This window comes from Hippocampus bargibanti, linkage group LG13 (genome assembly GCF_051943395.1).
Source record: "Hippocampus bargibanti isolate YZ-2025 linkage group LG13, ASM5194339v1, whole genome shotgun sequence".
Taxonomy (NCBI): Eukaryota; Metazoa; Chordata; class Actinopteri; order Syngnathiformes; family Syngnathidae; genus Hippocampus; species Hippocampus bargibanti.
Window position 1 is genome coordinate 10,108,458 of NC_142746.1, and position 144,179 is coordinate 10,252,636.

At 41.0% G+C, this 144,179-nt stretch overlaps 1 protein-coding gene and 1 long non-coding RNA gene across 2 annotated transcripts; one reads left to right on the forward strand and one right to left on the reverse strand.

Annotated features, from left to right (window-relative positions):
* Positions 1-8,763: 8,763 nt before the first annotated feature.
* On the reverse strand, positions 8,764-92,469 carry cdh11 (cadherin 11, type 2, OB-cadherin (osteoblast)). The gene is made up of 16 exons (XM_089011512.1): positions 92,187-92,469; positions 52,939-52,995; positions 36,581-36,871; positions 35,968-36,107; positions 34,208-34,502; positions 30,075-30,194; positions 27,571-27,738; positions 24,249-24,436; positions 14,273-14,386; positions 13,903-14,042; positions 13,697-13,833; positions 12,085-12,206; positions 11,840-11,957; positions 11,076-11,327; positions 9,967-10,118; positions 8,764-9,716 (listed from the first exon to the last, which is right to left on the reverse strand). The coding sequence occupies exons 3-16, from the start codon at positions 36,702-36,704 to the stop codon at positions 9,354-9,356; spliced, it is 2,433 nt and encodes an 810-aa protein (XP_088867638.1). The 5' UTR covers positions 36,705-36,871; positions 52,939-52,995; positions 92,187-92,469; the 3' UTR covers positions 8,764-9,353.
* Positions 26,613-48,460, forward strand: LOC148889288 (uncharacterized). The gene is made up of 4 exons (XR_016116841.1): positions 26,613-26,863; positions 28,859-28,960; positions 42,561-42,619; positions 47,059-48,460. It is a non-coding gene; the product is annotated as an uncharacterized LOC148889288 (long non-coding RNA).
* Positions 92,470-144,179: the final 51,710 nt, after the last annotated feature.

Genomic DNA, 144,179 nt, shown 5'->3' on the forward strand with positions numbered 1-144,179 from the left:
TGAATCAAAACAGTCCCGCAGAGCTTCTTCAGCTTCTGTGGACCATCTTTTGATCGTGCGGGTCACAGCTGGTTGCCTCTGGACAAGGGGTTTGTACACAGGCTGGAGATAAACCATATTGTGGTCTGCTCTTCCGAGAGGGGGGAGGGGGGAGGGTTTGTATGCATCCTTGGCGTTTGAATAAAATAGGTCCAATATGTTATTGTCTCTGGTGGCACAAGTTACATACTGTGTGAATGTTGGGAGGGAGAATTTCAGGGAAATGTGATTGAAGTCCCCTGAGATGATAAACAAGGCGTTGGGGGACTGGGTTTGCAGCTTGTTTACAACAGATATGAGGGCATCGGAGGCAGCGCCGCCATTTGCCGTAGGGGGAATGTACGTCGTCACGGCTATGACGTGTGAGAATTCCCGTGGCAGGTAATGCGGCCGGAGGCTAACGGCGAGCAGCTCGATGTCCCGAGTGCAAAGTTTTTCCTTCACCGTGATGTGCCCAGGATTGCACCATTTGTCATTCACAAATACAGCAATCCCCCCTCCTTTCTGCTTACCGCTGCCTTCATTTCTGTCCGCTCGTACGAGTTGGAAGCCCTCCAACTCTGCGTGGGTGTCCGGAGTGATTGCCGAAAGCCATGTCTCCGTGACGAGTAGCAAGCTGGCTGCCCGGTACTCCCTCTGATGTCGCGTTAGCGCCGCCAGCTCGTCCATTTTATTTGGGAGCGATCTCACGTTCCCCATGATGACGGACGGGAGAACGTGTCGGTATTTCCTCGTTCTTTTGCGGCGATCTTTCCCGGCCCGACATCCTCGTTTCCTCCTCTTCAATTCATCGGGGATGTCTGGTGCGGCGGCCGCTAGTCCGCTATTAGCCCGCCACGCTAGTAGCTGGTCTCGACTGTAAACAATGGGATTCCGCGTGCGCGTGGATGCCCCGTTCACAGGAGCGATGAAAAAGTAAAAAATAACGGCGATGAGCAAAAGAAAAGATGCCCATCTCCTCTCCGTAGGTTTATGGAACGAGATTAGGCAAAACAAAAACAGAAAAGTAAAGAAGTGAAAAAGTAGACAAGAAAGGGAAAGAGCTGCTGTGGAGGCAGCCACACAGGGGGGCGCCATCTTGGATCGGTATATCTTGGATCGGTATATATCGATATCGGTTATATCGATAGTACTGCTTATTACGATACTATTTCTATGAATGCAAGGAGAAAATTTACATGCCGCAGGATCGGATATATCGACAGTCCGGTTATATCGATATTTTTTCCGACTCCCGAGAATATCGATATAACGAGACTTTACTGTATGAGTAGAAATCTCTGTTCAAAACCCCAACTCTTCATTTGGAAACACAACCCAGTCTTTGAAACCCAATTAAACACAACACAATTCCAACCAAGGCAAGGAACCCAACTTTTAAATTCTAGTTTGAAACATAAACCTCTCAACAAACCCAACCAAGTTTGAAATTCTAACACAATAAAATACATATTGATTTTTGTAGCGCTTTAACAACAGCTGATGCTGCAACAAAGCGTGAATAAATAGTGCGGCTGATCCAGCCCAACAACACAGGCTAAAAGATAATCAAGGTGTAGAATCCCTAAATTTGAAATCTTAATCAGAGTTAAAAATGATGACACTGTCTTGAATTCCTTACTTTTAACACGAACCTGCGTTTGAATACTTAACCTGGGCTGGAAATCCCCATTTCAGACTCTACCTTGAAATGCAAAGGTGGCTCAAAAAACAAATTAGAACCTCTACTGTATCTTGGATTTATGAATCCTAATTTATAACCAAAACGATGACCCTAGTTTAAAACCTGAACTAAGACTCAAACTTATAAATTGAAAAGATCTCCCATTTGAAAATACCATGGAATTCCAAACCATAACTCAAAACCGTCATTTTAAAATTCAACCTTAACTCATTCGCTGCCACCCCCAAATTAGTTCGGGAATTGAAAAGTGTGAGCTTGAGCGCCATTCCCCAATTTGTTTGGGTTTCCCTTCCTTGAAGGTGCAGCATTTCCCTTTTTTCCATGTTAGCGCTTTGTTACAGCTTCAGCTGTTGTTAAAGCGCTACATAAATCAATATGTATCATATTGTATTTTGTACAGCCACCCTCATTTCAATCTCAGATAACTCCATACCAATTTAATGATTTTGGGAATGAACTCTTTTTTTTCTGATGAAAGAAGAGAGTATAATGTTTCTAATGGTGTGTTGAAGGTTTATGTAGTCCTAAAACTCAATATTTTGTCAGTCCTGAAATTTAAGTGACAATGACCAAAACTGTGGCCCTGGAGTGGATTTTTGCACATCGTCTGGCAGTAAATGAGTTAAAGGACAACTGACACCATTTTTTTGTTTCCTGACATCAGAAAAACATTTTATAGCATCTAAAATACCCAAAACACGCAGGCTGATATTTTTAGTCAATTGCATAACACCAATAAAAATGACTTAAATTGTGCTAAAAAGCAACAAATTGAGCTGTGAATTGGGAATTTTCAGAAAGTCCCGCCCCCAGCTCATGATGTCACGCAATGTCAAACAATGGCTTCAGATTCCGAGATGATGCTTTCTTGTTACTCATCCAGTTATGAATATGATTCAAATAGTTATGAAGAGGAAGGCATCAATGTTTGCAATCGATTAAAGGAGTCCTCCTATATCAATTTGAGCCGTCAATGACAGCAATGTAGCACCCAGAAAATACAGAAGATGGCGCCCAAGCTCCGTTGGAAATCGGCTGATTTGTCTGTTGGGAATTTGCGTCAGCTAATATCAAATAGTTGTCTTGGTGCAACAAACAACAATTCCCCATCGCGTTACTTATATGGTTTTCTTCTAATTTTGCCATCAACACGGATCTACACGAAGTTTTCAGACCAAACAAAGTACCGCAAAATGCATTGAGTGTCGCTTTCTCGGTCAGGGGCGTTCCAAACGTGACGTCACGTGGGGATCATCGTCAACTCGAAAACAAGACTTCCTGAATATTCAGCACAAGTCTTAAAATGTAAAATATAGCTGTATGCGGTAGAATCTTTGTAAAATACGCTCAGTAGAAGTCATTTCAAGTGATTTTACAAATTATGGACACAACTTGTCCGGAGGCGTCGGTTGTCCTTTAAAGGCCCTGTTTATTTGATGCCTTGCCCAATATCGCCTTTGCACCGAATTAGTGTTTGCTTTCTGGTAGAATCATGGCAGGTGTGGATATGTTCCATGTGGAGTCCTGGCCCCTCGAAGGCAGCATTTCTATGGATTTTATTATTCAAATCAGTGTGTGTGTGTGTGTGTGTGTGTGTGTGTGTGTGTGTGTGTGTGTGTGTGTGTGTGTGTGTGTGCGCGTGTGTGTGTGTGTGCGTGTGTGTGTGTGCGTGTGGATCGTGTGTGCGTGTGTGTGCGTGCGCAAGTGTGTGTGTGTTTGTGCGTATTTGTATGTGTTTTTGTGCGTATGTTGAAATTGGATAGTCATTCCAGCACCCAATAACAAATAATCTGTTTTATGAGTTAGATGTATAAAATGGTTGCAGAAATGACAAGAATGTGTTTGGTGATGACGGATCGATCTGAAAACTGCCAAATCTGTCTCGTGACTTTTCCCTCGTTTCATTTTCTGTCATCATGTAAAATGACTGATGGAATCGGGTCAAAAACAGAAAAAAAAAAAGATTGTCAGTGAATCTGTGTGAATGAAAATGATTCGATAACCTTCATATTTAAATTATTTTCAAACTGAGAATTTCTTGTTTCTCCCACCTATATTCTACCTTGAGGTAAACTTAATTATAGGATGGATCAAGTGGTATTCCGAGCGGGTTTCCATGTGCGCTCCTGACAAATCAATGTGCAACGTTTTGACTTAGGTCAGCGGGTGCTTCCAGCTCCAATTAAACATCTGGCTGCAACCCGCCTCATCAAAACCAAAGCTGCAGACTCGAAGCTCTCGAGTCTGTCGTCTTTCTAAATGAAGACGAGAGGGAACAATACATCAATGACAGTCGCCGTTTTCTCTTTTAGTGGGAATTGTGTACATTTACGTAAGATGAAAACAAGAGCAATGTGCCTTTGTCACCACCAACTGTGAGGAAAATCACTTTCTTAATGGGGTTTCAAGTTTGCGATAGGGTTTTAAATGAATGTGTCATGCCAGAGTTGGGGTTTCACAATGGATGTTTCAAGTAGTGCTACGGTTTAAGTTAGGGATGTTCACGTTGAGTTTCATAGTACGGTTAAGGTTTAAAGTTAGTTTCAATGTCAGGTATGGGTTTCAGAGTAGGGTCGGGTTTTCAAAGTACGGTTTTAAACTAAGAGTGAGTTTCAAAGTTGTGTTTTAAGATGTGGTTAGAGTGTCAAAAGTGGACTTCAAATGAAGGTTAAGGTTTTAAAGTAAAGGGTTTTTAACTCATTCACTGCCATTCCCGAATTTATTTTAATATAGAAACGCATGATGTAAAACGGCATTCCCGAATTTGTTCAGGCTTAGTTCTTTCTTGCGGGGATGTGCCGACAAAGTCCTAGTCAGACCTCTGGCAATGTTTTTCCCTCTCACAAGGGGGCAGCATGTCTTTTGTACAGCCACTCCCATTTCAAGCTCATATAAACTCCAAACCCATATAGTTTAGGAATTAAATAGTTTTTTTTCTGATATAAGAAAAGTGAGGTTTCTTTCTCATTCTCATTGAATGTTTATGTTGTCCTAAAACTCAATATTCTGTCGGTCCTGGAATTTGACTGAAAATGACAAAAACTGGAGTGGACACATTTTGCACATCATTGGTCTGTGAATGAGTATGTAATGACTATGTTTTGGGTTTCAAATTGGGGATTTAATCTAGGATCATTTTTCAACGCAGTGATTCAATCGAGGTTTGGGGTTACAAACTAGCTTTTCACAGTAGGGTGAATGTGTAAAATATGCTTTCTCTGTACGGTTAGGGTTTATAATTAGTTTTCACCCAAGCTAGGTTTTCATAGTATTTTTTTTGAGTAGGTCTGGGTTTAAAGTATTCTTATAAATTCCCACTAGGGTTAAAACTCAGATTAAAGTCACATAAGCAGGTTTTTAACAAAGGTTGAAGATTGAAAGTAGGGTTTTAAACTGAGGTTTGGGTTTCAAAATGGGGGTTCAAACTGGAGTTAAGGTTTCTCAGTGGGGTTTGAAACTCGAGTTAGGCTTTCAAAATATTGTCATAAACTAGGGTGAGACTTTCACATTTGCATTAAGGTTTCTAGTTAGTGTTGTTAACTGGAGTTTGTGTTTTAAATTAGGATTAACCTTTCAAAAATGGCTTTAAACAAAATTAGAGCAAAAAAAAATGTTCGTTACAAAAATTGTATGTCAAGCTTATTATGAATTTAGACAAAGTTTTCAAGACCATAATCTTCTTCATAGAAGGTTTCAAGGCAGTCTTTACACTGTCCATGTGTAAAATCAATCTTGTGTGTATGTCCTCTTATAGGGGAAGCCCCTCAGGAAGATCCACATCCTAGTTAACCGTCCACGTCGTATTCGCCACAACCTTCAGCCAAATGTCAGCCTCAAGACTGCCATGTGACACTTTTTCTTTGGCTTGATGCTGACACCATGATTAGCTATGCCGCTCATAGTAGTGTGGTTCTTTTTTGTATGCTGATGACCACGCGGCGCGTCCGAGCCATCTGTGAAACACACACACTCACACACACGCACACACACACACACACACACACACACACACACACACACACACACACACACACACACACACACACACACACACACACACACACACACACACACACACACACACACACACACACACACACACACATTACATTTTGTGTCTTCTGTCAGGTGTGAAAATGGCCTCTTGCTAACCCCTCATGGTTGCTAACCCCTCATGGTTGCTAACCCCAAGGTTTACGATGGGTGTCGGGCGCGTTGACTGTTTTCCTTCTTCGCACAGTTGCTGTGTGTCCTTGTGCACCCAGAAGCAGTTTGTCAGGTTTTTATTTTGTGTTCCACCACACGTAACTGTTTACTCACTGCAAATAGGAATTCAACACACTCAAGACAAAGATCTTAAAAAAAGTTTCCTCAAAAAGTCTGAATGTTGTCAAATACACTGTAAATGCTAGCCGCTATTTGGTTCTGAAATACAGTCTGCTAAAATGTAAATTCTTAAAAAGTCATATTAGGCTTAACATTTACGAGATGATACTCAATATTTGCATTTCAAAAGGTAGTACTTGACCACAAAAACTCAGATTTTGCAAAACTGAAGGGATTCTTAATATTCAAATGATTGGATGAGGACAAGTGGATGATGAAGGTTGGTGATGCAGTGATAGATGAATGAATGACGGATGGATGACATGGGTGAAAAATCGATAGATAATGGATACTATTTCAATAAGCTGTATATAGTAACAAATGAGTAATGAATAAATGGTCGGGTGGGTGGTTAATGATTTGGATGGATCAATGTGTTTGGTGATGTATCGATGGATGAATGAATGGATGATGGAAGGATAATAGAATTGGTGGATGATTGAAGGAGGGATGTATGGATGGATGGCATGATGATGTGGTTATGATTAATTTATGGAAGGAGGGTTGGCTGAAATGATATATTGATAGATGAAGATGTCGGACTAGTGGATGAGGGTGTTGTTCCATTGAACGATGGATGGATGATGGATAGAGGAATAGATGCACTGAGAAAGTCTGCATGGCTGAGTTTGGTGTATTACTTTAAATTAAATCTGGAGTTTGTGACCGCACATTTGACTGATATGCTCAATGGCATCATTTCCCACATCGGTTTTCTGCATGTTTAGTTCAAGGACGTCGGGGAAAGTTGAAACACAAATGAAAATCAGCAGCCAATTGCACGCTGACACACCAAGGACCACAGATGCTTAATTAAGTCTCTGTCGGATATCCATCCAAGGACATCATCCGACGCACGCACGCACGCACGCACGCACGCACACGCACACACACACACACACACACACACACACACACACACACACACACACACACACACACACACACACACACACACACACACACACACACACACACACACACACACACACACACATATCCCTGTTTACTCAAGTGCCACAGCTTGATTTAAAAAGTAATCAGGCTTCAGTGAGCCTGGGATGTCTCCCACTATGCATCTGACACACAAAGTGTAATCATATGAACAATAATAGAAGAGGCTTTCTTCAAGATGCTATGCCGGTTAAATGGGCAGACGTCCAATCCACCAATCATGTGACATAGTTGCGTAATTATCTTTGTTTCACAGCCTCAATATCCTTGTGGAATGTAGTATTTTTTTAAAAGGCAATGATGCTTGTTATTCTCATTTTGTAAAAAGAGCATTTATTTCAAAGTTTGTTTTTTTTTGCTTCGTAGATTGAAGCACATAGTAAATCAACAGTACAATGTTCAGAAAATATAAGTGTGATGCTGACTCATGTTTGTTTTTTTTTTTTTTTTTTTTTTAATTGTAACATTTTTTTGTCATAATACTGGAATAATCTGCATGTATACTAAAAAATAATAACTTTTAAAATTGTACAAATTGGTACCATAAAACTTGACAGAAGAATAAAAACCAGGTGTTTTCTCTGGAGAAACTAACTAGTTGCTTCGCTGTATTCCTCTCGTAGGGAGGAACCACGATGAAACGCCAAATGACAAACCCAAAAAACAAAAAAGGCAAAACAAGCAAAACAAGGCGTTAGCCTTGAGCTAAAAAGCGTCGCCAAATCATACGATATTCAAAATAATAACAATGATAATACTGATTAAAAAAACAAATAATTAGAATAATAATAATAATAATAATAATAATAATAATAAAATACAAAAAAGGTTTAACCACTTATAAAATGACGTCCTGGCTTTTGGGGATGGGGAATGTTTTTCGGAAGTGATTGCAACACATGTTGATGCAACAGATGTTGCCCAGCGTTTCCGAAAACACGTCACATCCTGTCTTGTTTATAATGAGTGTAACCCACTACTCGTGCACATTCTCTGCAAACATGGATGCTAGCTAGCTTGCACTGTTAACTTGAAAAATGACAAAATAAACCAAAACACAACAACGGATAGATGGAATGCACTGCGAGTCTCCGTTAAGGCGATACTTAAGATCTCACAGGTTTTTACTCATTTATGATTGATCATCACCAGCGGTGAAAGTAGGGTTGCAAAATTGGGACAATTTTCACAGTTGGAGACTTTCCATGGAGACAAATACAATTTTTCAAGAAATGACTCTCAACCAGGAATTTACTATATGAAAAGGTGATCTCTTTCTTGCTCTGCTGTGTTTATTCGTCAACCAAAATTTAATTTAAGCATATTTATCGAGGACATTTTCGAACTGGTAGGCACGGCATAGGGTGTCAAAAAACAGGTGCCGGTCTGCCACTTTTTCATAATTTTGGATTGAGGCTCAGAATAAATTTTGAGGAAAAGAAACAATAAATAAGAAAGTGAATCTTGGCACGATGGTGGCCAAATTTAAGTACCTTACACTGTGAACAGAGTTCCTTTGGAATATTTTTCAAATTCCTCAGTTATCTTCCCATGAAAATTGACCAAATGCACTTTAAATATGTCATCTCTTTGCAACCCTAGGCAGAAGTGATTGATAGGAAAGAGGAGCACGGGATCCCAAAAAGAAAAAAAAAAAATCATAATCCACAGCTTTGACGTCCAATCTGGTCCATCTTGTATTTTGTTTGTTTGTTTGTTTGTTTGTTTGTTTGTTTGTTTGTTTTTCACTTCAGAGCCTCAGTCATGTTTTTTTTCTTGTTTTTTTTTGTAACTACTAAAAGTGTCTTTCATCGACTCATATTGTGTGTGTTGGCCTCCGGAGTTGTTGTTGATTTATTTTAAGGCCACCTTACTGCCAAGACAGTATCAACAACCCAGAGTCCTTAGCAGTATCGCACAGCAACAACAAACAGCGGGACCAGCGGTCCGGCTGGGACAGTGGCCTGTAGGACCCTGTCAGGAGAGTAAACCCCCAAAGACGTTTGTGAATCCAGTCCACAAAAGTGTACACAACCTCTAATTTAAGCTAGTTTTTTCTTTTTTCTTTGTTGTTTTTTTTCTTGTACTAATTAAATTCCAAACACACACACGGGTGACGCAATACATTTTTCACACCCGATTCTGCTCCGGTCCATGAGAAGTGAAGTCGGCATCAGTTACTTGGGAGGAAATGGGAGAATGTTTGGAAGGCGTTGGAGACAAAATCTTTGTGGAATCATCGGAAATGTGTTATTATTTGGGGAGGGGCGAGGAAAAAGGGATCCCAACGTTAACAGTCATCGTCGTCATCACCGTCGTGAGCAGAGCAGTCTTTGGTGCCGTACAAATCGGCCAGCTTTTTGAAGCGCGGACCCCAGCTGTGCAGATAGTCGTAATCCAGGTCGGATTCGGTGGTCACAGATTCTAGAGAGCTGAGCGAACCGGCCAGTGAACCGCGACCCTCATAGCCGTAGATCTGGATGGAGTCGTAGGGGGGTGCGGTGGGGTCACTGTCGGCTTCCGCTACACGCGTCTTGATGAAGTCATCCACGTCTACGCTGTTGGCTGCCGGGTGGGCGCCGGGGCGTAGGGGAAACTGGAGCTCCGGTTTCATGTCCTTCCTCGGGTGGAAGCCGTTGGCGCCGTCTGGATTCTAAAAAGGGACGCAATATCAGGGTTTCCGAGGTGGCTTTATGGATTCAAATGTACAGTAAAGTCTCGTTATATCGATATCGGATATATCGATAGTCCCGGTTATATCGATGCTATTTCTATGCACGCACGGAGAAAATTACATGCAAACAGGGTCGGATATATCGATAGTCCCGGTTATATCGATATTTTTTCGAACTCCCTTGAATATCGATATAACGAGACTTTACTGTATTTGAAGACCGGCTTACCTGAAGCGTGGCGATATCGAAGGCCTCCGTGTCTTCCTCGCCGCCGCCCTCGTCGTCATAGGTGATGATGTTCTCTCGGATGTCCTCCTCCTCAAAGACGATCAGAGGCTCTTTCTTTTGACGGCGCAGTGCCACAAACAACACCACGATGACTGTGGGAAAAAAATTAATCAGACTTGTCATTCAACAAATTTGTCACCGAATCTATGTTCTTCCAGTCATCCATTTTCTCCGCATTATCATCACAAAGATTGCCGCCCATGCTGACCTATCCCAGCTGTATTTAGGCAGCAAGCGGGGGACATCCTGAACCGGTTCCCAGCCAATCGCAGTAACCAAATCTCTGACAGTTAGATTTTGGATATAGTTTAATTTTGTCTGGTTTGCATATTTGTGGTCCAAAGTCTACGAGCTAACCCTTAACCTGACCTCCGTTTATTCTCAACCACCGCGAAGGTTAAACCTTAACCCTAATATGTACCTGATAGTGAATGAAAGACTTTTAGATTCCCCTGATTTATATTTGTTAGACAAGGGGTGTCAAAGTCATTTTTTGCCGCGGGCTACATTGTAGTTACGGTTTCCTCTCGAGGGCCGTTACGAATTTGGGGAAACTATTATCTTAGAAACTTTCTATTCCTTCGCATATTACATACGGAACACACCACAAATAAACAAATGGCTAGTTTTCAAATGTGAAGTCAAGAATAATGACTATTATTGTGGCTTACATACAACAATTTTGGTTCAGACTTAGCAAGCATCATGGCACTTGACATGCTTGATTTGCTTTCGCGGGGAGAATAAAATGATGTGGCGGCCAGATTTGACCCCGGGCCTCGACTTCGACACCTGTGCGGTAGACGTTGTCAACTTCGGCCTCCAAATACAAACTCTATGCCCACATCTGACCTCATCTATTCACTGTCAAATCCCTTCACTTCCTTGTGAATTGTCGGAATTTATATGACTTCAACTCGAAATTGTGTTCACTTGTACACTTTGGAATAAAAAATAAGTTGAGTGAAATGAAGGAAATTGGTTTTAACGCTTTCAGGGTATTAAAACAGTGGATACTAAGTTACTTCGCAAAATATTTTCCGCCTTACCCAGCAAGATGACGATGCAGGCCAAGATGGCAATGAGCGCGCCGGTGCTGAGTCCGGCAGGCAGCACGTAGGGCTCCACGTTACAGGACAAGATGGTGTCCTTGCTATCGCAGGAGCAAATGCGCACGGTCAGCGTGCTGGTGCTGCTCATGGCCGGAACGCCGTTGTCGTTGATCTCCACCGGCAGGAAGTAGACGTCCTGTGTCAGGCGACTGAAACCTTTACGCATGACGTAAATGCTGGCCGTGCTGTCTGTGTGGAGGGAAGACAAATCCCGCATGGTCAATGCACATCCAACATCTCAATTATATGCAAATGGATATGCGTTTCCAATCGGTAGACATTTCAAATCCGGTTTCAAAACTGCAAATACCAAAATGCTCTTTTTTTGGAAACAAAGTGGAGGAGATACTTGAAAATGACACTCATTAAGCAGCCTGACTTGAGTCATTTGCTTAGATGGCAGCGTCATCTGTTGCTAAGCGTGAAACCGCGGTCACGTCGATCTTGTGCCTTTGCTTCTATTTCGTTATCCGGATTCCATCTCCATGTCCACAAATTCTACACTGTGGCTGCTACTTGAAGCTTCGCTTGTATCTTAATTCAATCACGCCCCCCTACCAAGACGTACGGACAGATGGAGCGAGACCACAATGCAATTAATGCCGCCTCCCTGAGGAACACTGACCGTGCGTGCCTGTGTGTACAAATGCGTGCGTGTTTGTGGAGTGAAGGAGGCCACGCTTGCAAGAAAGCATGCTCACCTCTGTTGTCTTTAAGGGAGAAGTTGTGGTTGTGGGCCACCTCTGGGGCTAGGCTGAAGGTGAAGTGTTGACGATGGGCCATCTCATCTTTGTCCACTGCACTGACTGTTTCAATTTCCTGGGAAGAACACACACACACACACACACACACACACAGAGACATGCACATTTTTTTTAACCCTTCCAGACTTTTAAATAACAATTTGAGTTCCAAATGTCATTTCTGTCAAAATCTCCATCCCTACCTTTCCCGGTGCAGCACTTTCACACATGAGGACTTCATTGTTGGTGGCAAACTCTGGAGCGTTATCATTCCTGTCTTTCACCTTGATGTTCACGCGCACTTTTGTGTCCTGGTGGTGGCCTCCTACGCACGCACACACACACATACGCATGCACACAATGTCAGCTTGCTAGCTAACGCAGGAGTACATCTCATCCGGCCACTCTGCCTACCAATCAAGCCTGACGGTTTTTTTTCCTGCATCCCACGTTTACAAGGCTTCCATGAGTGCTGCCATCATGCTTACCGGCCTCCCACACGTCTCACACAATAATCTTTCATAACAACAGTAAAAAAAGGGATGTGATCGGTCCACAAACCTACCTCCTTCCTTTCTTACTTCCTTTGTTCCGACCTTCCTTATTTACATACTTATTTGCTTCTTTCTCTCTTTGTTTCTTTCCTCCCCCCTTCATTCGTTCTTTTGTTTCCTCCTTTCTTACCTCCTTCTGCAAAAAAGTGATTTGATGGGTCGACAAACCTTCCTTCCTTCCTTCCTTCCTTCCTTCCTTCCTTCCTTCCTTCCTTTCTTTCTTTCTTTCTTTCTTTCTTTCTTTCTTTCTTTCTTTCTTTCTTTCTTTCTTTCTTTCTTTCTTTCTTTCTTTCTTCTTTCTTCCTTCCTGTCTTGCCTCACTCACCGCTTCCTTCCATTCCATTCTTCATTATTCCTGCTAACCCCCCTAGCCCATTTGTAATATTTATCCTTGTTACAACATTGCTAACTTTCATACATTCTTGTTTCCTTGCCTCTTTCCTTGCGACACTTCACCCCTTATTTCTTTTCTCCCGTGCTTCCTTCCTTTTGGCTGCACACACTTTTTTTTGTTTGCGTCCTTCTTGGTTTTCTTTTTTTCCCTTACTTTCCTTTCATATCTTTTCTTCCTTTCTTCAGAAAAAAAAACCATAAGCCCCTTTTGCCCCACCATACTGTGTATGACATAAATAGAAATCCGCTCTCATCAAACCTCCCATCTGCAGTTTTTTAAGCACTTTTTTTAAGAACGGAAACTGCAGCTCAGTTTCTCTTTCAACTGGACCCTTCTTATTTGATTTTTTCCAGCACCCCGTCATTAGCAGGCTTCTACTTAGCTTCCCAGAGCCCCGTTAGTGGTTAGTGTAGCCTGACACTGCGGGCCACAAGCCCGATTCCATCTGGGTGTCTGGCGTCGACAGCGCCGCGGTGAAACCACACGGCACTTGGAGAGCCAGAGCTGCCGGCCGCAGAATGCCAGGGTGGGGCTGCTCGTGACTCGCTGTTTTTTTCTTGCTTGCTTTGGCCATTTTTATTTGAAGTTTTTGCATTGTCACACACAGATCGAGGGTGGAAAACAGTCTCCCAAGTGCCCACTTTACAGTGACTATTTTGCATAATCCCCAAGAGGAGCTCCCCTTGCAGTTCCTGATAAAATACTCCCACAATGGCGCAAACATCCATCTACTAAAATTTCAGAGTCTGCTCACATCGTTACCCAAACCAGCCAAGTCTCAGACCAGACACATTCCGAGTTCTTCCCCCGCTGTTTTCTATTCTGTGCTTCACACTGAAGGATTACAGAACCCCCACAATGCCTCACCTATCTCCATGGCTGACACGGAGATATTGTGCCAAGCCTGAGTCTCTCGATCCAGCGGTCTGGTCGTGGTGATCATTCCATCCTCCGAGTTGACACTGAAGAACTGCTCCACATCCGTGTACCGTGGAATCATGTACCTGCAAACACGTGTTCACAAATGTGTAGTCCCATCCGTTCTCCATTCTAAATCTCTTATGTTGTCATACCTGACTGGGTTGTTGTCAATGTCCGTGTCCTTGGCGTGGACTCGTCCAACCTGAGTACCGGCGGGGGCGTTTTCTTCCACTTCAAATGTATACGAGGGGGCCACAAATACGGGCGGTTCATCAGCATCCTCCACTGAAATCTGCAAAAAGACAAGGATTATATCCCAAATTAAAAAAAAAATCAAGACCCCCCGCCAAAAAAACAAAATCTCAATGATCAAGTGTGTTATCAAGCTTCTGTAAAGCTTTGGCAAACTGATCATTTCAATCAGGTGTGTTGGAAGAGGAAGATATCTCAAACATGTCAGATGATCACTTGACGGCCAGAATGTGACATATGTAATATTGAACATCCCCCCCACAGCCTAACCTTAATTGTGGCCTCGTCCTTGTATGGCCCCCAGGCCAGGTACTGGGGGTCGACGTGCACATTGTAGCCCTCCAACTTCAACGTGTATGACCTCTTGGTCTCAAAATCCACATGCTGAGGAAGACACGCACGCACGCACGCACGCACACACACACACACACACACACACACACACACACACACACACACACACACACACACACACACACACACACACACACACACACACACACACACACACACACACACACACAAATGAGTGCCTCACTCCACATAGTCACAATTACATCACATGATAACCAAGCACTTGTTGGAGTGCCCGGCGCGATGTCCTCATCTGTTGCTAGGGGGAGCTGTTGCTGCATCGATGCGGATGGGAGCTCCTGCAGTCTTTCTGTGATTGACAAGTAAAACTGGGGAACCCCCAAAGATGTGTCCTGTAGTGTTCGAATAAGCTCCCATGATTTCAAGAGCGCTATTGATGATGTCATGAAGCAACGTTCGAGTCCAGTGTTAAATAACCTGCCGTATTTCATTCCTTTCATAGCTTTGCTGCAGTGAAATGTAAATTTCTCCACTGCGAGACGAATAGAGACAAATTCAATCCAGCCACAGTGTTAATTGGCTGATAGTGGAACAGAGCCGTGATTCAATTTATACTGTATTAGTGGTAAAACCACTGACCCACAATTGCCTATAATGCCGATGGTGAACTGTCCTTGGGAAGAGTAGAAAATCAACAAATTTCCCAATTTCGAGAGAATCGTAATTATGACCTTAAAAAAACTTTCAAGAGAAAACAAGTTGTAATGTGACGAAAACAAAACAATTTTATTTTCCAAAAAGTAAAATTTTTTTCCCAGATCAAATATTTGCCAACTTTACAAAATATGTCACGATTAAATTAACTAATTCACTGCCAGATAGTAGTAGTAATAATAATAATAATAATAATAATAATAATAATAAACCATTTAATTTATAAGCGCCTTTCAAAACTCTCAAGGACACTTTACAGTCATGGGATTTTTTTGTGCGGGTGAGCAGTGGCACCATTCGTGCCAGCGTTCACTCTTCCCGGAAGCAGAAATGGGCGAACTCCATTGCCAGGGTTTTTGTTTTTGTCATATTGAGTTTTAGGACCACATAAACATTCAATACAGTGTAAAAAACCTTAGACTCTCTTGTTTCTTTAAAAAAATGTTAATTCCTAAATTATATGCCTGGAGTTAGATTAGTTTGAAATTGGGGCGGCTGTACAAAACACAATGCAATACAATACATTCATATTGATTTATATTGCGCTTTAACAGCTGAAGCTGTAACAAAGCGCTAACATGGACAAAAGGTAAATGCTGCCCCCTGGTGGAAGGGAAAACATTGCCTTATCGACACCCCCATCCCTGCAAGAAAAATCTAAACTCGAATAAATTCGCGAATGGCAGCAAATGAGTGAAAGTGTTTAATAATAATAATAATACATTTTATTTCAAGCGCCTTTCAAAACACCCAAGGACACTTTACAATAAAAACAATAGAACACAGCACATAACAATAAAACCATAAGTAAAATGATAAATAATAAAATAGCAGAGAGAATTAGACATTGAAAGCAATTTTAAACAAATGGGTTTTGAGATGAGCCTTGAAAATAGGGAGGGAGTCAATATTACGGATGTTGGGTGGGAGTGAATTCCAGAGTTTGGGAGCAGAGCGGCTGAAAGCTCTGCATCCCATCGTGGTGAGACGGGCAGAGGGCACATAGAGGTGAAGGGAGGATGAGGATCTGAGGGACCGAGAGGGAACAGAGATTTGAAGCAGGTCAGAAAGATAGGGAGGAGCAAGGTTATGGATGGCTTTGAAAGTAAACAGAAGTATTTTGAATTCGATACGATGTTTAACCGGTAGCCAGTGGAGTTGCTGGAGTACAGGGGTGATGTGGTGAAAGGAGGGGGTTTTGGTGATGATCCGGGCTGAAGAATTTTGGACGAGTTGGAGTTTATGGAGAAATTTCTGATTGACACCGAAGAGAAGTGCGTTGCAATAATCGATGCGGGAGGTGACAAGACTGTGGATAAGGATAGCAGCGGAGTGAGGGGTGAGCGAGGGACGGAGACGGTTAATATTACGGAGGTGGAAATAAGCAGACCGAGTAATGTTATTAATATGGGAGTGAAAGGAAAGTGAGCTATCGAGGATGACACCCAGACTCTTGACCTGAGGGGAGGGGGACACGGTAGAACTGTCAATGGTGAGGGAGAAACTGTTAGTTTTGTGGAGGGTGGATTTGGTACCGACAAGAAGAAGTTCAGTTTTTTCACTGTTGAGCTTGAGAAACTTATGGGAAAGCCAGGATTTAATTTCTGAGAGGCAACATGAGAGGGATGAAGGTGGAAGAGAAGCGTCGGGTTTGCTGGAGAGGTAGAGTTGGGTGTCATCCGCGAAGCAGTGAAAGTGAATGCCAAACTTACGGAAAATATTGCCAAGAGGAAGTAGGTAGATAATAAAGAGAAGTGGCCCCAGGACAGACCCTTGAGGCACACCAGAGGACACCGGAGAGGACCGTGAGGTGAACGAGTTGATTTGGATGAATTGTGCGCGATCAGAGAGATAGGAGTGAAACCAGCGGAGTGGGATGTGGGTGATGCCTAGGGTGGAAAGTCTGTCGAGAAGGATAGGGTGGGAAATGGTGTCAAAAGCTGAGGTCAGGTCGAGAAGAATGAGGATGGAGAGTGAACCGGCATCGGCTGCCATAAAAAGATCATTCGTGATTTTTATGAGAGCCGATTCAGTACTGTGGCGGGGGCGGAAACCAGACTGGAATTGTTCGTAGAGGTTATTGTGAGTGAGGTGTGAGTGAAGCTGGGAAACAACTGTCTTTTCAAGAATTTTGGCGATGAATGGAAGGTGGGAAATTGGACGTAGGTTATTGAAATCGTTTGGGTCTGAGCCAGGTTTTTTCAAGATTGGAGTGACAGCTGCGGTTTTGAGTGGGATAGGAACAATTCCAGTTGATAATGAGGAGTGAATAATAGTAGAAATAAATGGGAGAAGAGAGGGTAGGCAGGACTTGATAAGGATAGTGGGGAGGGGGTCGAGTTGACAGGAGGAGTTCTTGGATTTAGTGATAATGTCTGAGATTATAGAGGGATGGGGGAGTGCAAAAGCGGAAAAAAGTTTGGAAGGAGTAGAAAGGCTGGGAGAAGGGGGGCGGACAGAGGACCCGAGGTGCTGATGGATTTTGTTGATCTTTTCGCTAAAAAACATCAGCAGAGTGTTGCATGTCTCAGAGGAATAAAAGTGTGAGGGGAGAGAGATAGGAGATTGTGTGATTTTGTGATAGAGGGAAAAGAGGGCCCGTGAGTTACCAGAATTTGAATCAATGAGTCCAGAGTAATAAAGCGATTTTGCGCGTGAGATAGAGTCCTTATAAAGGGTAAGGTGAGTTGCATACATGTCCTTGTGGATAGTGAGCCCGGACTTTCTGTAAAGTCTTTCAAGTTGGCGAGTCTTTGTCTTGATGGAGCGGAGATGGGGGGTGAACCAGGGTGCAGGTCGGGTAAATTGAACAGACCGGGACTTTACAGGAGCAAGGGCGTTGAGGGTGTTCGTGAGGTCCGCGTTGTACCGGGAGACAAGCTCATCAGGAGAAGAGTTGTGGTCCAGAGTCAGGGTGGCAATCATCTCAGCAAGGGTGGCAACGTTGATGTCCTTGATGTTGCGATATGTGATGACACGGGGTGGTTTGGGGAGAGAGAGAGTGATGGAAACATTGAATGAAACCAGGAAATGGTCTGTTATAGGGATTTCATCAGCTGTGCAATTCTTAGGGGTAAGGCCAGACATGCAGATGAGGTCCAGGGTGTGGCCTTTTATGTGGGTGGGAAAATCCGAGAATTGGTGCAGACCAAGGCTGTCGAGTGAGGAGGTGAAGTCTTTAGTGAGGGGAAGAGTGGAATTGTCCATGTGGATGTTGAAGTCTCCGAGAATAATTACATTCGGTGACAGGGTGGAGAGGTGTGTGAGGACCTCAGAGAATTCTTTTAGAAAGTCACAATGTGGTTTTGGTGCACGGTATACAGTGGCTATGATGGTGGGTGAGGGTCCAGAAATTTTACACGCAAGACATTCAAACGATTGGGTTTCCTGGATAGAAACTTGAAGGATTCTCCAGTTCTTGCGGTAAAGTATCGCAAGTCCACCTCCGCGGCCTGAGAGGCGGGGCTTAGCAATGTAAGTTTAAAAGGCTAAAAGAAGGTAAAAAAAACGGTAAAAAACATTACGCGGGAAAGCAGCGGCAGCCAAAGCGCGCCAGCGTCCGCTCGTCCCCTAACTCAGCCGATGCTAACCCTGGTTTTTATTTGTAGATATGTAACAATAGAAGAATAATATACTGCTGTTTATTTAGAAACCCAAACAAACTATGGCTTTGTGAACCACTGGTTAAAACCTCCTTCAAGAAAAGTTTCAAATTATGCCTTGTCAGCCATTGTTCACAAAACCCATAATATGCTCTTGTGCTCTGCCAAGCATACCAGTTTCTGGCTTATTCACATGTCTGTTGTCCCTGTAATAACAGTAAATAACACACTCTTCACCGCATCAATCCTTCTCTCGAGAAAGCTAGATAATCACACACTTTCTCCTCCCCCGACACAGTTTTTCCAGCATCTGCTGGAGCGCTAACGTGGCAAGAGTCCCGAGTGGGAGCTTGATCTCCTCATCGGCAGTCCGCAGCATCATTTAATGGAATCTCAACAGGCCGAGGCAGGGCTACAAGTTTGGTGAGAACTCGGCCGCACCTACTATACACATATGAGCTCCACATGCACCAGTGGTGGGCTGTCAGGGCCTGCAAGGCTTTCTCTGCTGGCTTAAAAATATCTGAATCACAGACTAATTTGTCCATAAATTCTTTTTGGATAATTCCAAATTGTCTTTCAACTTCCTTTCACCACTTTTTCCCTGATGCACTGCTTCCAGACGTGTGTTTTTGTACTTAGGCATGTAACCAAGCACATTTCAGCCATCATTTGTTACCAGGGTCACAAATCTACCTGGACGCCTTCATAGACATTTAAATGGCTTCTTCCCCCAAGCCATTAACTCTTTGAACAGTAGCCCAAATGGAATTGTATAGTACCTCTTTGCAATTTTTTTGCTGATGATACTAGTGCAGCGTGTTCGACCGGAAACAAATTCCTTGTGTGTTCTACATACTTGGCAATAAAGATGATTCTGATTCTGATTCTGATTCACAATCAGTTCTGCAGGCTGCGGAGCATAAGAATCAATGACGATGAAACAATTGCTTTAACCAATTGTCGAGTCACTAGTCACCAATCATCATGATTTGCTTATCACTAGCCACTAGTGATAAGAGCACACTGGCCTGAGATAGCACACTGTATCTGTAGCAAGCTGCAAAAGCAAATATACTGTTGTGTCGATTTAATAGCGGTTTTGTCAACCCACAATGGCTGAAGGAGGAGAAGAAATGGATTTGATTGCAGATATACTGTTAAAGCCATTTTCAAGACGAACTTTTCAAGAATAAATGGACATCATAAAGATAAGTTAGATAGCTCCTAAGCTAGCAAAAATAGCAAATAATATCGCAATTTTATGAAGTTATCATGAATACACACGGTCATCGTAAACAGTTTAATGACAGGATTTCTTACGTTTCTTCAAGTCACAAGTTATTGCCTGGCTAACGGCACCCTGTAGTGGACGTGGAGTAACTCACACCACATTCACAGTTTGGATTGATTCAGATGTGCCACCACTGAACTCCAAGGGTTGAAATGCACAGCCCGCCACTGGATTTAGCAGGTGGTAGCATGGAGACATAATGGATGCACTGTAATGCCCTTGCAAGTGCGCAAGGAGAGCCACACTGATGAAGAGACATACAAAATAAAACTGCTGACTACTTTTCAAGACACCCTCTGACATAGTGAGAACAAGATACACTACTGGATACATTCCGAGCAACAGCCGTCATGTTTAAAAGTCGTCGACTGGCTCACCTTTCAGCTAATCGTCAGACGCGGCTCGTCGAGCACCTGTAGCTAAATGTGGCTCGGTGCATTAACTGGGTATTTTTTTACGAGCGGCGTGATGACAGCAGTTAAGTGATCACTGATTTAATTAGCGGCAATACGGAGTGTCGCAAAACATCTGTTCCGTCTCGACGAGCTGCCCGTCGTCCCCGACGCGGATGCATCAAACTCAAGTGAACTTGTTGACTCGTAAAAGGTTAACAACGCGAAGATTTGAAACGTTTTAGACACGGTTGTTGTGTGTAAAAAGGTTGAAAGAAAAATCAGGAGTGATAACATAATTTTCGGCTTTTATGTTCTGTGTAATTCTTTGCCAGTTGATTTATAAAAGTACACAATACTGTAATTGACAATAAATGCCACAAAATAGACTACTTTCGTCTAAAATTTAGACAAAAGTAGATCTTCATTTAGCCTCTAAATGAAGATCCTCAATTCACATCTTGACACTGACATGTCAACAGATGGCACTAAAGCAATAGTGTCATTACAGTAACGGAGGACAGGTGAGAAAAAAAGAAATCCATGGACATGCGAATTAGGAAATGCGAAACATAAAACTTAAGACATGATTTTGAAATTATCACTCGCGAACGAAGAGGCTAAGCTAATTTCCGGTGTATAAGGTGCACCCGAAAATCTTGATTTTCTTACAATGATGACACTGCGCCTTATACGTTGGTGCGCCTTATATGTGAAGTAATATTGAGCCACAACAGGTCTTGGAAATACGCAGCCACGACTCCATTTGCCCCTGTAGAAGAAGTAGGGCATAACCACAGCCTCTAATGTAGCACCTTATAATGTGGTGTGTCTTATATTTGGAAGCTTTTATATATTTATATAGTATATTTGGAAAACCTTTTTCATTCATTAATGATGCACCTTATACTCCGGTGCGCCTTATAGAAAAAGTTTGAAAACACACCATTCCTTGTCGGTGCGCCTATACTCTGGTGTGCCTTATACACTGGAAAATACTGTTTATTTGGTTTAGTCGCGGGAATGTCAAGAAACAATGTGAAGCCTCTTTTTAAAAATAGTACTAGTTGCCAAAATGTTGCATGATGCGAAGTGACTTGCGTCATACCATCTGCTACGCAACAATCGGAGCGAAAAAAAAAACCGTTTGTCAACACCCCCAACCCCCTTCCCCACCCCACCTCCCACCTTTTAAACATCACAATGCCCGACAGAACTTAAAACGCGTCAGCGATAAACTCAGCAGGAATCTCACGTCACCGACGTGTTCCACTTCTTTCATTTTCCATCGCTTTGGTGACACTCTTTGCATTGCTCGCTCACTTTCATTCATGACAATATTCACACACACACACACACACACACACACACACACACACACACACACACACACACACACACACACACACACACACACACACACACACACACACACACAGCTTCTTAATATTCCACAAAGTGCTTTCGTCAGGACACAGTTGAAAGAGAATGGTTGATTAAAGCTCATGCCGGTGTGCGTTAATGTGTGAGAGGGAGAATAGAGATAAGTGAAGGCTTCTCCTGACGCTGATTTCAAAGTGCTCAGGTGTGTGTGTGTGTGGGCGTGTGTGTGTGTGTGTGCGTGTGTGTGTTTGTGTGCGCGCCTCTAGTGGCCAACAGGTGATGATTTCCCCCGAGAGGCATCAGGACTCAAGAATCACGATGCGATGCATCAGAATCAGGACACTGTAATCAGATCAAGTCCAAGTGGGTCTCATGACGTAAGCTCCTCTCTCATACGCGCACACACACGCACGCACACACAAATACACACATACTTCAAATCAGCCTTGGGCTCTGATGTTGTTATTACAAGAGTAGCAGGGAGTCAGAATGAAGATTTCTTGGGGTGATTGTTCCCTGTTGTCATTCAACACACATGCACGCGCGCGCACATGCACGCGCGCACACACACACACACACACACACACACACACACACACACACACACACACACACACACACACACACACACACACACACACACACACACACACACGCACACACACACACACACTATGTGGCTGAATGGATCATATTGGTCTATTTTCCAGGTTTTAAAATGGTTTCTTCTGTTGGCCACACACTCCTAACATGTGTCTCAAAGAATTGAATTACTTGAATAAATAAAGGATAAGAAGGAGGCACTTCTGGCTTTTTTTTTCTTGCCTAGTTGCTGTAACGGCATTCCACAGTCTTACTCGTAAATTTCCTTCATGTTTGCAGTTTCTTTATACCCCATACACACAGTAAGCTGGAAAATGAAATGTGTTTTCCAAGAGAAGCAAATACAAGAGCCACCTCGTTGGCCTGCTGTATTATTCGCCAATGTTTTGCTCTGTCTTCTCTTGATAAAATACGTCAAGTTTGTGTTAATTTTTTTCCAATTTATTTGCTGCCATTCACAAATTTATCTGGGAATTGAAAAGGGTGGTGTTGAGTGGCATTCCCGAATTTGTTCGGGTTTTGTTTTTTCTTGTGGGGGTGCCGATTAAGCGCTGGTTAGACTTCTGGCAATGTTTTTTTTTTCCACGAGGGGGGCAGCATTTGCCTGTTGTCCATGTTAGCGCTTCAGCTGTTGTTAAAGCTGTTGTTAATAATACATTTCATTTCGCAGCGCCTTTCAAAATTCTCAAGGTCACTTTACAGTCACAGAATACATTTTTCTGCGGGTGAATAGCGGCAGCAACACATAATATTGTATTTTGCAGAGCTGCCCTTATTTCAAACTCAGATAACTCCAGACCCATATATTTTTAGGAATTTACTCTTTTTTTCCAATGAAGAAGAGAGTCTAAGGTTTCTAACGCTCTATTGAATGTTTATGTAGTCCTAAAACTCCTGTCCTGCAATTTGAGTGAAAATGAAAAAAAACTGGCACTGGTGTGGACACATTTCTGCACATCATTTGGCAGTGAATGAGTTAATTTGATCGTGATCATTTTGTAAAGCTGGCAAATATTTGATTTTCTTGAAACAAATGCATATGTACTTGCACGTCGTCTGGCAGTGAATGCGTTAAGCATGCCTCATTCTGACTGATACGCTAAACATGCAGTTTTTTTTTTCGCCCCATTCCCTCTTTTTAAGTGGAAAATCTCATCTCAAAGCAGGAAAAAAGGCTGAAAAGTAGGACTTTTCCCAGTGACCGCACGAGAACTTCCAGTACCTTCATCTTTTTTTTCATTTCCAAGGCCCAGCAAGTCATCACTCATGTTGCTTCTCTGCATTGGATGTGGTCAAGAGTTGAGCTACAGCATTATTTTGATTGGTTGCACAGCTGCCCGCCTCCATCGCACACTGCACTGCTTTTGGATGACGCCTGAACTTGAGGTTAACCACATTGCCCTTGGCTACTCCAATGGTTTCATTTTTTCTTTATATTTTTATTTTAATTCATGGTCTCATTTCCTGAACACAGCAGGGGGAAAAGAAAGCTGAACCCACCAAAGTCTAGGCGTGGTGCTGAGCTGTTGCATCGAGACAAAAGAAGATTTGTATCGATCGAGTCAGGCAAGCGAGAGATTTTCCCACAGACTGAATAAAAGTTAGATGGCTGGCTGGCTGCCTGGCTTTGTGTTCTATAAGGACAGGAAGTACAGTGACAGACCTCATGTCTATGTGTTGGGAAGATTGTGACCTCCAAAGCTCTTACAATTTTTTTTTTCATTACATTCTGTCAATGCCTCCATTGATCTACCCATCTAAACATCCATCCAGTGTTGCATTTCTTCCATTTAATATCTTGCATTTTTTGGACATTCCACTTAAAATATTTCGGTCGTAGCTTTCACAATTTGGAAGCAACACATATTGGTTGCCAAATAGTCAACTACGGTATTCGGGCAGCAGTAAAACATATTATTTTTAACTGAATTTTTCATTCTTACCCTTTTTAGCTTGATGATGGCCTCCCTGGTTTCAGAGTCCGTACTGAGCTCAAACATCCCCAGCCCGTCTCCATCCGTCAGTCTGTAGTTGACCAGCCCGTTGTCACCCATGTCGGGGTCCTTAGCCTTGAGACGGCCCACCTCCTCGCCCTCCACTTTGTCCTCCGACACGGACATGGAATACACACCTGTGGGTGACACAAGAGGCCGATTGGGACCGCAGTTCATTGAATGAGACCCTTCGCCAAACAGGTAAAAATGAAAACGCGTGCAAGGAGCATGGAGTAAACCACAGGAAACACGGCCAGCAAAGAGATCATTTTGTTGATAGATAAATAGAAAGCATGGACTTCATGGAAAATATGTACTGTATTCAATCAGTAGAGAGATATAGAAGTAGATGCATGGACAATATTTTGTTGGGTAGGGAGACAGGTAGTTAGTTGGATCTTAAATGGGTAGTGCAATAGATGATAGGTGAGTAAATGATATATTGAGAGATTAGTATATTGCAGTGGCGGCCCGTCAAGGCCCAAAAAGCCTTTTCTGCTGGCCTAAAAATATTTGAATCATGGACTGATGTTAACTCATTCACTGCCAGATGTGCAAAGATGTGTCCATTCCAGTGCCAGGGTTTATGTCATTGACACTCGAATTCCAGGACCAACAGAATATTGAGTTTTAGGACTACATAAACATTCAATACAGCGTAAAAATCCTTAGACTCTTCCTTTATCAGAAAAAAAGTTAATTCCTAAATTATATGGGTGGTGTGTTATATGAGCTTGAAATGGGGGGTGGCTGTCCAAAATACAATGCAATACATATATTGGATTGGATTGGATTGGATATGCCTTTATTAGTCTCACAGTGGAGAAATTTACATTTCACAGCAGCAAAGTGATGAAAGGAATGAAAGTAGAAAAACAAAATACATGAGCTGCTGGAAAGGCATATATTGGTTTATATAACAATTTAACAACAGCCGAAGCTCGAACAAAGCCGTAACATGGAAAACAGGGAAATCCTACCCCCTTATTGAAGGGAAAAACATTGCCAGAGATCTGGCAAGCGCTTTATCGGCACCCAAGCAAGGCAAGCAAGCAAGAAAAAATAAAACCCAAACTAATTCTGGAATGACGATCGATGTCATATTTTCAATTCCTGAAAAAAAATGTGAATGGCAGTGAATGAGTTAATTATATTTTGTCCATGCATTCTTATTAAATAATTCAAAATTGTCTCTTAGCTTCCTTTCATTACTTTGACCCTGTTACGCCGCTTCCAGACGTGTGTTTTCGTATTTTAGCATTTAACCAATAACATTTTAGTCATTGTTTCTTACCAGGGTCAAATCTACCTGGATGTCTTCACAATCAGTTCTGCAGGCCCTGCCGCATCAAATGTATCGGTCAAACTGTTGCCCAAACCAAGCAGCCAATCATTGTTCATGAACAAGCTGCTAGGGACAAGAGCATACTGGCCAGAGCTAGCACACTGTATCGGTCGTGATCTGAATAGGCATATATATTGTGTATATTTAATAACAGTTTTGTCAGCCCACAATGGCTGAGGGAGGAGAATAAGTAGATTTGGTTGGTCGGTTTACTGTACAAGACATTTTCAAGATGGACTTTTCAAGAATAAATGGGCATCATTAACAAAGCTCGGTCAGTTATTTAATGGCTAATGGTACACTCTTATGGACTTAAGTAAATCACAGTAGTAAATCACACCACACTTTTTCAGTCTGGATTGATTCCGGCGGAGCACTACTGAAGGCATAGCGATGAAATCCATGGCCCACCACTAGTAGATTGTAAGATGATAGATAGTAGATTGGTGGAGGATACAATAGGTAGGTGGAGGGTTGATTTGCTCAGTTGCCTGTTTTACAGATAGGCATATGTTGGACGGATAGAAAATGAGGTGCAAGCTAGTTGCATGGAAATGTACTAGATGGGAAATTGGATAAATGGGTAACTTAGTTGTGTTGGCATGTACCGAGACGGTTGATTTTCAGCTCTGCATGATTGGAATGCATTGAACTTATCATGTGTTTATTTTTGAGGAAAGCAGAAGAAAATAATATGTGCAACCTGCTTTTTGTCTCATGCGAATGAGCTACAGTTCCAACCTCTGCGAGGCCAATGCTTGCTCATTCTTATTCTTATTCTTATTCTTATTCTTATTCTTATTGCCTCTCAGCCGCCCTCATTCCACTTCCCCATCTCGCAGTGTGTCTTTACCTCTCCTCTCTCCCCCCTCCTTCGCCCTATTTCGCTCACGTTTACCTCCCTTGGCAAAACATCCATTTCCTTCCCCTTTGTGCACATTGCGTTCTATTCATACGTGAGATAAACACTCATACGTTTCACCGAGTGATATTATTAGCATGATCAGGTGCTAACTTCTCCACTATTTCCCTGGCACAGAAATCATCTTTTCAAGTCAGAATGTCTTTTGTATGCCTGGATTGCAACCGTTTTTCTTTTCATTTTCCAGGGTGGCGAGCTAGGCTGCTCCGGTGGCGGATCAGTAATCTCACAAAAGGAGTGTGTCGGGTAATTGATGGGTGCCAACAGCGATGTGACAGATCAAGTCTTTAAAAAAAGGTGCCTTTTCAGAGCTTCATTCTTGTCCTTTTGTTATCGCCGGTATAAGTGAATTGTATCGCCGTCACATCACGATACTTGTTCCATCCTTTTGGCTCAAAAGGGGATGATGACAGTGACAGGAAGTCACGAAACTGGAAAGCGGATGGTATTTTTAACAATAATAATAATAATAATAATAATAATAATAATAATAATAATGCAAAACAAACACAGAAATGATTTTTTTTTTATTTGGAAGGGAGGTTTGAATCTTTTAGCTCCGCTGCCTCTTTCAAAGTGCTAAATATGTAATCAGCATCCTCATTGGCGCCATATGGAACATTCTCTTCACAGGTGCTCCTTCTGCTCGTCCTTTACAAATGCTCAGAGTCGTGATCTAAGTGTGAACTAACTGTTGTTGCGCCTTTTAACGGCTGTTCGTCATGTTGCACTTTAGGCGATGGATGCTAATTTGGTTCCACGCGTCTTCACAATGGATCCTTAAATTTACTCAAAGATGTCAACACAGTCGACCTCCATCGTTTTTGGCATTCTTCATAATATGAATATAAAACAATAGAAATACATCATGGTGTTTTACTTTTTGAATTGAAATGGGCTTTTTAAAAGAAAAATCCCAAGCACGGACTGAGGTTCACAGACCTACACACACGCAAACTCACACACCAGTATAACTAGCATCCATAAATGACCATGGAACTCACTCTGCGGGAACTTGGGCGGATTGTCGTTGACGTCGGTGAGGGTGATTTTGACGTCGGTGGTCCCCGACAGACCGCCCATATGGCCGCCCATGTCTTTGGCCTGGATCACCACGTCATACTCCTGCCTGGCCTCGCGGTCCATGTTGGGCAGCGCCGTGCGGATGATGCCTGCAGGTGTGAAGATAGATAAACTGTGCTTTGAATGTCCAATTTCACAATTACAACTGTGATGATGTCATCATGGTCAAATTCATACAGTGCTGCGGGAATTGGTAGTCATGTCTTATGACAAAAATGTAGCCCAAAATGAGAAGGGGATGTCGAGTAACAGATGGACAATTGTTAATTGGCCAGTTCTTTCACGTTTCACGTTTTCTGAATCAGAATCAGAATTGTCATCTCGGTTTGTGGGTGAAACTAAATGACACATTTTGATGACTCTCATTAAAAAACACAGAAACATATCTGCTCCTGCAAAACCTGAACAGACTTCTCGAAAAACAATCACGATCAAATTTGAATCAAAAGTGACAAATGATGGATCCTCTTGACCGATCGTATTGCCAAGCGATAAATTGACAAGCCATTGACTGGCGTTTGGTCGTGTGGGCGGACAGCAACAGCAAAGTTTACCGAACCGAGGCAGACTCAGGGAAATGATCCCATTGCTACTAGATTTTAAGCAGGTGTAGTGGACAGATGGACCACACTCAATCGCCAAGCGTTTTGACTTTTCATGGTGGTTTGTGGGCGGGACATGGCTGACAAATTTGATTATTCACCATAAAAAAGGAAGCTCAATTAACTCTGCTCCAGTCATTATCCAGAGAGACTTCTCTTTGGGATTTTTTTTTCCATTCCAATTTAAACCAGGTACGAGACAGCTGCTCTGTGCTAAATTGCCAAAGTAATACATTTTCTTCATGGCGTGCACAGAGCGCGGCAGCAAAATAAAAGGCAAGCCTTTAGTACCTCAGTTTCTGTTGTATTTGAACAGACCTCCACGAGAGAATGATTACATTTGCCGCCAAATTTGCGGAATTGTGGATGAGACAGATGGCAAAGTTTTTGTGGATCCACCATGGATGAGTTGACAAATTTCAACGATTTGTAGCAGCTAAAGTAGAATTACTTTTTCGAGTAAGTTTCATTCGATTGCTAACAATTTTACCCCATTTGCACTGGGCATATGGACCACGCTAAAGAGGAGCGTGGTGCTCAAGTTTGATGATTTTCTGTGAAAAGCGAAGCACTAATAATTCCATATTATTCCTTGCTATTGTCACAGGACGAAAAATAAAGTTGGAGGATCATGCGTCTGCAGTATGCAGGAGAAAAATCTGGACTATTTGCGCCGACTGCCAATCCAGATGATGGCTCGTTCCTACTGGTGAGTAAGCAACCGAGCCGCAGCCGATGGATCCGGTTGTGATGTGTCGTTCTTTTGACTTTGGAATCATACAAGCTAAATATACGGATTTATTATTTTTCACCATTTCAAATGATAATCTGGTTGTGTGTTTGGAAATGTATGGTCACGGTGGGCCTGCTACGTGTGAATTATTTTGTGTGTTTGTGTGTGTGAGAGAGAGAGAGAGAGAGAGAGAGAGAGAGAGAGAGAGAGAGAGAGAGAGAGAGAGAGAGAGAGAGAGAGAGAGAGAGAGAGAGAGAGAGAGAGAGAGAGAGAGAGAGAGAGAGAGAGAGAGAGAGAGAGAGAGAGAGAGAGAGAGAGAGAGAGAGAGAGAGAGAGAGAGAGAGAGCCCGCAAAGCTGATAATCTCCAAACCAATTAGAAATGTGAGCTTTGAATGCGCGCCAGTCAAATGGCCGACACCGCTCTGATTAGCACAGATTTACTCTGCACAAATCCACCATCAAAAATCCCCCCTCCACTCACACCGCCTCAATGCTTCTGTGTGTGAAGCAGTGTCATCTCTACTCTGTGTGACCCCCACTCCCGCACACACATCACCCTCTGTTATCACCTCTTGCTGTCCAAATGTAAGGCCAGGACTTGGTAACCGCCGAACTGAATACACTGCTCTTTTTTGACCGCTACAGTCCACGCGCCACTGACTTTTCATGTAATATCCATTTTATTTATTCATTTTTGGATGAAAACCTGCGTTAGATTTTTATAGGGCAGCAGTGGGATGCAGTTTCCAATTAAAATGACGACCCTGTAGGATATCAATGAACATATCAGACCTCAAAGGTCTCATACTCAAAACCAAATAGGAAGTTGAGCATGTTGGTGCGAAGCATTTTGTGTGATTTCTAAGGTTTGGATTCTGGCAAAAATCCTCTGAGGGAATTCCATTGAGTCGTTTCCAATTGAAAGCATATCCCTGAAAGATTGTGACACTAATTATCAAGGCTTCCACAATCTGCTGTGGGTTGAGCAGGGCATGGACATTTTTTTTGCAAGTATGCCAAATATTATGGTGGTTGGTTGCACGTCTGGCTGTGAGTGTATATGCACAGTATGTCATGCTGGTTCGTCACCTGTCTGAGGCTCCACTGAGAAGTACGGTTGTCCTTGCAAGATGCTGTACACCAACCGGGCGCTGTTTCCATACGTGGGATCATCTGCATCGGTAGCCGTTACTTGCATCACCGATGTGCCTGACAAAAACAAACATGGGAGACTTCATTCACCCAAAAAAAGAAAGAAAGGGGGAAAAAAAAGCACCGCATGGGCATCTTTGCATGGCGAGCACGTCCATCGACGCGAGGCAAGGAAACCACTCGGCTGCATTTGTCAGTCTGCATGCTGCCGTTAGTATCTTGCTGCTACGCGGCCCATCCGCGGTGTTGAGTCCAACAAAATAAAAGCATTTGGATTACAAGCAGAGAGGACATAATGGGGACTTGAAGCTGTATATTGAAATCCTAATTTGAAACCTTAACCCAAACTTGAAAGCCTGTGTGAAGCTATACATTTACGTTGAAAGCCTTACCCTGTCACGGTTTGCAAGGTGGTGATGGTGATTGTGGCTCCCAAAAAAGCAGGCAGGAGGGAGCAGCAGGTTGTATTTGACAAATTGTATTAAAATAAAGTGAGCAGGAACAAAATTTAAAACATCAAAGTCATCTGAACAGAAAAGTACAAGTGTCAAAGAAAACCATGAGTAAAAATCTGCCAAGGTGAAACAAACCTGACAGGGTGCAGCAAACACAGTACAATGATGTTTTAGATGTTGTTCCTGCTGACTTTATTTTAATACAATTTGTCAAATACATCCTGCTGCTCCCTCCTGCCTGCTTTTTTGGGCATCCACAACCACCATCACCACCTTGCAAACTGTGACATATCGTGGCTTGAAACTATTCAACTGGCTTGAAACCGGCCTGACTTTGAACCCCAGAATTAAAGCCCAAACCTTAAAGGACAACCGACGTCTCCGGACAAGTTGTGTCCATAATTTGTAAAATGTCTTCAAATGACTTATACTGAGCGTATTTTACAAAGATTCCACGCATATAGCTATATTTTGCGTTTTAAAACTCTCGCTGAATATTCCGGAAGTCTTGTTTTTGAGTTGGTGACGAGTCTGTACGTTACGTCACTGAAGGAACACCCCTGACCGAAAAAAGGACACATTGTAGCAGTCCTTCCATCACGTCAATGCATTTTGCTGTACTTTGGACTGAAAATGTCGTGTAGGACCACAAAGAGGCAGAAGAGAGCAACAAAGCTCTACGTAAGGAATTAATCAGCCTGTGGAAACGGGCTGATTAATTCTTTAGACGGCTTTGTCTCCATGTTCTGCTTTTTTGGGTGCGACATTTCCCACCCCTGATGCCTCAAAATGACACAGAATAAATTATTTAATCACTTGCAAACATGTATGCTTTCGTCTTCAGAACTATTTGAATCATATTCATAACTGGATGAGTAACAAGAAAGCATATTCTCCGAATCTGAAGCCATTGTTTTGGTTCTCGAGCAAGGCAAGACGTCTTGCCGTGACACCACGAACATGGGGGCGGGACCTTCTGAAACTGACTACTTCCCGTTTCAAATTGAAGTACTTTTTCGACACTTTAAGACATTTTTATTGGTGTTTTGCATTTGACTAAAAATATCATGCTGCCTGTTTTGAGTATTTTAGATGCTATAAAACGTTTTTCTGATGTCAGTTAGAAAAAACAAAAAAGTGACATCGGTTGTCCTTTAATGCGAAACCCTATTTTGAAACAATAACTCTGGTTTTAAGCCTGATGTTTAAAATCTGAACCTTAGTTTGAAAGCAAACCACAGATTGAACTGCTCACCCGATGTTTAAAATTCTAACCCCATTTTTTTAAATTAGACTTTTGAAACACTAATGTCATTCCCTAAGTTTGGTTTGAAAGGAAACCCTGTCTTAAAACATTGTTTTGTAACCTGAATTGAAAGACCTAACACAATCTTGAATTCCCACACAAAGACCCTGAATGAACACTGGCACTGACTCCAAGCTGGCCTTGGGAAACCTAACCCTGCCCTAAAAATCGACTTTCAAATCTTTATTTAAAACACAAACCCATGTTTGAATCTGTACTGTATTTTGAAATATCCAGTCGAAACCCTAACCTTATCTTGAAACCCTAATTTAAAACCCAAACCGTATTTTGAAACCCCTTTTTGAAGTGTGACTTTTTTGTCTACCTTCCCCTTACTCACAACCGTAGGGTACCTTGACTCCTTAAACTCCGATTCTAAATCTGGTTCAAAACCCTACATTGAACCCAAATTTTAAATCCTCACTATCATATGAACCTCCAACTGAAACCTTCATTCAAAAACCCGGTACAAAAGATTGGCTTTCAACCCGAAGAGTTGCTTTAAAACCTAATGCGAACCCAACTGTGTCTTGAAATGCCAAAACACTATTGAAACCCTACTTTAAACCCTTTCAGGGATGGTGATTACTACAATGAACATATTACATCAAAGGGTTCAACAGCAACCTTGTCTTTAAAATGCCCTAACCTCCTGCTCATGCCTGAACTCGAGTGTTCAAGTTTCACATGGTCGGACGATCTTGAAATGCAATCTCTCAAATGCCCTCTCCAAGCATCTTTCTTTGGAATGGCTGCCCACAAATCCAACGCCGTTAAAAGTCCCCACGACCACAACCAATCGGGGTCGAGGAGTCTATCAATATCGGAAGCTCTTAGTCAGGAGAGCCGCAGGAGCTTGTCGGGAGTTTGATTCCTTTTAATGTACAGGCTAATGGTGCGGTCGTGTAGCTGACGTTTCCTGTGCTCGGGTGACAATCAATCAATCAATCTGAAGAATGACAATGATGAGCTCTGGCAAGGACTTTATTAACACGTGCCAGTCACTCGCTCACTTTAGGACAATGACTTTTTGACTTGGTTGATTTGACTGAGGAAGTCTTTGATTCTATCTGAAAGGTCAGGACAAAATCTTACAAAAAATAAGTAAATAAAATGAAACCCAAAAGTACCAGATGAACGGAATACATAAGGTTGTTTTACATTCATAACAGCATTAACATTAAAAGAACCTCAATTATTCAGTGTTTTATATTAGAGATCAACAAAATGAAGCAACACCACAAGACTGGTTAATGGTCTACTCACAAAGCATCTCTGAAACTGATACACTAGTTTGGTCACTGCAGATGTTCAAGAATGGCTTATTTAGATTAACTCATTCGCTGCCATTCCTTAATTTATTCGGGAATTGAAAATTGTGACATTGGGCGCTATTCCCGAATTTGTTCGGGTTTATTTTTTTCTTGCGGTTGTGCCGATAGAGCGCCTGTCAGACCTTTGGCAATGTTTTAGCCCTCCCACGAGGGGGCAATCTTCGCCTTTTGTCCATGTTAGCGGTTTGTTCCAGCTTCAGCTGTTGTTAAAGTGCTATATAAACCGATATGTATGTATTGCATTGTATTTTGTATAGCTGCCCTCATTTCAAGCTCAGATACCCCAAGACCCATATAACATTGGAATTAACTATTTTTTTCTGATGAAAAAAGAGAGTCTAAGGTAGGGGTGTCAAAATCCGGTCCTCGAGGGCCACCGTCCTACATGTTTTCCAAGTCTCCCTGTTGCAACGCACCTGATTCCAAGAAACAGGCTCAATGGACACACCTGATTCTAATGATCAGATCATCAGCAAGCTCTGCGGAAGTCTGACATGAGCCCGTTCCCTTGAATCAAGTGTGTTGCAATTGGGAGACTTGGAAAACATGTTAGACGGCGGCCCTCGAGGACGAGAGTTTGACACCCCTGGTCAAAGGTTTCTAATGCTGAATGAATTTTTATGTAGTCTTAAAACTCAATTTTCTGTGGGTGCTGCAATTCGAGTGAAAATGACAACAACCCTGGAGTGACACATTTTTGCACATCGTCTGGCAGTGAATAAGTTAAAATCAATTAATTGATTAATTTGCTGATCGATGAATCTTCAACGGCTGCCTATATCATTGGTGTACTGTTATGAGCATTGCTGTACTGTTATGAGCACAATTTCAACTGTAAAAATACTAATCTTCACAATCACAGCTACTTCCAATCTTTCAAAGTCAGAACCATAATTCATTGTGAACTTGGGCTGCTACGACGGATAATATTGAAAGTCAATCAGCCAACATGTGGCTGTGTCACTCTTTACTCACCAACGTTGGACATCTCGGGCACTCTGGCATAGTAGGGCCCATGCAGGAACTCTGGCGGATTGTCATTGATGTCCTGCACCTTGACGATGAACTGAGAGGGTGGCTCCAGAGGTTTGTTGGTGTCTCGGGCCACCGCTTGCGCCGTCAGCGTATACTGAGCCTGCTCCTCGCGGTCCAGCGTTTTGGTGGCGTGGATGTTCCCCGTCTTGTCGTCAATGACGAAGATGGTTCCCGCGCCTTCGCCCGACAGGATGTACTTGATATTGCCGTTGCCGGAATCCACGTCGGAGTGGAGCTGTGCAGTGGCAGAAAGCGACGCACTTCAAGTTAGTCGAATAAGTGACGTTATATAATAAGTCATTGGTGAGTTTTCAATCATTACGTTCGATATCAATCATGATCATGTTGAAAAAGGAGCGGTGATTATTTTATGGATGGAATAAACTATTTAACATGACATGGAGGTCAGAATCAGAATACCTTTATTCGTCCCACAATGGGGAAATTTGCAATACATATATATATATATTTATATATTTATACATCTCATTTTCCGTACCGCTTATTCCTCATTAGGGTCGCGGGGGTTGCTGGAGCCTATCTCAGCTGTCTTCGGGCACGAGGCGGGGGACACCCTGAATTGGTTGCCAGCCAATCGCAGGGGACACAAAGACATACAACAGTCACTCTCACACTCACACCTAGGGACAATTTTGGTGTGGTCAATCTGCCTGCCATGCATGTTTTTGGAGTGTGGGAGGAAACCGGAGGATCCGGAGAAAACCCATGCGGGTCCGGGGAGAACATGCAAACTCCACACAGGGAGGCCGGACCGGGACGCGAACCGGCGACCTCTGCACTGTGAAGCCGGTGTGCTAACCACTCGACTACCGGGCCGCTATATTTATACATATTTTTTTAAATACACATTTAAATTGTTTTATTGGACCCAAGGCCTTTTCTAGATGATGGACAACCGCTTTTTTCTGTATTGCTAATAAGCGAAAAATTTAAGTGACCATCATCTAACAAGTGACAAATGTCCTCGATTCAATTAAGCTCTTGTTCTTCTTTTCCAAGCGCCGCAGTGTAAAATATGACGCTTGCTACATGTCCTCACACTCGTTGCCGTTTTGATTGATTCTGTTGTTGTTGCTGTTGTTGGGATGCGGTGCCACCGATCAATCACAATTCCCTTATCTTGATAAGGAAAAGAGGCTCTCTGATAAGGCCAGATTAACCCTTTGATAGAATAACAAAACAATAACATTAGGTCGGGAGCGCATTTGTAATTATGTCAATCTAAAAGGAAACATAACATTATTATAAGAATGATTATAAGAACAATAAAAATTTTGTTGAAGATATTCCAGACAGATGTTTACACTCAGACCACCTTTGCATGAACTTTTTTTTTCCAGACCCATTTTTTTCTCTTTCGTGAAACTGGTACCATCCAATTTATAAAAGAGAATATTCTGACATTACCTCCATTGTGGATTAAAAACAGCAACACTCCACACTTATTCAAGTATTAAAATCACTCTATATGGTAAAATGCAAACATCTGAGGAAAATCAAATACCCAGAAGAAGAAATGATTGCCTTGTAAATCACCACAACATAAATCCCCGGCTTTTACCGCGGCTATAAAACAAAGTAATCACTGATGACAATGGATTTTGCCCCCCCCCTCCCCCCGAGGCCCCCGCCCTTCCTCTCACACATCCTCACACCTTGCTGTCGGTGGCTCAACTCACCCTTCCTACCAGAACCGGATCTGGTCCGGTGTACTCCTCTATGACAAAGAACTGATTCCAGACCCAACCTCTTTTGGACCTGTGCAGCAGCTGACCCTCCTTGCCCACCCGGGGCCGGTGTCTGTGCATTGATGTGTGACCTGTACACAAACATTGCATTGAGTCTGCGATGTAATCACAACAACACAGCAGGTTTTCTTTTCTGAGGGTTTTTCCCCCCAATTGGGATTAGCACCAAGATGTGTGTGGGATGCGGGAAAGCATGCGAGTGGAAATACCACTAGGACATTAGAGTGAGAACGTATGTGTGGGTGGTGCTCTTCATAGCCTAATGTAGAGTGTTGTATTTTAATGACAAAACAATTGGTACATTACAAAAGTACAGTCCACCCTCTTGAAGTGAGAAACATCATTTAAATTGTGACATTTAGCTATTTAAACTTCACCCATTTGCATCTGGAAAGTTGACAGCGACACAATTGCCTCGTTCAAGTCACCTCTGGAATTATAAACCTTTTGAGATGCAGCGATTACTACAGTGGATATCTTGTCTTGCCTTATTGGGTCACGTGGTGGATCCAAAGGTTATAAAGTCAAATCTGACAATCCCCACCTGCATGTCTGTGTCTGTGGGAGCGGTGACCCGGGGAGTTGTGTCCCCTCTGACTCGCTGTTGCCAGGCTACAGAGGGCGCACAGTCCCGCAAACACCAGCAACACCCTCAGCAGCATCATCATTGTCAAATCCGACCTCTATCTTCCTTTCTCTTTTTCTCTCTTTTTTTGTTCCTCTCAGTGGAGCTCAGCCCCCACCGAGGTGACTTCCCGTTCGGCGAGGGGAATGCTGGGAGGGTGATTTCAAGTGTGGCAATCTTCTTTGACTCCTCCTCCAATATCTTCCACGCCTGGAAGTAAAGAAAATGTTGATATTATTGATGATGCTCAGGAAAAGTAAGCTTTCTTTCTGCCTGATGTTCAACAGTCTTGTTACGCAACTCCCCTTTAATTAGGCCATCTGTACATTTAGTAGCTTAGTTTTAGTAGTTGGAAAGAGATGAGTCTAGTCATTTGAAAAGTATGATGTCACTTTCTGTTTATGTGTTTTCTTATTTAAAAAGACCATCAATCACCATTACGAAAGAAAATGACAGGATGAAGAAAGTGAATGTCAGCGCGATATAGAGCAAAGGCAGCAGCCCTCCACCCTCGAAAGCCCGGTGACAGTTATTTTTATTTGAAATAATTTGATTTTAAATAACAGTCAAAATGAGTAAACGGCCAAACTGAAAGGAACATACATATACAAATAATCTGCAGAATTGTTTTTGGGTGAGGGCATTCATGCTTCAAGGTGAACATTTGTCTTCTTGTTTTTACAAACTGTTTTAATTACATGCTCCCTATATTTTTTTAAATAACTACCCTGAGGTGGAATATATCCCAATGATATCTACAATATTAAATTATTTAAATTAAATATTAATGAGGAAAAAGGAGCATTTGACAAACAACAAACATGACCCCGCATCCTCCATGAGCTTTTATAACTTCAAAAACTGTAAACTGTTAAATTAAGAGACAATCATATTTTTCATGACAATATATTCTGACATTATCTTTTAATACTATGTAATCCAAGCAGAAATGTAACAAGAAAAAGTCATTTATAAAATTCCCTCTAACTCATGAAGATTACTTCTTTGGGGAAGGTGGGGAAAAGATAATGCCAATAATATATTTGCAATGCTGATTCAATTAAAATGAAGCTACAACTAACATTGCATCACAGTTAAGTGCACATTTTAGCCATGGTAGCCATTTCTCAAAAGTGTGAGGAACTATTTTCTTGAACAACCTGTAATTCCATCCAGAGACAATGGATGGATCTTGAGAGTTCAAGATCCGATTGGCTGCTGGTCAGGTGACAACAAGGAAGTGAATATGGAGCCAAAAGGTGCAGCCATGGGCAGCCCGGTGCTTGAGTGGTTAGTACGCCGGTGTCACCGTGCAGAGGTTGTGAGTTTAACACCGGTCCGGCCTGTGTGAAATTTGGATGTTCTCTCTGGGCTCGTGTGGGTTTTTGTCAGAGTCCTCCAGTTTTCTCCACATTCCAAAAACTTGCATAGCAGGCTGATTGAACACTCTAAATTGTCTCTAGGTGTGAGAGTGAGAGCGAATGATTTTCCTTCCCGCCTAGTGCCCATAGATGGCTGTGATAGGGTCCAGCACACCCGCGACCCTAAGGAGGATCTGCGGTCTGAAAAATGGATGGGTGGAGGTGCAGCCATCTTGAAACTTGTGTTCCGTTTGTAAACCACATTCAAAGTCATGGAAATGGAATTAAGTGAAGTTAAAGATGAAATTGGAAGATGGACTGCATCTTTGGCCATACCACTCCAGTGTTATTTTGTCAGGTAAGTTTAGAAAGTAGAGGTTCTGACAAGGGTTGTGGCCTGTGCAAGGCACAAAGGGACCACACCCAAGAGGGACAATAGAATGTTTGATGACTTTGACAGGTACCTCTTCAAAGTGAGGGTGCAGAGCACATGACTTCTAACTAGAGAGGGTGACAGTTTGAAAAGTGGGGAATTTGTTTTGTCATGTAATGTGGCATAATTGAAGGAAAATGTGATGTGGCTCAAACATGGTGGTAGAAGGAATTTGGGTATTCTCTGGATATTGTTAACATGTCTTTCATTGATGACAATCTGTTTCGTCATCAAAGCTTTGAATAGGGAGCTGGTGTCCCTGAGTGCATGACAGTCAGACTTTCATCGCAGAATGTGATACAATTCTCCACAATGTTCACTTCAAGGTTGTACAATGTAATAATTAAAAAAAAGTTTGCTATGCTTCTATAAATCCAATTTTAATAGGGCAAGTTTTTTTCCATCCATATGTGCCCTTGATGTTCAATAACTGCCTGAGAAACTTTTCTTCCATTGGGATTTTGGGGTCATTTCGCTGGGGCCCCCACTTGGTCACATGACCAACCAAGCAGGATGCACTGACAATTAATCGCACCCGAGCCGATCCAGTGCCTAATTATGCCTGACACTTGATTGATGGGTCTTGTTGGAGAAGTGTGTTTTTGGGCGGAATGACCTTGGAAGCTAGATGAAATGTGGCAAAAACTCACAACTAAATTTAATCTATACTTTCAAGCTTTTGTGTGCACCGACGGGGAAGGCCAAATGCATTTGGATTCACTGGCTAAATAATGTCCAATTTTACTGGTTTTGAATCATATGTTTATATGCAACCCACTGACAAAAGTTCACAGTGATAAAGTATTCGTGCTATTATGAAAAAGTAATTATTCACTGGAGTAAAGTTGAAAGAAACAAGAAAAAACAAACAAACACTGAAAGAGTCAAGGAGTAGAAAATAAACCTTTTGGGAACTAAGAAAATGTGTACATTTCTTAAAGGACACCATTTTTTTTTGTTTGTTTCCTAACTGACATCAGAAAAACGTTTTATAGCATCTAAAATACCCAAAACACGCATGCTGATAGATTTAGTCAAATGCAAAACACCAAGAAAAAAATGCGTTAGTGTCCCAAAACTACTTCAAAATGACCTCGGAGATGCCGAGTTTCAGAAGGTCCCGGCCCCTTGTTCGTGACACCACGCCAGGCTTCAGTTTCGGAGAAGATGCTTTCATCCAGTTATAAATATGATTCAAATAGTTCTGAAGAGGAAAGCATAAATGTTTGCAATCGATGAAATAAGTCCTCCCGTATCAATTAGAGCCGTCAGGACTCCAATGTAGCGTCCCAGAAAATGCACAAGAAGTTTTTGGAAATGGGCTGATTTGTCTTCTGGGAATTTGTGTCAACTAGCATCAAATATTAGTCTTGGTGAAACACACAACGATTCACCATTGCGTTATTTATGTTTTTCTTCTAATTTCGCCATCAACACGGATCAACACAAAGTTTTCAGACCAAACAAAGTACCCAAAATGCATTGTGTGTCGCTTTCTCGGTCAGTGGCGTTCCAGACGTTACGTCATGTCAGGCATTGTCATCAACTCGAAAACAAGACTTCTTGAATATTCAGCGCAAGTCTTAAAACATAAAATATAGCCATATGCGGTAGAATTTTTGTAAAATACGCTCAGTCGAATTCATTTGAAGTGACTTTAAAAATTATGGACACAACTTGTCCGGAGGCGTCGGTTGTCCTTTAAGGGGGTGGGGGTTAAAATTCCTCCACTTTTCCAAGTAACTGTTTTAGAATTCCAAAACATGCCAACTTATTTTAATGACAGCACAGAATCGCTGTCAAAGTGTCACCAGTGTGTCAGAGATCATTAAGCATGAACCTAATTCAACAAGTACAGTTTATGGGAAAATAAAACAGCAGCATTGTCTCATTTCGCTTGACCAATCTCATCTGTTATTCAGAAACAATGTGCCACTCTGATAGAGGAACAGGACATTTTATGAAACGGGGACTGCCGACAACATGGACAAGTCTCCAAATATGAAACTTGATATTGCGCTATTGATTTAATTTGTCTTCAAGGAGTAAAACATGACAGGGGCAACTTGTCACAGATTTTGGAACAAGCTGTTTGCGTCTTGCAATGTAGAATTTGGCACATGGCTATTATAGGTAGACCTTAAAAAAAGTCTTAATAATCCAAGTTGCAAAGCATACAGTCTGTCTGCCATTTTGCTTTGTTTGTTGACCATTTTAGCCAGATTATTCACAATTTTTTTTTGGAAGGGGGGCCTACATTAACAGATTTTAGAGATTTTCGTTGATCGCAACCAAATTTGAATCCCACAAACTGATGGAAAACACAAAATTAGGAAATTAAAATTTTTGCTAATAATTCATTAACTGCCATTCAGAAGTCATCAGTGTTGCGCAGTCGTATTTTTGTTAATATGGTGGGAGGACTGTCACGTTTTGCAAGGTGGTGATGGCGGGTGTGGATCCCAAAAAGCAGGCAGGAGGGAGCAGGAGGTTGTGTTTGACAAATTGTATTAAGATAAAGTCAGCAGGAACAATGTAAAACATCAAAATCATCTGAACGGAAGAAATACAAAGTAACAAAAGAAAACCAAGATTAAAAGTCCGCCAAGGTGAAACAAACATATGTACAGCATACAATGCATACAATTGCATACAAAGCATACAGCAATGACCCAACAGCGAATGGTCGTGCCGGGAGTCCTTTTGAGTGTCACTGATTTGGAACGACCAGCACCTGCGAGGCAGCAGGCAGGGATGACAGTGCTACCCGTTGGTCGCCAATCCGAACGCGGCAGTCCGCCACTGATCGGAACGACCAGCACCTGTGCAGGTGCCGGCGGGGCCGACAGTGCCACCCGTTGGTCGCCAACCACATCATGACAAGGACTGGCTTGATACCATAGTTGCTGGCAGACATGATATTGAGAATCCATTAACTCATTCACTGCCATTCACTAATTTATTCGGAAATTGAAAACCCCAAATTTGTTCAGGTTTTTTTTAGGGTTTCAATAAAGCGCTGGCATTGGCCTCTGGCAATGTTTTTTTCTTTTCCACAAGGAGGCGGCATTTCCCTTTTTCCATGTTAACGCTTTGTTCCAGTTTCAGCTGTTGTTAAAGCGCTATATAAATCAATATGTATGTATTGTATTCTATTTTGGGCAGCCACCCCCATTTCAAGCTCATATAACTCCAGACCCATATAATTTAGGAATTAACTTGTTTTTTTCTGATCAAAGAAGTGGGTCTGAGGTTTCTTACGCTGCATTGAATGTTTATTTAGTCCTCACACTCAATATTTTGAGGGTCCTTGAATTTGACAATGACAAAAATTCTGGCGCTGGAGTGGACACATTTTCGCGTGTGTGGCAGTGCATGAGTTAGGGGCACTTGCTTGGGAGCAAAGTTTGATGACAAAAAAAAAATGATAGTTGACCTCGGAAAATTCATCCCCAGAATCCAGTTTCACCTAGCAACATGAAATTCAGTCAGCCAGTCTATTATGAGTAGATCCCCCCAAAAAAAAACACGGAATAATTTGTTCAATTTCAGTGGTCATTTCCAGTAAATACACACTTAGCCATTTGATCTAATTTCCATCGGTCTTTAAAAGACAATATTTTTCTATTTAAACAATCACAAAATTCACTAGACATGTCTATAAGGTGAAGACACAAAATATATGATGAAGTCTCTAGAAGCCAACCTTGTTCTCTCAAAACAATGTGAAAATGTATTCCAGTTTAGCAGTTTAGCAGGCATGGAATTTATGGGACTTCTAAAAAAAAATTAAAAAAATAAAAAATCTTCACAAAACCATGTCCGAAAAAGCATCGGGACCTGACATTTTGGTTTATGGTTTCCATTTTGGGGTCATATTCTAAGAGTTATTCAATGGTCAACTTGTCCACATTGTACCAAATTAGAGCTTTTATACCAGAGAGATGGAAAACTTGATATCACAAATATATATTATTAATTGGTGTGGAATATGGTTCCGAACATGACAGCACATGCCATCAAACAAATCTTTGAGACGCTTCCGAATTGTTGCGTCGGGATGAGAGTTTAATTTCTCATTTTGATGTATTTATTTCCTCCTCAGACTTGGCCAGAGGTGCAAAAGAGCTCGCTGTGCAGCAAACGAGATAACGACTCCCTCGGGTGAGTAAGCCCTTTTTTCTATTTTTTTCATCCGCCTACTTCCTGTCTCTGCACATGACTCAAGAGTCGCATTAGAACAATAGACAGTGCATGTGTGTGTGTCAGTGTATATTTATACATGCGTATTCATGTGTCCCTCGGGTGGCGGGAGTCACGAGTTGGCCGAGATTTTGTGATTTATTGGCTAACATTAGACCGCATGCTGCTTTGGGAATATTTGAGGGGGGTTTCAAGAGGGTGTAGCGGCGGGGTTGCGACCTCGCTAACCGATGCCACATGTGTCCGAACAAAGCTGGAAATTCACAAGCCACTGTTTAAGTGGGGTGATTACATTTTGGGGTCAAGTGTAGGGGATTGCCAAAAGTGTGGTGCAACCCAGGTGTGCAAGCCGGTTTAACAAACATTTAAATTTGCTTCAGAATAAACTTTTCTTGCTTGAATTTAAATAACAGTAACAGTAATAACAGTAATAACAGTAAAATAACACACATTTTCATTTTTTTGTCAGTAGCAAAAACACCTGATTGTATTGTACTTTATAAAAGTACAAACATTATAATGGGATACATACAGATAGCCTTCAGCTCGAATTAGTCGCGCTAACAGCTCTTCTTAGAAGAGGATAAAGATAATATGACTGAGTATATTGTTGTATTGTCTGTCTATATGTTTTGAAGCACCATTTGTGTTCAAATAGTCACTGTTTAAAAATGTTAGAGGATTATGCTAGTTTCCTTGGCCAGTCTATAGAGTTGTGCATTTGTCAGCATTAAGCTAAACACAAATGTCTAAAGCAAGCTGGATGTTTACACAATGTGCAATTGTCTTTGTTTTATGTTTAGTTAGACAGTACAGTAAGGTATAGGGAGTGAGAAAGAAACAAATTGAAACCTCCTTTTTCATTTTTTTTTAAGTTTGTTCACTCTTCCAAAGATCTTGTAGTAGAGGAAGCTGAATTGACTCAGTGGCCATCATACAACATGCAGATCTCAAAGTCTAAGCACAAACAATGGCTTCTTTCTAAAAAAAAATAAAATAAAAAATAAATAAATAAATAAACAAGTGACGTGTATTTCAAGGGCCCACTGTACTATTCTTTGTAATATTTGGCTCCTTGGTGGCATAATTAAATCCTGTGGTCCAGTGAAGGGATTCCGAACCCGTGGCCCACAGGTGACCATCTGCTTCAAATTCGGTGAATAACAAGAGTTCCCTCCTTCGTTAAGATTTTTACCACAGAGGCACGGTGCACCAAATCTCTCGGCATGTTGAAAATGGTGCATTTCTCCAAAAGACCACAGAAATGCAAATCTTTCTCAACACCTTTTCCTGATCCACGTACAAACTAGAACTCCAACCTCAGAGAGCTCCTCTCCAGATGTGAGCTCTGTTTCCGACTGTGTTTATCCCAGGGATGAAATACAAACAAAACAAAACCAAAAAAGGTCATGTGAGGTTTATAATGAGATTTTCTGATACCCGAATGGGTGGGGAGGTGGTTGGATTACTCTCCAAAACAAATCTCCTGAACTGGTCTATGAGGACTACAATGCAAAAAAGAAAAAAAAAACATTCTGACCTTTTTGTGCAATATACTTTCCCTCCATCATGTTATACTCATCTTCACTTTGACTTTATACTTCTCGTCTTATCATATTGTCATGCTCCCATCGTCAGAATTTTTTTTTGTCATTTGATCATGTCCCACCGTCTCATTCAGTCAAGCTATTTTTTTCTATTATTTAATAATTTCCCACAGTATAGCTGTACATGTCAATATGTATAGTATTGAACATTTTGTTATCGTCAAATATTTGGATACCACATGGTCAATTAATCTCATTCCAGTATTTAAATGTATTGTTTTTTCCCCACGTCTATCACGGTTGTTTCATATTGTGTCGCATATTCTGATCATTTTCCGCGTTCTTGTAATCTCGTTGCATCTTTTGCCTTTTCTTTACACGCACATGCACGGACGCTTGCGAGTTTTTGAAGTGCGTCCAGGGTAAATAATTTGCATGGAAGTCTGGTAAAAGCTTGAAATTTAGTGTCCGTTTTAGTGCACAAGGCCTAATTGCTTTTCAATTGGGCACCCAATTCCGTTTCTGTGTTTGTGTGTGTGCGTGTGCATGTGTGTGTGTTTGTGTCTGGCTGATTAGTATTGAGGCATTCGTGAATCCGAATTAACCCCCATGAGCATCCACCGCACGCATGCTCACATATCACAACCATTTTATGACATTTGCGTGATTCCTGCAAATGTCATGTGATCACACAACTACTGACTTTGAATGGCCAGTTGTGATGGACATTGCCCACGCATCATCGAGCCACTCTTGTACTCGCCGTCGCTCATCTCCTCACCCGTAAAAAAAAAAAAATCCTGTGACTGTAAAGTGTCCTTGTGAGTCTTGAAAGGCGCTTATAAATGAAATATATTATTATTATTATTATTATTATTATTATCATCTTTCTCTCTTTTCGGTTGCCATTTAGTCATGCTCTTAGTTTGCCTTAGTCAGTCTGTCTGTTGACAGTGCCGTCGCACCTTCTGAAATTGTATTTTGATGGCATCACTGCATCTTGAAAAATAAAGGTTAACTAATTGCCATTCACAAATTTATTCAGCAGTTTAAAATATGATTTAGCTTTTTCTTGTTTGGGTGCCGATAAAGCGCTGGCCGTAGCCTCTGGCAATGTTTTTTTCATTTCCACAAGGGGGCAGCATTCTCTTTTTTACATGTTTATTCCAGCTTCCGCTGTTGATAAAGCGCTATACAGTGGTACCTCGGTTCTCGAACGCCTCACCGTTCGAACAAATCGGTGTTCGAACGAAATATTCGAGATATTCTTGCTTCGGCGTTCGAACATAAATCGGTGTTCGAACGCCAATACGACGCGTGAGTGCGTACGCGAGGGTGGGGAGCTGAGCGGCGCACGGGTGTATCGCTCTCTCCGTGACCAACTTTTGTCGCTAGCGGACGTGCAGCGTTTTGCTCTAGCGTTTAATATAGGTGTACGAAGAGTTTTAGCCCCTAATCATGCCTCCAAAGAAAGTAAGTGCTGCTTAAAGTGACAAAAGAAAAGTAATGCGTACAACTATTGCATTTAAGAAAGTAATAATCGCAAAATATGAAGGAGGTGTGCGAGTGTCTGATATGGCGAGGGAATACAGCATGGCGAAATCTACGATCAGTACGATATTAAAAAATAAGGAGGCTGTGAAATCTAGTGATGTGACTGTGGGCGTGAGAGCAAGTGTCATTGGATAGATATTTTAAGAGAAAAGAACATCCTGTAGCCGAGTCATCCGTAGCTGTCACGTTCCGAGCGAGAGTGACGGCAGCTGACTCGTCGGAACGTAGTGGAATGTTTGGGATCCCAAAGCAGACACGTACTACCCAAGCAGGATGTTTATTCACAAAGAAAAGAAAACACAGCGAGTAAGAAGGCAGAGGGTGATCCGATCCGCTTACTACGCCAAAAAGTAAATGGCACACGAGGGTGCAAAATTACGCAATCCCGGAAGATGATTTAAATTTACGGGACGCGGGGAAAATACCTCGGACCGGATACACTCGCGCATCGAAGGAAGAGTCCAGGTACGGTGGCGAGTTGAGGCAACAATCCGGCATTGGCGAGGTGATCGCGAACCGTATGAATGCCCCGTGTCCGTGATTAGAGAATGACAGCGGGTGGAGAATGGCCGGGAGAGGCAGCGCCCCCCCCCCCTCCGCTGTCAACTCGCAGGTGACAGGAGCAAAGAGGTGGTTTCAGTGTTCGAAAAAATCGCTTTTTGAACAGGGTCCCAGAACGAATTATGGTCGAGAACCGAGGTACCACTGTATAAACCAATATGTATGGATGTATTGCATTGTATTTTGGACAGCCACCCTCATTTTAAGCTCATATAACTCCAGACTCATATAATTGAGGAATGAACTCTTTTTTTTCTGATGAAAGAAGAAAGTCTAAGGTTTCTTGCGCTGCATTGAATGTTAATGTAGTCCTAAAGCTCAATATTCTGTGGTTCCTGGAATTCGAGTGACAATGACAAAAACCCTGGCACTGCAGTGAACTCATTTTTGGTCGTTTGTCAGTGAATGAGTTAAGATTCACATGTAAGCTTAATGCTAAAACACAATTCAAAACACCAATGACATGCTAACAATTCTAACATTGACAGACACAGGTCATATCAGTGCTTCCAACACATATAATTTATCATCAGTGATAAGTAAGTCATCTGATTTCTTTTTACTTCAGACAAAATCTATTTTCTTTTTCTGTTTTGTTTGGAAAACCGTTGTTGTTCTGGTGCTTGTGTTATTCTTGCTTATTATGCAGCAATGACTTGCAGTTTGTGGGACATTATTTTTCAGTCTGAGAACAATTAATTGGAGTCATTTGAAAACCATGTTTGTTTTTGTTTTCAGGGAGCAGCATGATCGTGATTCAACTGTATGAGAGGGAGAGAGCGAGAGAGGCCTCATGTTTTCAATTATTTTGAAATTATTTAAAACAATGAAAGTTCTCTTCCAATTACTCCATGACAAAAATGTTAACATGGTTCCCAAGCTTTTCCTCCACCCGATTTGTGGTCTTGGTGGAATCCAAAAGTCTTCAACGGCCGCCCTAAATGAGATTCGTCAAAGCCGTAGGCAAAACAAAGCTGCCTCCGATTAGACCGTTGACCGAAGCTTTTGCCGCACTTTAACGACTTTCTCCACCATTTAGCCCTTTTAATTACAGTGCACTAATCTCAGATGTTCAATTTAAGAAGTGACAAAAAAAAAGAGGGCGTTCGTTGACGCTAATGTCACAGCTGCGGTCGTTATTGACTCAAATAGAAACTCGGAGGGCACCCTCAATTAACTGGCATCTTAATTAATACTCCTCATTCCTTCACCTCCGCAACATATTTCTCCATTCATCTGACTTTTGTTCTTTCGTTCCTTTTCTCTGTCACAGCTCAGTAGTGTCTGCAATGGCAATTACTGCCTCATATTGAAATGACACAATAATTGACTGCTGCACTATATTAAAGCACACGCCGCAAAGTGAATACTAATAGTCATATTCAGCAGATTTTTTTTCCAGCCTCATATTTATTCTTGATTCTTGATGGGGTAATTACAGTTAAAGTGTCAATCAGCTTTTAAAATTAAGATTCTGAGATGCCGTTGGAGTTTTCAACTCATATTATGGTTTAAAAGGAAGTCAAAATCAATGTAATGCGCCAAGGAACTGAACCAAAATCTGGTATGAGCCTCCACAAAAAAAAAAAAAAAAATGTGAGGACTTTTACTTTTCTACAAAAATTCTTTGTAGTTACTATCAGATGACTCTGAGGAGGTCTTGGCTACTACTGCTGGTCCCTTGGCTTCCTTTAATTCGAAATGGAGCAGACCCTACAGTTCAGACAGACCACATTAACACAATTGTGCTGTGAAGAAATCAAGTTTAGGTCTATGTGTCTCGTCAGGACGTGTGTGTGTGTGTGTGTGTGTGTGTGTGTGTGTGTGTGTGTGTGTGTGTGTGTGTGTGTGTGTGTGTGTGTGTGTGTGTGTGTGTGTGTGTGTGTGTGTGTGTGTGTGTGTGTGTGTGTGTGTGTGTGTGTGTGTGTGTGTGTGTGTGTGTGTGTGCGTGCGTGTGTGTGTTTTTCCTAAAGAAGGGAAAAAAACGTCTGGAAACAATTTGAGTCAAACGAAAAAAATGCTTGGGATTCTTTTGGGGGACAACCAGCCGCAGAAAGAAACCAATAGACGGCCAAAAAAAGGCTAGACATGGGGGAAAATCCAATTTTCAACTTGTGCGTTTTTGCGCCTATGATAAAACAGCAGAAGGAATGCTGACTCGGCGCATGAAACAATGCCGAGACAAGTTCAGTGGTCTTCCGCACCACAAGAGGGCGTTATCTTTGTTCTTATCCGGATTCCAGACGTCTAATTTAAATTTATCCCAATATTTGTCTGATCTGTTTCAATACAGTGGCCCAATTGGGCAGCTATTGCATGCATCAATTTTATTTATGCCCCACGTTGAAGACAGGCGGGGGAGGAAAGAAAGAATTGACAGAAACGGAAGTAAGTGAGCGAGAGAATTTATCATCCGGTTCGGCCAATCGTGCACACGACGAACTGCAGAGTGAAGATATTAAACACGAGTGAGATCTAAAAGAGGAAACCGCAATTCTGCATGGAAACACCCTCCCCTCCCCTTACCCCACTCACTCCTCCATGAATCCATTCTTTCCCTTAGTGACTTAATCCTCAGGGGCTTACATTTGTTGTCTGTGTGTGTATTCTTCTATCACAATATTCCCCGCCTCCATTCGCACCCCCCACCTTTTCCACCCGCAAAAGGCATCTCTATCCCCAATGGAGTTTCTGGGGAATTGACGTGTGATTTGATGAAAAATAACACAAGTGGGGAAAAAATGTAATAACGGGCAGAAGTAATGTGGTGGTGGATGAAAATGAGTGACGACATTGCTTGATGGCCTGGAAGGGGAACTACGCTGAAAATATGTGGAACTGTCAAGAGCGCTCATCAAAATATATCCGGCTTTGTCAATTGTACTTTAGCTTTATTTCTGTTGTGTTATCAATATTTTTACTTTCACTTTAGAAACCAATATGTGTCATTCATTTGTACCTAATTACGACTAAATTCAAATGTAACATTTTTTTACCTTTTAATGTCGTAATTGAAAACTGCAGTGTCATCAAAGGGAAGTTGAATTTGCTGAATCATTTTCCCCCTGAACATGACAGCAATACTCAACCTTTTTTCATCCACAGTCTAGCCATATTTTTTTTTAAGATTGAAACTACAATGGCAACGTGCACTACTAAGTATGCTGCATATCAACTCGTTGACTAATCGTTTCAACCCTTGGTCACAATATTTAAACATTGATTAATATTTGGCTTTTATGTGAACAGCCTTTTAATCAAATGTCTCATTAAAAAAAAATACAGTTTCAGCTATTGTTAAAGCGCCATAGGAACCAATATGTATGTATTTCATTGTATTTGCGATTGCCACCCTCATTTCAAGCTCATATAACTCCAGACTCATATAATTTAGGAATTAACTCTTTTTTTCTGATTAAAGAAGAGGGTCTAAGGTCTCTTACGCTGCATTGAATGGTTATGTAGTCCTAAAACTCAATATTCTGTGGGTCCTGGAGTTCAGTGACAATGACAATAATCCTGGCACTGGAGGGGACACATTTTTGCACATTGTCTGGCAGTGAATTAGTTAATATTTTAGTTTTTTTAATCTTTGTGACAACATGCGAATGGCATTGACCAGTTGTAGTTGCATAAATTGGTTTTAATCAAAACATTTGAAAAAAAGTGTTTAGAAAGTTATCAAATAAAAAAAATACCAAACTGTAAGTATTATTTATTTATTTTATTTGAATATTTTAAAAAAAATGTGCCTTTGTATAACATGGGCATATAGCCCTTTCTAATTTGTCATTGATGCATGTCGAACATAAATACTGAATCTATCAATCTCTTGTTTTCCAATTCAAAATTTGAAACTGCCTAACACAATAATAAAAATATATAAAATTGGCATAAAATTATGCCACCATCTTGCTTCCTTCCCGTACTACTGAACCTTTTCCTGTGGAATTTCCTTAAAGAAGCAACAGAAGCGTCAATTCTGGGTCAGAACATAATCGTGTGTGATCGCCATGCGCCTTTTGCACTACTAACATTTCATCTCGAAACGCAGGATCACTCGCTGTACCTCACGTCATCCCCAGTTCCGTAAAAGCAATTTCACTCCATTCGCTCTTTGTAACACTCTTATTATCCTCGCCTTACACGTTTTTCATCCTACTCTCTCTGGATACTTTACACACTGCAAACTACGCACATAAGAATAAAATACATATTTAAAACCAAGTATTTCTTGACAAAGTAGTGATGAACATTTCATGTGATCAAGATCTGTTTTAAAAATCAATTTTTCGCTCCTCTGGCTGGACCAATGAATAAATACAGTAAAGTATCGTTATATCGATATTCAAGGGAGTCCAAAAAAATATCGATATAACCGGGACTATCGATATATCCGACCCTGTTTGCATGTAATTTTCTCCATGCGTGCATATAAATGGTATCGATATAACCGGGACTATCGATATATCCGATATCGATATAACGAGACTTTACTGTATTTAAGTCACCCAACCGTCATGTGACCCAAGACACTTGAATCCGCTGTATTAGTCGATCCAATTCTTTTAATCTCCGGAATTTGAATGTGATAAAACTAATACTAAAAAAAATGACTGTGCGTGTGTGTGTGTGTGTGTGTGTGTGTTATATATATATATATATATATATATATATATATATATATATATATATATATATATATATATATATATAAAGTTTGAATAAAAACATGGCTTCAACTCTCAAAATGAGAGTTTGTAATACATTTTTTTTAAAGTTAAGTAACATTTTCAAAGTTACAACATTCCGGAGCTCCTGGAATTTTGAGATAGCTTTCCGAGGATTTTAGGCACCAAACAACTTTTGTAGCCGAGCGGACCAAAGTGTAATTTATTCTCCTTTTGTGTTTTGGCGCGCCCTGAAAAAGCTAGCTGTGGCTTTTTATTGATGTGTGCTCTCCTGTATCTCACTGCCGATCTGTCAACCCGGCAGGGTAATCAATAGGTGTAAAGGGCATTAAAACTCAACCTGCTACCATTTTTGTGTGAATCTCCACCCTGGCTGGCAAATATCTGCTTGCTTATCATAGCTGCCAGACGCCCGTCACTGTCACTTTTTCTAAATATATAGACATGGCACAGGGAAAGGTTACGCATTCTGATTTAAGTATAAACCGGTCAATCAATTGATGAGGTGAAGCATGAGTGCTCCAATACCAGAACGGTCCATTGAGAGAAATGTCAAAATTACTATTTTAACATTTTTGCAGTCATGAGCCAAAATTTTGAACAGTTGTGGACATACCATTTTTTTCTTTTTTTCCCAATCTGAATTTCGAAGGATGAGAACATTTTGCTCTGAAATCGTCTCGTCAGCCTGCCAGCTGCTGATAAGCTCGCTCGGGATCGATTAGATCTACCTTTTTAATCTATTCAACTCCTGCAGGCCATTGGAAGGGGTGGATGCTTAAAGGAGTTATGCCGGGTGCAATATGTATGTCTTTGAGAAGGTGTGACCAGAGGGCAAATGTCTTATTTTTATTCCTATTTATTTATTTACTTTATCATGAGATCAAATGTATTCCCACAAGTGCTCTTGAAAATGTTGCTGTAGGCCAGCCAAAGAATTACTTTTCCGGTAAACTGACAGGACGGTGGGTGATGCAGACATTTCAAGACATTTGAAGGAAATGAAACTCCTGAATATTAATGTAATGTCTCTATCACTCTAAAATCTATAAATGAGTCTCATAATTCCTTGCCCGAAGAGATTTTGATACTTTCAAGCTTAATTTGTTGCCCGATTGCAACACAAAACCGCCTTTTACTCATTGACTGTCAGACGATGTGCGAAGATGTGTAAACTCAAAGGCCAGGGTTTTTGTCATTTTCACGACCCACAGAATACTGAGTTTTGGGATGACATAAAGATTCGATAAGCAGCATAAAGTTTAAGCCGAGCTTATTTGGTTCTAGAGTTATCTGCAGGGAAAGTGGGGGCGGCTGGATAAAAGACAAATGCTGCCCCTTTGTGGGAGTGAAACACATTGTAAGAGGTCTGACCGCAGCTTGATCAGCACCACCCCGCAAGAAGAAAACATAACCGAACAAAATCGCAAATTGTGATTCACTTCGTGTTTTTCAATTCCCAAATACATTTGGGAATGGCAGTGAATAAGTTAGTTTATCATGCAAGGGGGTTGAAATGAAAAACAAATAATGACAAGTCATCAATATTTTCTGCTGATCTCACACCAATCACCAAAACTAAAGTTATTCACAAGATTTTTTTTTGTGGGGCCAAACACGGATAAACACCAAATTCAATGTTATCAAGATAAATAGGCTTCCAAGACTGAATTCAGAAAAAAAGAAAGAAAGACAAAAAGAAAGAAATTTTACCTAGGATGGACACATGCATTATATGGTGAGCATGCTTTGGCTTAAAAAAAAGATGACAAACGGCCTCCTTTCAAGCATCACTGACTCGCTCTCCGCGTGAGGGAGGAAACACGTTTTGCGGAATGCTGAGCAGGCGAGCCGCGTCACAGGGCTTTTGAATCAACCCACACTCACTCACACAAACAGTGAAAGGGTCAAAACTAGCAGCACCCACCTTTAGCTCATTACCAGCGTCACATCCAATGAAAGGTCTTGCTACTCGACAATCAGCCTGCGGAAAGAAGAAGAAGGAATTTAACCTTTTTGCATTGAAAGAGTACTATGCGTCTTCGTCTTGTTCACTTGTCGCCATCAATAAAAACATTAGCAGGAGACTGTGCACGTACGTCTAAAAATAACAATGGACTGTCAAAGCTGTGCTGGTAGTAATTTGGAGTAGGGGAAAAAACAACAAAACTGAATGAGCCAAGTCACGGGGGCGGTGGCAGCAGCAGCAAGCTGACGGTTAGAGACTTAAATTGTTGTTGGTGCTGCTGTGGACTGGCGTGTATCATGTGTCAAAATAAGCGCACGCCGCCTATTTGCGCCTGAGTGCAGATACTGAAACATAACGCATGTAGATTTAATTCATGTGAATTTGAGGCCGCTTTGTGCACTGCTTGCCACACTAAACAATGAAAATGTCATTTCATATATTCCATTTTATGTTTATTAAACACTTTTCTTAACCATTCATTCTTACTGGATGATATGTGCCCTCAAAATATTTTCTTTTCATATCCAATTGCGAGTTTTTCACCATTCACCTGCAGCAAATGGCGGTATGAGCAAATGTCAGTTATGTTTCAGTCACCAATTGTGGGTTGCGACTGGAAAAAAAAAACAAGATTCCAAATAGAGGCGGGCAAAATGACTTTCCTCTGTCCGAATAAGAGAATGATGATATTTAATAATAACAATAATAATAGCGATCAAAATAACAATAATTATAATAACAATACTACGAATAATAATAAATAATAATTAATGCTAATAATAAATACGTTGCATTGCATTTATAAGCACCTTTGAAAATTCTCAAGGACACTTTACAGTCACAGGATAATAATAATAATAATAATAATAATAATAATAATAATAATGTATTTCTTTCATAAGCACTTTTAAAAACTAAAGGACACTGCAGTTACTGAATGATAATTATGATAAAATGTATAAATTCTTACAACAAATGAATTAAAAATGCCAAGTCTGTAATTCATATCTATTGTTTTGGAGGCATGAAAAAAATGTTTTTCATCCATTCAATGTTTTCTACTTGAATTGGCCAATTAATATTTTATTGGAATTTTATTTCGCTTTGGTAACAAAACAAAGAAAAAAAAAAGAATATCAATCAGCCCATAGTCTTTATTTTGCAGTGGGTTGCTTGTTCCATTTGATAAACAAAGTGCAGCAGTGACTCCTGCCCTTTATTTATTTATTTATTTATTATTAATGATGGAATTGCTAGTTAGTGTCAAACATTCAGTTGCCTTCTCTGAAAAAGGGGCTACTACTTCATGTGATAAATAAAGTGAGGACGCTTCAAAATGGTGGGATTATAAAGTGGCCACAATCGATTCTGTTGCAACAGACGCCCAGACTTCTGTGTCAATACCATAATAGGGTGCGATCCATGAATTGAAGCATATCAATTGTCTTTTTTTCCAGTGGGGTGTCAACCCATGCGAGTGTTTGATGGCATACGCACAGCCACAGCCCTCAAAACATGAAAACGTATTGATTCTGTTCCACCAAATCCATTTTCTTCCTTGAGTGGGGCGTGAGGTCAGGCCAATGCTCGATTCAGACACTGAAAGCAATAAGTAGTTGAAAATCGGTCTGTTTGAAAACAATTGGAGAAGAATAGGAGTGCTAATTTAGCAATAAAAATAGCGTTTGGACTATTCAGCGGCCCGTTTCATCAGATGCACTCAAGTTACACATTTCTTCACTTTGGCTTCCTTGGACAATATCCAGTTGGTGGCGCTAATGCACCAGGAAGCAGGTTTACCATTTACCGTAAACTCCCATTGAGGTAGAACAAGAAAGGCTGAATGATAAGGTACTGTTATGTTTTGCGCTTACTTTTTCTGCATTTGCAGGTTTCGTGGATAGCAAAATACGGTGTGTTTTGAAGTAAAATACTTGTGGGTGCATTCCTAATCAGAAGAAAAATCATTTTACAAATAAATCGGGTGTTTAAGAAAATGGAGTAACAGATTAATATCATTTGCCTTCACTTCAGTGAAGATGGATAACTTGCGACATGCGTGTCATACGTCAAGGCATCATTAATAGTGCAATCTTTCTACAGATTTGAAAAATTATAAAAATAATATATATTTTAAATTAGTGAGTCAAGATTGAATCCCATTAAACAAAAAATGTATGAATCCATCCTGTGAATAACAAAAAGACAATCTAAATGTTTGTTTTGCCATTGGCCAAAAATCGCAGGAAAATACAATACAATACATTTTGATTTATCATCAACTTTATCATCATCATCGCTTTAACATCAGCTATATAACCAACATATTTTATACAAACAGTACAATAGTGAAGGTTTAACAGCGGAAATTGGGAATAACAAAATTGGACAAAAAGATGAGTCTATCAATTGTTATGAGCGACCACAGAGTACATTTTCTGGAAATATGTCTTGAAAAGTCCGTAGAAAAGGATCCAAGAGGATATCAGTGGAACTCATTTGAGTTTTTCCAAAGACAAGTGTCACAGACAGTTTGTGGAAGGACGATGGAAGCAAAGGCAGGAGGACGAAAGGAAAAAAAGGAGTCCACAAGCGCTGACGAATTTCCCGTGGTCAATGCAGAGGCTGATGATGTCACCAATTCCAGGGTCTCCATTTAGAAAGGGCACATTTTAATCCACGGGAACATAATTTGTTTGGATAGAGCTCAGTTGAGGGACTATAATCAGAATAATTATTCTGGTCGCACTCCAGCCTCGGGCCTTTTAGCTAATGACAGCCATGACACTCGTGGCGAAGCTTTCAAGCTGTCGGAACGCGTGTATTTGATGTTTGTGTGTGTGTGTATGTGTCTGTATATGAGACCATGTGTGCTTATGATCTTTGTGTCGGCATTTTCCATGCATATTAGAAGTACATCACTCTTCTTCAGAATCACATACGTGAACATTTATCACACAAGCTAACATCAACAATGACCCATTTTAAAACCAACAGTAAGGATTAACTGAAGTCTATCTTTGCTTAACTACTCAAGAATCACATACGCTAACGCATGTAAACATGCATTCTTGAAGAAACACATTTTCTCCCCCAACAGTACATTGGTGTGATGCGATCATATCTATCTTACGTTGCAAATATTGATACTTTGGGAGGAAAAATTAGTCATAGATGTTCTGGTACATTTATTTATAGCTGTCGAGTCATATACGCTGATATGTATCGCAAAAGGTACCGTGAATGGAGTTCTCTTGTACGTGGAATGTGCAATGCATATGAAAGTGCCTTCCCAAATAACATAAGCTATTACGAAACAGACATCTAACATCAATCTAATATGCTAACGAAAATCACACACCAATATGAATCTTTTGCCGCAAAAAACACTGATCTTTGACAGCAAAAAGAACTGTTAGCTAGTTCATATCGAAGTCTGCTGTGTTCACTCCCACAACGGCGCAAGACTCCCACTCGCTGCTACGCTGGTCTGTGCTTGTCTACGAAATTACCAGCATCACGTTCAACCTTCTTCTGCGGCTTTAGAGCACACGCCATGTCGGATTTCCACCAGAGAGCCGTCAGACTTAAAGCCTTAAATATAAAAACAAACGCCTCGTCCGTCATCCAGTTGCTTTATTTTTAGCATGACCTGCTAAGTGTACATCCTTTATCTGCATCCTCAGTCTTCTCCTCCCCCCACCACCGCTCATCCTCACCTGACTCACTGTGGTGTTTAGTGACTATTAGATGCACATCCTTCCTCCTCTTCATCCTCCAGCTCCTCTTCATCCTACTTTTCTCTCTCATCCTCACCTGACTCAGTGTGCTGTTTAGTGCCTGTTATTCATGCTCAGACGCGCTCCTACGCTCTCTACAGACAGAAGGACCTCTATTTTTATGTGTTTTTTGACTACTTCCCCATGGGAAGTCTTGCAGTCGGACAGTTTAAAAATAGCAGGATTATGTCGTCTGGCAGGATATGGCTGGGAAAAAAACCTCTTAAATGGCTGATTTTGGAGGAGCCTTCTTGGATCATATCAAATTCTAACAAAATGCACAGCTGTGTTAAACCAGGCTGGAAATAGTTCAAAATTTAAATTAGCGAATCGGGTGAGTAAATAAATTTGTCGCATCAAACGCTACATTCGCACCGTCCAACTGACATTCCCACCGGTCCGAGTGAACTGCATCAACGATACAACTCGCGTTTGGTCTGACAGCAGCGTGACCCTGATTTAAGAATCTTAATTTGAAACCACAAACCACCTTTCCGGAAACCTGATTTTTATACTATACTCCTGCAGTGAAGACCCTGACCTTGGCACAAAATTCTATTGAAATATTTGAAAGACATAACTTTTGAAACATTTGAAAGACTCAACCTGATTTGCCATATACCTTGTTTTAACCCTAACTTGAAACCTAATTTCAAAACTTGAAATATGTAACTTAAAGCCATAATCCTGACTTGATGTTGTTTTGAAATACCTTACAAATTTAGTTTTATGAATAATTTCAAATGAGAAGTAAATTGAGTTACCCTGTGTATGAAATACTCTGTCTAAATAAATATCAGCCTGGCCTTCTTACCCTGTCATGAACCTGTACTTTTAAACCCTGACAGCCAATTTAAAACCTGAAACTTTGACACTCTTGATGGAAATCCTAATCCTGGTTTTAGACTTAAATCATACCCCGTTTTTTTGACACAACACCCCCCCCCAAAAAAAAAAAAAAAAAAATCAACATTAGTTTTAGACCCTAATTAATTTAAAGCCTCACACTCATCAAGGTCTTCTTTAAAACTCAACTTCCAACCAGAACTTATTTAAAATGGTACTTTAAACCACAGCCTTAACTCACAACCATCACCAAAACCCCAACCCATATTTCAAACCCTACTTTGAAAGCATAACCCTACCTTCAAACCACAGCCAAAAATACACTTCAAAATCCTTCTCTCAACTATTTTTTTCTCGATTGCATCGCAACACAATGGGCAGGATGTCTTTGCATGTCAAAGAAACTGTTCAATACCCAATTTATCCTTTCATATATTTATCTATGCATTAAAACCCATCCCAAAGTCTTATAGTCATGGAAAATACCCCCACTCCTTTCCAACCACCACCAAATAAGGACTCATTCATGTGCTCATCTATGCGGATAATAATATATGAGCATAAAAAGCAGCCCCCATGACAATCCTCTTTACTTCACCAGTCGCTAAGCTCTTTAGCAACTCACCACTATGACCACTACACAAACTTTGTCCGTGTTCGGAATCGGCCCCTCATCCGCTGCTCTCACATAGCTATATTGGGAGATTTATAATGCAGTAGGAGATGAGAGTTCACTACAAAGTTGATTGAAAAATCGAATTTGATATCTTGATTAGAGAGTAGAGAAATACGTGAATGATGATATAACGGTGATATTGCTTTGCAAAACACTACAGACATGATAACAAATAATGTCATTGTCCTAATGTTTATACACCTTTTTCAAGCAAGAGATATTTGAAAATAAACAATTAAAAATAATGTAAAACTACAATGATTTCCAAAATGAATTATTGGCATTTCTATTTAGTTCACTGGGAAAAAGGTAAACTGAAATAGTTGTTTTTGAATTAAGAGTGTGCTTACGGAATGAATAAAACTCTTATTCTAAGGCAGTAGTCCCCAACCTTTTGTGCACCACGGACCGGTTTAATGTCAGACAATATTTTCACGGACCGGCGGATAAAGAAACTTTCCAAAGACGTTGTTTTTTACTCATTTTTCTAGCTTACGGTGGGCTAAATTTAGCGGTATGTATCACGTGACCTAGACAAGCGTTTTGACATGCGTCAAGAGTAAGTCATAGATGGATGTAATCTGGTAATTTTTAATTTTTAATTTTATGTAAATTATTTATTCTTTCTGTGCGGCCCGGTACCAAATGATCCACGGACCGGTACTGGCCCGGGGGTTGGGGACCTCTGTTCTAAGGCACAACTAGGAACACGAGAATATGTTTCAGCAGCCAATCACGATTTGGAACCAGAATGTTGAATCTGGGAGCACACAGTTCAATTTCCCACCTTGAGGATGATGACAAACACACATACACTACTCTCTCTCTCTCTCTCTCTCTCTCTCTCTCTCTCTCTCTCTCTCTCTCTCTCTCTCTCTCTCTCTCTCTCTCTCTCTCTCTCTCTCTCGCACACACACATGCACACGCGCAATCGCACACACACACAAACTAACACTAATGCTGCGGGGTACAGCTGCAGCTCCATTATTTCTCTGAAGAGATTTTTCAATTCCATGGCTGATGCCTGAGGGATTGTGTGTGTGTGTGTGTGTGTGTGTGTGTGTGTGTGTGTGTGTGTGTGTGTGTGTGTGTGTGTGTGTGTGTGTGTGTGTGTGTGTGTGTGTGTGTGTGTGTGTGTGTGTGTGTGTGTGTGTGTGTGTGTGCGTGCGTGCGTGCGTGCGTGCGTGCGTGCGTGCGTGCGTGCGTGCGTGCGTGCGTGCGTGCGTGCGTGCGTGCGTGTGTGTGTAGTGTGCACTTAGATGTCACCGGGTGTGTTTTTCTGTGTTTAGAAAAATAAATAAAAACCAATGCGGTGATGTAGGTGGTGGAGCATTTGTCCCAAAATGGCAATGTAAACCATTTACAAGAGTGTTATTTGCCATTTTTAGTAAACATCTAGTGAAAGTGTGTCGGTGTGTTTACTCGTTGAGAACTATAGCTTGATTTTTAAATTGTTTGATAGATGTCACTAAAAAGTCTTCGAGAGTGATTAGCGATTAATTTAGCGATCGTGTTTCGACACATTTACTCATAGTATTTGACTTCTACATCACTGTCAAATAAAAACAATTTGTGCTTTACTGCCTTCGTGTGGCCTCTTTTTGCAATTACAGTGGTACCTCGGTTCTCGAACACCTCATAGTTCGAACAAATCGGAGTTCAAACAAAATATTCGAGATATTCTTGCTTTGTAGTTCGAACACCAATCGGTGTTCGAACGCCAATACGGCGCGTGAGTGCGTACGCGAGGGTGGGGTGCTGAGCGGCGTACGGGTCTATCGCTCTCTCCGTGACCAACTGTTGTCGCTTGCGGACGTGCTGCGTTTTGCTCCAGTGTTTAATATCACCTATATATAGGGGCTAAAACTAAGAGTTTTAGCCCCTAATCATGCCTCCAAAGAAAGTAAATGCTGCTAAAAATGACAAAAGAAAAGTAGTGCGTGCAAAATGTGAAGGAGGTGTGCAAGTGTCTGATCTGGCTAGGGAATACAGCATGGTGAAATCTACGATCAGTACAATATTAAAGAATAAGGAGGCTGTGAAATCTAGTGATGTGGCTGTGGGAGTGAGATTAAGTGTCATTGGATAGATATTTTAAAAGAAAAGAACATCCTGTAGCCGAGTCATCCGTAGCTGTCACGTTCCGAGCGAGAGTGATGGCAGCTGACTCGTCGGAACGTATTGGAATGTTTGGGATCCCAAAGCAGACACGTACTCATCAAGCAGGATCCTTATTCACAAATAAAAGAAAACACAGCAAGAAGGCAGGGGGTAATCCGACCCACTTACTACGGCAAAAAGCAAATGGCACACGAGGGTGCAAAATTACACAATCCCGGATTAGATAATTGACAGCAGGTGGAGAACGGCCGGGAGAGGCAGCCCCCCCCCCTGCTGTCAACTCGCAAGTGACAGGAGCAAAGAGATGGTTTCGGCGTTCGAAAAAATCGCTTTTCGAACAGGGTCCTGGAACGAATTATGCTCGAGAAACGAGGTATCACTGTACTATTACTTTTATTTAAATAATAATAATAATAATAATACATTTGATTTCTAAGCGCGTTTCAAAACTCTCAAGGACACTTTAGCGTTACGGGATAATATATATACTGTATATATTTTTCTGCGGGTGAGCAGCGACAGCCATTCCCGCCAGCGTTCACTCAACCCGGAAGTAACACAACAACACACCTCTAATGTGAGTGTTAATATAGACAGACAATACAATACATCCTAATTTATATAGCGCTATAGCGCATTCACAACAATTATTATTATTAATCCAGTGTCAATTACACACAGATTGTTGCAGTGCCTGGCAGAGTTTAGTGCCAAATGTAAAATATATATTTGGGAAGGGGGGGGTTTCACGAAATAAAACTCCACTAACCCATTTATCAGCCAATTCAGTAAATGAAGTGTCAAGGGTGTTCACTTAAAATTTCTACTTTTGCTGCATAACTCATGAACTACTCTTGTGTTCTTAAACTATACCATCGACATTGAAATCTTTTTTTTTTCGCTCATGGGATATAGTAGATATTTTCATGAGCATTACTCGATCACAAAGAGACATCCATCGTGAGATACATTCAGCGCACTATGTAAGTGGGTAACTGAATTTACACATTCCACTTTCTAGCAGCAATACAAAGTGGTGACTCGCTATATAGTGGATTCTGAACACAGCTTGAGGTTCTTGGTGTTTTTTTTCCCCTCACCCGCATCTGTCGGCAATAAACCTAATTGATTACGGTCACCACTTCATTCTGACTGCATCGATCTAGCAGGACGCGGCGCTGCATCGACCATCAGCACAAAAAAAAAAAAAAACAATCTCAGCAGGTCGCGAGCTCTGCGTCCGTCCACTCTTTGTGGAACTGAAGTTAGCGGCAGCATATTTCACGAGGTACACTAATGGCATCCAATACTTTGTTGGATTGAAAGCCTCTGTCTTGAAAATAAAAAATCCTTACATATTGACCAGATTCAAAATATATTTTTTCTTCACAAATGTTTGGTCTGTACTCTCAATTGTATGATTTATATATTTATGTATCTATGTATCTATTGATCTTTGTATCTATTTATCTATTAATCTATTTGTTTATTATTGATATATTTATGTATCATGTATATATATTTACACATTTAACGAATAACAGGCCATTGACATTATCCAATTTTATATATTTGCAAATTTCCCCATTGCGGGACGAATAAAGGTATTCTGATTCTGATTCTGATTCTGATTTAGTTATTTTGATTCTAACTCCAACTATGCAACTTTCGGGTATTTATTTTTGCTCATAATATTGACAGCAGGGGCACAAGGAGGACCTCTGGCATGAAGCACCAAGTCATTTCTTTTTTTTTTTTAATGAAAGAACGGTGACACCACCTGAACCATTTTCTTTATTGATGATGATATTTTTCAGATGATTCAACACACACACAGACACAGACACACACACACACACACACACACACACACACACACACACACACACACACACACACACACACACACGCACACGCGCACACACACACACGCACACACACTTACACGCCAATCCAGCAATCACACAGTCCAGCAGCTTTCCCGCCATGTGTGTTCTTCTAATTTACCTCCAAATCAATTTCCTGTCAGGTTACAAGTGTGTCTTCCAGCAGGGGTCGTGACCTCCACCTGCTGACTCCATGTCCTTGCTTGAATTAAAAGCCTGCATCACATTACACACATTACACACACACACACACACACACACACACACACACACACACACACACACACACACACACACACACACACACACACACACGCACACGCGCACACACACACACACACACACACACACACACACACACGCACACGCGCACACACACATACACACACAGAGACCGCACTTTGTATTACCTACATGTGGATAAAGAAACCCAATCAGGCTTTTAAGGTACATTAAGAGTATGGATGTGGTAGCACTTGCACAATGACATGGATGGATGGATGGATGGATGCACACTGGAAGATGCCCGGGTGGAAAGAGCGGCGACTAAAAATAGAATATGTGGGCTCTGATAGACACCTGGGTTGTTGATCGATTCGGAACTCTCAGCCGTGAAAAAGAGTCAACGGTGTTGTGCAGATGTATTTTGGTTAGCGTGGTGGGAGGACTGGCTTGATACCATAGTTGATGGCAGACATAATATTCGGAGTCTATTAACTCATTCACTGCCATTCACAAATTTATTCGGGAATTGAAAATATGTCATAGAGCGCCATTCCTGAATTGGTTCGGATTTGTTTTTTCTTGTTTGTGTGCCCATAAAGAGCTGGCCATGGACTCTGGCAATGTTTGTTCCAGCTTCAACTGTTATGAAAGCGCTATGTAAACCAATGTACTGCATTGTATTTTGCCCATTTGCCCTCATTTCAAGCTCATATAACTCCAGACAAATGTTCCCTTTAAGCTGTGTGCGTGCGCAATCGCGCACCTCGTGCACATACTCAGCGTACAAGAACATCTATGCAGCACACTTTGCAATGTAACTCAATGAGTGACATGTGTCCAGCCAATAATGCCGTACAGTTCACGTACGCTACGCAGCCAGTCGGAGCAGAACGGCGTGAATATGCCCTGCCCAGGCCACATCGTACACATCTGATGTTGCTCACAGTGGTCCTCAGTGTGCTCAGGGAGCTAGAGTGTCTGCTCAGACACATAAAAAAATTAGAGGGAACATTGCTCCAGACCCATATAATTTAGGAATTACTTCTTTTTTTTCCGGATGAATTAAGAGAGTCTAAGGTTTCTTACACTGCATTTAATATTTATGTAGTCCTCAAACTCAATATTCTGTGGGTCCTGGAATTCAAGTGACAATGACACAAACCCTGGCACTGGAGTGGACACATTTTTGTACGTCTGGCAATTAATGAGTTAAAGATTGGAATCACACACAAAATAAGTAAAAATAATCACTCTTATTTGCTTACAATATTACAATGGTGATGTGAAAACTGTGAAATACTGCTTGAAAAATACCATATATCAGTTTTAAATGACTCCCTCGATGGGAGTAAAGATCGAGACCATCCGTGACAAAGAGTGTGTCCACCCACATGAATCTTTTTTTGTGATTTTTTAATCATTATGTGTGAATAGGAAGTTACTGAGATAAAGCGAGAAAGTCCAGTCGATATTGATCATCTCGACACCACGCGAGCCACACTACACTTGGTCTCTTGGGACTTGTGGTTGATGCCAGCATTCTGACCTGAGTCAAAATCCAATTGCTAGACTTCTCATGCAAATATTCCAGACTCAAGTGCGACTTTAAGCAGTACTTTGTCCCCAAGAACTGACTGCCCTGCGTAATCATAACAAAGGTGACTACTATTCATAGGTCGGTGTCAACAACCTTTTACCAGTTTGTCCTAGAACACAACAACACCCACTTTGAGTCAGTCAGCATTTTGCACGGCGCCACCATCAGACAAAAACTTAGCTAACGTCACTGTGTATCATTCATTGGAGTATTGTATTTCTGATGTGCAAAGAGACTGGTTGTCGAATTGAGCCCTCGGTCGCTTTAAAGTGACCAAAGCAAAAATATAGAATATATATTTTATTAATATGTGTATCTTTTTTTTAAAATCAGCATATTTGTTCATTTTAAAATATGACTCAACTGTATCTGAATCCATTTTTTATGTAACTCACATCCCTAGAATTTCACAATGAAGTAAACATGCTGTACATTATTAGAAAGTCTGACTTGTAATTAAAAAAATATATATATTCTTTGTTGAAAGCGATGAAGCTACGACACCCTTTGTCTTAAATGTTTGTTTTTTGAGAAGTTTGATGATTATATTGGAGGTGAAATAAATCGCGATCGCTGCACAATTGTTTTTAATTCCCATATTTTTCATTAGGTACCCCTAACGAATGGTGTATTTTCAAACTTTTTCTATGTATAAGGCACACTACTTTAAGGCACCCATTCAACAAATGAAAAATGTTTTTCAAATATATAAATACATCAAAGTTTTACAAATGCTGTATAAGGCATACCACATGATAAGGCATTTCAGTAGAGGTTTGGGTCATGCACTACTTATTCGACAGGAGAAAATGAAGTCGGTGGCTTCTTAGAGTAGTTGTTTGTGGCTCTATATTACTTCACATATAAGGTGCACCTGCATATAAGGCGCAGGGTCATCCTTTGAAAAAATAATCACAGCTTTTGGGTGCGCCTTTTACACTGGAAAATCCGATAATATGACAAAGTAAATCATTTTTCTTGCCGGAAGTCAATGAAGGAAATCAGCTGCAAGTTATTAGAAAATCTTACTTGCAGTTTAAAAAAATAAATCCATACTCCTTGTTAAAAGCGATGAAGTTATGGAAACTTTTGTTTTAAATGTTTTTCTTTTCTGCGGAGTTGGCTTATTATAATGGAGGTGAGAAAAATTGCAATCGCAGCACAATTATTATTATTTTATTACTAGAAGGAATTAAATTATTTGTCTTGCCGGAAGTCCGTGAAACTCATTTTCATCCTTTTGGGAACAGTGTTGTAACAACTAAACATTTTTGCAAAAGTACAACAGGGGGGTTTTGGGGGATGGGCGTTATACGTGGCTTTGTTCCAACACTTGGGCATCTGGCGAGTATTTGCCACTGATCTCTCGCAGCCCACGGCTCTTGAAATAGCAAAACAACAGATGTACGCTCACTTTTATTCAAGGTGCTTGTTATGTCTGCAAGCTTTTTTTTTCTAACCACGTGGCCGACCGTCCGTCTACCCACCCATCCGTCCGCCCGTCCACCAGTCACCCATCATGCCTGCAGCTCTCCCTTTGGCTCACTGGATGCCTTTTAGGTCTTTCATTGGCAAGCGACCCGCATTATCGGACCGACGCGGAATGGAGATTTAGATAAGAGGCTGGGAGCTGAAGGCGATCGGCGGCAGAATACCAAGAGAAAAACGGCTGGGGGAACAGCGAGTGAAAAGCCTTAGGAGACATTGATTAGGGAAGGGAATGAGGGGGAGGGGAAAAAAAGAATCAGTAATCAAAACAACCTGCACCCAATGCGAATTGAACAGTAAATAATCATAAAGAAGTCAACATGCGATTTTTTTTTTCCTGACTGAAAATTAGACGTGAGACGCTAAACCATTACAATTTTTATCAAATGATTTTTTTAATCATTGTGTGTGAATAGGAAGTTACTGAGATAAAGCGAGAAAGTCCAGTCGATATTGATCATCTCGACACCACGCGAGCCACACTACACTTGGTCTCTTGGGACTTGTGGTTGATGCCAGCATTCTGACCTGAGCCAAAAGCCAATTGCTAGACTTCTCATGCAAATCTTCCAGACTCAAGTGCGACTTTAAGCAGTACTTTGTCCCCAAGAACTGACTGGCCTGCGTAATCATAACAAAGGTGACTACTATTCATAGGTCGGTGTCAACAACCTTTTACCAGTTTGTCCTAGAACACAACAACACTCACTTTGAGTCAGTCAGCATTTTGCACGGCGCCACCATCAGACAAAAACTTAGCTAACGTCCCTGTGTTTCATTCATTGGAGTATTGTATTTCTGATGTGCAAAGAGACTGGTTGTCGAATTGAGCCCTCGGTCGCTTTAAAGTGACCAAAGCAAAAATATAGAATATATATTTTATTAATATTTGTATCTTTTTTTAAAAATCAGCATATTTGTTCATTTTAAAATATGACTCAACTGTATCTGAATCCATTTTTTATGTAACTCACATCCCTAGAATTTCACAATGAAGTAAACATGCTGTACATTATTAGAAAGTCTGACTTGTAATTAAAAAAATATATATATTCTTTGTTGAAAGCGATGAAGCTACGATACCCTTTGTCTTAAATGTGTTTGTTTTTTGAGAAGTTTGATGATTATATTGGAGGTGAAATAAATCGCGATCGCTGCACAATTGTTTTTAATTCCCATATTTTTCATTAGGTACCCCTAACGAATGGTGTATTTTCAAACTTTTTCTATGTATAAGGCACACTACTTTAAGGCACCCATTCAACAAATGAAAAATGTTTTTCAAATATATAAATACATCAAAGTTTTACAAATGCTGTATAAGGCATACCACATGATAAGGCATTTCAGTAGAGGTTTGGGTCATGCACTACTTATTCGACAGGAGAAAATGAAGTCGGTGGCTACTTAGAGTAGTTGTTTGTGGCTCTATATTACTTCACATATAAGGTGCACCTGCATATAAGGCGCAGGGTCATCCTTTGAAAAAATAATCACAGCTTTTGGGTGCGCCTTTTACACTGGAAAATCCGATAATATGACAAAGTAAATCATTTTTCTTGCCGGAAGTCAATGAAGGAAATCAGCTGCAAGTTATTAGAAAATCTTACTTGCAGTTTAAAAAAATAACTCCATACTCCTTGTTAAAAGCGATGAAGTTATGGAAACTTTTGTCTTAAATGTTTTTCTTTTCTGCGGAGTTGGCTTATTATAATGGAGGTGAGAAAAATTGCAATCACAGCACAATTATTATTATTTTATTACTATAAGGAATGAAATTATTTGTCTTGCCGGAAGTCCGTGAAACTCATTTTCATCCTTTTGGGAACAGTGTTGTAACAACTAAACATTTTTGCAAAAGTACAGCAGGGGGGTTTTGGGGGATGGGCGTTATACGTGGCTTTGTTCCAACACTTGGGCATCTGGCGAGTATTTGCCACTGATCTCTCGCAGCCCACGGCTCTTGAAATAGCAAAACAACAGATGTACGCTCACTTTTATTCAAGCTGCTTGTTATGTCTGCAAGCTTTTTTTTTTCTAACCACGTGGCCGACCGTCCGTCTACCCACCCATCCGTCCGCCCGTCCACCAGTCACCCATCATGACTGCAGCTCTCCCTTTGGCTCACTGGATGCCTTTTAGGTCTTTCATTGGCAAGCGACCCGCATTATCGGACCGACGCGGAATGGAGATTTAGATAAGAGGCTGGGAGCTGAAGGCGATCGGCGGCAGAATACCAAGAGAAAAACGGCTGGGGGAACAGCGAGTGAAAAGCCTTAGGAGACATTGATTAGGGAAGGGAATGAGGGGGAGGGGAAAAAAAGAATCAGTAATCAAAACAACCTGCACCCAATGCGAATTGAACAGTAAATAATCATAAAGAAGTCAACATGCGATTTTTTTCCTGACTGAAAATTAGACGTGAGACGCTAAACCATTTTTATCAAATGTATTTAACTCCTGCAGGTAGAGTATTAACCCTTTCAGTGACAATGTTTGCTACAGTGGACAGCTTATTATGTTACAGGTTATCATTGTTTAAAAAACTAAATAATGAACAAAAAAAGGACACATTATATTGTTTTACAAGCAACTGATAACGTCTCTCGAGCTAAGTCACAAATAAGACAAACAAAGAGCTTTTCCGGGTCTTCGGTGATGCGAGGGCCTGGTCTTTGCGATCAATGGCAGCAAAATGTTGCTGGGCTGATTAGAGAGTCAGAGTAGAGGTCAAAGTAATCTTAAACGCTCACTGGGCTGTTTTTTAAGGTGCACCGTCAATGAGGGCCAGCTAATTGACATTCGCGTTAAAGGGTGAGGGTTTAAGGAAATGTTCCTGTATGTACTTTGGACAGAGGTGGCAATAGTTCACAAGTGGAAGGACCGGTACTTGCTTTGAATGACACTCTGATAAAAGACTGACTGGAATGATTTACTGAGTGAAAGGGAAATAAGCAGATTTCAAAATATAGGAGAGTAAGTCAACTGTTGCTTGTTCACAGTTGTTTTTATGGCTATCACAAGTCATTTGCAAGATAAGTCATGTTATTTGGTTGTCACTTTTTGCATTGGATCTCACCAATGTGATCCCTGCACAATTCCTGTGAAGATGTTTACGTTGTGAGCCAAGTACTGTTGAGTCGATGTTTTTTAAAGCGTCGAGCTGCTTTTGCTTATAGACCGTCGACCCCCTGCCCCACCCCCCCAAAAAAAAAAAAAAAAACCTAAACTAAAACTCCATGTCAGCAAATGGCTAAAATACATTCATAACAGAATGCATGACTCAGTAAATCTTAGACTGCCTTCTTTCATCAGAAAAAAGAAGTAATTCCTAAGTTATATGGGTCTGGAGTTACCTGAGCTTGAAATGGGGGTGGACGTACAAAATATAACAGAATACAGTGATACCTCGGCTTACAAACGCTGTAGCTCACAAACTTTTTGTTCAGAACATTAAATTCGTGAGAATATAATCTTGGCATACAAACTAATTTTCAGCGGACAAACCAAACCACACAGCGCCACGGTGGCTGGCGGACTAGTTTTCCACACCCCCTTTGAGTGCAGATGTGGTTTGCTATCGAGTGAAGTACTTTTGCTATTATGGGACCGGAAAAAATGGGACCACCGGCTCGTGTTAAGTCGAAGAGGACACAAAAGAAAATTACGGTCGAGCAGTGTGCAGATAATCAAAAAACACGAATGAGGTGTGGGTTTGTGTAACTTAGCGTCCCAGTACCAGTATTGCTCCGTGTGGCTAAGGGTGTTTCTGAGTTGTCTAAGCAACGGTCTCAGGCAATAGAAGACATTGGAAAACTTCTCTTGATTTGTATTAACGAAAAACAGCTAGCAGGGGACCGTGTGAGTGAGGGTATTATCGCAGAGAAAGCACAGCAACTTCACTCGGATATCATCAAGAGGCAACTACATCAACGACCATCACAAAGGTAACAAAAACTACTTTATTTTTATAGTACAGTATATTTATTTAATTACAATACAATAACACATGTATGATACATAAAATAAGGTATATTTTGTGTAGTTTTAAAGCTTATTTAGTAGATCGATGAGAAGGTTTCTTCAGCCGTCATCTGTACAAAAGTGAAGGTTTCGGACGTTTCGCCTCCTATCCAAGAGGCTTCGTCAGCGAACTAAAGTCTGACTGGTCGTATCGGCCCCATTTATATATCCCTAATGTCCAGACCTGGTGGCGCCGGACACAGCTATGATAGGTCCCTACTCTCAGGTTGGGGGGGGCGCGGGACACCCCCCTGTGGCCCCACTGATTGTTCCTACATTCCTGACTAACGATTGGCCTATTACACCCACTCCCCCCGGTATCACCTCATCAGCATAACGACCCTCATCAGCATTGCGAAAGTTGCCTAACCTGTTTTGCCTGAGCAGGCTATTGTATGAACGATCCAAATTGAACCTCACACCACCAGACCGGTTTAATGAAGGATTTTGTTGTTTTATAAGAATCGCCTCTTTTACCCCCCTTTCAAACCATCTATGTTCTTTCGCTAAGATTTTAACCTCATTGTCGTCAAATGAGTGGTTGCTAGCTTTTAGGTGCAAATGTACTGCCGATTGAGGCCCACTAGTATTATCCCTGCGATGTTGATAAAGTCTTTTTTTTGAGAATTTGTTGAGTCTCCCCAATGTACTGCTCTTTACAATTTTCATTCTTACAATGTATGGAATAAACTACATTACTTTGTTTTTCATTTGGTAGCCTATCTTTTGGATGCACTAATTTTTGCCTTAACGTGTTTATCGGTTTGAAATAAGTAGGAATTTTATGTTGCCAAAGGACTCTTTGTAATTTTTCAGAAACTCCTGCAATGTACGGTACTGCTACTCCTCTCCTTTTAGAATCTTGAGAATTATTGGTTTCGTTCGCTATTCTTTCTTTCTGACATTTGTTGAATGACCACTGAGGGTACCCACAGTTAGTGAGTGCTCTCCTGATATGTTTTGACTCCTTTTCTCTACCTTCAGTGCTAGTTGGTATATTTAATTACAATACAATAACACATGTATGATACATAAAATAAGGTATATTTTGTGTAGTTTTAAAGCTTATTTAGTAGAAAATTGTATTTTATGGGGACCTGGGAAGGGATTATTCATAATGGTTTCTTATGTAGAAATAAATGTTTGGCAGACAAGCTTTTTGCCTGACACACACTTTCTGGGAACCAATTAAGTTTGTAAGCTGAGATATCACTGTACGTACAGATTGAAGCTGAAACAAAGCGCTAACATGGACAAAAGGCAAATGCTCTCCCATTGTAGAAGGGGAAAAACATTGCCAGAAGTCTGACCAACATTTCATCAGCACCCCCGCGAGAAAAAACAAAACCCAAATAAATTCATGAATAGCGATCCACGTCACGCTTTTTAATTCCCGAATAAATTCGGGAATGGCAGCGAATGAGTTCAATGTTTTTTAAACAACAGCTGCAGCAATGATTCTTTACTTCTAATGTACACAATAGCTGATGCTGTATATACTTATATACATGTACTGTATTTCGTCAAAGCTTGCTGTTCCCTGAGCTTGAAAGACCTTCAAAGAATTTCACCGCATTTCTAAAATAAAATCACAGTCATATTATAGTTGTATTGATTCGTTGTTGTACATCAGCGAGCACGCGTCCACACCAAGCTGTCGTCCCCGTGGGCGTCAATTCCTCAAAGGTTAGACGCTAGTGGTTACCGCAACGACCCACAGGAAAGAGACTGAAAAAGAGCGTCAGCAACGCATCGTTCAATCACATTCTGCTGCATTGTTTAGCCGATTGTTGTCCGCGTCAGTGAAAGCACGCACTGTCGTCGACACACATCCAGTTAAAGCAAGTGTCCTTTTTACTGCCTCTGCGTGCACTGTGATGCAAACAAGTCTCTGTGGCCCCTTTCTCTCTGGCCTAGACGACCATCAGTTTACGGCGCTCGTCCCTCCAGTTTAACTTGATGGTAAAAAAAAAGAGTTTTTTATTACCGCGGTCAGGACAGGACCACCCGCACTTTTGTGCAAGGGGGACATTTACAGAGCATTTGTTCTGCACGTTTTTGTCTTTCTATCTTTGTGTAGCAACAGTATCAGTGATATCCAATGTTTTTTGACTGGACATTTTTGTTTTTCTGGTGGACATTTTAATAATAAATTCCCAACCATTGTGTCATTAACCCTTTCAGTGTCAGCGGTGGCTGTCTTATCACGTGTCAGGTTACAATGGTCGGAAAAGTAAACATTAGTTCCTTCACATAAGGTAATACAGGACAAATAAAAGCGTTTCCACGTGATGGCTATGTATGCAATTATCACGTTCCTCACCTGTTAACGTTGATACAACAGAATAACTTCATTTTAAACCTCACTCAGCTCGGACCCATTAATTTTTACCTTTCCCCATGGCCGCTACCGTCCTTCCCTAATCTGATTTGGCTGCCCACCTTCCCCTTCTTACCTGCCAATCCTATACACAAATTTATTCTCTTTCATACGCTTAACTTTCCTCACCAGACACGAAACTGGATCTACCTTCAACCTCTCTCCCCTCACCCCCACCAAAAAAAAAACTGCCTTACCTACAATCAGCATCTTAACTTCCTTCTGTACAATTGCTCACTATACAGTATATATTGCTTGTCTAGTCAGAATCTGCTTCTTCCATTTTGTCAATTGTTCTTGTCCGAAAAGGGCCTTTTCAGCACAGGTTCACCCTTCGAATGGATGGCCAAGGTATAATTAAAAGAGAAAAGGACTATTGGTGAATCCCGGGCTTCTTTGATGCAAACAGTGACATTGCATTCGATAAAGCAGGCAAGTTCCCTTGGCTTGCGAGAGGAATGTCAAAATGAGTGTTGAGGCCTGGGGAGAGAATGCAGAAAAGCAAACCTGACGGAACAGCGGTGAGAGGAGAAGGATTCAGAATGTAACTTTATCCATCACAAATGCAGAGGAAGTGAAATATAATGTATATATTCTTTTTCTTACGCTTTGATGAGCTGAATTACAACTCTGAGCTTGTCCTTGCATCCAGATTCTAACCTACCTTACTTACCTTAGCTACCTAACTTCCCCAACTAAACTTGATGAACTTCTGACCAACCCTACTGATAAACCCTACATGCCTAGCTTCTTACAAATAAAGTCTTACCAGCTATCCATCCATTTTCAGATCTGCATTATCCTCAAAAGTGTGACTAGAATTGCCATAGTCTATCCTAGCTGTCTACAAGCAGGAGGTGGGTTGGACAACCTGAACCACTTGTCAGACAATAAAAGGGCACCCTGAACCGCTTGTCGGAAAGTCAAAGGGCCGATAGAGACGAACAACCATCCGCGCTCACACTCACACCTCGGGAGAATTTTGAGTGTTCCATCAACTTGCCATGCATGTTTTTGGAATGTGAGAGTAAACCGCAGGACCCAGAGAAAACCCACACGGCCAAATTGAGAACATATAAATTCCACACTGAAAAGTCACAGCCGGGGTCAAACCTCCATAACCTCTGCACTGTGAGGCTGATGTGGGAATCAATGTATCTTAATATCCATATCGACCTATTTTTACGTCTTTGCCGCCCAACCGATTGAACGACCATCTTACGACTTTCACTTCCTTTCCAAACTACTTTGTCTTCCGGACATACCACTCCTATCTATTTGTCATCTTGAAACTCCTTTGCACCTTTTAATATGTTAAATATTTAGAGCGTCATCAGTGATCATGGTAATAAGTACAAAGATCAGTTTGTGTAGTGTTCTTACATTCCGTGCGCTCGTTCAAGCCAAACCATTGCGGCAGACGTCCACCCCACTTTAAACCCTGCTCCTGTCCAGGATGTTATTCGTGTGATTTCATTCAGTTACGACTGACGCACTGCATGCCTCCAATTTGACCCCAGAATTGTGAACAAATGGGTTCAAAAAGGTTTTCCGAGTCAGGTAAAAAAGAGGAGAAGTGAAATATGAGTGTCAGTAGTGTGAAGGGGAAAAGGAAAAAAAAAATCAGACTTTGCTTAGGTTTGCATGTCTGGCGAATTAGGATCAGTTTGATATGTCTGCCAAAACTGCAGAGCTTGCACGAGCTGAAATGACTGGGATTGGGGAGGGACCCTTCTTATGGAAAACTCGTCAATGTGAGATCCAGTCAAGGCCAAAGAAAACATCTGCTCAAATGGCAGCAGGAGGACCCGCGTGTGTGTGCGTGTGTGCGTGCATGCGTGTGTGCGTGCGTGCGTGTGTGTGTGTGTGTGTGTGTGTGTGTGTGTGTGTGTGTGTGTGACTGCTGTCAGACGGACTTTGTCACAAATGAGAATTTCACATCTGCTCAACCTTCATCACACACACACACACACACACACACACACACACACACACACACACACACACACACACACACACACACACACACACACACACACACACCCGCAAACAGGTCAATGGCGTAATGAAGAATAAAGCGTTACCCTCCACTAGTTTCCATTCTGAGTCTCCCTTTGGGCTCACTTCATCAGTATCCCCCCCCCCCCCCCCCCGACGACACACACACACACTTTCTCTTTTGAGTCTTTGGTCTTCAGCTCCCCTTCAAATGATTTACTCACATTCTGATAACTGATGTGGAAAAAGACCCCAGCTTCCTGCTTTTTTATGAACCTTCATTTCTCTCCCCCACTTAACTGTTGAAATATTGCAGCCTTCACATCGACCTGACGACACTTACCCAATGACAACCAAACTGCCATTCCGACCTTTTTAAAAATTTGACATATCTACCGCCATCCTCTACCACCTCACATTACTTATCTATCAGCCGTAGAATAGCTCCAGACCTTGGTTGCATTCCTACCACCTCACTACCACCCTCACTTGTCTAGCCAAAGATATCCATCACCACGTTTGGCCCGATTTAAGTTCTTCAGTTGCTCATCTGAACAAACTACCTCCCAAATCACCTTGTTTGTCTATCTAACTAACCATGTTACCCTGCCTTACCAACAGAACCAACTTGCATTCCTTCTTAACTATTCCATCCTACCTAACAACAAGGCAAACCTACTTTCCATCCCGACCTACTGACAGACCGACTGACCAGGCAACCAACCATAGTGACATACACACCTGCCTCACTTACCTTTCCTGTCCCAAGGACGACCATGCTTGCTTTCCAGATCTACAGGTCTTTTACGGCCTACTTTACATACCCCAACATACCCCACTGTCTTCTCAGTGTACCGTACACAACATTGCACACCCATTTATTGAACCGTGCCCAAGGTATCTCCTTGCTAAGAGCTTCAGTGCTTCACATTTCAAAAGCAATTTAATTCCTTTCGAAGCACTTAAACCTGGCATTGAACACACTGACGTTGCATGCTTGACATTATTCAACTATATTGCACAACTTTTGATACAGTTCTTTTGAAAATATCCTTACACCATATGCCAGGGGTATTTGTCTGACAGATTATTGTCCTGTTGGTTCCTTTTCAGAAGACCCGGTGCCTTGGCCTTCTTTATTTTTGTGTCATTGGTCTGGTACAGATCGGTCACATCAGAAGCGAGACCCCCTAGTCAGACACACACACACACACGCACGCGCACACACACACACGCACGCACGCACACACACACACACACACACACACACACACACACACACACACACACACACACACACACACACACACACAGTTGTGTTTTTATTTACTTTTTGTTTTCAAGGGCTTTGTTGCAGCTGCAGCTGTTGCGAAAGTGCTATATGGATCAAGACGTATTGTATCATTTCATGATTAAAAGGATGCTAGGGTCATTGTGGTTCCACACTCGACGGCTAAAACATATATCATGAACATTCCCGTTGGACAAAATGCTCCTTGTGGTTGAGCTCGACCCCGCTAAACCGTCACACACAACCACAAGGTGGATTATCCTCATTTACAAATGTATAGCTTTGCGACGCTGCCATTAACCGACCCTGCCCTCTGTTAGTGTGTGTGTGTGTGTGTTTGTGTGTGCGATCCAATGAATAATTCAGTGGGAGCATAAGAGTTAAATAGGGGTGGAAAAAGATATTTGTTAAGTTCGTCAAAGAAGGAAGTGTAACCCTCCATCACAAAGAGGAAGGAGTGCAGTCAGTTTGTCAGATGTTCCAGATGTCCAAAGAACATTTTGAAAAAAATGTGTTAAAAATACAGAATCTTTTTTCCACAATAGTGAATAAGGGTCTCAAGACGAATTATTTCTTTCCCTATCTTTATTTTATTTTTTAATCTATTTATAGATATTTTGCATCATACTTCGTGTGACTCCGATTTCAAAAGTGATTTAAATGAACAATTGCCGTTATTTGTCACCTTTTGGCTTATACCATTTTCTTGCTTGGTTAAGGAATTACAAAGGGTGTCAAAATCATGAGACCCCACCACCTCCACTTTCGAATATATTGGAAGTCCTGACAACCACACATTGTTGTTTTTTTCAAAACAGTGTTCAATATCAGTCACATTTTGAAAGTTAATTTATTTATCAATACACATTTTTATCCACACTTTCCCAATGTTTTTGTTCATTTTTTTGTTGCCTCGAATGCACCCAGCTGAACATAAGTGAATGTGTCAGGCCCGGTTGGTGTGTCTTTGTGCATCATTGCTTTAGACTAACAACCCCCCCACACCATGCTACCTCCTACTCCTAAATACCACACATGTGCACACACACACACACACACACACACACACACACACACACGCACACACATACGCACACACACACAACACACACACACACACACACACACACACACACACACACACACACACACGCACACACACACACGCACAATCACACATTGAAATTATATGGAATTTTTTGAGACTCATACCAGATGTTCCTCCTTTCCTCGTTTTCCCTCTCGTCTCATTTTCCTGTCCCATTTCCTCCGTCATTCATGGTCGTCCTTTAAAATATTTCTTCCAATCCTCTATTCTTCCATCTTCATCCCTTTCTCCTCTTTATCTCCCCCACCCTCTTTCTTCCACTTGAGTCTGATTCCTTTTCATTTTACCGCTAATTTGTGCGAATGTTATTACACGGCCTTCCTCTCCACCTCCATTCACCCTGTTTGCTCCGTATGGATGCTGCTTGTTCTCAATGATGGCGCTAACGCAGTGGAAGTGTCGCCTTCATTCACGATCATTAAAATCTCACTTCCTCTCCGCTGCCTCGTTGTCATTCTCCACCCGGTGCTCCTTTCATTCCTTTGCTAGGAGCACCCCCCCCCCCCCCTCCCATGACGTCCTTCGTCGAGACAAACTCGTTTGAAACTCTCCGAGCGGTAAAGCAACAAATAGGAGAATGCAAAACAGTCAGTTAGTACGGATGGAGGAGGGGATTTGCACATACCTCTCAGGCATTCAGGTGAAATCCTTTATTCCTTTGTATTAGTACTATTTTACCAATATTCATCATCTCTCCTTTTCCTCATCTCTCTTCTTCCTGTCTCCCCCAAAGTGGCTTCTTTGTACTCTAGAATCAGCATTAGACACCACAATTTTCACCTCATCTTAAAAAAATACCCACTTCAGTCCGCAATCTTGTTTTCTGTCTAAACAAACCAGGAAGATGGCATCCACAAAACAATACTGCAACATAGCATTCAGATACTGTAATTGGTGTAATTACTCAAAGTAACTTTGTATAATGTTCTTTCTGGCTCCTGCTTCAAAATGTCGGCATATCATTTTCAGATTTGGAGAAAAAACTAGATACTTTCGGCAGTGCACTTTCAAACTTTAGCCGACTGTCCAAACAAATAATGTAGAGCAAATTTCCAGTCTCCAGCCCACAAATGCTAAAACGTCCTGGACGAACTCCCTGAAGTTTCCATTTACTCTGCTGTTGTTCAGTGTTGAGGGGTCGTCTCAACCGAGTGGAACATTACTGTTTTCTCTCTACCGCGCCCCACAATTTAAATTTCATGAAAAGAATCACGTTGCAGAGAAGCGATGCAAGACAACTGAAAACCCCGCTTTCCTGCGAATGACTCTGCGTCAGTCTGGAAAAGTTTGCAATCCATCACCAAGTGATCATTCAAGTGGCTTGAATGACCAGTGACATATTTCTACTGCATTTTTTACATGCTTCTCCAAAAAAGTAGACTTTGATTTTCAAAACAATATAAATTTAAACATGGATGAGTTTTGGTTACAAATCTTCAAGGCATTTCCGCCCCATGCTCAAAGAATGCTAATGCTAGCAACATGTACCTCTGTTTTCAGGAACGCACCAGAAGACGTTTCTTTGTGCGTTCACACAGTTCTCACGGCATGACACTTTCAGATAATTAGATGCGTGATCCCGTCAATGCGAAGCATCGTGTGTCTCGGGTGCTATACATCACATGAAGGTAGAGTCACGCCTCGAAAACTGCCAGTCTGCCATGGAAGAACTTGTAATGTACAAGAAGAATAGACGCGATTGCTGAAACAGAACCTCAGTTTTCATCATTTCTGCCACTATCTGATCATTCCCTCCCCCCCACTAATGCATTTTGCAATGTCCTCATCGTCACCCCATGGAATATCCACAGATTGATCCAGCCACCTGTGATATGTCACAGTGATTGACAGCTACTAATTGGCTTAATCCCAAACCCCTCTCCAGGGAGCTCGTTGTGCCGTGGCTCATCTGGATACAGCTGTCTCTTTGTCTCACAGTTGACACCATGACCCCAGGGAGCCTGCCAGGGGGCGGTTTACCAGTGATGGAGATAGTGAGGTGGCGAGTGAGTCAAAGAGGTTAAATACATCTAAAATGCAGACAACCCCCCCCCCCCATTTTTTTCTTTTGGGATGACATGCTGTTTTCTGATGATGCAGTCATGCAAAGAAAGTAAGAGCCTCTCAGGAAAAACACACATATCTACTGTTTGGGCGTAGGCCTGAGCCTTTACTTTACATTTCGACAGTCAAAGAGGGGGGATACCGACAGCAGTTTAGAATGACCTATGCAGCAATTGTGGATTTGTGGCCATTGAGATATTGAGGTTGTTTTGTCAAAAAATCCTAGTGGAACAGATATGCAGCAGATAATTCATTGAACAGAACCACAACCAACGAACTCTGTTAACGGACAGACAATGGCGTCCAGTCCATTGGAAATGACCCACCTGATGTTGTTATTTAAGTCTGTTGAGGCCTGAATTGGCAGCAGTTGTCCACAACTCGCGATAAGGCCCGTAAACGGCACTGTGGTGCCATCAACAAGCAACAAGCTAGTCATATTTGCTGCGTGCATTGCTTTCATCATTAGAGAAACAGACTTAGAGTAGACGAGAACTGGCGAAAAATGTTATTTGGGCAATGTCGATGTTCCCACTAATAATAATTGGAAGCATTTACACGTAGTTTGTCATATATCAGTATTTTTTAAAATCCATTATCAAATCGTAATAGAAATGAAAAAGGAAGTGCGCACCTCATTGCTCGTGAGCGTGACCAGTCAGGCCATTTTTGTCTCAACATTCGATAACATTTAGTTTTCACATATATTTATTTGCAATCGTGAAAAAAAATGAACTAAAAAGGGAAAATGTTGTAATGTGCATGTTTGGTCAGTAGTTGGCAATGTTGCTTGTGCAGGTGCTTCAGAGAAGCACACACTTTGTGATACTCTTGATCAAAGTCGACAAAGTTTTGGTTGCTTGATGTGTCTCAGTGATTATCCTGAGTGACTGCCATTGGCGAGAGGGTTCTGAAAGTGCAGTCCAGACATTTCAAGACAAATTTGAGTGTTTTCCGCATGGTTTAATTAAACTCAGCAATGTATCATCGGACATTTTTAAAATGTTAGATTTCGTAATTGCTTCGTGATGTGAGGTATAGTTTGAGCTGTACAATTAACTCTTAATGTCTCTATTGCAGCCACGTGATTGAATCCAACGTAACAAAATGTCTTTGAGGTGAAGCAAAGTGAGCTTCATGAAGGTGTGTTGCAGTCCTGGTGACTGGATTTTGTCCCTTAATGAATTTCTGTAGTTTGGCTTCACTATCTTCACCTCAAGTGTCCTTGAGAGAGACACTGAGTCACCGCTTCCCCATTGGGACTGAAACTCATCCGAGAGCAAAGAGGAGACCACGCGCCCCCACTCCGTCCCTTCCCCACTCCACTGTCCCCCTGATTAGCTTTGCTCTATTGAGGAGGCAAGCACCAGAACAGAAGGTCTCTGAAAAGGCCGATAAGCCTTTAAAGGCCCCCTCCAGTCCACCCCCACACGTCAGCCTGACATCCACGACATCCCATTCATCCATTGGGTGACACCGCATGTACGTTGGCATTAGCCCACCCTGACCCCGGCGGACCAACTCTGTGATTGAGGTGCCTCCCTGGCATTTGCTCTTTAATAGATCTCAAGCATTTTTATTCATTACTCCTAATGGCTTGATTGCACAGCAGAATTTGCATCATGTAGCAAGCAAGTAAAGATATTGGGATGGCTAATAAAAGCTCATAAATATTTAATGCAAACTTCTAAACGGTCCTTAATCCTTACGTGCATTGTGCACACTGTTGTTTTCTTCTGCATGCGCAGATGGCTTGATGTCAAAATTGCATGGCGGTCACCTCAAGTGAGCGCGTATGGCGTCCGCTGTAGTGACTAATGTATAATTTTGACATCAAAACAGCCCCAGGAAGATTGTCTATATTATTTTACTTTGAAAGGTTAAGACAGGGTGTTAAAAAAAGAAGAAATTAACTCAGATACACGACCTGCAGCAAATACGGAATCATGTAAATAACTTCAAACCCTAAAACTGTCTGAAAACACATTTTTTAAACCCTAATGCGGAGTTTAAAAAAATATTCTGGAAACTGAGCACATTTCAAATCCGGGAACAGGCTTGAGGACGTTTTATGACCTAACCCTGATTTTCCACCCTAAAACGTAACCATAACCATGTTGTGATTCCCTAATCCTGCTGTGAAACCCTAAATCTTAAATCATGGCTAAAAAAAGCCTGTCCCTTAAACCCTGGTTTGAAAGAGAAATTTGAAGCCCTAATCCTGGTGTGGATCCCCAATACTTTTTTGAAACCCTAACCAAGGCTAGAATATTCCTCTGAAACCCTGGTTTGGAAGACAAATAATTTGAATCCCCAATCCTGGTGTGGATCTCCAATACTTTTTGGTAACTTTATCCCAGGCTAAAAGAAACCCTGCATTAAGACCGTGTCCTTCACTTGAAACCTTAAACCATAATGCTAACAGTCTCTTGAAGTCCCAATCCTAGTGTGAATTTGTAGCACTTGTTTGTAACCTAAATGAAGGCTAGACAACTCCATTTGAAACCCCAACAAGGCCTGAAACCATAATTTGAAACCTTAGCCTTTTTTTTGCAAAACCAACGCCATAATGAAACGTTAATTTGCAAACCATACCCTTTCACGAAACCCTATTCAAAACCTTCACACTTGTTTTCAACCCTAATCTAAGTGTGAAGACTTAATTCTGTAACCTTACCCATTTGTTATAAACCCAATTGTAAACACCAACCGCCAGTTTAGAACTAAATTTGAAAGACTTGTCGAATGATTTAACCCTTTAACACTTCCACATGCATGTAAAAGCCATCAGCCTTGAATTAGCGCCCACTATTGATCATCAGTAATTACGTTGGTTGATGGAGTTCACGCCGGGGCTCGACACGGGTTAACTAACTAGCATGTGAACCTGTTTGTGCTTTTTCTAATTGGTCATGCATGAGTTGTCAGGAATCAACAGCATAATGGCGTGTTAGGGTTCCAATTGATTAGTGGCGTCACCTTGCATGTGTGATGACCCTAATTAGCCCGCTTAAATGAGCTCCTCACAGGCAAGATTCGATGTACACATTACCGCTCGGCAGGGACACCGGACAACACACACAGGCAGCTGTTTTTCCTTATCCTTATTTTTGATCCCCTGCTATATTTTAATATTACAGTCATTTTTTGTTGTGTATGATCTGATTTATTTTATTTAAAATATGAATTAAAAAGAATACAAAAATCATTAATTCACTTTTAGATAAAAAATAATTGATCTTATTCCTTCAATATTAATTTAATCTCCTTTTTAAAATGTATAATTATGGTTCAATATCAATTCAGGCATTTATCTCTTAAACATGTGGAAAATAATTTTAAAATGTGGATGTATAATTTTAAAGTAGATAATGTGTGTATGCTTTATTTTTAAATATATTTTTAAAATAACTAATTAATTATTCATAACGAATAAAACCATCTAAATATTGTATAATAATAAAATAATAATAATAATAATAATAATAATAATAATAATACCATATATATGGTATTATTATTATTATTATTATTATTATTTATTATTTATTTATTTATTTTATTATTTATAATTTTATTATATTACGCATTTGTACATGCGCCAAACTTGACATTGAGGTGGCGGAAGCTGGTGAATTGTGTTCAAGTCCAGTGAGAAATGTCGATAAACCGTCCCTACAAGCAAATACTCACGTTATTCTCCATGACAACCAAGCGAATATGCTTTGGGCTTTTGAATCAGACTGTGAAAGACTTCGGCTTTTAATGTGACTGTTTTTGTGCTATCTTTCGTTTGTTTTTGATTACATTATTTTGCTTTATTGCCAGGGTTTTTTTTATGTGCATTAAATACAGTTGAGTTATATCAGCGTGTGTTGAATGTTTCCAGTCGCAATTTAAATTGGGGAATTTTGGATAATAGATTTTGAAATTCTAATTGAAATGTTTTTTTTTTAAAACTCATTTTCTGGCAGACGATGTGCAAAAATGTGTCCACTCCAGTGCCAGGGTTATTGTAATTTTCACTCAAATTGCATGACCCACAGAGTATACAACATCAACATTCAATACAGCGTGAGAAACTTTAGACATACTTCTTTAATCAGGAAAAAAAGTGTATTTCTATATAGCTAGAGTTATCTGTATTGGAAGTGGGGGCGGCTGTAAAAAATGTTATTTCTGCACCTCATTGGAGGGAAAAACATTGCCAGAGGTCTGACTGAAGCTCGCACCTCCTGCAAGAAAAAAACAAAACCTGCACAACAAAAATAGCGCTCCACGTCATGCTCTTCAATTACAGTAAAGTCTCGTTATATCGATATCGGATATATCGATAGTCCCGGTTATATCGATACTATTTCTATGCACGCACGGAGAAAATTACATGCAAACAGGGTCGGATATATCGATAGTCCCGGTTATATCGATATTTTTTCGGACTCCCTTGAATATCGATATAACGAGACTTTACTGTACCAAACCAATTTGGGAATGGCAGTGAATGAGTTATTTGATTTGAAATAGAAAAAAAATCAGACTCCCCCCAAAAATAATTATGTGTACGTCTGATGGGGAAAAGAAAATAGTCAAAATTGTTCATAAAAGAAGAGAAGCTCCCCTTTTGGGGATTATTTATGATCATGTTGTCATAGAAAACAATATTCCGTGCGTCAAAAACATTCTATCAATCGGTTAAAGGAGCGCAGAGCCTCAATTTTAAACCACTAGTCAAGCAAAAACACCAAATAATGACGTATTTCAACTGCTGCACGGCGAAGTATTCGTTATACAGTCTATAATGTTGTTTATACTAATCACTGGATGGTCTTTAGTGTTACTGTACTGAGAATTGTTAGCTTTCAATATCCCTTGTGAACTTTGCACATCAAACAGGGCCATTTATCATGTATAAATCCAATTAGCTGATTTTCGCACAGGCAATCTTTGCAACCAAACATCGTCATCAAATGTTCCGAAAACAATTTCGGTGATAGATTGAGCGCCATGTGGGATCTTCTTCATCCAAACTCCTTCCACCTTGAAATTTAAGATCCCATCAAAAACGGAACCTCAACCTTTTCCTTGTCTTCGTCCTCTTCCTCGTCGACACTGATCAAACAAACCGATGGCTTTGATCTGATACCTCTCCCCGACCCCGTGCGACGGAACGAGAAACACGATATTGCAATCCTCGCAAGTGAAATTTCCTCGCCACCCGGCTGTCAAAGCCAGACATGTCTCTTTCATGGCAGCCTTTTCATCAAAAACCTGTTGACGCGCCACTCGCGTCGCTCTCAAGGAAGATGTGAGCCGTGTGTGGCTGGATTATCGACGCGCGGCAAATAAACCGTCGGGATGATTTCAGAAACCCAAACAAAACACAAGTAACACATGGACGATTATTTCCAAACACTTTCAAGGACTTTGCACACATGATATTTTCTCTTATCCATTTAAAGCAATGTTGTCAAATTCAAGGCCCGGGGGCCAGATCCGGCTTATGGACAATCAGGCCAATCGGTTGTAACATCGTTTTACAACCCAGGCTAACCCCAATTTCTCTTTGAACAGAACTTCCTTGACAAGATTACTACTTTCCTTATTACAGACCTTTCATTACAGAGTGAGCACAAAATGTAGCTGCCCATATCTAGCGATTCTGTGAATTTTCTTCAAATAGCTAAAAATACAGTCAGGAAACAGGAAAATAATAAACAAATACAGGGTATATTGAGAAGTTAAACTATAACAGAATACTCATTTGTGAGGTTCAATGACAGACACATATCTTGATTAACATTTTCAAGAGTGTGTATGCTTTTTGTATCTCAAGTGTACCTATTTTCTTGGATAAGAAGCGAAACGTCCGACACCTTCAAAGAAGTACAGATGATGGCTGAAGAAACCTTTTCATCGTTTTATTTACACTGTATGTATTTCAAAAAAACAAAACAAAAAACAAAACTGCTTGCCAACGGCAACAGAGAAACAAACTAAGCTATCGCAAAAAAAGTGAAAATAAGTAGAAGCAGTCCCATACAATCATATGATGACATTCTAAGTGTCAGAGGAGGAAGTGGACCATAAAAAAGATGCATTGTGGAAGTTATTGATATCAGAGGACGGAGGCGACTTAACGGGAAAAAGTAAAGGAAGCTTATTATGGCGGAGAGGTCAAGCATGTAGTAATGCCCTATCTTGTCGAAAACAAAGCGAGCTATTGTGTGTAGAAGCTGTGTGAGTGTGTGTGTTCAGCGCACATACTCTTTTTTTTTGGGGGGGAGGGCTAAATATTTCAGGACATAGATACAAATCCTTCCTTGTATAAATCCACCGTTGCCCTAACTGAATCAGTTCTGTTTTGTCCCTTTCTGTCACACTACATAGCGACAAAAATGCTCAAGGGTTCGCCTGCCAATCAAAAGAAGAGAATAGGTGTTATGAATTTGCTATTTTTATGTTAAAAATGTATTAATGTATTATTTGTTTTAATGAGAGAAGATCAAACATTGCTCTCCATCTGAGTTGTGTTGCTGAACATTGATTTGTGTCAGACATGGAATTTGCACTTCACACAAACTACACTTAACTCGTTCACTGCCAGACGTGCAATAATGTGTTTACTCTAGTGCCAGGGTTTTTGTCATTGTCACTCGAATTCCAGGGCACACAGAATATTGAGCTTTAGGACTATACAAACATTCATTACAGTGTAAGAAACCATAGACTCTCTTCTTTCATCAGAAAAAAGAGTTCATTCTTAAATTATATGGGTCTGAAGTTATATGAGCCTGAAATGAGGGTGGCTGTCCAAAATGCAATACATACATATTGGTTTATATAGCGCTTTAACAAGAGCTTAAACTAAGCGCTAACATGGAAAAAAGTGAAATCATGCCCTCTTGTGCAAGGGAAAAACATTGCCAGAGGTCTGACAAGCACTTTATCAGCACCCAAGCAAGAAAACCGAACTAATTTGGGAATGGTGCTCTAAGTTAGATTTTCAATTCCCGAATAAATTCTTGAATGACAGTGAATAAGTTTAAAAAAATACTGCGATCCCACCTTGAAATCACATTTGGGGGACGACAAGCGATGTGCTTCAATTTGTGAATCAGTGAAGGTTATCGTAAAACATCTTGGTCAGGTTCACAGTGTCAAAGTATGACTTTGTGAGTGTGTTTCTGCATATACACTGCGCCCGCGGAAAGGTCTCCCACACACACACACACACACACACACACACACACACACACACACACACACACACACACACACACACACACACACACACACACACACACACACACACAGCGCACACACACAGCACACACACACACACACACACACACACACACACACACACACACACACACACACACACACACACACACACACACACACACACACACACACACAAACATATACATGTTGCACCTGGGGGACCAACCAGCATGGACATGAGTGTGTGTGTGTGTGTGTGTGTGTGTGTGTGTGTGTGTGTGTGTGTGTGTGTGTGTGTGTGTGTGTGTGTGTGTGTGTGTGTGTGTGTGTGTGTGTGTGTGTGTGTGTGTGTGTGTGTGTTGGGGTGGTGAGGGGCTGTTATGTCAGCACAACGTAGCAGCTGTAATTACCATAACCACATTATATATGCTCATAGGGCATATATGTGTATATGTGCATGAGTGTGTAGGACTAAAAAAATGTTTATGGACTGGACAAAAAAATCCCAAAGTGAAACTTTTATTGATTTATTTAGATTATGTATTTAGATTTTGTAATCATTACATCATCACAGTGATAAATTAGCAGACCTCTGAAAGAGAATGTGTAAAAGACAGATGTGAATGGCATGCACTCACACACACATGCACGAACGTACGCACACGCGCATTCTGTTAATTATTATCCTGAATAATGAGACACAAACGACTCATTAAATGTCTCCTTGACCTGGCACGCCGCAACGCCTTTCTTTTGCCTTCTTTTCCTGCCGTCGTCTCGCTTAACTCCGACGCAAAGGAGAGTGAGAGACATCCTTTCAGCTGTGAATTATTAATTAATATTCTAGCTATCCGTATAATTCTCTCTGACCCACATCGGGAAAAGAAGTGTGGCTTTTTTTTCCTGCCTGCCCGAAATGTAAATGAGCACCTTCATCCAGGTAGAAACAAATATGGAAAAGTTGTATGTATTTATTTGTACGAGTTTTGTATCTGGAGTGGCTGTCCGCCCATTTTGTATGGCTAGCATTGATAAATAAGTAATTTTGAGCAAGTATCATTCATTTACACTCTGGATAAGGTGTTGTCACAGTCTGCCTCAATGTCAAATTTTCAGGACCTGTTAAATGAATTCAAAATGTTTTAAGTTTTGAACAAAACGTTTCTGTGAACGCAGTCTGGAAAAAAAACAGGAACTCTTTTTGTCCTACCTTCACATGTGACTGCTGTCATGCGACCTTGCCGGCCACTGACGGAAAACAAATTACTTTGGATTTCATGCAAGCATGTTAGCTATTGGTTTTGCATCACGTGCACGCGCAGACACACACACACACGCACGCACACACACACACACACACACACACACACATGCATGCACGCACGCACACACACGCACATATACACTCATAGTCATTTTGTGATCAATAGGTTTCCCTAATGGGGTGATCAATTTTCATTTTAATCCACTCAATGATGCCGTCCGTTGACGCCGCGCTCCGATCGTCAATAGCTGAATCGATGACATCGACCGTTAGTCCCGAATTAACATTGATGCAATTCTCGCCAGCAGAGTGAGCCTTAAAAAAAGTGTAGTAATGAAAATGGAGCACAAGGGATCATGTCGTCATGGCTTAAGACTCGGTGAAGCAGCATGTGACTCGTTATATCCTGGGTTAGTGACCAAAAATTTGGAAAAAGTTCAAGTTTGGGGTAAATTGTAAATATTTAGTTTGTCTGAAATGTCGTATGATAAAATCTAGGATAATCTCTCCTCTGGAAGGTGAAGCAGAATGTGACTCATTACTCAGGACTATTCTTGTACCCTGCAGGCCAAGTAATTGTCAACAGTTGTTTCCAATCATGTTTTGAGTGGTTCCTGCTTTGCGCACATGTGAAAATGAGCTCCTCTTCGCAAATCCTCCGGTTTCTTGATAGGTTTGAAACTTGGATTTGTGGCTGATCGTCAACTAGAATTATTGATATGTATTTTATTTTATGTTTTTTTTTTCAATATATCGCTATGTACTACTCCAAGTCTCAGTGACAATAGCAGAAAATTATGAATTGTGTTGGTTTTTGTCTCTGGTCCTAGTGTCACCAAATTAATTCAATTTGTAAATAAACTCCCCACTCGACTTCAAAAAGCCCACACTGACTTTCTTTTTTTTGGTTTTCTCTTTTTTGGTCACACATGTGAAAACAGACACAATTCCCCCCCACTCTCCACCTTTGTGATGTGTGGCAAATTTTTCACTTCTGTTGGGTGGCAAATTGTCTTACAAGCTTGTCGCCTTTTCTGTCTGCCAAGGCGACTTGAAGCTACCAGTTGCCACCTTTGATGCAAGGAAATTCGTCTTCAATGGCACTAACTGATATCATATGACGTCACATCGTCAGTAGCCATCATTTCAAATTCTTCAAGAGCAGAATTTTTGCCCTGGCCACTTTTGTAAGCGTGCTGCAACATGCCCACATAAGGCAATCAAGCAATTAAAATTTACGATAGAACATATTTCCTTATATCAAATTAGAATTTAACACCCACACAGGCTCCTGAAATGAGACCTCGATTGTTGCTTTGGCGACAATTTTTCACCCATTTTCGGTTGATGTGAAATCATTCAATCAAGTAACACTAATTAATTTTAAAATGGCCTTCATTGTTACAAGTGGTAATTAGAGATCACCGGAATGTTGTTGTTTTCTGTCATGATGGTGGACCAGCCCTGTTTAATTTCATGTTCGGCTTCGTTGTTACTGCACTTGGAAGCACCGCCAACATGAGTGGGCCAAACATTCTTGCACTGAAGCCACATTGTTTTTTTTCCCCCTTTAATTTGAAAATTGCCATAGAGAGTCGAGATCTCATTTTTTTTGCGTGATCTGTAATAATAATGGAAGAGCCCTAAGGTGTTCAACTTGTGGCTTAGGGGCCACTTGTAGCATTTTCATTTTCAGCGGTCCCAGACAGGACCAAAAAGATAAAGAGAGGGCTGTTGGCCACCCTAAAAAAATCAACTATTTCCTTTAACACCACTAACTGAAATTTGATGACAATGAAAACAACATATACTTGCTCATTTGAACGTCGCACTATCATTCTTCCATTCCCTTTTATGGCTCTCAAATGAAAATGCCTGGACACTTTGAACCACCCCGTACCAGCCTCAATATGCTGGCCTCTTCCACAATACCAAAAGCTCTTCAAACATCACTAGGTAAGAACACCTTGTAAAAATAAAACAACAAAACATTGATATCTCAACCTCACCGTGCATCACTGCAGCAGCCACTCCAATGCCATTTTCTTCCTCATTGAACTGCTCTTAAAGCGACCCTACGGGACCGTGTGACCTTAAAATTGTAATGAGAAGTTTACATTTACTTGAATATAGGAGAAAGTCATGTCCTCGCTGACTCTGGAAACAAACTGCTCGTCTAGTCATACTTGAGTTGCGGTGTTCTTCATTGTCAAAAAACAAACGTTTTCTCTCACCTCTCACCTCTCACAATCACTTTGATGCTACCTTGAACCACTCTAAGACGGATTTTATTCAGTGTAGAGGAGTCTCGAGTGTTAGTGGACCAGCCGTAACACAAATTCTTAGCAATAATGTCACTTGGCACTATTATTTTTTTTTTGGTCATTTGAACACTTAAAAAATCAATGTCTAAGCATTGTTCCAACACAGGACATGTTTCTGTTCACATTTATCTTTGCTTCTTTTCTGAGTAGCCGAATGGACATATGTGATGTGATGGGACAATGAAGTCTCTGTTGTGTACCTCGAGGAGAGGAGCGGCAGCAAAACGGATTTGTGGTCAGAAGACATACTAATTACACACGCTTGACATTCAATCCGCCCAGGACGGGCAGATTATGGTTATAATCCCATGATGGGCAACAACGTGGGACATTATTACACGTCAACAGGGGACGTCCGAGTGAAAGATGAAAGTCAAACCAGGGTAGCGAGATGAAAGCACAGCAGTCATTCAGTTAAATGAGAAAGGACAGAGCCATGTATTTGTTTACACGAAGTTCCCTTTCGTTGCTCCGCATCCAGCAACAGATGCAAAAAGCCACCTCATCCTCGGGAAGAACTTGACATTGAAGTTACAAAGACCAAGTTGCAACTGATCGCCTTTACTACTTTTATGTAATAATTGACAAAGTGCCAGTTATCGTCACATGTTCTTCATTAACTCATTCACAAATTTATCCAGGAATTGAACATATGACGTAGAGTGCCATTTCCCAAATTGTTTGGGTTTGATTTTTTTCTTACTTGGGTGCCGATAAAGTGCTGGCCAGACCTCTGGCAATGTTTTTTTTTCCATTCCATAAGTGGCAGAATTTTTTTTTTCATGTTAGCACTTTGTTCCGGATTCAGCTGTATTTAAAGCACTATATAAACCAATATGTATGTATCACATTGTATTTTGAAAGCCGGCCTCATTTCAAGCTCATATAACTCTAGATCCATATAATTTAGGAATTAACTATTTTTTCTGATGAATGAGATGAGTCTAAGGTTTCTTACGCTGTATTGAATGTTTATGTAGTCGGAAAACTCAATATTCTGTGGGTCCTGGAATTTGAGTGAAAATGACAAAAACCTGGGCACTGGAGTGGACATATTTTTTCACGTCTGACAGTGAATGAGTTCATACCATAAATAATGGCAATAATTATGGAAGGCGAGTGGTTGTGCCAAATGTATTCTTTTGTATTTGTACCACGTAATGACAATTGCCACTTTCCATTTTTTCCATTTTCTGATCGACGACTTTGTCCGACACTTAACACCGATAAGAACACGTATCCATCTATGCCGCCGTTCCGTTAAGCTTTTGTCTGTGGCGTGATTGTTGCTTTTCTTATGTGTCAGAAAGTCGACCACCCAAGTACAACAAGTGTCTCAAAAACAATACGGATACTGTAACTGGAACAAGAGGCGAGTTAAGGCCAAAAGCTACGAGTGGAGCAACACAAAACATTAGAGACAAAATGCTGTAACCCCCACCACCGTCGCCTCCCCTCCTCCCCCTTCCCGCCATCCCCAGTCAGTCTGGGAGGTAACAGAAGCCACTCACAGGACATACTTATCCAGACAGACGAGACTTGTGTGAGATTGAATCGGCTGTCCCAGGGGAGAGAGCAACTAGCTCTCCATCTACCAAGAGCGGCCCTTGGGGAAAGATGAGGAAAGGTAGGGTGGAGGGGTCACCATTGGGAAGGGGAGTGAAGACAGCATAAGAAAAAGAGCGAAGAGCATTCACCGCCTCCGTCACCTTTGCAGTGAAGCCCGACAGCTCCCTCTGTTGCTACTCGCGGAACAACACCTCCTTTTTTCATTCATCCTCTTTCCGCGACTCGTAAGCAGCTGGCGCTTGATGAAATATAAATACTACAATTACAGTGTTGTAAATTATTACACCCCCACCCTCCATCCCCCTCAAGCCCTCCGTGGTAACCTCAAGAGCTTCACTCGGGCTCTTTAAACTCATTCCAAACATGTCGGGGAATCTTTCAACGATTCCAAAGAGTCCCTTACCAAGACCCTCGAAGCACATTGAGGAGCTGTCTAATGACTGGAATAGTGAATACATTACTGTTAAGTTGAAAATCAATGATGCATTCATAGAACCAACCTGGTGTTTAAACTCTTTGGATGATTCTGCAATTGTTTCAGAAAGATTAAAGAAAAAAAGGCTGGTAGATGTCACCACCTTTGCTTCCATTCTGCATTCTCATCTCAGCTATGATGCTTCTTTGGATTTCTGGAGAATTAATTATCCGACTAAAACCCCATAAAAAAGGAAATCTTTAAAGCGGCCGCTGGGGTGATGAAATCTATGGCGAGCGATTCGAAACTTTTACAGTCATGAGAAAAAAGAGTTGCTGGTGAGCAGCAATAAACAATCAAGCTTGATGCATATCACGAGGCAAAGCTCGGCAAAGCCACAACAATGAAAAAGGGAGAAAAATGCAAACACATCAAAGGATAAGTCCAGTACACAATGCCTTGAGTTTTTTTCAATTTAGTTTCAAAACCAAACCACGGCAGCAGTCCACAATCAATAGTATTGATTGACAAAGAAGTGCTGGCCATCAAATAATTTCATTTTACATTTTTCTTCTTCATTCCAACATTCCAAATCGCCTGTCAGGGACAAATCTGAACCCAGCAGTGATGGTAGCTCTGTTGAACCATCGGCAAGGAAAAATAAAAGTTGCGCGTCGCAGTCACGCGCAAACGCTCCCTGGGTGCCCCACTGTACCGCAAATGTTCGATCAACATCGAACATTCCAAAGAATTCAATTCAGTGTGACAATACATGTCTCTCCAGATGCGTCACGGCGTGCGTCAAATGGTACCCCTGTTTTGCGCCAAAGCGTGCACCCGAAAGGGCACCAGGGAGCTTTTCACACTCGTGCACCAGAAGAACCTCCTGTGTGCAGGGGTGAGGAGAGAAATCAAGCGCTTCTCTTACCTCGTTGAGTCCACGCACGTCCCAAGCAAGGAAAAAAAATCCCTCACAGCCAAGATATAAACCATCCGCAGTTTGGTGTTCCAGTCCAGTTCGGAGCAATACCCCCCACTGGATTTTTTCAGTGTTTATCCACAGAATGATTGATAAGGAAAACAAGGGGGGACTTTCCAATGGTCTCTATGAGACAGTTAGGGAGATGCCACTATGACTGGAGCATCCTTCTTGCTCTCCTCCTCATGCGCTTGCAATGTGTTGAGCCGCTCGCTCTGAGTCTGTCCGTCCTTCCTGCGTGAGCCTCGGATGAGATGTGAGGGGAGAGAGAGAGAGAGAGAGAAAGAGAGAGAGACAGACAGAAAGGGGAGGGGGTGCGCAGTCACCACAGTAGCGCTCTTTTTTTCTCTCATTGTATATGCTTTTTACACAATCATCCTTGACATAAAGCCGACATGTAATCAGGTTTAATATGTTGCAGTCATCTAGATTAATTTATATGCATTCTTAAACTTTTGGGTCTTCCACTCACGACATGTGTATGTGCGTGTACACCAGTTGCTGTTCTCTTTCCATTGGTCCCGAGCATTGAGCCAATAGTGGCATAGGGGGGCGGAGGTGCAGCGGGAAACCCTGCTGTCCAAGGAATGCGATAGGCTGACAATTTCAAATGTCTCCAGGCAATGAGAAGAGTTACAAAGGATGCGGGTGGGGGGAGGGGAGACAATGACACTCTTTGGCTGCCCTTCTTGGATGATTTCTTGTACTACAAATACTTGAATTTGATATTGGGTTTGTAAGTAAACAGCAAGTCCATCTCACATTGCAGAGATCCAGGTTTTGATTTGTGCCTGTGTGGCTTTTATTTCGGTATTCTGGTTTCATCACACATAAAAAAAAGGATTTGCTGGCCACCAGTTCAAAGGGTGTCCCCCACCTACTGCCCGATGACAGCCGGGATAGGCTCCAGCAGTGCCTGTGACCCCCATGAGGGTAAGTGGTTCAGATAATGGATGGAGCCCCTAAAGCCACTTTCACTTCGAAGCAAAAAAATTGGTGCACTTGAGCATCTGGTGTAAATGCACAGAAAGTCACAGGAACGCGTGTTGGACAATATCCAGGAAAAAGTGCTATTGTAGTTAGAGTCAGACATTTAAGAATCATTTCCAGATGTTATTCAAAGACTGATTTTTAAATTCCAAAATTATGTCAGATGTTTATCAAATTTATACCACACCTACAACATAGATGGGTGACACTAAGTTGCAAAATATGTTTATGTATATATTTTGAATATGTCACTGCATGTGGACGGATCATGGCAGTCAAGTTTAATGACTTTCCATTAGAAAAAAAAACGTTAACCCATTCACTGCCAGACGATGTGCAAAAATGTCTCCTCTCCTGTGCCAGGGTTTGGGTCATTTTCGCACAAAATGGAGGACATACAGAATATTGAGTTTTAGGACTACATAAACATTCAATGCAGCGTAAGAAACCTTAGATTCTCTTCTTTCATCAGAAAAAAAGTTAATTCCTAAATTGTATGGGTCTGGAGTTATATGAGCTTGAAATTGAGGCAGCTGTCCAAGATACAATACATACATATTGATTTGTATATCACGTTTAACAACAGCTGAAGCTGTAACAAAGCGCTAAAATTGACTAAAGGTAAATGCTGCCCCCTTGTGGAAGGGAAAAAACATTGCCACAGGTCTGACCAGAGCTTTATCGCCACCCCCGCAAGAAAAACCAAAACCCAAACAAGTTCTGGAATGGCGCTCCACATTAGTCTTTTCAATTCCCGAATAAATTCGGGAATCGCAGCAAATGAGTTTAACATGCAACATTTTTGAAACAGTTTCTCCTGTATTTATTCTGCAGCTCACTTGTATGATAAAACCTTAATGTAGTATAATGTAAGTATTTATATGACTTTGATTTTTACATATCGAGCATCAAAACTTGTGTTGTCATCATTGAGACAGGAATACGAAATGTGACAGTATACATTGCCACAATGACATTCAGCGGAACTTCATTAGTTCGGAGGCCTAATTACATAATTTGATTAAAATAAAGGGCATGTTCTCAAATAAATATAATCACCGGGACTCTTCTAACCAATAGCAGCCTTTTTTTTGCAAGTGTGACATTCCAGTCTTGTTCCACTAACTTCCTGTTTTTAGTGTTGATTTTTGCGACAGCCAAACATACATCATACATGAAATTGTTTATCATTGAATGTCATTGGCTGATGTATGACTTCATCACAATTACATGGCAAGTGGTTATTTCAAACCAAAATCGCTTGCATTTACACACACACACAGGCACACACACACACGCGCACACACATACAAACACAAACGCTCATTCACATCAACATTTCAATTGCACGTTCAGACTACCTGATAATAAATGGTGCAGCAACGCACATGGACAGACAATGCAGCATTACTCACCGGCATATATTATGTATTCTGTTCCACAACTGGCTAATTTTACTGCAGTTTTAAGTTGTTTCATTATGGTGCTCTTTGTGTGTTTTGTTCATTTGTATGATCTCAAACTGAAGCAGGAAATGAAGCAGACGTAATTTCGGGATGCTTTGTTGAAGTGTAATACAGTTGGATAGTGTATTTTTTTTTGCCATGGAAAAAGAGATTGCATACATTTGACTTCAAGACAGCACCGCGAGAGTGGCTGCCTCTCCAGCAGCTCCTGTGTTTTGTTTTTCTACTTTCATTCCTTTCATAACTTTGCTGCTGTGAAATGTAAATTTCTCTACTGCGAGACTAAAAAAGGCAAATCTAAATCCAATCCAATTCTATGCTGTTTTTTCTTTTGTATGTAGCTAGAATGGATTAATGGAACTTCAAATGAGGAAGATAATTTATGAAACATGTTTTGAGTTATGAGCATGTTCACCTATTAAACTTGCGGCAATGTGCTCCTATAACGTGTGTGACCTTCTGATGATATATCTATATATACACTGAAAGGAAAATTAGATAGAGGCATTTAAGTTTCAGCTTTATGGGAAAAAAAAAAAAGACAAAAATTTTTTTGGGTCTGCACTGAGAATCTGGACAGTCACCAAACATTTCCGACATCTAGTTGCTCCAGCGCATATTTCACAATCTCGTCATCAGTTGATCAGCAACATCTTGCCTCTTCTCCAGCAGCCGCATTTGTTAGCTAATTAGCCTGCAAAAGTGCACGTATCCCTTCACATAAGTCATTTGCCATATGTTTGTGGCAGTGCAACATGTCAACAAGCCCCCCCAAGAGACCTGTAAATTATGCGCTATGGCACTGCTGTGTTATTGACATGAAATCCAGTAAGCATGATGCAAAAAAAAAAAAAAAAAAAATACTTACAGCTTGTTGACTGTTTTGGTTCGAAAGAGCTTTTTTGGGACATAGAGTTTTAACTTGAACTGCTCCTTCTATGGAATTATCCCAACTGCCACTGAATTACAACCATGAATGAGTCATTATCACCATAAGGCGCTTTTGAGACTTGCCTTTGAGACTTGAGAGTGGCTCGTCGTGCAATGGAAATCACTGCAGCAACACAGTGGAATATATTCCAGTCACTAGAGGATTTAAGCGAATATTATTTTCAAACAAGTTGCTTTGTGTAAATTTAACACAGATCATAGATGAGGCAATATCAATTTTTTACTCCCCTTCAGAGTAGTTGTTTAAACACATGAAGTGGACACGCCCACTGACAGTTATTCACCCATTGGAAATGTCTTTAAAAATTTGCAATCATAAACACATGAAAAATGATTTTTATTTATGGAGTGAAAAATAGAGTTGTAAAAGAGGATTGGATATGTTGAAATTGCTCCTTGCTTGCTTTGAATATATTTAAAAAATGCGTATGATGTAGAAAAGATAAATATGTACTGTGTTTATGAATGTTGGGAACTAAAATGAAAGATCTTGGTTTCATCGTTAAAACCTGTAGGTGGAAGCTCTGTTTGGAATATGCTGCTTTTTGGGCTCTTATCTAACCATGATCAACAGCCCAAGAAAAACAAGCCGTGGTGGTCGTATTAGTTATTTTCCCTCTCATTTAAGATAATATTGCTCCAGTTTCCATTCTTGCTTATGCGTGTCGTAAATCCTCCACATTGGTTCCCTCTTTGAAGAATTTGTCATCTTTGTACATTTTGTACACAGTGCAGATGGAGACAATCTTTGCCCAATTTTCCGCTACAACATCCTCCCCGGCGCTCTGATGTTGAAACTTGGCTAATGTAGTTGAATGAAAAACACACGTGTGCACATATGTGTCTTTTGGCTTCTGTGTGCTGGAGGCCGTACCGGTGATTACATGGGGGATTACGGAGCGGACTTTTAAGGGCCAACTTGTTTGTTTTCACTTGAGCCTGAAGGATCGCATGGGCTTTGAGGGCTCACACAAGCAGACTATGTTTTAATTTACTCCTACCTTTGTCCGCCTTCTTGCGGTCTTAATCGTTTCACGTAACTCCTCATTTTCTTCCCTGCTGTGTTGGTTTAATAGAGGGCAGCGGTGACCAATCAGCATGCTGGGATTATCGCGCAGTCGGCCATAATTGATTTTTAGCTGTCGGCGTGGGAAACGAGGTATACTGGAGCAAACTGGAGTGTCTTAAGGGATGGGCGGTATATTTTTTGGAGTTATTTATTTATTTATTTATTTATTTATTTATTTATTTATTTATTTATTTAGGGTCTCTAATGACATTACCCATATTCCACCATCTCACCAGGTGATGACGTCAAGCCTGCACATGTAGCCTTTGTGAAGGCTTTATTATTATTATATTATTATTATTATTATTATTATTATTATTATTTTATTATATGTTAATAAATGCTTATGATGGTAACATCGTTTATGCCTTTACTGTTCCGAACATCAAGATGCAACAATAGATGTGTAATCATCAGACTGGCCCATCTGACACATTAAGACAAGGCTAAAACTCACCACACAGTCACAAGTAGGGAAACGGTAATGCAAATTATTTTGTGACTAAAACTACCTACTCTGGTAGATTCTAGCATGACTATTGATTGGTCTCCGATATATTGTTCACACCCCCCCCCCCCCCCAAAAAAAAAAAAATCACATCTAACTACTCACAAAAAAGAATCAGCCAATCAGCCAGTGAACAACTTACCAATAACTGATAAAGCAATTAAATACTATATTTTCCAGTTTAGAAGGTGCACTGGAGTATAAGATGCACCTTCAATGAATGACAAAGGTTTTCCAAATATAATCAGAATCAGAATCAGAATCATCTTTATTGCCAAGTATGTAGAACACACAAGGAATTTGTTTCCGGTAGAACACGCTGCACTAGTATCGTTGTCAAAAAAACTGCTAAGTGGCACTATACAGTTCCATTTTGGCTACTGTTGAAAGAGTTCAAAGAGTTAATGGCTTGGGGGAAGAAGCTGTTTAAATGTCTGCTGGATTTGGTGCGCATGGATCGGTAGCGCCTGCCTGAGGGGAGTAGCTGGAAAAGGTGGTGGGCAGGGTGCGGAGGGTCCAGTAGGATTTTCCGCGCCCTAGTTTGGATTCTTGCAGTGTGCAAGTCCTCGAGAGTGGGTAGGGCGGTGCCAATGATTTTTTCCGCCGTCCTAACTGTCCGTTGAAGTCGGATTTTGTCCATTTTTGTGGCGGCCCCGAACCAAACGGTGATGGAAGAACACAGGATGGATTCGATGACATAAGAATAGATAAACGTTTTCCAAACATAAGGCACACCACATTATAAGGTGCTGTAATAAAGGCTGGGGTTACACACTACTTCTACAGGAGGAAATTGAGTCGGTGGCTGCTGACAGTAGTTGCGAGACCTGTTGTGGCTCAATACTGTATTGCTTCACATATGAGGCACACCTATGTATAAGGCACAGGGTCATCTTTTGAAGAAAATAAGGCTTTTGGGCGCACCTTATACATGGGAAAATAAAGTACAATACAACAAAAAATCTAAGTAAATAAGCAATCAATAAAAAAAACCGAAAACAACACTAATCTTAAAAAAAAAACAATGCCAGCAAAGACCAATGGACCAAAATGAAGGACGAAAAGACTTATGAACCCAAACACTGCCCACCTCCCCTTCCAAAAACCGACCAACTTTTCAAACCGCAACTTTTCAGAACACTTAGCAAAATACCTGAACAGTCATCCAATCGAAAGAACTTTTCCTGCATTTGCTGTGCTGTTTGAAGTGGATCTAGACAAAAAAGGAGTGAATCAATGTTTCCGTTCACCGGTGGATAACTAAAATGTGGTTATCAGCACAAAGGAAAAAACAATATTTCTACTTGATGATCTTTAAAAAATACAAGCGAGTTTTCTCACATCTCTGCCCATCTGTTGTGAAGACTTTGCAGTATCTGTTGTCTTTTTTTGTGTGTGTCCTGATTGTTGTGTTTTATTTAAGCAAGAGAGAGCTGTTAATTGTTCAGTGAATTGTCTTTTGGTATTTTCTGCCATCTCAATCGAACTTCATTTAGTGTGACATGTTTTATCCTCCCCAAGCTCTATGAGGATAATTAAATGAAGGTGCATCCCAAATTACAACTTCTATCAACGGGGCTCTTTTGATGATGCAAATGAATTATGGTGAAGTGAGGGGAAGTGACTGTCGTAACAATTACATTATGAGTAAGTTTGGTGATATATTGTGGTATTGACAATTAGTTTGGACGTGAACCTCCCATTTAGGAATGATTGAGGTCAATGTGGTCATTGGGATTTATATATATCTTTTTCCCTCACTGATCTGTTTCTGGACAACCGCTTTGATTAGAGGCTTGTAATTTGATGTTCGGCACTGTCGACTGCGGGACCTTTGGATAGAGAGACGAGTGTCTGATTTTCCAAATCCTGTCCAATCAATTGCATTTACCACAGATGGACTTGTAACTATTCAGTCGAAACATTCTCAAGGATAAGTCAAACCCATATGCAGCTGACATTACTTTTGCATGCTATGGCAATGGACGTGAATATTTCTGTACATGTGCTATTTTCTTCCACCCACTGTTATTGTATATTGAACACATGTTGCAATTCAGCTGCAAGACAAAAATAGTAAAGCAATTTGGATGGGCTGTACATTAACTTGCATTTCCCTTCGGGTTCCATTTAAACATCCACTGATTGGGTTTGCTTGCACAAATGGGCCTCATAAGAGCCGCCTCCTTGCCCCAAATGAGAAGCGAAAAGGTCGACGTAAATTTGATGAATAAATAAGAACACTACACTGCGTAAGAGCGAGCGGGGAATGAGCCAAAATGGGCAAAGACGGGCATAGAAGGGGGCCTTGTGTTCAAGTTAGCAGCGAGGAGCGGCGCTGCATAGCAATGGCCTCTCGCCTCACACTTTAATCAACCGCCTTGCATGCTCTAAACATGGGCACGCCCTCCTTCTCTTCCTCCTCCACCGCCACTTTGGACTCATTTAATCAGTCTCGCTTCGTCCGCATGCATCAGCTTTGCACAAAGAGGAACAGCGTATGAATAGAAGAATGCGAAAAGGAGCCTCAGAGACAAACAGAGAGAGGGAGGGAGAGAAAATAGGCTTCTGCCCTTCTCCCTCTCCTCATCCAGAAAGAAGAAGGTGACATTTTTTATTTCTGGAATAGGCGACATGGTCGATTTAGGTGAGCTTGCCGGTTTTAATAAACACTCGAGGGGGACGCAGGTTGGCTTGAACCAAATACTACTACAATGGGACACTCCTGCCAAGGCAGAACTGTTAAAGTCAATTTAAATGTTTTTGTCTGTTGTGTTAATGGGAGTCATTTTCAACAGGCTGTCACATTTTAATTCTTTGTCCGAGTGTTTGCACACAAAGAGCTTGAAAACAACCAAGATTTTAGTTCATTCCTTAAGTTAATACTTGATTACCGAACCACTGTGTCTTTTATCAGTATTTCTTTTCAGAAAGATGGATTAATACTCCGTCGTATCAAATCCAAAACAATTGTTTACATAGGGAATAATGTAAATCCATTTAATCCGTAATACACACTGAAAATAATATACAAATAAACATATATACTAATGAGGAGACTAAATGAACAATTATTGGCAGCTGGGTGGAGAGTACAGCAGGGAGGAATCCTTTTCCAAGATCTTTCTTGAATTGTATTGTGTATCTCACCTTCCCTTTGGCAAATGCCTGTCACTCAAACGTCATGTCACCTGCCGATGGCGAGGTATATTCGAGGGTGCAACCGTATATTCAAAGTAACAATGAGTCTCCCCGTTTGTTTGGAAATACTCACACAAATCAACACGCTATGTTGTTAAAAATCACACCCTCTAAACAATAGCACACCCATGGAGAAAAAGTTCCACCACACTTTAATTTGATACAATGGAGGCTTACTTAGAGTCACGTTCAAACTATTTTGTTCTGGTTTGAGTGCAACCATTTGGCCCAAAAAGGTGCAATAAAACTGTTGTATTATACAGTGTACTTTTTTATTTTGACCTCTTGCAGGATGAGTTACATTGAAGCAGCCGAGCAGACAGGGAGGATTACTGCCTTGAGCTGTAAATAATAGCTTGCATTGTGTAATAATCCTTGCCGTTGGTTGAACCCCTTTTGCACAATTTATGGAATGCTTTGGATGAACGTGTATCAGTTTTTGGGGAAAAAAATGGGTGATGTGCAAAAACTAGAACATAATATTGACCATAATATAAGACAAAGACAAGATATGTCATCTACCAGTAGGGAAGCCCAAACTATCTTCTCCACAGCCACTTCTTCCTGCTCGTCCTGGTGGATCCCGAAGCCTTCCCCTGCCAGCTAGGTGACATAGACCCTGGGATCGTCTGCCACTAGGGCATTCCCGGAACACCTCACCAAGGAGAGGTCCAGGAGGCATCTTAATCCCATGCCCGGGCCACCTCATCTGGCTCCTCTTTATGTCGAGAAGAAGCTGCTCGAATTTGAGGCCCTCTCGGATGACCGAGCTTATCTCTATGGGAGAGCAAAGACACTCTATGGAGAAAGTTCATTTCGTCCGCTTGTATCTGGGATGTCATTCTTTCGGTCACGACCCATAGCTCGTGACCATAGATTTGGGTTGGGACGTAGATCGACCGGTAAATCGAAGGCTTCGCCTTTTGGCCCAGCCACAACTGATAGGTACAAATTTTCGTCTCAGATTTGGAGGTGCTTATTCTCATCCCAAACACTTCATGTTTGGCTGCAAAACACTCCAGTGAGAGTTGTAGAGCCCCGCTTGAAGGCCCCAACAATACCACATCATCTGCAAAAAGTAGATAGGCTATTCTGAGGCCACCAAAATGGAACCGAACCCTTCAACGCTTCAGGTATGCCGAGAAATTCTGTCCATGAAGGTTATGAACAGTCGAATATTTATATAAGATAGGAAAACCTTTCTCACAATTGGTAAAATTGCAATCGACAGAAGCAAATTGAAAAGGGGGTGGAGCAGGGTGGTAAAAAAAGTATTGCATGCACAAAATGCTTCAGAAGAGAACTGTCCAGAGAGCAAAAGAATAAAAAAAGAAAAGAAACAAGAAATTGTGCAAAAAACAAATCAAAAACTGAAGCATTATAAAACAGATGTCCCAGTGTATTCATTTTTCTGATGTCCTTTACATCTCGACATGTGATAGCCGTAATTTTTGTTTATTTTTATTTTTTTAAAAGATGCCTTGGAGAGAGACTTTTCAAGGCAACCTCAGTTGCCGGAGTGAGTGGCTGCGCTCACTCATAACTAAGTCATTCACGCAACACTAATTGACTCGTTTCATCACAGCTCTGCAACTCGCTAGTGCAATTGTGTGCTCGCCATGATTTTTTTTATTATTATTTATTTTTATTTTTTGCTGACAACTCATCCCCTCACTCAGTTACCGAAAACTCTTCTGCTTCCATTCATTCCAATTAGAGTGCAGTATGCCCACAGCAGGCAGCTTCCTGTTTGCGGCAAACTTTTCAATGTCTTTGTTGTTGTTGTTTTTATTTCTTGCCATAAACCGGCACCAAAAACATTGAGGGACCTGTCGCTTTTGTGCCTGAATAATCCCAGGCTGAGGCCAATTAAATATTTGCACTCAATGGGGCACCAAAAGTGTTTCTTTTCCTTCAATGTGGATTCTGCTGTTCATTTTTACTCGCCTCACTTTCTCTTCAATTGTTCCATTAGGTGAACAAAGCTTCTCTGCAGGAGAAAGCATCAACACACACATTTTTCCCTCCTCCCAGCACCTGCGGTTGTAAAAATGATTTTACAACAAACTGCCGACTGGTGCCGACTGGTGCCGAAGGTGCCGATCCCCGCTGATGTGGCGTAGATCGGCGGGGCTTTGAAGCAGTCAAATGTGTTCTTATTTTTATTCTTACTCAGTGTTTTGCATACGCTTTGAACCCATGTGGGCTGTTTGCGATGTCTGCTGCGATGAAGAAAAACAAGTTTTAAATTTATGCCAATGTGCATATCGTGTCTAATGCTAATGTGGGTGTGTAGATTTTTCAGAAAAACCACAGCAGTTAGCTGTCTTTTTGCATTTCATGAATTAGCAACTGGTGTTGTTTCAAGGGAATCATAACGGCGGCTTGGTAGACCAGTGGTTAGCGCATCGACCTCACAGAGCTGAGGTCTCCGGTTTGATCGCGGCAGAACACTCTTCTTTGCATAGTTTGCATGTTCTCCCCGGATCTGCGTGAATTTTCTCCAGGTACTCCAGAGTCCAACCACATTCCAAAAACATACACAACAGGCAGATTGAACAATAAACATTGTCCTTGAATGTGAGTGTGAATGGTTGTTGGTCTCTATGGGCCCTGCGAATGGCTGGCAAACAATTCGGGGTGTCCTCTCCCCCTAGTGGCCATAGACGGATGGGATAGGCTCCAGCACCCCCACAACCCTAATGAGGATAAAATGGTTCCGAAAATGGATGGATGGATCTAAACTCTAAACCTAGCACTATTGCTGAACAAAATCAACGTATTAAAGTAAAGTTAGGTACAGATATTTTTGGCTTCAAGAAAGAAAGCAATGACATTTCCCAAATCAATCGGCAGTACATTTGCACCTAAAAGCTAGCAACCACTCATTTGACGACAATGAGGTTAAAATCTTAGCGAAAGAACATAGATGGTTTGAAAGGGCGGTAAAAGAAGCGATTCTTATAAAACAACAAAATCCTTCATTAAACCGGTCTGGTGGGGTGAGGTTCATTTGGATCGTTCATACAATAGCCTACTTAAGCAACACAGGTTAGGCAACATTCGTAATGCTGATGAAGTGATACCGGTGGGAGTGGGGGCAACGGGCCAGTCGTTAGTCAGGAATGTAGGAACAATCAGTGGGGCCACAGGGAGGGGTCCTCTGCTCCCCCCAACCAGAGAGTAGGGACCTATCATAGCTGTGTCCGGCGCCGCCATGGCTGGACATTAGGGATATATAAATAGGGCCGATACGACCAGTCAGACTTTAGTTCGCTGACAAAGCCTCTTGGATAGGAGGCGAAACGTCCGAAACCTTCAAATTTGTACAGATGACAGCTGAAGAAACCTTATCATCGATGGACCACTCCTGTACGACTGAGAGCTTACACAGACGTATTTCCCAAAAAGATAATTTGACATTTTGTGTGATCCCAAAATACTCACTGACTGACTCACTCACAACAATTAACCCTATTAAAAAATTTCTACTGTTTTGTCCCAAAAAAACAACAACCTTTTTTACGAATCAGTGCAAGGGCTGAATGGGCACGTACGTATTTCTGAGTGCCACCATGACAACAATTGGGAAAGTGATCGGGTCTGTGAGCTGCATGCTTCCAAGAGCCTGTTGCCCAATCCGAATTTAAAGGACAACCGACGTCTCCGTACAAGTTGTGTCCATAATTTGTAAAATGTCTTCAAATTACTTCTACTGAACGTATTTTACAAAGATTCCACCGCATATAGCTATATTTTACGTTTTAAGACTCGTGCTAAATATTCCGGAAGTCTTGTTTTTGAGTTGGTGACGAAAAAAAGGACACATTATAGCAGTCCTTCCATCACGTCAATGTATTTTGCCGTACTTTGGTCTGAAAACGTCATGTAGGACCAAAAAGAGGCAGAAGAGGGCGACAAAGCTCCATGTAAGGAATTAATCAGACTGTGGAAACGGGCTGATTAATTCCTTACAGGGCCTCGTCACGATGTTCTGCCTTTTTTGGGTATGACATTTCCCACCCCTGATGCCTCAAAATGACACGGAATAAATTCTTTAATCGATTGCAAACATGTATGCTTTCTTCTTCAGAACTATTTGAATCATATTCATAACTGGATGAGTAACAAGAAAGCATATTCTCCGAAGCTGAAGCTATTGTTTTGATTCTCGAGCAAGGCAAGACGTCTTGCCGTGACACCACGAACATGGGGTGGGGCCTTCTGAAACTGGCCGCTTCCAGTTTCAAATTGAAGTACTTTTTAGACACTTTAAGTCATTTTTATTGGTGTTTTGTATTTTACTAAAATATCATACTGCATGTTTTGGGTATATTAGATGCTATAAAACATTTTCCTGATGTCAGTTAGGAAACAAAAAAAGTGACGTCGGTTGTCCTTTAAGCATCATTGTCAGCTGTCGCACCCCCTGCAGCTCTCGGTGGGCTTCCTCCGAGGGGAAAAGTGCTTTTGTTTACGTAGAGATTACTCAACACCTTTCAAAACAAGAACGCATAATTAAATATTTGTTCTTTTTTTGTTGCAAACAATCACTTTGCAAGCTAACATTAAAGCATTTACAGTCATTTTTTTGCAATCCTTTGAATATACAACCTCAAAATATCAATTCACATCTCGGTGTTGATGGTTAGTGTTTTCTTTAACGAGAACACCCCCAAACCTCCTTCCCCCCACACAGGTCTCCTCCTCCCATCAGGTACAGACTAAGCCCATCCACTCTATTTCCTCGCCATCACTCTTCTCAGCCGAGCTGCTCTCCTCGTCCATCTCCCATCGTTATCTTATCACTGACTGCTGACTGAGTGCACATGTCTGAGTAAAGCGGTGATAAGGAGATGTGACGGAGGAAACGCAGACTCTCTCTCACTAGCGAACACTCCCTGTCTGGCCTCTGCTGTTGTGTTTATTTAAAAAAAAAAAGGTTTGTTTTTGTCTGTTGGCTAGGTGAGAAGATCCAAAATTCAATTGATCGTTCTGCTTTGCAACACTCAAAAGATAAAAGATTTTCCATTTGTAGTCTCCACATTAAATATTGCCTTCAAGCTACAAATGTTGTTCACATAATCTGCAAATGTAAATACAGGGATACCTTGAGTTGGAAGCGCTTATAATTTAGATTTTTTTGACTCTCTTCTGGGTCATTCTTTATTTTTCCCCCTTCACTTGTTTTATTGAATACAGTGAATAATTTTTAATTAATGAATGATTTAAAAAGGACAAATGCACACACCCACAAGGAGCAACGGACCAGACGCTAGTTCCATTTGTCACTGATGTGTCTGTGTAAACTCTCAGTCGTACATGAGTGGTACTTCGATGAAAAGGCTTCTTCAGCCGTTCTTCAGCTGTACTTCTTTGAAGGTGGCGGAAAAAAAAAATTGTTCGCTGACGAAGCCTCTTGGATGAGAAGCGAAACGTCCGACACCTTCAAAGAAGTATAGATTACGGCTGAAGAAACGTCTTCATCGACTGTCACTGATGTGAAAAACCAGGAGAGCTGCACTCATAGGAGAACTTTGAGCTGTTTATTGAATAGGACCTGAAGCCAAACCCACAACTACATTATGAAAACAATTGTCATTGTGAAGCAAGGAGCATTCAGTAAATGGAAAATGGCCAGAACTTCTGTATGGACCATTGAACGGACATGAGTTCAGTCAGTCACTGGGGTGAATTGAAAAAACAGTCGAGGTACACTCTGCGATGCAATTTAACTCTTTATTGGCTGTAGCAGCCATTATTTTAAAAATGGATAACAGGCTATTGAGGCAACACACCAGTCTAAATACACACCAGTCAAAACACAAATATTTGTTGATATGAATTTGACTTTCATGGCAATTAACATTGGAGTGAGGGCATTTGTCTGAAATTAAAATAATGACACTTTTTTAGTTTATTCATCGTGACTCATCATTTTAATTTGTTTGTGTAATTTTAATCAGTTATTTCTTTTTAATTCATGTGGCACATCACCAAATACAATGACGGTTAACATTACAAGATTACATTTCTCGGAAGAAACATCTTAGAAAAAAGACAAATTATGGCACCCCACACCGCAATCCTCCAATAGTAATGTTCGCCTTGATATAGATTGCTAATTTCATTACATAGTATGAATGTTCAATTTGTGCGTGAGTGTGAAATTAAGGGCATATATTTGCATTGTGGATTTAGGTCATGTGTCTCATCCGTTAACTGACAATTCCTAGTCCTATACAACGGCCAACCTCATACATAAGAGTCAATACATGGACAATTCCCCGAACGGGGAAACAGCTAATTAGACATTTTGCTTTTAATGCTAAACGTGTGTATTAGATCCGGGTCGCTTTTTTTTCTTTTGGTAGACGAACCGCAATCCCTCCGGGCAGCAATTAGCACTCAATGAGTGCTCGCGCAGTGGGCTCCGGGGACAATTAGCTTGCGTCGTGAGTGAATGACTTGTGATATTTTGTAGCACACAATAAGACCAACACAAACCACCCACTGTGGAATGCTTATGGACAGATGAAATGAAAACCCCAAATACATGAATGCAAGCCCTCTCGAGCTCACAAGTTGTGACTGTGCACCCTGAATCAATTTATCGGGATGTTTATCTCAGATCATTTTTGTCTGTTGAAATGAATGGAAAGGTCATTAATCCGTTGCAGTCCAAGCTCCAACACAGCAACATATTTCTGGAGGATGTTTTTAAGCTCACTCCATTGCTCTATTGACATTCAAACTTCTTATCTGTGGATATATATATATATATATATATATATATATATATATATATATATATATATATATATATATATATATATATATATATATATATATATATGCATTGACAAATATATATTCAGAGCATGTAGAATCTGTTTGACCCAACAGTAGGCTCCCCCCGGCATTACCAAAATTCCAGCCGGTCTACGAAAAAAAAAAATACTGCTTTACTCATGTTGGATGTTGCTATGATTTTATTCTGCTTTGACAAACACCACAAAGACAATAACTGGACAGACAGAGAGTCTGACATTTAGATTGTTTTTATTTATTTGTTTGTACATTTTTCTTGATCCATTAAAATGGATCCTTTCTGGTCGGCACGATTGGTTTTCTCCAAGAGTTTCGCAGAGTTCCAGAATGAATGTGATGATTAGTATTCATCCCGCTCGCCGCTACTAGCCACTGTGAGAAAATGTCAGGTGGACTTTACGGTTAAAGGGAAAATGTCAGGAACGCTACACCGCTGTCATTTGGAAAAATCCAATGTGAGCAGCTTGAGTTTTTTTCCTGTATATTTTTTTCCAAGTCTGCTTCCAAAGTATGTGAAAACACCACAACACACATGTTAACGTTTGTCTCCTCTGTCTTGGATCATCAAGGGGATGGATGTCTTCATAGTTTTATTGATTGGATAGCATTTCAGTACTGTTTACAATGAGTACATTAGACATGCGGCGTATGTGTGCGTTTGTTTGTGTGTGTTTGCATGTGTATTTCATCTACATCCGAGATTTGTGGGGATGTTTCCTCGTGTGTTTGTAGCTGAGCTATTGTGTCTATGCGTTCCTTTGTCTGTTCACATTTATGTTCAGGCTATACATATGCAGTCTATGCACATGTGTCAGCGTGTGTGTTTGTTCATCGTGGGTGTGTTTGCATGTTTGTTTTTGTGTGTGACTGTCTGTTCTTGTGCATTTATGTGTGCGTGTGTGTGTGTGTGTTTTCATGCCTTCATGTGTGTGTTCTTGTCTGTTTTAAGATGTAATGTTTTTATGTGTTCCTGTATTTTCCTGTGTATAAGGCGCACCGGAGTACAAGGCACACCCCAAATGAATGGTGTATTTCAAAATGTTTCCATGTATATGGCACACTGGAATCGAAGGCACACCTTCAATAAATTGAAAGGGTTATCAGTATATAATATATACATGTAATAGTTTTCCAAATATGAGGCACGCCACATGATAAGGCACTGCAGTACAGGCTGGGGTTATGCACAACTTCTTCTAAAGGGGGAAGTGGAGTTGGTAGCTGCTGACAGTAGTTGTGAGACCTGTTGTGGCTCAATATTACTTCACATATAAGGCGCACCTGCGTATTAGGCGCAGGGTCATCTTTTGAAGAGAATGAAGGCTTATCGGTGCGCCTTCTACACCGGAAAATACGGTAATCTCTTGCTAGCTGGAGGGAAATTTGAAAGCTACTAAAATCAAGACACACTTTAGGACGGAAATCACTCCACTGGGAGAATAAGAGTCTTATGTCAATATTTTACTTTTTACTCCAGTCATGTAAGCCACTACAATGTTGAACCAACCCCAAATGTAACGCAACTATGAGGCCATTGTATTGTGCTGTGCTGTATCGTCACAAATAACATTAACTCTGACAACAACTACATCAATGCGGCTCCCGGCCACCGCCGAGGTCAAAGCATTGCAAAGTGAATCCTTCATAGAATCAGCAGCATTTTTTAACCAGGTCACCATGACTTGAAGACCATAGAATGTGTCCACATACACGCCCACACACATGCACACACACACGCACACACTAATGCACACACACGCACACACACACACACACACACACACACACACACACACACACACACACACACACACACACACACACACACACACACACACACACACACACACACACACACACACTCTCTCTCTCTCTTGGCAGTCCATCGAAGTCGAGGATGACGTCGCTTCCATTGCTTTGTGGGGTATTGGACAGTGGTTATTGGCGCTGGCGGCGATGCCACTGTAGGTGACTATGAAGCCCGATTCTGGAGCCACAAATCCTGCCACATTCAGGACATGTGAGGCCAGGACCGGGCTGGCGAGGCGGTACTGAAGCAGCACAAAGGTGTCTTTGCTCGTGCCGCACGATCCTCCTCTGGGTGCGCTTGTCTTCAAGTTGTGTCACCCCTTCGTGGCATAAGGAGCGCCACAGTGGCCTGTTCGCTGCAGCAGACTCCAGATCGCTGGGCTTGATGTTGCAGTTCTTTAGAGTCTGTTTAAGCTGGTCTTTGTATCGCAGCTTAGGACCACCAGGGTTCCTCTTCGCTGACAAGAGTTGTCCATAAAGCACCTGTCGAGGCAAGCGGCAGCTAGGCATCCGGATGACATGTCCAACCCACCGAAGTTGCCTCTTTGCCAGTATGGCCTCGATACTGGTGGAGGCAGTGCGTTGAAGGATGTCGGTGTGTGGAACACGATCCTGCCAGGTGATGCCAAGGATTCGTTGGAGGCACCTGATGTGGAATGCATCAAGGCGTCTCACATGGCGTCGATAGACGGTCCAGGCTTCTGCGCCATATAGCAGCGTGGACACACACACTGCTTGGTAGACTGCGACTTTTGTTGGAGTTCTTAAGTGGTTGTTTTCGAACACACGAGTACGCAATCTGCCAAAAGCTTTGGAGGCTTGATGGATGCGGGCCTGGACATCATCATCAATTAGACAGGAGGGTGTTAGAATGCTGCCGAGGTAGCTGAATTGTTGGACAACCTTGAGGGGTGTGCCACTGAGGGTGAACGCTGGGGTTGGAGAACTCTCTTTTGCCATGACCTCCGTTTTGGTTACATTGATCACGAGACCGAGTGATCGGTAGACGGAGGACATGGTATCAAGGGCATTTTGCATGGCAGCTGGGCTGTGGGCCAGCAGAGCACAATCATCTGCATACTGTAGCTCGTGGATGCCGCTGATCAGGGTCTTGGTCTTGGCCTGTAGGCGTCTGATGTTAAACAGGTTACCATCCAGGCGGAATTGGATTTGTACGCCGCCACCTTCCTGGATGGACTTATGGAAGAGGAGCGTAGCTGCCATCAGGAACAGGTTGAATATAGCAGGGGCCAGTACACAGCCCTGCTTCACCCCGACTTCCACAGGGAACGGGGAAGATTGCTGGCCACCAACAAGTACAGTTGCTTGCATGCCGCTGTGGAACTGTTTTAGGATGCCAAGAAATTTGGAGGGGACGCCAAATTTCTGCAGTATGGTCCAGAGAATGTCACGGTTAACTGTGTCAAATGCCTTTGTAAGGTCAATGAAGGTGATATAGAGGTCCTTATTTTGTTCCTTGCATTTCTCCTGAACTTGGCGCGCAGCGAAGATCATGTCCAGAGTGCTTCGATCCTTCCTGAAGCCGCATTGTGTCTCTGGGAGGATGTCTTCGGTAATGTGCGATGTAAGACGGAACAGCATTACTTTTGCAAGAATCTTGCCAGCAACAGAAAGTAGGGAGATGCCACGGCTGTTGCCACAGACTGACTTGTCCCCCTTCCTTTTGTAAATGGTGACAATGTTGCTGTCTTTCCATTCCTGAGGAAGTGTCCCGTTTTGCCAGATGTTGCAGATGAGGTGGTAAAGCTTCCGTGTCAGGAGATAACCGCCGCTCTTGAAGACCTCAGCTGGAAGTCCATCAGGGCCAGGGCTTTTGTTGTTTTTAAGGCTCCGGATTGCAGAGAGGACCTCTGTGAACTGAGGAGGTTCATCAAGGGAGGGAACTGTTGGAAGCTCTGGGAGGGAGTCAAGGACAGATGTGTCTGAAGGGTTTACTTGGTTGAGCAGGGAGTCAAAGTGCTCTGCCCAGCGCTCAAGTATTAGCTGTTTGTCCTTCAGTAGTACAGAACCGTCTGCAGATTTAACTGGGACAATGTGTTGTCTTCGTGGGCCGTGCAGGGATTTTACAGCATCATAGAAGGCGTGTGTGTTGTTGTTGTCTGCATGCCTCTGGATTTCTTGGGCCTTGCTGAGCCACCACTTGTTCTCCATCATCCTCAGCTGTTTCTGTGTTTCACCACGGATGGCCTTGTAGTGAGAGAGGAGAAGTGGAGAATGAGGGTTGGAGAGAAGTGTGGTATGGGCTTTGCGCTTGGCTTCCAGAAGCTCCTGTATGGCAGCTGAGCTGTTATCGAACCAGTCTTGATGACGTTTCTGAGTGAAGCGGATTGAATTGGATTTGCCTTTATTAGTCTCACAGTGGAGAAATTTACATTTCACAGCAGCAAAGTGATGAAAGTGAAGTGATTTGCTGCAGCTTCCCAGAGTATCGAGAATCGGCTGGTCTTCATAGGGTCACGGTGGAGATAGTCACTCAATATCTCCAGTAGCGGAAAAATATTAGCAGATTTTCCAGAGTATAAGGCGCACCCCGAAGGAATGGTGTTTTCTCAAAACTTTTCCATATGTAAGGGGCCTCAGACTATGAGGCGCACCTTCAATGAAGTCTTCTATATGTAATATATAAATACAGTGATACCTCGGCTTACGAACGCTTTAGCTAATGAACTTTTTGCCTTATGGACATGAAATTCGCGAGAATATAATCTTGGCATACGAACTAGTTTTCGGGAAACACACGGCGCGCCACGATGGGTGGCGGACTGATTTTCGGCGGAAGAACACCAAACCATACGGTGGCCGCCGGACTACTTTTCCACCTTACCGATGGTCTCAGAGGCAGCTTGATGAATTGTTGTCCTCAATTTTTTCCACCTGCTTTCAACATCAAGGTCACCGTTACTGGTGTCGTTGTCCAGGCTGGCAAGTCCCTCTGCCAGCTTGTGGCGGTAGCTGGCTGCACATTCTGGGTACTCCAGGGCCCTGGTGTTAAGACGCCTTTGGGGCTGCTGTTTCTTTCTTATGAGGAGGTCGAATTCTCAGCTTGAGCCTGGACTTGATCAGTCGATGATCAGTCCAGCATTCAGCCCCACGCATGGCCCGCGTGATGCAGACATCATTTTGGTCTCGTTGCCTTGTGATGATGTAGTCCAGTAAGTGCCAATGTTTGGACCTGGGGTGCATCCATGATGTGATGTATTTCTTTTTCAGCTGAAAGATGGTGTTAGTTACAATCAACTGATGCTCAGAGCACAGAGTGAGGAGTCGGAGGCCATTGCTGTTTATTTTCCCCGTCCCGTGCCTTCCGATTACTTGTTTCCAGAGCCTGGCATCAGTACCTACTCGGGCATTGAAGTCACCCATCAGAACAAGTTTATCAGAGGCAGGAATTTTGGATATGGTAGCATCCAGGGACTCGTAGAAGGCATCTTTGGTGTTATCGTCAGCATCCAAGGTGGGAGCATAGGCGCTGATTAAAGTTGCGAAGCGACCTTTTACCAGGGGAATACGCCAGGTCATAAGCCGTTCACTGATGCCTTGGGGGGACTCGGGGATGTTACTGAGTAAGCTGCTTTTCACAGCAAAGCCAACTCCATGGAGTCTTCGCTCATTCTCTGGGAGACCCTTCCAGAAGAAGGTGTAACCTTCACCAACTTCTGTGAGTGAATCCTCGCCTGAGAACCGAGTCTCACTGAGTGCGCCAATATCGATGTTGTACCTCCTTAGCTCATGTGCGATGAGGGCAGTTCGTCTTCGAGGTCTCTCCATCCCGTCTCGAGCATCGAGGAGGGTGCGAACATTCCAGGAAGCCAGGTTCATAGTCATGGGTTTGATTTTATTTCGTTTTCGACCGCAGAGGGGGGATGCCTTGGTGGCTGCGGTGGGCCACCCAGGTGTGGTGGAACAAGCAATGTTTAGGTCACCTTTTCTAGACCCTTCCCCTATAAGGGGTGAGCAGTGCGGACCCTGAATAGGGCTGCTCAGACGCACAGGATGCTGCCGAAGGATAATGTTGCTCCATCCCATCTTCGCAACGACCATCAATCCTGTACCGCCCCTGTGTAGGATTCAAGCTAGAAGCTTCCAGTCACATCCATGACCTGCCCCCGTCACTTTATCCTATCGCCAGTGGACTTATATGGTGGAAGCTGAAACCTGCGCTACTAGTGGATTTAGTGTGAGGGACGGGGCGCGCAATTCCTTCCCCCACATACTTGGCCGCACTCACTGTATTCCAGTGGCAAGAGTGAAGACTCGAGACGACCTTCAGGTGAGTGCGGTTGCAAGGGGCTGCCGGTGGTCCGATCTGTTGGACTCCGCCTACGCCTACCCCTGGGTGCGGATTTGGGATCACTCTTTGTCTGGCCTCTACCCTCCGACCTGTTCGGCTTGGGTGACCCTGCCAGGAGTACAAGACTCCAGCCGACATAGCTCTCGGGGTCACGGAGACGCGCAAAGTGCCTCACCACGATAAGGTGGTGATCCCAGTCGACACACACACACACACACACACACACACACACACACACACACACACACACACACGCACACACACACACCTACCTCCATTGCATGGAATAAATGTATCCTGCCAGGAAGACATTGGATTTGTACTGATTGAATCTAGAGCGGAATCGGGTTCAGTGCTTCTCGGAATTGTCTCCCTGGCATAACTTGTGCACGGAAGTCTCTTATTTCCTAACTACCAAACAAGTTGACAATTTTGTATACAGATGCTGTTGGTGTAAAATGTGTTTTTTCATTGGCTCAGACAACTGATCCTGCATCCGTGCTGATGGAAATGTAGCTTCTCTTTTCTCTGTCTACAACTTTGACATTTGTTGGCAATAAAAATAGCACAGGTGTTACTCTTTGCAGCTGAAATTTGATGACTTTTCCATAAGTGACAGCACATAAACATTGTATGATGTCATTCTTTTGTACAAGTGCCACGCTGGGTCAAATTTGACCTTGTCAACTGAAAATGATTAGATTTAGCAGTGTGTATTGAATTAAAAAAAAAATAAAGGTTGACACTGAACGATCTGTGTCACCACCATATTTGGATTGGATTGGATTGAATTGGATTTGCCTTTATTAGTCTCACAGTGGAGAAATTTACATTTCACAGCAGCAAAGTGATGAAAGTGAAGTGATTTGCTGCAGCTTCCCAGAGTATCGAGAATCGGCTGGTCTTCATAGGGTCACGGTGGAGATAGTCACTCAATATCTCCAGTAGCGGAAAAATATTAGCAGATTTTCCAGAGTATAAGGCGCACCCCGAAGGAATGGTGTTTTCTCAAAACTTTTCCATATGTAAGGGGCCTCAGACTATGAGGCGCACCTTCAATGAAGTCTTCTATATGTAATATATAAATACAGTGATACCTCGGCTTACGAACGCTTTAGCTAATGAACTTTTTGCCTTATGGACATGAAATTCGCGAGAATATAATCTTGGCATACGAACTAGTTTTCGGGAAACACACGGCGCGCCACGATGGGTGGCGGACTGATTTTCGGCGGAAGAACACCAAACCATACGGTGGCCGCCGGACTACTTTTCCACCTTACACCTTATTTCTCTGATTGCATATGTGGCATACGTGGTTTGTTTTCAAAGATAAATTTGCTCTTATTGGACGGAAAAATACCCCACCACAGGCTAGTGTTCAGCCGAAGAGGACACAAAACAAAATTACAGTCGAGCAGAAGAAAGAGATCATCGAGAAACACGAACGAGGTGTGCGTTTGTGTGACGTAGCGCCCAGTACTAGTGTGCTAAATCGACCATTGCTATCATCCTTCGGAACAAGGAAGCTATTAAAGGTGTGTGTGTGTGTTGCTAAGGGTGTTTCCGTGTTGTCCAAGCAACGGTCTCAGGCAATAGAAGAGGTGGAAAAACTTCTGTTAATTTGGATTAACGAAAAGCAGCAAGCAGGGGACAGCGTGAGTGAAGGAATTATCGCTGAGAAAGCACGGCAACTTCACTCGGATATTGTCAAGAGGCAACCTGAAGTTCGTCATCCATTGATGATTTCAAGGCTACCCTTGGATGGTTCGAGAACTTAAAGCATCCTACAGGGATTCATAGTGTCATTCGTCATGATGAGTTCTGACGATAAAGCTGCCGAAGTTTACAAGGAATATATCCTCAGGATGGTGGAAGAAGAAGACTACGTTCCACATCAAGTGCTTAATGCTGATGAAACCAACTTTTTTTGGAAAAAGATGCCTCGCCGGACTTTCATTACACAGGAAGAGAAGTCCGTCCCTGTGCATAAGCCTATGAAAGATAGGCTAATGGAATGTGACTTTCTTTCCAAACAATAACTCCCTCCCTCCCACCTCCTACCACTCAATTCCATCAAGCCATCAACGACCATCACAAAGGTAAATAAAACAACTTTATTATATAGTACAGTTTATTTCTTTAATTGCAATACAATAGCACATTTATTCTGCATAAAATAAGATATATTTTGTGTAGTTTTAAGGGTTATTTAGTATAAATGTGTGTTTTATGGGGACCTGGGAACGGATTATTCTCATTTTAATGGTTTCCTATGGTAAATTAATGTTTGGAAGAAACTCTTACACACACTTTCTGGGAACCAATTAAGTTCGTAAAATGACCTATCACTATATATAAAAGTTTTTCAAATGCAGTATAAGGCACATCACATTATGAGGCGCTACACTAGAGGCCGGGTTACGCACCGGTGCGAAATGGAGTCAGTGGCTGCTGAAAGTAGTTGTGAGACCTGTTGTGGCTCAATATTACTTCACATCTAAAGCGCACCTGCATATAAGGATCATCTTTTGAAGAAAATCAAGGCTTTTGGGTGCGTCTTATACACAGAAAATACCTGTATATGATATTGAACAGGAAGTCACTCATTTTGGTTTGAAGATACAGTTTTGCTGTGGTATATAACTCAGGTACGCCCCATTCAATTCACAATATTTAAGATCAGAAATTTGACCTTGGCAAAGGTCCTCACTTCCAACTAAGTGTTCCATCGCTGTGTATTCATTCCTTTGCCTGAGTCCCTATGGAGCGTGCATGAAGAAAATATGTGCACCGAGAGAGAAATGAAGAGGCGAGTGAGTGCAAACGGTGTGACAAGAATGTGTGTGTGTGTGTGTGTGTGTGTGTGTGTGTGTGTGTGTGTGTGTGTGTGTGTGTGTGGGGTTGGGGGGTTGTGAGGACGGCAAGGGACGCCGGCATCGTGAAGGCGGACCGAGGGAGAAGTTGAGAAGCGGTGTGGAATCGAAGCTCGGTCCTCCCTCGCTGGCTTGTTAATCTCTCAGGACTTGACATTTGAAAACCTTCCTTCCTCCTCATCCTCCTCTTCCTCGTTTCCTCTCAACTCACTGATGTGCGTAAATCCAACAGTGAATAGAATGGAATTTTTCCACCGCTCTAAAACCCCTCTTCACAAACGGCCAAACCTCTCACCGTACATTCAAAGGGGGACTTGCCCAAGAGATTTTGTAGGGCAGCGACCAAATTTAAACTGCAAATGCTAGCCAGATAGGCAACGCTAAACTGAGAAACGTTGAATTTTCGGCATTCTGGAAGTATGTAACATTATGGCAAAGTTTGATAACTGCATATAAAACATTATTCCTTTTTGAAATTCAGCCTTCCCCAAAATTTGTTCAACAGAGTAAAAATAAAATTTTAGCTCTTCCATGAGTAAACCCACAAAAAAGTCTCTAAAACCAGGACTGGGAAAAAAAACAATACAAAATCTGATAAATGATGTGCCAAATCATCACCTTATGACACATAAAAAAAGTTTCATTTGCGATTGAATGCCTGATGCTGTTTTTTTAATGGGATTATTTCCCATAAAACACTATTTTAACTTGCACATTCAGTCCCCGAAGCTATTTACACTTACCAACATGAACTTTGGTCTATTTTGAATAAACCCACAAAAAAAGTATTGGAAAGCCCCGCTTGAAATGACACAGAAGTCTGCCAGTTATACCTTAGAGTGGTCAGTCTAGGGCCCTTGAGATGGAGTAATTTGAACTTCTGTCCTGGCGTGTTGATTTTCTTCCTTTATTCCCTTGCCAATTGAGGTTAAGAAGCACAAGTCAAAGTCAAAGGTTATTCTTTATGAATAGAAAGCAGTGCTTTAAAAGTCACAGCCACTTTTAAGTTCAAGCGTCCAATTTAGGGTTATTTTTGCAATTTCCATAAGTTATTCAAAAACTAACTTGTCCTTGAGATAATGTTGCACGACTCTCGGATGACGGATATAAGACTGGTGCAAAGATTGCTATGATTGTCCAATGTTCATTTCCAATGTTTGGTGGAGCATGGAGACAATTTTGTTGACTTTTTATAAAACATGATTTTAAGTGGGGTGCGAATGAAGCCAATGCCAATTAACAACGTGAAATTGAATATCCATCGTGGGCTATGCTAAATTTTGAAACATCTGAGCGTTAGCCATTTGCCATTTTATCTTTATTTGTTTTTCATGAGAAGACCCCCAAAAAAGGTCAGAGAGACTGCCATATTTTACCCACTCAGCCGCATTGGTCTGAAAATGTTGAATAAAGCTCAAAATGTAAAAATGGCCTTTTGACACATTCAAAGCAAGGATGCGAGTTCCTCATGCTCTAATCAGTGGCAGTCAGTTCCTCTTTTCACAGGCATATCGTGTTTCTGGTCGCTCGCAAATCCGGGGGCCCAAACACAAACACCGACACACACAATGTCATGTTCATTAGCCGCCAGCAGCAGCAGGTAAGTTTGTGCCGAGTCACTGCAAGCGACGTGGCTGTCGGCTTGCATTGCGGCCCCTTACAAATATGACGCGCTAAGACACAATGGTTGCTGGGAATGAGCGGCAGGGCAGAACCAAGTTGACAAGCCCTCTTCCAAGTTTTTGTGTCAAAGAGAAGTGTGTTTATGTGCGGATGTGTGTGTGTGCGTGTGTGTGCGCGTGTATGTGTGCGTGTGTGTGCGTGTGTGTGTGTGTGTGTGCGTTTGTGTGTGTGTGTGTGCGTGTGTCATTAAATGGCATTGTTATCCACCTCATAGACCACCCAATGATGGCGGTAGTAATGGCTTTTAATGCTGCAACGTTATTGCTGCTATCAGTGCCATTGAATTGAAGTCAAAGCTCAAGCAGACACTTTCCGTCTACTTCAAGTCAATTTTGAACACATTTTGAGAATTTTCATACTCTTCATATTGACTTGACCGGACATTTTGAGATATTCTTTTTAGTAAGGTGGAAAGTGGTATGTAGAATATTGAAACAGATGTTGTTATTTTTTTAATGATGCAGTGATGACTAACAATAGACCTGATACGCATCTACTTCCAACCAAACTTGTTCAAGATCAGTCTTAAGTCTTGTAGACTCTCTTGTTTTTCCCTTTATGATATTTTGGGTCAATCAGTGATACCGGTGTTGAACGTTTGGGTTGGGTGAGGAAGGAGATGTTTTGGAAGTCATAACACGCATCCTTTTTCAGGGAATCCACATTCTTGTTTTGTCTCCTGGATAGATAACAGTCGAAAATAAAGTGTTTAGCATTAACATTGTTTATGTAAATCATAAAAGTCTTTTGAATCGTGGAAGTAAATTTGTGTCTGGTTGACGATGTGAACAAAGCAAACAGCTGATTTGTATCTGTCCTCTGTTATTGTGGATGTTGGCTTTTATCAGCAGACACTGCAAAAATATCGACTACAGATTATTACTTTTAACATCAATGTGATCTTGTGGTTTCTTGTTATTATTTAGTATGCGGCATGTAGGAGCAAGCTGGTGTTGATTCAACATAATGACGAGTGAAGGTCACTCGTATTGCGGCGAACCACTTGATAGCATTATGTTTTGATTTTCTTAACCGCTTTCTTGTTCTATAAAGCCCCCCTACCCCCGTTTGATTCAATCTATCTGATTCATTGGAACGTGATGAACAGTCACAATGCAACCCTCGTGACAAATGGATTATTCGACACAATTTTGGCTGAACCTTTGAAGAGATTGCCTCAAACAATCAGTATGGAAAATTAATTTTGCAATGAAAATCCATTTCGGAAAACGGCTTATAATGTCAATGTCGGCCCCACTGACATTGAGATGCTGGCACAAATCAACATGTGTTTAGTGAGTTTAACTGATGATGTTGAATTTTGAAAATGAAAATTTACCTGCATTCTCTGCCAGCCTTTTGTCTCCAATTTTCTGTTTGATTGGATGCCATCTATCTGTCTAACTATATAGATATATAGCTATCTATGTAGCTATCTTGCTTGCTAGCTAGCGAGCTATCTCAATTGGGCACTGTCTTTCAATCTGTTTATCAGTCCATAGTATTTATTCATCCATCCACATATTGGATATATGTGACTCCCATGGCGACTTTGGGTTCTTCCACGTTAGCCCCCTGTGGCCATACTAATATTCAAATTAGTGTTGAGCAAATATGTTTCAAATATAGACCATTTGTTGTCTGGTGGAAGTTTGTGGAAATATGGCACATCTGCCATAGGTTGTGGTGATAACATTTCAATGAATGATGGATTGACATGTTCAAACTTTTGTCCAAACTATCCAACGGCTAACATTCATCCCCATTATGGCTTTCATCCTTTAAAAATAGTTGACCAATTGTTCAATCGGTGAATTCTACAGCTTCTGGGTGGACCTCCCCTAAATTATGAATATTTTCGGGTCGATCTCCAGTCGAGTCAAAACCATTTTTAAAACCATGTTACTGAGTTAGAATAACTTTCACCCACAAGACAATTGATGCAAATTCTGCGCAAACATACGGCTCCTGATACTTGCTCTGATGTGAAATGATGAAATAAGATGTGAACAATGGAATATGCTCGGTGCGTCCGGGCACTGTTTCATTCTCCGCGCTTATTACATCATCAGCAAATCCCTCTATTGGATCACATTGTACGGCTGTCTCCAAATCAATTGGGAGTAAAAACAGGAACTGTGGTGTAAAGAGTATTAAAGTCGGCCTCTTCAGATGAATGATGATGGCCGGCTGCGCCACTAAATCCAGTGCAGACTATGAGAGGATTGTGGCTTTATGTAGTTGGTTATCCAAACACTACATGCTGCTTGTTTTCTTTTCTTTCTTTTTTTAGACATATACTACAGGTATTGTATTTAAGTAGAAGGACGGATTATATTGGCAGGTAAGGAAAGGGTGAAGAAAGACAAATGGCATTAAAACAGGCCATCATCTAGTCGTTGGGGATAATGTGTTTCTGTAGCTTCATGCTCTTAAATAAAAAAATCAACTAAAATGCAAATTAACACAACTAAAATCCGAATTTAGGTCATCATAACTGGAAAAAAAACGTCTATTTAAAACAGTGTTTTTTTAGATGGGGAAATAAATAGAAGTATGTTTTTATTCTTCGTTTTGTTCTTTCATTTATCATCTGAGTATGTTAAAAAAAACCTTATCTTGATTTAAAATGCTCAGGAATCTACGTCCAAATTAAAGGAGTAAAAAAAAGTATTGTATTTTGTCACATAAGATTTTCTTGGCACATCCAAGTTCTCACCTTCATGTCTTCTTTTGACATGAAGTTGAAATGAAGAGTGCTCACCTTTTCGCTTGCTCTTCTTTCAGTCTTCGACTCGTTTGATATAAAATCAAAGCTTCTTGTTTTAGTGCATGAGTAGCAAGTGGATCACTTTGGAATATAAAGCAGGGCCACGTTGGGTCTAGAACCTTCTCTGCGTTCAGCGATTAATTCGAAAGTGCAGCCCAAACACTGACATTGCCGCACCTCTACACTCATCTTCACTCTATGTGTTTAGTCAAAGCCAAACAAGGGTTGATTGCCATTTCCGTCCTTTAAATTGAATATTGTCTGAATGAGTGATAGGGTTTTGAATGACTTGCAACGTCCAGCATGGGCTGGACGTTGCAAGTCAAACAGTGAGTTCTTGCTGGGGTAAGCATGATCTAACTGCAAACATATTAGTTTTTGGGTGCATTCCGGGATTGCTCTGGTGTCATTATCCCTCATATTATGTTCAGTTTGTGTTATGTTTGTGTTAACGAAAGCACCGAATATCCTTTCCTTTTCCTTTCTTCAAAACAGTTCTAAAATATCCCAATTGGATAGAAAATATGTTGTCTCTCTTTTCAAATATGTTTATTACATCTCAGAAACAGTTGTTGCTGGTGTCACCTATTCTTTGACTGTTTTGTGTGGCTCTATGCAAATGACCCAAGTTGCCACCGCTGAATGCAGTAAGAAATAAACAAAAAAAAAACAAAAATCTCACACCTAGGCGAGTGGTGTACGATATTGGTGTGACCCGTCGTCACCTTGGTCAAAATGGGCCTGACCAGTTTCACCTGGGTGGATTCGAGGAGGCAAGAGGTGGATTTCCCAGAAAATAAAAATACAATGAAAATGTGTAATTAAAAAAAATACAATGACTCAAACAATGAATCATTAATTGTCTCATAGTGAGTCTGATTTTAGCCAATTAACATACGTATTTTAAAAAGCATTTCTTGAATAAATAATTATTTTCTTACAATCAGTCAATTGACCAATATTACCAAATTCATTCATTTTTCTCACTAATCGGCAAACATGAAATATTTTGATTTGCAGTTTTATTCAGTTTCACTTTTTTTAAATTACAAATACACCAAACAGCTCATTGTTTTCTTCATAATAAAATAATAATATAGGTTATAAAGAATATCCCAAAAAATATTTCAACCAATCATCATTGGTAATTCCACCAATAGGCACATAAAATCAAAAGAACCATATTTTCCGGTGTATAAGGCGCACACAAAAGCCGTCATTTTCTTCAAAAGATGACTGTGCCCTTATACACAGGTACACTTTATGTGTGAAGTCATATTGAGCCACAATAGGTTTCGCAACTACTGTCAGCAGCCACCAACTACATTTCCCCCGATAGAAAAAGTGCTGTAGTGCATAACCCAACATCTACCTAATATAAGGCACGCCACATTGTGAGGCGCTACTTCTAATCTGGTGTGCCTTATATTTGGAAAATGTTTATATATGTATTTATATATTTGGAAAATGTTTAGACATTTACATATTTGGAAAATATTTTTCATTCATAGAAGGTGTGCCGTATAGTCAGGTGTGCCTTATACAGTATATGGAAAATGTTTGCAAATTTCACTTCAAAATATTGTAATTAAAACATTTACCCAAGCTTGACATCAAATCAATCAATAAATCAAGAAATAATTCCAAAGCACACAGATTGTGCACAACCAATTCATAATGCCGCTCTCAAAAAAGAACAAGCGTCACCAACACAAGTGGTTGACCTCGCCCACTTTCTCCAAAGTATTTGTGCCGCGAGTGTTGCTTGATTGCGCCGCCCCGCCAATCACCGCGGCGATGACCTCAATACCGTCATTACAATCACTCACCACGGTCGCCACATCCTCTTCCTCCTCTTCTTCCCCACCATTCTCATCCCCTCTCGTCCATCTACGCAGACATGTGGTATGAATCACCGTAATGATAATGGAGTCGGATGTACACACACTTAACATAGTCAAGCCATTGACAATGGCCTCCATGCTCTAATTCTCTGGCCCTCCTCCAGGCAAACTTGCTATTCAGACCATGTTTTTTTTTGCAAGGTCTAACTTGAGCGTGGCCCCCTCCAAAAAATCACACATGAAGAGTTTTATCCACTACATTGGGATGTTGAATGAATGAATGTAGTGCTATATAATACTATATAATATATGTATCAAATAGCAGAAAGCAGGTTTTGACAAACCTTTGTCACTTATTATCCCCTTAAAAATGCTTAGCTGAATATAAAAAAATATGACTTTTTTAAGAATTAATAATGTGGAAAAGTTGTTCTAAACTTTAATATTACATTTAATTGTCTTTAAAAGTTAAATACAACTGAACTGGATTGAACATATGTATTGTCCTGGATTTTAATGCTTCTGAATTAGCTGGAGAACTTTAGAAGGATGAATATAATACTAAAAACTGAACCATGACACGGGTTGGAGTTTGGGGTTAAGATTTGAGTTGGGGTTAACAACCTAATACAACTTTATAGTGGAAGGAATACAGTTAGCCTTTTTGCTGTTTGGGGTAAGACTAAGGACTTATTGTTAGCGACCCACTAAAAAGCAGAACCTGAACGATAAGGGTGAGAAATGAGCGTTGTGATCGTAAACAATACAAACTCAACTGACTCATTTTAGGCTGAATGGTTGAAATTAGTGCTAACAACCCAACAAATGTAGAGTTGTAATCATACAACATCACAAAAGAGAGCAAGGGAAAAAAGTGTCCCGTATTTTCCAGTCTTTAAGGTGCACTGAGGTATAAGGCGGACCATCAATGAATGACCAAAACATTCAAATTACAATATGCATTGCGTGAGTCCAGACATTTTCTTCAACCTAAAGACAAGTAGACTGGACGCAAGCAAATATTTTGTACTTTCGCACATCTTCCGTCAAGACCACAAACATAGCTGATTCTCTTTCCAAAGGTGTCCAGCTTTAGATTGCCAATAAAACAACACGGTTTAGCATTAGGTACCATGAAAGTAACAAGAAGAAAGTGAAACCCCTCCTACGATGCAGCTCAGCTATGGGAGCTTCCTCCTCTGTAATCATGTACATCCTAAGCCTTATTCCGGAGACAGACACAGGGTGATCAATCCTGCTTAAACTTTGTCCTTTCTCCTCTCTTGCTCAGACTCTATCTGAGATGGACTCTCTCTCTCTCTCTCTCTCTCTCTCTCTCTCTCTCTCTCTCTCTCTCTCTCTCTCTCTCTCTCTCTCTCTCTCTCTCTCTGTTTCGCCTTTCGCTTTCTCGCTCTCACTTTCTCTCTGCATTGTGAGCCCCGCTCATAGTCATCCCTTCCCCCTCGTTACCTCACCTGCCCCCATCTCCATCTTCACCTCAGCACCTCTCTCCATGCATCAGCTGACCACTAATCACCCTTGCCTCCTCTCCTAAATCTCACTTTAGCTCCCCGTACCGACTTCCATTTCCCCTCCATCTTAGCTACCCCTGTGTCTCTGTTTCCGACATAGCTGAGGGTGCCATTTATTGACAGTTGAGGACTCCGTTTTCCCAAAGTTTTGAAACTTTTAAGCATACCTGTCGACCTGTACGTTTTTGCCACACAAAGTACGTTTATTATGCATTTTAAGACGTGTACGACATACAAGAAAATCTGTACGGAATAACGCAAATTTGTCAATTATGGGTACCATCCAGTATACACCGACTACCACGAAACGGCAAATCAATCAAGTCTAACGAGTTCGCCGCGGTAGCCTATACCTCAGTATCATTTTTTTTTTCATTGCAAACGAAGCGAGCGGTTTGATGCTACTGTGCGCATGCGACTGCCGCCTGGGGATTTCCCATTGCATCAGTCTGATCACAAAGCGAAAGCAGAGCAGTAGGCCTACATTACAAAATAGTTTTGAATTTTCTTTTGATACAATCATCGAGTCGCAATGGCCGAACCTGAATTACAATGGCGTAAGTTAAATGGAAGAGGCAAGCTTCACAAAGAGTGGGATCAAATGTCAGGACGATACGAGGGATTGATATAATCTTCGAATAATCTTGGAATATTCGTATTGTGTTGCTTGCAAAAAAGACATAAAAATAGCTGCCTCCGATTTATATGATTTAAAGACGCATTTTGATACAAAGAACCACGGCAAAAACGTGGAAGTCTTGAAAACATATCGATCATGATTTATTAAGAATATGTACAGAATGATATAACAAAACAAATGTACAATATAACATGTTAAACTACATAAACATGTTTGAAAAAAATATAATGGAAGATTAGTTTGTATTTTGTATGGGAAAATATGACAGTTTGTACGGGCATGGAGCCGTGGAGGTTGACAGGGATGTTTTATGCTCAAATGTGCTAGACGTAGCATGCAGTTGGCATTTTGTGCATCACATTCAAGGTTGGAATCTTGAGTTTGAGGGAAGGTTTTGGTATGTACATTACAATACAATACAATACAATACGTATTGATTTAAATAGTGTTTTAACAACAGCTGAAGCTGTCGCAAAGCACTTAACATGGACAGCTATAATATACAGGAAATAAAGCAGTGACAAAGATAGTAGAAAGCACCAGGGAGTGAAACCATGATCAAGTCGGAATCATGCTAAACTGAATGCCAGAGTACAAGTGAGTTTTGAGGTGGGTTTTACAGATGGGCAGGCAGGGGGCTTGCCGAATGTTCAGTGGCAGGTCAATCCAGAAAGTGGGACCAGCAACAGAAAAAGCTTGATCACATTACATACATTATTCTATATTAAAAAGAAATAAAAAGCATAGCTGTAGTGCGACATGTTATTCTGCTCACTTGAACACCAGAGGGAGAACAAAAGAATATGTATGTATGTATGAACAAAAGAACTGTATGACTGCTGGTTTGATTGGATTGGATTGGATATGCCTTTATTAGTCTCAGAGTGGAGAAATTTACATTTCACAGCAGCAAAGTGATGAAAGGAATGAAAGTAGAAAAACAAAATACATGAATGAATACATGATACAGAATTAAAGAAATTCTGCAGCGCGTTTGCCAATTCAGCTTTTTTGGCCTTGCAATAATCCTGTGTGGACTGACTTCAACTTTATTACTTGTACTACATGAGCATTCCTGGTTATTCTTATGATTTTCAATGCATGAGCTTGCTGTGCTTCTCCCTCATTTTTGTTCATCATTTTGTGGGTGTGGTAACCAAACTGACCCTGTTATTTAGTTATTTTGCTTATGCTATTGAATATGGTGAAAATGTTGCGTGAGAAGAAAAATCCAAGCACCAGTTTCATGAATAAGCATGTCTATATCGAATTGAATTAGTCTCAAGCCTGAAAATGTCCTGTACAGTTGGCCATTTTGGTTTGAATAAATGTCTTTGTGATTTTGTTCATTAAAAAAAAGACTTGGGTTTGTAAAATCAACTACAACTAAATACAGTATCATAAAATGATATATCAATATTCATACGTCTGTGTAAGCTCTCAGTCGTACAGGAGTGGTCCATCGATGAGAAGGTTTCTTCAGCCGTCATCTGTACAAAAGTGAAGGTTTCGGACGTTTCGCCTCCTATCCAAGAGGCTTCGTCAGCGAACTAAAGTCTGACTGGTCGTATCGGCCCCATTTATATATCCCTAATGTCCAGACCTGGTGGCGCCGGACACAGCTATGATAGGTCGCTACTCTCAGGTTGGGGGGGGGGGGGCGCGGGACCCCTCCCTGTGGCCCCACTGATTGTTCCTACATTCCTGACTAACGACTGGCCTATTACTCCCACTCCCCCCGGTATCACCTCATCAGCATAACGACCCACTGGACTTTAGGGATATATAAATGGGGCCGATACGACCAGTCAGACTTTAGTTCGCTGACGAAGCCTCTTGGATAGGAGGCGAAACGTCCGAAACCTTCACTTTTGTACAGATGACGGCTGAAGAAACCTTCTCATCAATCAATATTCATATATAATAAAAAGCCAAAACTAAGATTCTACGATCAAAGTCAAATAACTAACTCACTGCCATTCCACCATTTATTCGAGTGTGCGTTTTTGTGCGTTGTGTGTGTGTGTGTGTGTGTGTGTGTGTGTGTGTGTGTGTGTGTGTGTGTGTGTGTGTGTGTGTGTGTGTGTGTGTGTGAACGTACATATACACGCGCTTAGGTGTGTGTGCGCACGTGTCAGAAAAAGTCGTTCATGCTTAATTACACTTGAGCCAGTCAGCTGCAGTCTGGCAGCGTTCGACCTTTCAGCCACAGATAAAGACACGACAGATGCAGGTGAAGCAATGCATGTCCACTACGCACTCCCATCTTCAATTTGAGCCTTGAGCCTGACAGCTGCCCTTTATTTTCTATTTTTATTTTCTCACCTTCCAGAATATGATCTGAGAACACTGATGAGCGTCATTCTCACTGTGGATCGAACATTCACGGACATAAAAGCAGAAATTAAATGTGCTTTGCAACGTGAGCGTTGAGCCGCTCTCCGACACTGATTGCGTGCAAGCACAGTCATTAGAGACGAATATATCTGCATGTGTAATTTCCTTGAAATCATCGAAAAACACATTTCAGCCTCAGCCTCTGAGCGAGACTGATTTTATGACTAAGATTTCCATCAGCACTCATTTGCTTTGCATTTTCTTTGTGTTATGTCCATTCACGCATTTGCAGTTTTATTTGGGCCTGAACATATCCTCTAAAAGTAGAAAATAGGAGATGTATGCCAGCAGAAGAAAATGTAGCAAATATGGTATACAATTTACTGGCACTCATGCTGCATTCAAGGAAGTGGACTTTGTCAAATACTAATGTGATAAACCGGGACTGTTTAAAATGTCCCAAATGCTAGTTGTTTGGCTACCCAAGTGATTTGCTCATTCGGCTTGTTAATGTGCTAAACGCTAACTAGTGAATGTTAACTCATTCACAAATGTATTTGGGAATTCAAAATAGGACGTGGAGTGCCATTCCTGTTTTTTTTTCTTGTTTGGGTGCCGATTAAGCGCTGGCCGTGGCCTCAGGCAATGTTTTCCATTCCAAAAGGGGGCAGCATTATCCGTTTGTCCATGTTAGCGTTTTGTTGCAGTGTCAGCTGTTATTAAAGCGCTATATAAATTAATATGTATGTATTGTATTTTTTACAGCCACCCCCATTTCAACCTCACATAACTACAGACCCATATAACTTGGGAATTTACTTTGTTTCTGATGAAAGAAGAGAGTGTAAGGTCTCTTACGCTGCATTGAATGGTTATGTAGTCCTAAAACTCAATATTCTGTGGGTCCTGGAATTTGAGTGACAATGACAAAACCCTGGCACCTGAGTGGACATATTTTTGCCTGTCTGGCAGTGAATGAGTTAAGTACCATGTGATGACCTGACATCCAATTAGCAACATCATCTTAACTTAGCACATACAGTAAAGTCTCGTTATATCGATATCGGATATATCGATAGTCCCGGTTATATCGATACCATTTCTATGCACGCACGGAGAAAATTACATGCAAACAGGGTCGGATATATCGATAGTCCCAGTTATATCGATATTTTTTCGGACTCCCTTGAATATCGATATAACGAGACTTTACTGTATTTCCGTCACAAGGCTATTTTGCTCGGATACCACCTATTTATTTTTCAAATTGTATGGAAGCTATTAAAAACTTAGCATTTCCCTTTAAAACAGCAGAGAATAAGCATTTTGATATATATATATATATATATATATATATATATATATATATATATATATATATATATATATATATATATATAGTAAAGTCTCGTTATATCGATATCGGTTATATCGATAGTACCTCTTATTACGATACTATTTCTATGAACGCAAGGAGAAAATTACATGCGCGCAGGATCGGATATATCGATAGTCCGGTTATATCAATATTTTTTTCGGACTCCTGAGAATATCGATATAACGAGACTTTACTGTATATATATATATATATATATATATATATATATATATATATATATATATATATATATATATATATATATATATATATATATATATATATATATATATATATATATATATATATATATATATATATATATATATATATAGTGAGACATTGGCTTACGAACTTAATTGGTTCAAGTGTGTAAGGTGAAAAAGTGCGTATCCCCCCAAAAAATTCCCATAGGAAACCATTAAAATGAGAATAATCCGTTCCCAGGTCTCCATAAAATATAATTTTCGACTAAATAAGCCTTAGAACTACACACAACATACCTTATTCTGTGTATAATAAATGTGCTATTGTATTGCAATGAAATAAATACACTGCACTGCATAATAGTCACTTTATTTACATTTGTGATGGTCGTTGATGGCTCTTAATTGACACCTGTTGCTTTCTGACTTGTAAGATCTTACGAAACTGAGGCATCACATTATCATTCATCATGTCGATGATTCTCAGTGCCTTTTCTGGATGGAACTGTTCAATAAAAGCCTGCACATAAGCTCCTGAATGGCCTGCTTCTGTCACGTTTGACCAGGAAATGAAAGACCATCCTGTCCTGAAATGAAATTTAAAAAAATCAAAACAAAAAAGCAAATATAAATAAGAAAAAAGACTTGTCACATGCCACGGTGACATATGTGTGATGAGGCCGAGACAACATTAGTTTGTGCTGAATTATTAATTCGACTCAAAAGCAGGACGGACCGTTGGAGCATTTTTTTCTTCGATGTGACGCCTGTGTGTGTGCTTGTGTTTTCCTCAAGTGCGCTGAAACACGCATGGTAGATCTCACGGGTAAATGTTGAACACAATGATCTCAAGTAACATAAAGAGACAAAGACACACCAACACCATGCACTTGACATTCCTTGCGTCTGCTGATTAGTCGGTGCTGCCAGTTTAATTTATTCTGAGTTGTGTTTGGGTGTCGCTCCTACATTTTCAAAATAACAGCAAAACTGAAGTTTTTATTTGTGACTGTATAGGATCGTCTGCATTAACGAGGCTAATAAAAGAGACTACCTGTATCTTGTCATTCATAACAACACAAATAAAGTGATTATTATTTTATATACATAACACATCACCTAACAGAAGTAATTTCAGTGTGTTTTGTGTGAAAGCGACGTTGTGATAAATGCTAGCTTTTTTCTTAAATCTGTAAAATTAGTCAAAGCGTTGTCAAACTGGGAATACACATAATAGTTTATCTATTACAAAGTGGGAAAAAAAACATGTCACAAACTTATAAATGCACCACGCTAGAATTCTATATTACACTAAATCAGACTTTCCTGAATTTTGTGTGAAAAAGACAGGCTGATAAACATGCATTTGAATTTTTCCCCAAACTGTTTGGAAGAGGCAAATGAATGCCTTACTTAACTTTGACAATGAAATCAACTATTTTACGATTCTATGTTATTATCTGGATTCCTTCATATATTTTTTTTTTTCATTTTTGGTATCCCAGACTGTCATTTTCATTTTTTTAGGCTTTGTTAGGTTCTGTATCAAAGAGTGAGCCCGATAAATGTGGGAAGTGCTGTTACGACTCTAAATTTAACAGACACTGTGTGAAAGAGGTGAATAGAAAATGGTAAATTGATTTTGAAACCAACCACATGCATACATCGCTGAGTTCTGTGAGAAAGTTACATTGGTACATTTTTTTTAAAGTGTTGAACAAATCCAGAATTTCCCAAATAGGATGTTTTTTCCACTGACAAAAAAAAAATAAAATAAAATAAAGATCTTGATTTGATGTGTCTGGTAAGAGCGATCCATTTGTTTCATCGACTGAATATAAAACCGGCTAATCAATGCTGAATGATGTGTAGCGGCAGCTCTTTCCTCACAATTTCCTCTTGCGTCCGAGCGTCGTCATCTTCATGGTACAAACTCCATCGTCTCATGAGAAGGCGGATTTGGCCGAGACGCATGAATAATTTGTATTTAATATCCCGTCTCCCCTCGACTACATCAACACGCTTTCTCACCTCCCGCGGCCTTCCAATTCTTGCTCAATATCACTCTTTCTTCTCCTCTCGCTCTTTCTTCTCTGCCTCCTTCTGCGGTTAAACACACTAACAGGCTTAGCCTTGAAGTGAAAGAGTTTTGTCACTCTGGTCTCGGGCTGCAGTCCATTTTTTTGTTTGCATTCAAAATCCTTGCCTGAGACAATGAACGAAAATGATTAATTTGACCTTTTATGTATCCAGGTAAAGGGAAAAAAGAACAGATTCTCATTTGCAGAAAAAAGTCAAGCCAAATGGAATCATAGCAAATACATATACAAAGGTAACCAACTGTCGAGTGTGTTATTGTTATATGTTGCAAGAGGTCACATCATAGCGCACGGTGAACAAAAAAAACACATACAGCAATAATGCCACATGAACACGTTCAAAGAAAATATTGTGATGGACATCATTAGTTTTACTATTTAATGGGCCGTGGTCTTGTCGCTTGGTTTGAATAATTGAAAAAATGGCCAAAAGAAAAGTAGTAGCAGGCTTTTGGGAATGAAGAGTTCAATGACCCTGCTCCAACAGAGAGCGTGGGTTGTTGTATGTAAGGTGAGCAAAGAATGAAAGATAAGTGGAGTCTTTGTGCTATTTAAGATTAACAGACCAGCGAATGATGGATGCATGGATGTGTAAGTCAATTCATGGATGGGTGAATAGATGCGCTGTACAGGGGTGTCCATTTTTCTCTTTTTTTTTGTGGAATGAACAAATGATAGCATGGATGGATGCAGTCACTGACGGTGGGCCTGTGTGTGTGTGCACAAGTGTACGTGTATTCATGCGCAACAGAGGCGAAGGGAAGCTTTTTGCAAGCTGACACAGAGACGTCACAGTTTCCCTCTCACAGGATTCACACTTGTTGCAATGTGCGTGCGTGTGTGCATGTGTATACCGCCACTCCCCCACCCCCAATATGGTCACTATAACTTGATCCTTTTGCAATATGGCTTTTTGTTATTTTTTAATCATTCCACAGTTGTGCCATTAGGTCCATATCGTCTTCCACTCCTCCACATGAGCATCTCTTGACAGCAGCACGTCAATAATGCATCCGGCAAAGGTGCAAAAAGCTCAAATGTAACATGAGAAGATGAGCATCACAGAAAAAAAGAATAGTAAGATACCTCTTTGATGTTTAACTCATCCACTGCCAGACGTGCAAAAATGTGTCCACTCTAGTGCCAGGGTTGTTGTCGTTGTCACTCAAATTCCAGAACCCATAGAATATTGAGTTTTAGGACTACATAGACATTCAATAAGAAACCTTACACTCTCTTCTTCATATAATTCTTAAATTATATGGGTCTGGAGTTATATGGGCTTGAAATGAGGGCGGCTGTCCAGAACACAATGCAATACATACATATTGGTTTATATAGCGCTTTAATAACAGCTGAAGTTTGAACACAGTGGTAACATGGTAAACAAATGCTGCCCCCTTGTGGAAGGGTAAAAAACACTTTATTGGCACCCCAGCAAGAGAAAACACAACCTGAACCAATTCGGGAATGGCGCTCTACATCATATTTTCAATTCCCGAATAAAGTCTGAAATGGAAGTAAATGAGTGCTCGCCTCTTGACTGGTAGTCAAAAGAGGGAGCACATAACACCTACTGTGGCATACCTTCACTGGCTCCCTAGACATTTTAGACTTTTTTTCAAGGTCTTATTATTTGTCTTCAAATCCTTCAATGGCCTCCCGAACTGATCCACCCTACACACCTAACCGACGCCTCAGGTCGGCTGACCAGACATTAGATGTGCCAAAAACTCAACGGAGGCTCAGTGGGGACCAAGCTTTTTCCATTGCTGGTCCCACTCTTTGGAATGACCTGCCACAGAACATTCGGCAAGTCCCCTCGCTGCCCATTTTTAAGACCCGTCTCAAAACTCACTTGTACTCTTGAACATTCGACTCAGCATGATTCCGATTTGATCTTGGTTTCACTCTCTTGTGCTTTCTGATAACTTTGTGACTGCTTTATTTCCTGGATATAATAGTTGACCATGTTAAGCACTTTGTTACAGCTTTATCTGTTTTTGAAGTGCTGTATAAATCAATATGTATTGCATTGTATTGTACTTATTTGACATTTAGACTCATCTTTTAGAGTCGAATTTCTAATGGAGAATCTGTATTTTAGAGCGGCCTGTGTGTGTTTGACTTTAGAGTCGTGTACTTGTTTGACTTTAGAGTTAGCAAGCATTTTGATTTTAACAGGTGCACCACTCTCGCCAAAGCTACCTTCCACGTAAGGACAGCTCCAGGGAGCCTGCTTCCTCCTTTGGACTATTTGTCAAACATCATACAGTAAATGCAACAGAGCTGGAGGCGAACGTTCACTCGTCGGTTGCTTCGTGTGCATCCCCTTCAGAGATGAAAGATTTGGCGTGACAGTCCAACTGATAGATGGACACGCTGGCAAACGGCCCACACAAAATTGCTCGCCGGGAGCCGACGTTGGCTCGACGCGGGTCACGTCAAACCGAAACCCTCCCCCCTCCAGGGAATAAGAAGGATTTTTCATCCTGGTTTAGCTGGCAGAGAAGCCTGTTTTTATGAAGGCGGCAACTTTGTTTGAAAGATGAATTGCTTCTCTCACACCCTGCCTTTGCTTTATGTCAAGTATGAATCGAAAATAACTGAGAGAGAAAATGGCGGAGCCGTTGGCAGTTTTCAATGTGTTGTGATGTTGAAAATATTTACTTATGAATTATGATATGAGTCATGACACATTAATGACTTTGTTGTACTAAGTTCATCCTGTTTACTTGATATCTAATGTTGAGCAGATTCTTTACTTACAGACAGTGTAGGTGTTCAAATAAATACCTATTTATTTGAACACCTACACTGTCTGTAAGTAAAGAATCTGCTCAACATTATTAATGACTTTGATTATGAAATTCGTCACGTTGCACTTACCACACCACACAATACGCAGTACGGGTTTGTTTCGGTTATTGACATCAAACATGATTAAGGACAACCCTTTTTTATCCAAATTCTGCATGAATAAGACAGTCGTCACTTCGTGAACCAGCTTGATGTTAACATCTTTCACAAAAAAAAAACAATCACCAATGTGTTTAGCATGCTAGCTGATGCCATTTTGGTGAGAAGACCTTGCGGACTCTATTCCATACATTAGGAATCAAATTAAGACAATTTTTACACCAAATTCACTTCCAGTCTGATCGTGACAGGCAAGATGGATGCACGCTGCTCTGCGAATGCACTCAAATTGAAAAAAAAAGTGGCAGTTCTCGTGTCGCCATAGTGACATCAGAAGGCTTGTATTTTTCTTTATTGCTATTTTTACTCAGTTTGATTCAGACCTAAAAAAAATATTACCCCTTCGTTATGTTGTCCAAGCAGCATGTTTATTTCAAACAAAGCTCAAACAAGCTTGCAATAAAATCCGCCTCATTAGTGCCACGGGGTCATTACAATGTTTTTTTCTTTTTTAATGATTAATAACATTTATGCGGCATCAGTGCGTGTAAAGCCCTCACTCGCTATCGGTCTTTAAATTAGAAAAAAAAAAGCTTTGAAACCTTGTTTTGTTGAAGTGGAATTATCTTTGCTCTCCGTTTCAAAGCTGAAATACGCTGAGAAAGCCCGCGCAGACAAACACAACACACACCTATTTGTGTACCCAATGGCGCATATGCCTTTGCTTGTGGCAGTTTAACCTTGGGGAAGGGCTGCAGAATGAGCGAAACGCTGCCTCTGCCAGCCATAAAGACTCCAAATTAGGAGCCATTTTGAGTATAGAAAGCTCAAGTAAATCAGTCACAACCAATAAGTAACAGCGTATTTGCACATGGTCCGATAAACTTGGAATATATTAGCACACCTGTTTGTATTGGTGAGGGTGAATAGCAGGCATACACACGCACACACAGAGTCTGCACTGTTTGTATTTCATGAGACATTTTCACAGCTGGCATTGCGATTGGACTACTCCAAAGAATATCGAGAAGGTACTAAAATGAGAAGTGTGAGGATGAAGTCAGCCACCAGGAAAAAGAGGATTTGACGCAGGAGAAGTAATCCTGTTACATCAACCGGTTTGACGACTTGAGCCGTAAAAACAAACTGATTAAAGCTGCGAGCAGCAGCAACGTACAAGCAGTAGTGCACCCTCGTTTTCGAGGAAAAGGCCTCAATAGCATACTCAGCAAAAAATATATAAATAAATACATACATAATAATAAATGTGTTGAATCAATTTTAGATCTGTCGGTAAAACTGTTTATCGTTTGGGAGGGTGCGCAACTGAATTAACGTTGAATCGAGGACCCTTACAATACAACAAAAAATGTAGAAGGATGAGTAAAGGGACCATGAGGTGTGTTAACAGGGGAACAGATAGGAAAAGTGTGTGAAATAGAATGAGGAGAGGAGAGATCAAACCAGTCATGATTCTGAATACCCAGCATGCTCTCATGCATCACAAGTGCATTTGTGGTAAAAACTGTACCATTCTATGCCATTTGTCCAATCCAAATCCAGGTTTATATATTAATATTATTTAATTTTTTTGTGCGTATGATACACCCTCAATCCACCTGCCAAACTTATTTAGTTGAGATCTATTATTTTACAGTTAATTCTGGTGCTCATTAAATGGAGCAGAGCTGATGTTTTTATGCTTCAGCGTCTCTTCAAAGTTGCCTTAATCATTTCCTGAATGGCATAAGGAATTTCCATCATCAGAATGAAATTTTATTGTTGTTGCACGTGTCATAACAACAGAGCAATGAACATTCATTTGACACGCAAATACGGTGATGCCACCGACGCGAAAGCATCGCTTCATTGCGGTATTACCATCATAATTGGCTCACCATAAATGAAAATCACACGAGCAATTTTTTATAGACAGTCACAATTGGGGTAGAATGGAAAATACATAGCGTATTTTCTGGTGTAAAGCGCACCGGAGTATAAGTTGCACCCCCAATGAATGGTGTCTTTTCAAATGTTTTCCATATATAAAGTGCACCAGACTATAAGATGCACCTTCAATGAATGAAAAAAAATAAAACTTATTTTAATACATAAATATAGAAAGGTTTTCTAAATATAAGGCACACCACGTTATTAGGCACATTAAAAGGTAAATACTGGGCTTACGCACAACTTCTATTGATTGAAATGGAGTCTGTGGCTGGTGACCGTAGTTGCAAGAGCTGTTGTGGCTCATTACTTCACATACTATATAAGGCACAGGGTAATCTTTTGAAGAAAACCAAGGCTTTTGTCCCTTATACACCAGAAAATATGATAATCACAACATTTAAAAATGAATTATCTGAAGTAAAAAAATATACAAATGGAAAAAAAATACCGAGGTATACCTGTTGAGGAAACCTGTATGTTTGGGAAACCCGGAGACAAATTCTAGATCTGCAAATAGTTGTAATTAAACTAATTGCCATTTTGTTGAAATTATCACTGTGAATACTACATATACCACTGTTTGGAAAAGAGACTATTTTTTCTGCAAGCATATGTTTCAGCTTTTTTTTTTCCTTTTCATTTCAGTTCATTAGTAATGCGCTGATGCGTGAGTGATCACTCTGATGGAACATAATGCTCAGTGACAAGTGTTTTTTTTTTTCTTCTGTTCCTATTCAAACTTTTTTTATGTGGCATTTCTTTATGTCATCGGTGCACCGTATTATTCAACACTTGGGGACTGTTATCTGCAAAAGACACCTCCCTTTTTATCTTGTTTTCTTCCTGGTGACAACACCTCGATGGCCCGAGTGATCTTATTTCCTGCTTTTATCGTCCCACCATTCTCTTTCGGCTTTTGGTTTTGCAGCTACGTGGAGCTGCTATCTGACTGCGTCTGCGTTAAATGCAGCCCTTGTCAGTTAGTTTGTTATTTTATTTTATCAAACCGACAGTGTCTTTATTACGAGACCGCAGAAATTCAGTCAGATTTTATGACATGGTTAAAAGCTGGGAATTGTAACTGTCTCAAAATGTAACCGTATGGCCGTTGTGTGAACAAGCACAGCACACCTTGTCATTTTTCCCTCCACTTTCTTCCCTTTAAAATATGCTGAAGATTGAGTGATACATCAACTAGTTTTCACGAGTGACATCCACTTACTGCAATTCAAAATGAAAACTCCAAAGCTTAATGCTGCAATTCTGCGGATATCATGAAACCTGTTCAACTGCTTTCACACAAATACACATATATTTTTACACTAATGCCGAATAACTTTTAATGTTATGTGTACTCATGGAGAGAAAGCAGACCACGTCGAGTTTGTGCCTTCCAAATGTAGTCAGTCAATGATTGCCAACAGATTCTCAAAATACATTTTTTCTTTGTTGTTGCTTGTTTCTTCTCTTTGTGGCCATATGCTTCTTCTTCTTCTTCTTATAATAATAATAATAATACCACTACTACTACGACTAATAATAATAGTAATACATTTTATTTCTAAGCGCGTTTTAAACCTCTCAAGGACACTTTACGGTCACGGCATAAGAACTTTTTCTCTTTATTGCGGGTGAGCAGCGGCAGCCATTCGTGTCAGCGTTCACTCTAGCCTTAAGTAACACAGCAGTAAAGATATGAAGGAAGAGGAAAGCAAAGAAAGAAGTAGAAAAACTAAATCTGATACATTTCCCCCATCTTTATGTTGTCCAATAAGAATAATGCAGTCCAATATTTTGTATGGAAGCCTCTTATCTTTCTATCTATAAATCTCACTGGAAAGCTAATTAACTTGTAGCTGTCTAACTGGCTATCTAGCTGCTTGCTAGGTAACTGGGTATCTGGCCAGGCTATTTCGCCACTTAGCTCCAGCAATAACTATGAACAACACCTGACAACCCCACAATGGGTGTGATTTTTTTTTAAGGGATTTCAATATCTGCTTCCGTCTAACTAATGGCCCTGTGAGGTTGGGTGTCAAACTAATTGGTTTGGCCATCTGGATTTGATCCAGTTAAGGAAGTTGTGTGAAAATGGGCAATGATAATTTGCGTTCCTGAAGCAGCATTGTATCCAACATAAACCGGGATGAGGGGATTCTAGGAGAAAATCGAGTCCTCCTTTTGGGTTTACACGTGATGCTGTGCCGCTGTTAGTCAATCCCTCTCTGAGGAGAAGTTCGGGAAGAAGTATCCCAGTTTTGCTGACATTGATGGAGGACAATTTGTGGCACGTGTTGACGTGTGCAAGTGGTGGCTGTGTTGTAGTGGAAATGTACAAGTGTATACATAATCTGTGTGCAAAAGAGCCTTGGGGTTGAAAAACACTCAGCGGGCGTGTAATCTGAAGACCAGAGGAGCATTCATTTTTCCATCAGTGTGTTACTTCATCTTATCCAATGCCTCCTCTTGATGGCCACCAGATGGAAATGAGAGAGAGGAAGAGGAGATAGAGTTATATATATATATATATATATATATATATATATTGCCGCCATATGAAAAATTAATGTTTGGATATATGAGACAAAAATCCTTGCTGCACATTTATCCCTTTGGGGTAAAACTGGTCATCTGCTTTTATTTCTGTTTTGATATTGTCTGTTTCATTGCCATGAATGTTTACATTTGACTAAAATTCCACCATTGTGTGCCATTAATACATTTATTGAGCTTGTTTGTGAAATTTACCGCGCAAGATTAACTCGAGTTCCGTGACTGCTTAGTTAGTAACTGCAATACATAGCTTAATCCACTTCTTTCTTTTTCACATTTTGAAATTCAGCTGTGACATTCTGCAAACACACAGCAACACAACACTCCAAACGATTGTTCTAGTGCAGCCCGTTATGCCAACACCGGAGCCGAGTGGACCTATTACGCCTGCTGATATTTTAATAGGCGCACTCTCCTGGAAGCATCCGGGCCAAACCGCTAATGCTGATATCTTGAAAAAGGCATCACGTAGCTTTACTGTAAGTGGCCGCTTGTTACATTAATGGTCGGTGTTCCAGTACGATGGATTGATCATTGATAGAGATGTGAAACTAGTAAAGGCAGACGTGTCTAAATTTGGTATGTCAGTCATGTGTAGATTATGTTTTGTAAATATGAGATGTTGTAAATGCATGAATTATATATGTATGCATATGATTCTAATTATACCTTACATGAGAAAATTAATTATGCCATTAATATTGGTTTTTGTGTGGTTCGAAATTTTTGAATAATCCGTTCATGCAGAATAAACAATGCAACAATCGGAACAGATGAATGACTCAGATGAATGATGTGGTCAAAATATATTTTAAAAAAGTAAACATGCCGGTTTGTTATGTTCGAGTAAATATATGCAAATAGTTTATCTTGCAAGAGTTAAATATCTAATAATGGCAAATTAGGATTTTAAATATACTAAATATAGTGTCATATGCTAGAAACATGGTACACTTGATTCAATATAATATTGTAAGTATATGATACTTTATAACAATAAAAGATCATTTAAGTAGGGTCCAGTCAATGCGGCGAGAATTCAGGATTCAAAACAATGTTTGCATTACATTTGGTACCTCAAACCAAAGGCGAGGCAAAAGGCTTTAGCGACCATTTTTCTGTGCGATCGTTGGTACTTGGCATTTCCACTTTGGTGAAATTATGTCAAACGGTACCATCTACACTATCATAAAAACATATGATATCATATTGTGAAAGTTTATAGGGCCATTTGGAGGGGGGGTATATATATACATTTTTTTTTGCGTCACTTCAGCATATATCTCACTCAGCTGCTGTGAGAGCCTCATGACTTCATTAGCCTTCTCTATTAAGACAGCTCCAATATGATAATGTATTAACCTGAGAGGAAATGCTTGCATATTTGGAAAATGACCAAGAAACAATTGGGAAACAAATGGTTATAGGCACTCATCTGTGGAAGGTTTGCATGGTAGTCCATGAGCTTAGATTTCTATATCTTTGACAGCAATAATGCTGTGAAAGCAAACCAACTACTTTTAAAACCTTGGCTTGAAACCGTAATTTGAAACTTTACCCTCATCATACATCCGACTCTAGGTCTTGTCATCAAATTTGCTACTATGAAGGTTTCTACATAGCATGCCATCTTTAAAGCACTTCTGTAGTCCACTGAGCGGACGGCCAAATCAGAGCGGCACAGATCGTCAATTACAATCAGCTTCCTGGAGAATTTTAACATCAGATTTACTGCCACCACTATGAATGAGACGCAGTCATTGCACTTAATTTCATGTGTGACTAGTAGTGTTTGTGTGTGTGTGTGTGTGTGTGTGTGTGTGTGTGTGTGTGTGTGTGTGTGTGTGTGTGTGTGTGTGTGTGTGTGTGTATGTGTATGTGTGTGTGTGTGTGTGTGCGTGTGCGTGTGCGTGTGCGTGTGTGTGTGTGCGTGTGTGTGTGTGTCTTTATGTATTTTTACATAAGCATTCAGGGAAACATGAATCCCTAGTTTCAACCACTTACCCAAATTTAAAACTTGAATTTGAAACCCAAACCACACACTTTAAACCCCATTTTGAAGCCCTTCATCTCGTGGGAACTATTAATTTAAATGCAGAAACATTGTTGAAAACCCTAAACCTTATTGCCAATTCAAATTCTGTCCTGATACCCGTCCCCCTTTTTAAAGACCCTACTTTGAACTCTGAATATTGAAATCTTAATTTGACAAACCTTACCTTTACAACTTTCTAAATACATAAAGTTATAATTTTTTTTTCAATCCAACCCTTATTTGAAACCCTATCCCGTGCTGTAAAACTCCACCGAACCTGTAAACCCACTTTGAAATCCCAGTTTAAAACCCCAAACGTAGTTTTAAATATACATTTTTGAAACCTTCGCCGAAGTTGAAAATCCTCACTGAACACCCCAACCCTTGCTTGAAGCCATACTTTTCAACCCGTAATCATTTTCAAAACCGAAACCATGGCTTATAACTCTTCAACCTCTCCTTCCAACACCCACACCTTTTTCAACTCTAACCCTGTGTTAAAACCCAACATTGGCTTCAAAGTCTCACCCCTTGTTTGAAACACAATTTTAAAGCTCTGTTCTCGACATGTGACTGGACGAAATGATGTGTCACGGTGTTAAATAGAATGTGTGATGCTAGTGTGATCGGCTGACAGCGAAGCACAAGAAGGTCACGAGCACAAACTGTCCTCCTCCTCCTCCTTGGTTGTCCTCCTCTTTCTTTTCTTCTTCAAATGAAAGCTTGAATGTGTTGCTCGCTTCCTGCTGACATCTTGGGGCCTTTACCCCGTCTTCCCTCTACCCCCACACCCTTGCTATCTCCTCTTGCACTTGTGCTCTGCTCTGAATGCATTTTTAATGGCCCTCATTGAGGGGCCCATTCAGGATGTGTAATCTTCATGTTTTAATAATGCCCAGCTTCTCATACATTAAAGTGCCAACACACACATGGGCACAACTGGGAAATCCCAATATTTCTCTGTCAGCTGAAATGAGGTGGAGTAACGTTTTACAACAGGGTGGATCTTTTTTTTAATAGCATACATATATTTAGAACTTGTACACACTATTTCAATCAAAAAGCAATTTGGCTAAGAATACCCGTCTAATTAGCGTCAATATCAAAATATGAATGACAGATGAAAATGTATTCAGACACCAGAGTTGAACTGATTTGTCGATGAGTCAACAGGTTGCCATTATTATCGTGCGTCACTGGCCTTTAAAGCCATTTTCACACTGCATTTGCTTAGTGTGAAACAGTCTTGCCAGTGGTCATTGTGCCCATATGTTGAAATGCTGTTGTGGCATAAAAATGTAGGATACATGCACTTTTACTCTACGTTTGGAACATCCTGTTTATTAGTACCACGTCCACAGACATCACTGTCTGTTTAAGACACAAAGTTTCACAACTGGTTGATGTGAGTCGCAATTAGCATTGCTAGCTTTGGCTCTTCTATTCGAAACTAGTTTTTAAATATTCACACGAATGGACCATAGACTATAATATGTGTATCGTATTTTCTGTTATATAAGGCGCATCAGAGTATAAGGCGCACCTGCGAGGAATAGAGTATTTTCAAACTTGTTTCCATATATAAGGCGCACTGGAGCAGAAGGCGCACCTTCAGAGTCAAAAAAACTCAGAATAATTGTCCCACAATGGGGAAATTTTCAGTCCACAGCAGCAATTTGAAAGGGGATAGCGTGGGGGGATGAAAGGAAAGAAAAGCAAGATATTATAAGCATATAAAAATGTCAGCAGACTGAGGTGTTGTCACGGTTTGCAAGGTGGTGATGGTGGTGGATCCCAAAGAAGCCGGCAGGAGGGAGCAGCAGGGTGTAATTGACAAATTGTATTAAATAAAGTCAGCAGGAACAAAATCTGACAGGGTGAAGCAAATGGGAAATCCCAATATTTCTCTGTCAGCTGAAATGAGGTGGAGTAACGTTTTACAACAGGGTGGATCTTTTTTTTAATAGCATACATATATTTAGAACTTGTACACACTATTTCAATCAAAAAGCAATTTGGCTAAGAGTACCCGTCTAATTAGCGTCAATATCAAAATATGAATGACAGATGAAAATGTATTCAGACACCAGAGTTGAACTGATTTGTCGATGAGTCAACAGGTTGCCATTATTATCGTGCGTCACTGGCCTTTAAAGCCATTTTCACACTGCATTTGCCTAGTGTGAAACAGTCTTGCCAGTGGTCATTGTGCCCATATGTTGAAATGCTGTTGTGGCATAAAAATGTAGGATACATGCACTTTTACTCTACGTTTGGAACATCCTGTTTATTAGTACCACTTCCACAGACATCACTGTCTGTTTAAGACACAAAGTTTCACAACTGGTTGATGTGAGTCGCAATTAGCATTGCTAGCTTTGGCTCTTCTATTCGAAACTAGTTTTTAAATATTCACACGAATGGACCATAGACTATAATATGTGTATCGTATTTTCTGTTATATAAGGCGCATCAGAGTATAAGGCGCACCTGCGAGGAATAGAGTATTTTCAAACTTGTTTCCATATATAAGGCGCACTGGAGCAGAAGGCGCACCTTCAGAGTCAAAAAAACTCAGAATAATTGTCCCACAATGGGGAAATTTTCAGTCCACAGCAGCAATTTGAAAGGGGATAGCGTGGGGGGATGAAAGGAAAGAAAAGCAAGATATTATAAGCATATAAAAATGTCAGCAGACTGAGGTGTTGTCACGGTTTGCAAGGTGGTGATGGTGGTGGATCCCAAAGAAGCCGGCAGGAGGGAGCAGCAGGGTGTAATTGACAAATTGTATTAAATAAAGTCAGCAGGAACAAAATCTGACAGGGTGAAGCAAACACATACAATGACCCGACAACAAATGGTCGTGCCGGGAGTCCTTTTAACTGCCACTGATTGGCACGACCAACACCTGTGTAGGTGCAGGCGGGGCCGACAGCGCCACTCGTTGGTCGCCAAACAGATCGTGACAGATGTATAATGTAAATGTGCAAAACTGTTTCATAAAAAACTGTACATAGTGCAAGTATCAAGAAAGATATATTCATAGATGTAGCTGTATTGCATATCATCATATATTTATAGTACAAGAGTCCAGTTTTATTTTATTATTGAGAATCACGTGAAAAAAAGAAAATACAACTGGACGCTTGTACTGTATGATGAATGACAAAAGTTTTCCAAATATAATATAGAAATATATCAACATTTTCTAAATATAATGCACACCACATGATAAAGTGTTTCAGCAGAGGCTGGGGTTTCGCACTACTTCTTCTTCAGGGGGAAATGGAGTGGGTGGTTGCATTGATGCAAGACCCGTTGTGGCTCAATATTACTTCAAATATAAGGTGCACCAGCGTATAAGGCACGGAGTCATCTTTTGAAGAAAATGAAGGCTTTTTGGTGCGCTTTATACACCACAAAATACGGTATATGTACTTGTATTTGGGTGGGTTTAGTTATAGTCCTCCCAATTCCTTTCATCACTTTGCTGCTGTGAAATGTAAATTTCTCCACTGTGAGACTAATAAAGGCATATCCAATCCAATCCAATCCATGATGTAGGAATGATATTTGGGATATTTTATTACATCTGGTGCAACGGTTGTCTGATCATATAAAAATACACAAACAGTATTAGAATGCACTGTCGATGCCGGCTGTCAGTATTTGGCACACTTTTAAGGAAGCCAGCAGCGATCAGCAGAGCGTTGATAGAATGTGATTATTCTCATCTTTGCTCACAGTGCGTATGTTATTTGACATGCTAATCTCTGCTGGTTCTCGCACACGTAGGTTGGCACGCACGTATGCACACACATCATGTTAGCAATTATCATTTTAGGAGTGTTCTGCTAATTCCTCCTATCTTCTTTCGGCTACATTATATCTTCACACCCTTTCACTCCGCATTGCTCTCTTTTGTGCTACACACACACGCACACACACACCCACACGCACGCACACGCACACACACACAC

Excerpts from the sequence above, each read along its gene's own strand:
- cdh11 (XM_089011512.1), bottom strand. The coding sequence starts at position 36,704 with ATGATGATGCTGCTGAGGGTGTTGCTGGTGTTTGCGGGACTGTGCGCC. Across the intron at positions 24,437-27,570 it reads TCCGCCCAAGTTCCCGCAGA|GTGTGTATTCCATGTCCGTG; the intron begins GTGAGTTCCATG and ends TGTCACCCACAG. Across the intron at positions 13,834-13,902 it reads ATTGACAACAACCCAGTCAG|GTACATGATTCCACGGTACA; the intron begins GTATGACAACAT and ends ACGTGTTTGCAG.